The sequence below is a fragment of the Loxodonta africana genome, chromosome 1, assembly GCF_030014295.1.
Source record: "Loxodonta africana isolate mLoxAfr1 chromosome 1, mLoxAfr1.hap2, whole genome shotgun sequence".
NCBI lineage: Eukaryota > Metazoa > Chordata > Mammalia > Proboscidea > Elephantidae > Loxodonta > Loxodonta africana.
The window spans coordinates 141,228,133-141,372,311 of NC_087342.1; the positions used below are offsets into that span (position 1 = coordinate 141,228,133).

Sequence of the window (144,179 nt, forward strand, 5' to 3'; positions counted from 1 at the left end):
CATAACATGTGAGAGTCAAAATGCATGTTTTACAAAGAAAACTTAGAACATGTGTGATTATTATAGTCAATTTGAGTATTCATTTATATTCAAAAGAGAAACTATTCCTTTTGGTGAACCAGGAAACCAAAACAAGTATCTGGTGGAATTGCAGTTGACTTGGTCACCAGGAAGCAAATTTCATCTGGAAATATAACCTTGTTGGAAAACTTTACTTCAGTTATTTCTTCTTGGACATTAGAATGTCAACTTAATTATATTAATCCTCGATGGAAGGAATCCAGAAAATTCTAATTTAAATGACACAATAATATAATGAGATTTTGTAATCATATTCGAGTTCATCTTTAAAGCTGGACCTTGCAAGCTAGGAAACTATAGGGTAGAAAGGGCCTTTCCAGAGGCGGGAGACTGAGGAGAAGAGCGGTTGGCTGAGGAAGTGCTCACAAACCACCTGGCATCCCACTGATCTCAAATGTGCATTACAAAGTCCCCTTCTGCTAAAGGAAAAAGCAAGTATGCCCTGATTAGAGCTCCAGGTGTGCCCAAAGTCTCAGAACAGTTCCTACATGAGATTTTAGGTTTGAGTGGTAGGGTGTGCACTTTGCTTTGCTAACTCTTTTTAGTCATATGCATATCTATAGCTACCTTCTTTTGTATTCTCAGGTCTGTGAAAAAATTATTTTCTTTACATTGAGAATTAGTTAAACTTGATAAAAGGATTCAGATTTTTTGCCCTCGCTGTTTTGCTTACACTGCATTTGTCCTGTTGTGCCGAACACTACCAGGTAGTTATAAGTGGGACTGAATCTGGTACCTCACAGAAAAAAATAATCTGGTCCTGGATGCCTGGTTGACTGGCTGGTGGGCACAGCCCTTAGAAGCCACTTGCTTTTTAGTTAGAATGTCACAGCTTACTGTGTCGAGAAAATTTGATCTCTGGTTTTTTAGGAACCAGAAACCCCTGTGCCCCCTTCTTTTACTCAGTGTCACATGAGGGGGGGCATTCAAGTTCAGGCCAATTTTCTCTATCTGATTAGTTATCTAAATCAACAACTTTTTTCATTTATTTGCACACAAAAACCTGAATAGGTCCCTGGGTGGTGCAAACAGTTAAGCACTCGACAACTAGCCAAAAGGTTGGCAGTTCAAATCCGCCCAGAGACGCCTAGAAATTAGGCCTGGTGATTTGCTTCCAAAAGGCCATAGCCTTGAAAACTCTGTGGAGCAGATCATTGACTCGACAGCAACTAATAACAATAAAATTTGAATGGAGTTCTGCTAATAGTAACAAAGACAGATTAGGAAAAATGGTCTGGCAATCTACTTCCAAAAATTAGCCAATGAAAACCTTATGGGTCACAACAGAACACTGTCCAACTCACCAGGTTTGGGCACACCATCAGGAAGAATCAATCTCTGGAGGACAACATCATGTTTGGTGAAGTAGAGGGTCAATGAGGGAGACCCTCAGTGAGATGGATTGGCACAGTAGCCGCAATCATGGACTCAAACATGCTGGTGACTGTGAGGATGATGCAGGACCAGGCAACGTTTCCTTCTGTCGTATATAAGGTCACCGAGAGTCTGAGCTGACTGCAGCTAACAACAACAACCACTGTGTTCGTTTGTAAAGAAACTATGTGGGTTTTGAACATTCATTATTTTCAGAATTAAACTTTGGGCTCCAGTTTTGAGAGAGACACAACATTTTTTCCTGGTTGTTTGAAAGTAAAATACACTTTATTTCTTCATTAGATTAGAGAGAAACAGTCTTCTACAGTACATTTTTAGAATTCTCCAGACCTTTAAAAGGGACTTTGCTGCTGACATGACCACCAGAACCACATTCATCTTTTTCCCCAGCACTGGTTTTTAAGAATGTAAATAACCTTGTTTCTCAACACATCCTTTTGGACATAGGCCTTGTTTGTGCCCAGGCTCAATGTAATCTCAGTCAAGGCAGTTTGATTCAGCTGGTCTTCAAATTTTCTACAATTTAAAGCTTCCTTGCCCCCAGCTGATTCCCTACGACTTAAAAACCACAGCAGTGAGACTCTAGTCTTGTATTCTTATTGTTAGTTGTTGAGTTGATTGACTCATAGCAACCTTACATGACAGAGTAGAACTGCCCTATAGGGTTTCCTAGGCTGTAATCTTCATGGACGCAGATCGCCAGATCTTTTCTCCCATTGAACGGCTGGTGGGTTAACCGCCAACCTTTTGGTTAGCAGTGAAGCACTTAACCATTGTGTCACCAGGGCTCCTTTAGTTTGCATGAGAGCATGTATGGAAACGCCAGCAGTCTGATGGACAGATCCAGGGATGGAAAGCAGAGCACTGGGATATTAGGCCCAAAATTCATAGCTGCACTCCCAACATACCAGGCAGAAGGCAAATTTTCCAGCTACTCTTATTTCCTTTTATCTTCATTATCACCTTCTTCCTCCTTTTTTAAAACTCATAGTCCTGTTGAGTTCTTACTCCACAGATCTAGGACCTTGTTGGATATTCCAGCCTTTCCTCAGTCCTTCCCTCAGAGTCTGGGAAATGTTTCCATGTTACCCTAATTCTAACTCTATTCCTGAGTGGATATATACATTGGGGCAGCTGCACTCAGTACAAATGCCTTATAGCCAGGGAGTTTCATTAATCCTGAGGAAGAAAAGTAGCAGGAGATCCAAAAATGACCTTCCCTAGCTTCCTTGGAGGAGTCCCTGTGTGGCGAAAATGGTTAAAGTGCTTGTTTGCTAACCAAAAGTTTGAGAGTTCTAGCCCACCCAGAAGCACCTCAGAAGGAAGGCCTGGTGATCTAATTCTGAAAAATCAGCCTTTGAAACCCCTGTGGAGCACAGTTCTACTCTGAAACACACAGGGTCGCCACGAGTCAAGATTGACTGAACAGCAACCGGACTTAGCCTCTTTGGAGGACATTTACCAACAGCACCTGGAACAAGATGTACCAGAATCATTCCTTTAGCACCTCTGGCTGTTTAAGTCTCTAGAGTATTATCTGATTATTGTATGAGAGTCTCATTTTCCACAGTTTATATTCAGAATGTTGACTTCCTTTCCTGTAGTCAGGAAATATGTTTAACCCATTGTCTTGCTCAAAATGCTTGACACATGGTAGCTGTTCAAGAAATTATGACTTCATGGGATCCAGTAACCCAGGGCTTACTTCAAAAAGTAAACTCAAGCCGAGGCAGTAACCTGGGGCATTCTGACAATGATTCTGTAAAGATCCCTGGAGTGCCACAGCAGTTATTATTCAGGGGCAAAAGTCTGCCCCATGACCTACAAAAAAAATTTTTTTTTTTTTGGTCAGAATTCAACCTAGGAAACTCACTTTCCATCCTGGCTGTAGATCAGGACCACCTGGAGCGCTTGTTGAAACTACAGATGCCCCTCTCCCTCTCCTCCTCTCCCCACAAATTTTGATTCATTAGGTATAGGCTACAGTTGGAAAATATGTGTTTATTTTAAGTTGCCCAGGTGATTATCCCAGATTTTACCAGTTACACTGCCCTCACAGAATGTGGAAATTGCAAAGCCCTGTGCAAAGAAAGTGGCAAGACTAATTCTTCCACATGGTGCAAAATTGCTGCAGAGGCCAAATAGCTTCATGATTTTAACAATCTGCTTCCTATTAGGGCTAGAACCAGAAAGGGTAAAGAGTCAAGGTGATCATTTACACCAAACATACATTTACTATTGCCGCTTGAGGGGCCTCCTCATTGGTAAGCAACAGAATTTTCCCTTGTGTGATAAACTCCTTTTCATTTCATGACACTGGATGTTGGGATATGTATTTAAGCCTGGAGTGCTGAAGTCAAAGTAATCAGAGAGCAAAAAACCAAAAAACCAAACCTGTTGCTGTCGAGTCGATTCCAACTCATAGCAACCCTGTAGATAGCAGTGACTGCAAAATTATGTATGCAAAAGGCAGGAAGCCTGTATTATTTCAAAAGTCTCTGTTTGCCTACCAGGGACATTGCTTAGACACATCCAGACAAGTTTGACTAGAAGAGGAGGAGTGGCCACATCTGATCCTGGCTTTGACTCAAGAATGTGCCCTGCCTTTCCAGGCCCAGGGTCCCAAACTGCACCAGCCCCACCCTCTCCCTGTTGACACACAGCTTTCCCATTTAGAGAAGTCTCTTTCCTTCATTCCTCAGCTGTCTCAGGCCTCACCCATCACCATCACCAAAGCATAGCTAAGTGAACAGAACCATCTTAGTGGGCACAATCCTTTTTTTACGGCCACTAGAAAAAAAAAAAAAAAAAAAAAAGTAATGGCTTATTCATACAGGTTGATCCAAAAGCCCTATTGATCCAAGCAGTCACATAACTATTTCCCATTAGCTGTCAGGATTCTAAAGCACTGAATCTCACTTCTCAACCTGGCCTGTTTTACTTTAAAGACATTTTATTTTTCACTAATGTGGCAAACATACTTGTGGACATCGAGTTAGAAGAGACTGGCTAGACACCTATCACCCATTTATCTGACCGTGCCATTCAAGTCTCATTTCTCATGTATCTCAGCAAATAGAATTATTAGTGCATATGAGTTTTTTTTTTTGTTTTTTTTTTTTAATGAGTTTAGTGAGTATCTGCACATGGCAGGCACATTTCCAATGTAAAATTAGAGAATTTTGTTTTAATTTGGAAATATCATTATGCATCATGGTGATAGTTTCAGAGATATGCTGCCTGAGATAATGTCTGCCTTTCTATACTCTGCCTTGACATTTCCTTCTTCAGGAATTACAAGGCATTTTGCTGACATTCTTACTCCAGAATAAAGGCACAATATTACTCCCCTTTTTCATACTGGTGAAATGTTCCGAAGAAGAGAATTGGCAGAGTGAATTGGACTTTGGATGGAGACTGCAAGCCTAAGATTGTGCTCATTAGTGACATAACCCTGCATAGTCACTTAACTCATTTGAGCTCACTTTTCTCAGCCACATATTCATTCATTCAACATACATTTCTTGAATTATGTGCAAGTATTTAGAGCCAAAAAAAGAAATTTTTTTTTTTTTTTAAGAGTGTCACAAATACAGTGGTTAAGAGTCCACACTTTGAGCTCGAAGAGTCAGCGGTCTCCTGCCCTTGTGAAGCTAGTGAGGTAGCTGCACTCTGTGCCTGCCTGATGCAGAGTGAGGCCAGCTCTTATCTTCATAAAGGCTCACAGTAGTTCCCAAGTCATAAACTTGATGAATATAGGTAGCTCTCTGTTATAGAAACAAGTGCTTCTCATTATTCTTATCAGCAGCATTAAAATAAGCCCCAGGGTTCATTTGTATAAGACAAGTAACTCAGTGAGGTATTTTTAACATTCACACTTAAGATCAAGTTACACCTGCTGTTCCAGCTCTGACCCCTTCCCCTCTAGCTTCAGGGCAGGCTGAAGATTTTTCTCACTAATATGGTCAGTTCTGTGACTTAGATCTCATATCCTGACCCCACACTCCCTATCCATTTCCTGCCTTCTGCACAAGGCTTGGCAGAAAAAGGCAGGGCCTGGGGCCTGTGAGACCTAGTCATGCCTGGGACAGAGTAGGTACTCCAATCATAATTGATGAAATGAACTGAGCCTGTATTCTAGTCTTGGGTTTGTAACTAAGTAGATGAAGTATGATTTGGGGGGCAAGGCACTAGACCTAAGTTTCCCCAACATGTAAAATAGGGAGTTCATCTGGGTCATCTTTTAAATGCTGTTATTTTATGATTTTAGATCCTGGCCGTACCCTTGGCTTACATCCACAGTCTAGTCTTCATGTGTGGGGCCTGATATCCTCTGAATTGCCCCAGAAAAGGGTGGTAGGTAACCTCTCTGAGTCTCATTGTCTTTATCTATAAAGGTAGAAAACAATACTTAGGACTATTTTGTGACTTGAACAAAACAAGGGATATGAGGTCCCTAGTGCTGTTCCTGACACGTAAGGTGTCCAACAAATGGTATTTGCCACTGTTTTCATTATTAAATGATGCCTTTTCCCCTATTCTTTTAGCTAATAGAGCTTTGCTACATTGATTAGCCTTGAATTACCACAGTATATAACTCAAGTCTCTAGCTTGAAAATGTTCAGTCATGGAGCTCCAGTACTGGGCAAATTTAGACTCATTTGTTTACTAGTTTGTAACCTTGGGTAGGTCACTTAGCCACCCAGAGCCTCGGCCTCTTCATCTGTAAAATACGGATTATTGGGCCTCTCTTACTGGCTTTCCGTGAAGATTAATGTATGTGAAGAACCTGGCATACAAGTTGTTGTCAAGTCAGCTCTGACTCATGGTGACCCCATGTGTATAGGGTTTACAATGGCTCATTTTTCAGAAGTAGATCTCCAGGCCTTTCTTCCAAGACATCTTTTGGTTAGCAACACTACGCAGGGACTCCATGTAAAGAATCTGACATAGGACCCAGTTGCCATAGAGTCAATTCCAACTCAGTGACCCTATAGGGCAGAGTAGAACTGCCTGATAGAATTTCTGAGGCTGTAACCTTTACGGAAGCAGACTGCCACATCTTTCTCCTGCAGAGCAGCTGATGGGTTTGAACCACAAACCTTTCGGTTAGCAGCCAAACAAACACTGTGTCACCAGGGCTCCTTTCCTGGCATAAGGGCTTAATAAATACCACTACAGTCAGCAAGTCTCTGATATTAAGGAAGTCTGAGAACTGGGTTTTATTACTTCACCATAGGTGGGAGACAGCCAGCATGCATAGTCTATTAAATTCAGTTCTCCCAGTTGCAGCCTGCAATGATTTCTGACAGCATTCTCCAGGATGATTTTATTCCCTCTCCCTCCGTTATCTGGGAACTTCCAGATAATTATTAAAAAAAAAATTATTAGAGGTCTGATAATAAGTGGGTGAGAAAATTTAACTGGTTCCCATGATAAGAATTGTACTGCAACCTACTCCCTGTGATAAAACCAAAAAAAAAAAAAAACCCTATCGCTGTCGCTCATAGTGACCCTATGGTGCTGCTAAATAGAAGAGTGGAACATCTAAACAATCCAAACAAGTGAGTAATACAAAAATCATTTTTGTTTGACTTTGAAAAGAAGCTTGGGATGTTTTGGCAACAAGCTTCCCCTCTAACTGAGGATAAAATCAATTCCTATTTCCTGAGCTCATATCAGTTGAAGGTAGGAAGAGGCAGTTCAAAAGCTCTACTCCATTTCAGAGTAGCCCACCTTGCTGAATTTAAACGTTTGCTATAAAAATACTCCAGCAATCTGCAAAGTGCATAAAACCAACGGTTGTCTAACACTCATTAAGCACACAAGTTGTGTGGAGAGTTGACTCTATAAACTCAGCGGGCAGTTACCAGTTCCACTCACAGGCGTCTGTGCCTGTCTTGTCCACATACAGGCCTGGGAGCAGCCCTTGGGGACATCCAGCTACTGACTCTGAGGTCAGGGGTGCAGCCCAGCAGATCATGAACACAGGCTTTGCCCAGGGGGCTTCAGGTTCCCCTGTGAGGAGATCCAGTTTTGTTGGAATTTTCATTACCTGAGGGGCAGGCATGGGGACATTTTTCCTAGGCTATATTAAACCCAGAGGCAAGCAGTGCTGATAATATACCCAACCTGTCTGTCCTCTTTAGAGTCAGAGATGAAAAGAATTTATGACTCCAAAGCAGGAAAGTTTTGGAGGGCATCTTTCTTCATTCTTATTCCAGCCTCAAAACCCAACTGTTTAAATGCCTGAAACAGGTAAGTAATGACCCCATGAGGGAAAGATTCACATTTACTTAAGTGAATGAAATAGAATCACTTTTTAATACTATATTACAGTACCCTGGTGGTGTAGTGGTTAAGAGCTACAGCTGCTAACGAAAAGGTCTGCAGTTTGAATCCCCCAGGCGTTCCTTAGAAACCTTATAGGGCAGTTCTGCTCTTTCCTATAGGGCTGCTATTAGTCAGAATCGACTTGACAGCACTGTTTTATTTTATTTTATTTTTATATTTATATAGTATATGGAAACCCTGGTGGCGTAGTGGTTAAGTGCTACAGCTGCCAACCAAAGGGTTGACAGCCCGAATCCACCAGGCACTGCTTGGAAACTCTATGGGGCAGTTCTACTCTGTCCTATAGGGTCGCTATGAGTCGGAATCGACTTGACAGCACTGGGTTTTTTTTTTTTAATAGTATATAAGGATGTCGTGTTTGGTAAAGTAGGGGACCAAGGGAAATGAGAGAAACTGTCAGTGAGATGGACTGACACAATAGGTCCAACAATGAACTCAAACATACCAAAGAGCATAAAGATGGTGCAGGACCCGGCGATGTTTCATTCTGCCGTACGTGGAGTTACAGTGAGTTGGAGCTGACTCAACGGCAACTAACAACAAATATAGTATATTACATTATAGCCCATAGTTTCTGTGGGACATTTTGAGGAAACAATGTTGAGAAAGAATTAGGCTCTTTCTCAACACCAGATGGTATTTCTACTCTAGAGATAAGGCATTTGTGTAAGGTTTAGAAACAATGTTTGGATGAACTTTGGAACCCACACCTGCCGTGTAACTCTACTTCAGTTGCTCCTGAAAAGCAGATTTTTATTTTACTTGACACCTTTAGTGAAATTAGTGTACTTTCCCTGCAGGAAGGTGAGTTTGGAGCACTAAATGATGTGAAACAGAGGTAGCTCTAACCCGAGCTTCTGGCCCCAGTCCCAGAGCCCCAGCCAGGGGGACCAGGAGAGCAGTAAAGCCACGACTGCCTTTCTAAGTGTTGAGAAGATACTCTGTGTATGATAATGTGTCTGGATAATAGTCTAAAATACTAAGCTTTTTTTCCCCCCATACATTCTCCATTCCCTACCCCTGCCCACTTCTCCTCATTCTGACTTCATTGCTTCAGGGGACGTAAAGGACAAAGTGGGAAGCAGAAGAGTCTGAAGGCTTGGGTTTTGTTTTCTGTCATAACCCACTGAAGAGGACAAGGTTTGAGAGAGAGAGGCAGAGCCTGGGAGACACAGAAGAGAGATCAGACCTTGGGGGCTTTGCTCTGAGGAAGGCACCAGGCCTCAGGGTGCTCCTAAGGAAGACATCCTCAGGCCTTGGGTGCCCAACCTGGGGTGACAAATATGTAGCAGCTGCAGAATCACTTGACTGTCAGGGCTGTTGCAGCACAGGAGTAGAGAGAACATCAAAGATTCTCCTTTTTTTCTTTCTTATAAGCCTCCCTCTTGGATTTTGATGCAACCTGCAAGGCGGAGAAAGGGCTCCAATACTGACTAAAATGGAAGCCCATATCTTTTCCAAGATAAAGGATTGAAGTAAAGATTAAGTTGATAAATGGATGGTAATTTAGGAAATTTTACCAAAAGCCCAGAAAGTTGTAGTAACTTGTCCAAGATTACATAGCAATTACAGAAAAACCAGTGGCAAAACCAAGACTAGAATTCAGGAATCCAGTTCCAGTTCATTGTTCCTCATGACACCATTAAACTTCTGGATTCACTGACAAATCATTAGATGTTTAATTTGGGAATATATAGTATCTATATAAGCCAAACCGACCACCTACAAGGTTGATGACCACCGTTTTCCTTATTTATTCCAATCATTATCAGTGATGGCTGCTCTTTTTCCAAATGATGGCATCGGAAGGTGAAACCAGCGTAGTCTTGATCATCCACCCTCATTCAGTCATTCACTCAAAAAAATTAATGTATGAGAGGAATGATATTGGAGATACAAAGATGATCGCACCCACCTTTTGCCTCAAGGAGCTTACAGTCTAGTAATGTGAGAAATGCTGCCACAGAGTCAGCATGGGCTGCTAGGGGAACACAGAAGAGACTATTTAAATAAAATTTAAGAATCCAGGAAGACTTCCTGGAGTAAGTGAGATTGAACCAAATATTGAAGAAAGCCTGTCAGATAGCTAGAAAAAGTTTGGGCAATGTCATAAAAGGCCTAGAGAACAGCAAATTCTAAAGCATGGAGGACTGAAACAGGATGTAACAGAAGTGAGTAGAGAGGCAGAATGGAGGGTAGTGGGATCAGTAGGGCCAAAACATGAAGCTCTCTGTGTGCTGATGCACACATGTGCTCCCACAAAAACACTCTGCAAGCTATTGGCACTAGGGAAAACTTTCAAATAGGTGAATAACGAACTGCGTTTATGTTTTCAACTATTTCCTGGCCAGAGCCCAGAGGATGTAATGGAGGTGGAGGGCAGGGGAGAGACACTCTTTGCTTTTCTCAAGTGTCTGCCATGTGTGTAATCACTTCTAGCCCCTGTATACACTCCTGTCTGTTGCAAAGACCTCATCCCTGGGTGCTACACGTCCTGATACAAACTTCGGTGATTCAAAACTCATTCAGATGATTCCTCTAACATTAGGTGTCGTAGGTCTGCAACTCTCTTGCCTTGACTCTGATGTCTTTTATTCTTCCTTCATCACCTGAAACAAGGCCATGCCTTAGACGACAATAACACTCAAAACTGTTCGCAGGTCTTATCATGTGAAATTGCCCTATTCATTTCACTCCGCCTTTCTCCCCTTCCAGCAAGAATTTATTGAGTGCTAGGACAAAAAAATTTTACTTTTTTAGGAGTGGGGGATATAAAGTTGTATTTGACACAATCATTGTTTTCAGGAAGATTCCAGTCAGGAAAACAGATGGACAAGTAAAGAATTACAAACCAAGGTGTTGTATACTGTGCTGCTGGTGGTAGCACAGCAGTAGCAGTATTAACATCTGTTTGGTTCTTACCCTGACCAAGCATAATTCTGAGTACGTTAGTCAGAATTCTAAGTACATTAAACTCAGTTCTCTTAACAAGTAAAGGCTCTAGAACCAACGCTAATAAACCCATACCATCAGTGACAGGGGAGAAACACCCTGCTACAGCAGCTCATTAGAGGGGCATTGCCTTGTAGGACATCCTGTAGGAGATGACTCCTGACACAAATCCTGAAAAGCAATTTAGATTTAGCCAGTTGGAGATTGTGGGTTGAAGACAGGTGATCATGTAGAGAGAGCAAAGAGTGGGAGGTGGAATGGGGTAGAGAATATTATGGGTAAAACAAATGGTGTGCCCTGGCTGGAATGTAGAATGCATATGTGGGAATGGCAGTGATAAGGTGGGTGAGATGTAAATCTTCTTTGTTTCTGTTCCTTGGGACATAACACTTTGGAGTTCAAAAATTTTGTTAACTGAAATTTTACTTAAATGCTACAGGCTCATTGAAGTCCTTCTTTGGCCCTGACAACTGGAAGTTTTCTTCTTGCTTTGTGTCGTTCTTACAGTGTTTGTGTTTGGCCTCACATGGTAACCACCTGTGTGTTACCCTCTGCTGGATTACAGCATTCTCTGCCCTGTTGCTAGAGCACAGCTTCACATGCAGTAGATACGCAATCATTTACTCACCCCACTAGTTTCAGGAAGAATTCAGTGGAGCTTCCTAGGCATTTGGTAAATATGTACTGTTTAGAAAAGTCTGAGTCAAGCTGAGACAAACCCTGAGTCAGATGTGTTGATGGAAGGAACCAGAGTATGGGTTTTGTGGGTCGTAGAGGTCAGTGGCCTCAAGGGAGAAAAAGAGTAGCTCTAGGACTGCAATCCAGACAGACAATAGCCAGACTCATGGTGTTTTAGTCATCTAGTGCTGCCATAAAAGAAATACCACAAGTGGATGGGTTTAACAAAGAGAAATTTATTCTCTCAGTCCAGTAGGTTACAAATCAAAATTTAGGGTGTCGGCTCCAGGGGAAGGCTTTCCCTGTCAGCTCTGGGAGAAGGTCCTTGTCCTCAATCTTCCCCTGGTTGAGGAGCTTCTCAGGCACAGGGACCCCGTGTCCAAAGGACGTGTTCTGCTCCTGGTGCTGCTTTCTTGGTGGTATGAGGTCCCCCACTCTCTGCTTGCTTCCCTTTCCTTTTATCCCTTGAGAGATAAAAGGTGGTGGAGGCCACATCTCAGGGAAGCTTCCTTTACACTGGATCAGGGAGGTGACCTGGGTAACGGTGATGTTACAATCCCACTCTAATCCTCTTAACATAAAATTACAATCACAAAATGGATGACAACCATACAATACTGAGAATCATGGCCTAACCAAGCTGATACATATTTTGGGGGTGGGGGGGGGACACTATTCGATCCATGACACATGCAGAAGAGGAAGGCTGAGAGCCACTTTCTGATTTGGTGGGACACTGGGAGCAGAAACAGAAAGAACCATGAAAGTGACCCGATAGCCTGGGAATTTATTCCCTGGGAGGGGGCTCTTCTCCTGATAAGCTACTCCTGAGTCCACTTTCAGGGCTCAGCCCAAAGTTTGCTTGCACAAGGGGCTGACACAGGCACTAAGCAGAGATGGCCCAAAGGAGCTCACCATCAACATCTCAAGTGGACAGTGCTCTTGGTGCCAGCACTCAGACCCTCTTGGATTGGTTGAGAGCCATCCCATGGTCTGAGACCATCAGCCCCATGGATTGCTTTAAGTTTGGGAGGCCCACAGCAGAGATCACAAGCTCCTGCGTGAGAGAGAGGGGCTTAGATGGGGCTTGGGTTCTGCCAGTCGGGAGGTGGGGCTAGGCTATGTCATCTTATTACAATTCCCAGGCTGATGTCTGAAAAAATATCCATTAGAGTCCAGTTGAATGGACTCCTATCACACAGTGACCTCTGTGATGCCACCACTGTGGACAGTAACTTTACGGCTTGTACATCTGATTGATTATTAGAAGTACAGGTTTTGGAGCAGGATCCAGATGAAATCCTGGCTCTGCAGTTTACTAGACCAATCACTTAATCTCTCTGAGCACTGGCATCCTCGTCTGTAAAATGGGGATAATATCTCCCTCAAAGAATTGGTATAAGGATTAACTGTAATCATACCTGTAAAGTGCCCAGTGTAGTACCTGGTACATATTAAACACTCCACAAAGTGTTATTATGTTTTAAAGAGTCTCTGGCTTCTCCCGTATATGAGCTGTAGCACATAATAAACTGTACCCACCTAATGTCAAATTATTTCTGTAATTGTATGTTCACTTAGTATTTGTATTTCCTTTTAAAAAATTTTTTTTTGTTTTTAAACTACCCCTGATTTCTGCAGGGTTCTTTTTTGTAAAATGTGGGCTGAAGTCACCTTCTTCTGTTGTGTTTGGGAGGCAGCAAGGCCCTGAGCAGCTGTTAATGACGTTTCCTCAGCATAATGGCACAGCACGGCTCACATCAGATGGCAGGGCAAGAACACCCACAAGGAGAAGCAGGAGCCCATTGCATTATAACGTTGCACATGGCATTTCTCATAGACGCCCAAGTGAGAAGAATGCTGAAAGGAACAGCTGTAGGAAAGGCAGTGGGTGCAGGAAAGTAAAGGAAGGGAGGTGGTGGTGGCAAGGACCTGGCTGATATTTACTGAGATTCTTGGATATGTGGCAGCTTCTTTTCCTGGTTCTTTATACACATTTTTCTTACTTTATCTTCATAATAGCTATGTGAGAGATGGATGAATATCCTTATTTACTGACGAGGAAGGGGAAAGTCAGCAAGGCTAAGAGACTCCCAAGACCACACAGGCACACTGCATACATGTCTTTCTGATTTCAGAGCTCATTCTTTTACTGGGGTCTAGTTTTGAATCTGTACCAACACGGTGTTCAGGGGTGAGATCTTGTCTTATCTTTACACACAGAGGTTGGTCTAGATGATCTCCACGGTCCCTTTTCAGCTCTAACATGCTGCCTTTGTCACATGGAGACGCTCTGCTCGGTGATTCAGGGAAGCAAAAAGAACATGGATGGAGTACCTATTTCCTCGGTGCCAGATATTGTCCCTTTCTCTATTTAATTCATATATAGATTCAACTCTTAATTATGAAAAATGTCAAACATCTTGATTCAACAATTATTAGCATTTTTCCATATTTGCTTCATTAATATTTATCTCCACCTCCCATCTGTCAGTTTGTTATATTATGGTAGCCTGCATGTTGCTGTGATGCTGGATGCTATGCCACCAGTATTTCAGATACCAGCATGGTCACCACGGTGGACACGTTCCAGTTGCAGAGGAGCTTCCAGACTAAAGCAGACAAGGAAGAAAGGCCTACTGATCTACTTCCAAAAATTAGCCAATGAAAACCTTATGGATCACAACACAACACTGTCCAACTTGCTTGGACAGGAGGAATTAATTGCTGGAGGGGGACATCATGTTTGGTGAATTAGAGGCCAACAAGTGAGGGAGATCCTTGGTGAGATGGATTGGCGAGGTAGCCACAATGATAGGCCAAAACATGCCGGTGATTGTGAGGATGACACAGAACCAGGCAAAGTTTTATTCTGTTGTATATAGGATCACCAGGAGTCAGGGTCAACCTGATGGCAGCTATCTATCTATCTATCTTTATCTATATCTATTTATCTCTATCCATCTCTATCGCTATTTATCTATCACCTTTACATATAGCTGAATTTTTGAAATTAAGGAGTAAACACTTTGAGACCTCACCCCTAAATATTTCAGCCTGTATCTTCTAAGAATAAGAATTTTATTTCTTACGAAACCACAATACTATTATCATGCTTTAGAAAACCAGCAATAACTTCTTAATTCCTTTTAATATCAAGTCGGTATCCAAATTTTGTTGTCTTCAGAATGCCTTTTATAACTTTTGTGTTTTGAATCAGGATCCAATCAAGTTTCACTCATTGCATTTGGTTAAGCAAGTTAAGCAAGGCAGTCCCACAAACTTTGTTTTTTGTTTTTTATCTCACAACATTGACTTTTAGGAGAGTCCAGGACAGATGCCTGGTAAAAAAAAAACCAAGCCAAACCCAGTGCCGTTGAGTCGATGCCTGGTAGAATAACCCATATTCTATATTTGTGTGATTGTTTCTTGTGGTGTTACTTGTTTCCCCCAATTTTTCCTACAAACTGGAAATTAGGTCTAAAGTCTGGATTTGATTTAGGTTAAATATTTTTGGCAGGAACACTTCATAGGTTATTTGTACTCCATATTGCTTCAGTCAGGAGGTATATAATGTCAGGTTGTCCAACAGTAAACCAGTTTATCATCACAGCTGTTGGAAACCTGGTAGTGCAGTGGCCAAGAGCTTGGCTGCTAACCAAAATGTTGGCAGTTCAAATCCACTAGCCACTCCTTGGAAACCCGATGGGGCAGTTCTACTCTGTCCTATAAGGTCGCTATGAGTTGCAATTGTTTCGATGGCAACAGGGTTTATTGTTGGAACCAACTTGATGGCAAAGGGTTTGGTTTTTTTGGTTTGTTGTTGGACTTAGGGTCTCTATGAGTAGGAACTGACTCAACAGCACCTAACAACAATACCATTAACATATTTACTTATTTGCTATATACTACAATATATATTAAATAGATGCAAAGTTGAAATACCAGAAAATTACTCAGTGACCTTTATGCTTTTTTCTTGTTGTTGTTTTTTTGCATTTCTTTTTTGTCCTTAGAATATATTCCATTAAAGAACAACAGTCAGGGTACTGTGTTTAAAAACCTCTTGGAAGATATTGACACAATGTAAAGAATATAACCAATGTCACTTACCATTATGTCTAGAAACTACGAAATGGGAGCAAATTTTGCAAGCATATTTTCACCAAAAATAAAATTAAATATTAAAAAAAAGAAAATAATCTCTTGAAAGAATTATTTTGTTTGTATACTGTATCACCATGTAATATACAGTTAGGATGTTTTGTTTCAGTTTGATTTAAAATTTAGTTCGCTTTTATTTCTGCGAGAAGGAAGAGGAGGAGGGGAGGAGAAGAGAAAGTAAAAGAATTCTGATCAAAAGGGAGAAAATGCAGACCAGAATTTCAAATTCTCACAGAATTTGGATTTTCCTGGAGCCATGGAAACTGGATGAACTCCTGAAACTATTCCTCTGAGATAATCTTGAAACCTTAAGTGAAAAATATCCCCTGATATCTTAAAACCAAACAATAAAAAAAAAAAACAAAAAACAATAGTTTAGCTCAACTAGTAAGGAATGTCTGCCTTGAGCATTGTGCTCCTTTAAGAACTATCTATATGGGATCAAACTGACAACAGAAACTCAAAAGGTTAAGATAGGAAACTTAGGGGTCACTGAGTTTATGTTAATGGGTCGGAACAACTTGGAAAAGGAGAGTGAGAATTGTTGTACAACTTGAAGAACCTAATCAATGTCACTGAATTGTATACGTAGAAATTGTTGAATTGGTGTATGTTCTGCTGTGTATTTTCTCAACAGAGCAACAAAAAATAAAATAAAATATTAAAAAAAGAAAGAAACAGGGTTTTACTAACATTCAAAAATCATACCACTCAGTTTTAATGGAAAGTAAACAAAGATTTTATTGCACACTGAAACTGGAACTTCCATTTTCAAAAACAAATATTTCAGACTTCTCTAAATAGATTTAAATATACAGTATGCAAGTTCTGTTTATGTTGATTTTTTTCCCCCTGTTCTTCATCTACAAATTTCATGACACATATTCTTTAGTTTCCTTTCTCTGCTGTGTTTCACTCACAGGAGCCTAGTTTTGCCTTTTTTGAAATCATAAACAAATGTCCTTTCTTGCTGAGTAATTCTTTTGAAAATCTACTCTTTCAAAGCTCATTCCTTAGGTTATTTGTCCTGTTGCTGCCCTACTATTTAAAAAAAAAAAAAAAAAAAAGTTGGTAAAAAAATTCATTTGGTCAAATTTAAAGGTTTTTGCCTTTACCTAAAAAGACTTCCTTCTAATTTTTATGAGAGTGATATGGCAAAAAGAAATTAATGCGATAGAGTGTGTTTATCAGCTAATACATGCACATCTAATGACTATTAGCTGGCTTATGAATTACTTATGCTTTAGCACACACAGAATAAATTAACCATGCTCTAAATATGTCACCTATTAGTCCTTAGAGGGAAGCCCTGGTGGCACAGTGATTAAGAGCTATGACTGCTAACCAAAAGGTCAGCAGTTCTAATCCACCAGCCACTCCCTGGAAACCCTATGCCCAGAAAGTTCTATTCTGTCCCATAGGGTCACTCTGAGTTGGAATCAACTCCATGGCAATGGGTTTGGTTTTTTGGTTTTTAGTCCTTGAAGGATAATTGCTTCCTAGGAATCTGAAGGGTCTTACTTGAGGGTCGGCATCCTTTTTAGCCTTAAAGTCAGGAGCAGGGTAAAGTAATGGTAATTTCATGGCGTAAAAAGAAAGGGAGAGATTGTAAGAGAGAAGGAACATGTGTGGGAAAGGAGGACGGAAAAGTAGATATGAGAAAAAGCAAGAAAGGGGGAGAGAAGAGAATGGGAGACTGGGGAGGGATGGGAGATATTTTGGGGATGGAATAGAAAGGGGCTAAAGTACGTCATAGACTGTCAGAGGCCTAGTGGGAAGAACTCTCTTTTGAGGGTTGGAAGCCATGTTTTCCAGATGGGCAGAGGAAGGGATTTCTTATTAATTTTCATATTCCTGTATCTTCTGCACATGGTACTATTCAGGGAATCAGAGGAAAGTGGTTATAAACCCAGTACTTTGGGAAATTACTTATGTCTTTTCTTGAAAGTGGAGCCCTGGTGGCACAGTGGTTACCAGCTTGGCTCCTAACCAAAAGGTCAGCAGTTTGAATCTACTAGCCTCTCCTTGGAAACCCTATGGGACAGTTCTACTCTGTTCTATAGGGTTGCTATGAGTCAGAATCGACTCAACAGTAATGAGTTTGGCTTTTTGGTTTCTTGAAAATAGCTAGTATTTATTGAGTACTTAACCATGTGCTAAAGGAACCCTGGTGGTGCAATGGTTAAGCACTTGGCTGCTAACAGAAAGAACAGAGGTTTGAACCCATCAGCGACTCCATGGGAGAAAAGACCTCGTGACCTGCTCCTGTAAAGATACAGCCTAGGAAATTCCACTGGACAGTTTTACTCTGTCCTATGGAGGTGCTATGAATTGGAATTGATTCAGCAGCACACACAATAACCACCATGTACCAGGCATTATTCAAGCACTTGGCATGGATTATGTCCTTTCATTCTCATCCTGAGCCTAGGGATTAAAAAAAAAAAAAAAAAAAAAAAATTTTTTTTTTTTTTAAACTATTATTATCTCCATTTTCCTGATGCAGAAACTGAAGTACAAATGCTAAGCAATTCACTAAAGGTCATACTGAGTAAATGGCTGTGGTAGTCGCTGTTTGTTGCCACACACTTTCCATCCTCTTCCTTGCCTGTTTTGTCAATATGCCCTTTTACCCCAGCTACAGCCCCAGGGGGTGAATGATAACAGACCTAACCCAACCTTTGCTATCCTACTCTCCTTCCTGATACATACTTTCCCAGCCTCCCTTGCAGGTGGCCATGTGACCCAGTTCTGACCAATAAGGTATAAGGGAAATCAGCTGGGAGGGGAGGGAATTCTGGGAAAGTTTTTTTCTGCCTGGTAAGAGGAAAGCACATTTTCCTCTTGTTCTCTTCTTTATTCCTTTAGTTACTTGGCATGGTGGTATGAAGATATCTTACTGGAGGCTGTAGAAGCACCCTGAAACTATGGGGCAACAAGCTCAAGAAAGGAGGTCATAATGCTGAGGATGGCAGAGTGGAAAGTGAAGAGCGTCTCGGCTTTGAGGGCATTGTTGAGGCATCTCCCTGCAGACTTCTTTTCATGTGACATAATCACAAGTCACTATTGCTTCTAGAAATTTTTCAGGTTTGGCCAAACTTGCAGCTGGATGTGTATCAACTGATACAGGAACAGAAGTGGATTTTAGACACAGGAAGTCTGTTTCTGTTTTACACAGATAGGTTGCTATTCTGAACTACAGAATTCTGCCTCCTCCGGCACCTCCCACCTCAACTTGATTCCACATACACAGTTGTTATTCTAAACCCTGGAACAGAGGGGAAATACAGCAAATTGTAGGCAAATGGACACTGATGAGATTGCAATTAACTAAAATATTACTTATTCTACCTTACTATCTAATACTGGAATGATAATGATAAATACAGCAAGCAAACTTTCGATCATACTGCAAAGATCCCTTTCAAAAGACCCATATTCCATGCCTCTCTGCATTGTTCTCACACAACCACTTACCGATCTTTGTGCTTCAACTCGACTTTACTTTGTGTAAAACTGTTATACTCCATCCCCAACACACACTTTTCGTCTTATTAATCTTCATATTCCCAGCATCCAGTTCAGTGCTAGTGCATAGTAGGAACTTGATAAATACTTGTGGTATGGAATTAAATTAAAATGATACCTCCCTCTATTGAATAGCTATCAAAGTCATAGGCTTCTTAGGAATTACAAGGACGTATTAACATTTTTCTGGTTTTTAGAGATGATTTCTTAATAGTTTTTAAAAATTTAGTGAATGCAAATTGCTGAAGAGAAGGATTTGATAATTTAGTGATGGATAGCAGGTGTTCAAAGCTACCTAATGGTGGAAAAATGTAAACCATGGTTAAAGTAAAATAAGGCATTTCACTGTATTGTTCCTAGGGTATGAAGAGTTTAATGAATGGTTCAAATGTATCTGATTTACAAACAGAGAACCATAACCCGGGGAGGACTTGTTGTCAGTTAGATGCCATTGGGTCGGTTCTGACTGATAGCAACCCTGTGTACAACAGAACAAAACACGGTCCATTACTGTGCCATTGTCAAAATTGTTGCTATGCTTGATCCCATTGTTGTAGCCACTGTGTCGATCCATCTTGCTGAGGTTCTTCCTTTTCTTCACTGACCCTCTGCTTTACTGAGCATGATGTCTTTCTTCAGGAGTTGGTCCCTCCTGAAAACATGTCCAAAATAAAAGAGACTAAGGAGCACTCTAGCTGTACTTCTTCCAAGACAGATTTGTTCATTCTTATGGCAGTCCATGGAGACTCAATATTCTTCGTCAACAGCGTAATTCAAAGACATCAATTCTTCTTCAGTCTTTCTTATTCACTGTCCAGCTTTCACATGCATATGAGGTGATTGAAAACACGATAGCTTGGGTAAGGCACACCTTAGTTCTCAAAGTGACATATTTGCTTTTCAACACTTTAAAGAGGTCTGTTGCAGCAGATTAGCCCAAGACAATTTGTCCTCTGATTTCTTGACTGCTGCTTCCATGGGCACTGATTGTGGATCCAAGTAAAATGAAATTCTTCACAACATGAATATTTTCTGCTTTTATCATGATGTTGCTTATTGGCCCAGTTGTGAGGATTTTTATTTTCCTTGTGTTGAGATGTAATAATCCATACTGAAGGCCGTTGTCTTTGATCTTCACCAGTAAGTGCTTCAAGTTCTCATCACTTTCAGCAAGCAAGATTGTATCTCTGCATGTTGCAGGTTGTTAATGAATCGTCCTCCAATCCTGATGTCTCGTTCTTCTTCATGTAGTCCAGCTTCTCAGATTATTTGCTCAGCATACAGATTGAATAAGTATGGTGAAACGATACAACCCTGATGCACACCCTTCCTCATTTTAAACCACACAATATTCCCTTGTTGTGTTGGAATGACTGCCTCTTGGTCTATGTGCAAGTTCTGTAAGAGCACAATTAAGTGTTCTGAATTCCCATTCTTTACAATGTTATCCATAATTTGTTATGATCCACACAGTTGAATGCCTTTGCATAGTCAGTACAACACAGGTAAACATCTTTCTAGTATTCTCTGCTTTCAGCCAAGATCCACCTGACATCAGCAATGATATTCCTCATTCCACGACCGCTTTCTGAATCTGGCTTGAATTTCTGGCAGTTTCCTGTGTACTGCTGCAGCCGTTTTTGAATTATCTTCAGCAAAACTTTCCTTGAATGTGATATTAATGATATTGTTCGATAATTTCCACATTCCAGTGGATCACCTTTCTTTGTAATGCTTGGTTGGCCAGGTAGGTATCTTCCAAATTTCTTGCCACAGATGACTGAGTACTTCCAGTGTTGCATTCGTTTGTTGAAATATCTGTATGGATTGAGTTATGTCCCCCCCAAATGTGTAGGCATTTCAAAATTCTAGCAGAAACAATAATAATACGATAACACTTTGTATAACTTGACTTTTCATTTTCTGAAAATATATCTATATATAAACATTTTCTTATACTTCTGTTGCAATTATTCTAAATGGCCTCATGCCTAGCATAAGGAGAAATTATAATGAGTTTTGAAAACTCATTAGCAATGTATTTATGAGGAATCAAAATAGTTTCAGAATTAAACAATAACCTAAATGCAAATTTTATGTTTATTGTAACATGAAAATCATGTAGAAAGTAGTAAACTATTAATCAAAAAATATGATGGAGTATTAGAAATTCCTATAATTTGTGTTGCTTAGAACTATATAAGCAATAATCAACTTTATTTTGTTCTAGTGCTATCACCTTCTTGCCTGGAATGTAATCCTGGCAGAGATATATATAAAAACCACTGCCATCATAGGACAGAGTAGAACTGCCCGATAGAGTTTCCAAGGAGCGCCTGGTAGATTCGAATTGCCGACCTCTTGGTTAGCAGCCATAGCACTTAACCACTATGCCACCAGGGTTTCTTGAAGAAATATATATATATATATATGCACATATATATAGGTGGCCCTGGTGGCACAGTGGTTATCTGGCTGCTAACCAAAAGGTTCACAGTTCAAATTCACCAGCCATTCCTTAGAAGCCATATGGGGGCAGTTCTACTCTGTGTATAGGGTCTCTATGAGTCAGAATTGACTGAATGGCAACGGGTTTGGTTTTATATATTTTACCCATTGCCATCGAGTCGATTTTGACTCATAGTGACCCATAGGGTTTCCAAAGCTATAATCTTTACAAGAGCAAACTGCCATATCTTTCTCCCTCGTAGCAACTGGTGGTTTTGAACCACCTAATTTTTGGTTACCATTTGAGTTCTTTAACCACTGCACTACCAAAGAAAAAGTTGGTAGGGGAATCCCATGGGCAAAACAAAAAAAAAGTTGGTCTTTTCCTTCAACCGTTTAACATACTGTTGGCCATAATCTCTATGAGAGACCTGTACAAGGGGTAGGGATTTTGATTTACTGCTGAATTCTCAGCACCTAGCATGCATCTGCCATCTTAACATCTTTCTACTGGATGAATATCGCTGCGAGAAATGAACTGCATGGACAGGCTTTAGTTCTTCCCGTTAGCTACCAGATCTCAAATCCTCCTTGTTATAATTCCAAGATAGTGGGATTTTGGATGGGAATAAGGCATTGGGGAAATGAAAGTGTTTCCTCCTGTCAGAGAGGATAGGGGGCCCTAGTGGTTGGCTTGAATGTGAACTGATTCAACAATATGTCCTGAATGTTAGTTTCAAGACTAATTCCTTATTTTATGATTTGTCTCCATTCTTTAAACATGACTGCTAAGCCAAAAAAAAAAAAAAAAAAACCAAACCCAGTGCCATCAAGTCGATTCTGACTCGTGGCGACCCTATAGGACAGAGTAGAACTGCCCCATAGAGTTTCCAAGGAGCCCCTGGCGGATTTGAACTGCCGACCTCTTGGTTAGCAGCTGTAGCACTTAACCACTATACCACCAGGGTTTATCATCTTATTTAGGGATTTGGTTAGGGTAGATAGATAGACAGACAGGCAGGCAGACAGACAGACAGACAGACAGATAAATGGAAACATACATGCATACATACATACACAGCTGCTGTCGAGTCGACTGTGACACATGGTGACCCTATGTACAGCAGAATGAAACGTTGCCTGCTCCCGCATCATCACAATCACTCCAAATCACTGGCATGTTGGAATCCATTGTTGCAGCTATTGTGCCATTTCTTCTCAACGAGGGTCTCCCTCACCCTCACTGGCCCTGTACTTCACCAAACATGATATCCTCTTCTGGAAATTGATCCCTCTTGATGACGTGTCCAAAGCAAGCGAGTCAGAAAATGATCTGTTTTGATTCATAAGGTTTTCATTGGCTAGTTTTTGGAAGCAGATTGTCAGGCCTTTCTTCTTAGTCTCTTTTAGTATGGAAGCGCCATTAAAACTTTTCCACCATGGGTAGCCCTGCTGGTATTTGAAATACCAGTGCATAATTTCCAGCGCTGTCTTAGTTATCTAACGATCTAGTGCTGCTATAACAGAAATACCACAAGTGGATGGCTTTAACAAACAGAAGTGTATTCTTTCATAGTTCAGGAGCGAGTTCAAATTCAGGGTGCTAGCACTAGGAGGCTTTCTTTCTCTGTCAGTTCTGGGTGAGGTTCCTTGTCATCAATCTTCCTCTGGTCTAGGAGCTTCTCAGGGTGGAAACACCAGGTCCAAAGGACACTCTGCTCCTGGAACTTCTTTGTTGGTGGTAATGAGGTCCATTTGTCTCTCTGCTCCCTTCTCTCTTATATATCTCAAAAAAGATTGACTCAACATACAACGGAACCTGGTAGACTGAGTTCTGCCTCATTAACATAACTGTCTCTAATCTTGTCTCATTAACATCACAGAGGCAGGATTTACAACACAAAGGAAAATCACATCAGATGACAAAATGGTGGACAATCACACAATACTGGGAATCATGGCATAGCCAAGTTGACACACATTTTGGGGGGACACAATTCAATCCATAAGAGGCATCATAACAACATGCAAGCCACCACAATATGACAAATTGACAGTTGGGTGGTAGTTTGTTAGTATGGGTCAAGTTAACTAAGATTTTGTTTTATCAAGAATAGACAGAATCTGCCTGATGAAGGAAAGTAAAGCAGGATAATAAATTCTCTTATCATGAAATTCTACCTACATTATTTGACTTTTTTGTTGCTTCATTTCACTAATATTCCTTTTATCTTATGTATGGCTTCTGAACTTCATTAACATCAAAAAGATTTTGTTGAATACTTTAAATATGGTGCTGTACAAAGAGGCTTATACAAACCAGATCCTTGTGATTCAGGATGTTAAAATCACAGATATGAGGTGGAATAATTATAGGATTTATATGCTTTATGCAAACACAGGCATTTTCTGATTTATTTTGCATGATTAATAATAATAGCCCGCACTTATTAGCACTGTTGTTTTTGTTAGGTGCCATCTAGTTGGTTCCTACTCATAGTGACCCTCTGTACAATAGAACAAAACACTGCCCAGTCCTGCACTATCCTCACAATCACTGCTATGCTTGAACCCATTGTTGCAGCCACTGCGTCAACCCATCTCGTTGAGGGTCTTCTTCTTTTTCACTTACCCTCTACTCTACCAAGCATGATGTCCTTCTCCAGGGACTGGTCCCATCTGATAACATGTCCAAAGTATGTGAGATGAAGTCTCCCAGTCCTTGCTTCTAAGGAACATTGTGGCTTAACTTCTTCCAAGACAGATTTGTTCGTTCTTCTCACGGCCCATGGTATATTCAATGTTCTTTGCCAGCACCATAATTCGAAGGCATTGATTCTTCTTCAGTCTTCTTTATTCATTGTCCAGTTTTCCCATGCGTATGTGGTGATTGAAAACCCCATGGCTTGGGTTATGCACACCTTAGTCCTTAAAATGACATCTTTGCTTTTTTACACTTTAAGTACATCTTTTGCAGCAGATTTGCCCAATGCAATGCACCTTTTAACTTCTTGACTGCTGCTTCCATGGGCGTTGATTGTGGATCTGAGTAAAATGAAGTCCTTAACAACTTCAATATTTTCTCCGTTTATCATGTTGTTGCTTATTGGTCCGGTTATCATGTTGTTGCTTATTGTTTTCCTTATGATGAGGTGTAATCCATACTGAAGGCTGTGGTTTTTGATCTTCATCAGTAAGTGCTTCATGACGTCTTCACTTTCAGCAAGCAAGGTTGTGTCATCTGCATATCACAGGTTGTTAATGAGTCTTCCCCCAATCCTGGTGCCCTGTTCTTTTTCATATAGTCCAGCTTCATGGATTATGTGCTCAGCATACAGATTGAATAAGTATGGTGAAAGGATACAACCCTGATGCAACCTTTCCTTATTTTAAACCATGCAGAATCCCCTTGTTCTGTTTGAATGACTGCCTGTTGGTCATACTGTTATCCATAATTTGTTATGACCCACTCACATTCAGCATTAGTGAGCTGAAATGGACTGGTATTTGCCGTTTTGAATTAGAGAATTACATGGTCTACTATGGTGGGAATGTCAAATTGAAGAGGAATGGCATCACATTCGCTCTCAAAAAGAACATTTCAAAATCTATCCTGAAGTACAATGCTGTCAGTGGTAGCTACAAGGAAGACCAGTTAATATGACTATTATTCAAATTTATGCTCCAACTACTAATGCCAAAGATGAAGAAATTAAAGATTTTTACCAACTGCTGCAGTCTGAAATTGATCATACATGCAATCAAGATGCCTTGATAATTACTGCTGATTGCAATATGAAAGTTGGAAACAAAGAAGAAGGATCAGTAGTTGGAAAATATGGCCCCATGATAGAAATAATGCCTAAGATTGCATGATAGAATTTTACAAGACCAATGACCTATTCACTGGAAATACCTTTTTTCAACAACATAAATGGAATCTATACACATGGACCTTGCCAGATGGAACACACAGGAATCAAATGACTACATCTGTGGCAAGAGATAAGGGAGAAGCTCAGTATCATCAGTCTGAACAAGGCTAGGGGTCGACTGTGGAACAGTCAGTTACTCATATGCAAGTTCAAGTCGAAGGTGAAGAAAATTAAAACAAATCCACGAGACCTGAAAAAAAGCCTTGAGTATATCCCTCCTGAATTTAGAGGCCATCTCAAGAATAGATTTGATGCATTGAACACTAATAACCTAAGACCAGACGAGCTGTGGGATGACATCAAGGATATCATACATGATGAAAGCAAAAAGTCATTAAAAAGACAAGAAAGAAAGAAATGACTAAAATGGATGTCAGAAACTCAAAAAACCAAACCCATTGTGTCCAGCTGATTCTGACAGAGTCGAATTTCTCCATAGGGTTTCCACGGTGTGGCTGGTGGATTTGAACTGCAGACTTTTTGGTTAGCAGCCAAGTTCTTAACCACTGCATCATCAGGGCTCCAAAATGGATATCAGAAGAGACTGAAACTTAATCTTGAATGTTGAGTAGCTAAAGCAAATGGAAGAAATGATGAAGTAAAAGAGCTGAACAGAAAATTTCAAAAGGCAGCTTGAGAAGAAAAAGTATTGTAATGAAATGTGCAAAGACCTGGAGTTAGAAAGTCAAAAGGGCAGAACATACTCAGCACTTCTCAAACGGAAGAACTGATGAAACAATTCAAGCCTCCAGTTGCAATATTAAAATATTCTATGGGGAAAATATTAAAAAGTGCAGAAAATATCAAAAGAAAACAGAAGAAATACAAAGAGTCACTGTGCTGAAAAGAACTGGTCAACATTCAACCATTTCGGGAGATATCGTATGATCAAGCACTGATGGTATTGAAGGAAGAACTCCAAGCTGCACTGAAGGCATTGGCGAAAAACAAGGATCCAGGAATTGATGGAATATCAACTGAGAAGTTTCAACAAAAAATGCAACACTGGAAGCACTCATTAGACTGTGCCAAGAAATTTCAAAGATAGCTACCTGGTCAACTGGCTGGAAGAGATTCATATACTTGCCTATTCCAAAGAAAGGTGACCCAACGGAATGTGGAAGTTATTGAACAATATCATTAATATCACCAGCAAGCAAAATTTTGCTGAAGGTAATTCAAAAGCGGTTGCAGCAGTACATCAACAGGGAACTGCCAGAAATTCAAGCAGGATTCAGAAAAGGTCATGGAACGAGGGATATCATTGCTGATGTCAGATGGATCTTGGCTGAAAGCAGAGAATACCAGAAAAATGTTTACCTGTGTTGTATTGACTATGCAAAAGCATTCGACTGTGTGAATTATAATAAATTATGGATAACATTGTGAAGAATGGGAATTCCAGAACACTTAATTGCGCTTATGAGGAACCTGTACCTAGAGCAAGAGGAGAGTCATTCAAACAGAACAAGGGGATATTATGTGGTTTAAAATCAGGAAAGGTGTGTGTCAGGGTTGTAGTCTTTAACAATATTCATTCTATCTGTATGCTGAGAAAATAATCTGAGAAGATGGACTATACAAAGAAGGACGTGGCATCAGGATTGATGGAAGACTGATTAACAACCTGTGATAATGTAGATGACACAATCTTGCTTGCTGAAGGCTAAAAGGGCTTGAAGTACTTACTGATGAAGAACAAAGACTACAGCCGTCAGTATGGATTCCCCACCCATTGCCGTCAAGTTGATTCCTACTCATAGTAACGACATAGGCTTTCCAAGGCTGTAAAACTTTATGGAAGCACCACATCTTTTTCCCTGGGAGCCACTGTTGATTCTGAACTGCCTACATTTTGGTTATCATTTGATCACTTTAACTAATGTGCTGCCAGGGCTCCTTTCAGTATGGTTTACACCTCAACATAAAGAAAACAAAAAACCCTCACAACTGGACCAATAAGGAACATTATGATAAATGGAGAAAATATTGAAGTTTTCAAGGATTTCATCTTACTTGGATCCACAACCAATGCCCGTGGAAGCAGCAGTCGAAGAAATCAAAATGATGTATTGCATTGGGAAAATCTGCCGCAAAAGACCTCTTTAAAGGGTTAAAAAGCAAAGATGTCACTTTGAGAACTAAGGTGTGCCTGACCCAAGCCATGGTATTTTCAATCTCCTCATGTGAATTTGAAAGCTTGACAATGAATAAGGAAGACTGAAGAAGAGTTGATGCCTTTGAATTATAGTGTTGGTAAAGAATATTGAATATCCAGGGACTGCTAGAAGAACGAACAAATCTGTCTTGGAAGAAGTACAGCCGGAATGCTCCTTGGAAGGGAAGATGGTGAAACTTTGTCTCAAATACTTTGGACATGTTATCAGGAGGGGCCAGTCCCTGGAGAAAGAGATCTTGCTTGGTAAAGTAGAGGGTCAGTGAAAAAAAGGAACGCCCTCAATGAGATGGATTGACACGGTGGCTACAACAAGATGGTGCAAGACTGGGCATTGTTTCCTTCTTTTGTATATAGGGTCTGTATGGATCAGAACCAACTGGATAGCACCTAACAAGAACAAAGTGAGGTATCTGCAAGTTAAGTAAACTGTCTGAAGTCATACAGACGCACCGTTAATCCAAGTCTGGCTCTAAGGCCCATCCTCTTAATGGGTGTGTCCTGTCTGACTCACCACTGCCTCCTGGCTCCTATCCTGCTTTGGCACAAACCTGTCACCCACTAAAAGCCAAATGTGCTGACTCTGATTTGGGGGGAACACCCCTTGGAGCTGAGCTGTTACTATGACAGGCAAATGGAGCGGAGACTGTGGAATTTCCTAATGCCAAAATCCTTGGGGAGGTAGTTAGCACTAGTTTAAGTGCTACTAAGAACAGGGCAGCCCTGACAGAACAGGCAAATCCATCAGGTTCATTTCCACCCTAAAAATAAAATTTGGACAGTTGAGACTGAAGATTATTTAAAAGAGCTCTTCTTTTTTTTTTTGTCCATAGATAAACCTTAATAAAAGATGTTTATGATTTCCCTTCAAGCTTCTGCCCTTGCTCTCTTCCTCTCCTGTCACTTCTGACTTCTACGTACAAAACCGAAAAACCAAACCCGTTGCTCTCAAGTTGATTTCAACTCATAGCGACCCTGTAGAACTGAGTAGAACTGCCCCATAGGTTTTTCAAGGAGTGGCTGGTGGGTTTGAACTGCCAACTGTCTGGTTAGCCACTGAGCTCTTAACCACCGTGCTACCAGGACTCTGACTTTCACAAAGAAGTGTCTATAGTGTTGCCTCTCCTGCATCATCAACCATCACCCCTCAGGTCACTGGGATCTGGCTTCTGATTCCATCTCTCTACTCAAAGTGCTCTCACAAAGGTCAGCAATGATAACAAACCATAGTTATAATAACAGCTAGCACTTCTTGAGTATTTATCGGGTGCCAAACACTGGGCTCAGTGTTTTACATCATTGGAGGGAGAAATCTGGTGAACCATGCAGCAGTTTTTTGTTGTTGTTGCATTCTGTCAAGTCCATTTCCACTCATAGTGACACTGTATGACAGGGTAGAAATGCCCCACACGGTTCCCTAGGCTGAAATCTTTACAGGAGCAGATCACCAGGTTTTTCCTCCCTCAGAGCCACTGGTGGGTTCGAACTACTGTTCTTTCCGTTAGCAGCCAAGAGCTTAACTATTGTGCCACCAGTGCTCCTTTGGAGCAGTATACCTGTTGCCATCAAGCTGACTCGTCTCATAGTAGTGTGGAGCTGTCCCATAGGGTTTCCAAGCCTGTCATCTTTATAGAAGCAGAATGCCACATCTTTCATCCATGGAGTGGCTGGCGGGTTTCAGCCACCGAACTTTCCGTTAGCAGTCAAGCACTTAACTACTGTGCCACCAGGGCTCCTTTGGGAGCAGTATCGGACCTGCAAATAGTTTCAGCTTAATTGAACCAGTTTTTGAAAATCAAGTCAACGTTGAAAAATCAGAATATTTCAGACAAAAATCTAAATGAGATGTGCTGTCCAGTTTGCCGTGGTTCTCATGGTGCCCAGCCCTCACACAATGTGAATTCATATGCACTTGGACTGTACTTACCTCCCCCATTTCTGTCAACTGCCAGACCCCTTTAGGAACATGATTTACTATCCATGCTTTACATCAATATTCTGGTCATGATAGTATGGTTGCCAGGCAAAGAGACTTGCTTAAACTAGCTCAAGAGAAAATAGGCAGGAAGCTATCGAACAGATACATCAGGAGAGCAACTCAAGGGCTGCAACTGTAGCAGAACTGGATTAATGGGAACTGAGTCTGGAAGTAAGACAGCTGGTAGCCACTTTTCAGGTGTCTCTGTTTCTCCTTTTGCCACAGACCAGCTTACTCTTTTTATCATAATTTTAGTTCCTTCATTGTGTTGGCTTGCTCAAGGCTTCCCTCCACCTCTGGCTCCCTCAAGGCATCATTTCTCTTTTGCGCCTACTGCTAACTGCCTCAGTCTATTTTCCAACTGTAAATTCCTGAAAGAGGAATCTGGTAGATTAACACATATTTTCAAGCCAGGTCATATATGTCATGAATTACTTTCAAGATGCAGTAGATCATGCTAGAGGAAGTACTCAGTTGTGGTCTAAACATCTGTGGCCAGGTGGACTGGGAGTTTTAGAAGGGCTCTGGGTTGGCAGGCACTGTAAGATATAATTTAGAAAATATTCTGAGTATAATTAATCCTCATAATCTTGAGTGATAGGCATTCTTTACATTCATTTTATAGACAAGAAAACCGAGACTTAGAGAAGTGACAGAATTTGCCTTAGGTATTAAGGGGTAGGATAGATCTTGAAATGTTCTTTTTGACGATGAATGCGATGCCATTACTCTTCAATTTGTCATTCCTGGTATAGTAGACCATATGACTATCTGATTTAAAATGGCCAGTACCAGTCCACTTCAGCTCACTAATGTCTAAGATATCAATTTTTATGCATTCCATTTTTGATGACTCACAATTTTTCTAGATGTATGTGTACATACTTTGTACATTCCAATTACTATTGGATGTTTGCAGCTGTTTCTTCTCATTTTGAGTCATGCCACATCATCAAATGAAGGTCCCAAAAGCTTTACTCCACCTACATCACTAAGGTTGACTCTACTTTGAAGAAGCAGCTCTTCCCTAGTTGTATTTTGAGTGTCTTCCAATCCGAGGGGCTCATCTTCTGGCACTATATCAGACAATGTTCCAGTGCTATTCATAATGTTTTCGCTGGCCAGTTTTTTCAGAAGTAGACTGCCAAGTCCTTCTTCCTAGTCTCTCTTAGTCTGGAGGCTCTGCCGAAACATGTTCACTGTGAGTGACCCTGCTGGTATTTGAAATACCAGTGGCATACCTTCCAGCACCATAGCAACACGAAAATCACCACAGTATGACAAATTGACAGGTCTACTATGACATATGGTCTACCATGCCAGGAATAACAAATTGAAGAGGAATGGTGTCACATTCACCATCAAAAAGAGTATTTCAAGATTTATCCTGAAGTACAATGCCGTCAGTGATAGGATATATCCATACACCTATAAGGAAGACCAGTAAATAAGACTGGTATTCAAATTTATGCACCAATCACTAATGCCAAAGATGAAGAAATTGAAGATTTTTACCAACTTCTACAGTCTGAAATTGATCAAACATGCAATCAAAATGCATTGATAATTACTGGTGATTGGAACTTAAAAGTTGAAACAAAGAAGAAAGATCAGTAGTTGGAAAATATGGCATTGGTGATAGCCACAATGCTGGAGATCACATGATGGAATTTTGCAAGACCAACGATTTACCCATTGCAAATACCTTTTTCAACAACATAAACGGTTGACTTTTTTTTTTATAAACATGGACTTCACTGGATAAAATACACAGGAATCAAACAGACTACATCTGTGGAAAGAGATGATGGAGAAGCTCACAATATCATCCATCGGAAAAAGGCCAGGGGCCAAGTTCGCAACAGACCATCAATTGCTCATATGCAAGTTCAAGTTGAAGTTGAAGAAAATTAGAGCAAGTCCATCAAAGCCAAACTATGACCTAGAGTATATCCCACCAGAATTTGGAGACTGTCTAAAGAATAGATTTGCTGCACTGAACACTAAAAACTGAAGCTCAGACAAGTTGTGGGACGACATGAAGGACATCACACATGAAGAAATCAAAAGGTCATTAAAAAGACAGGAAAGAAAGAAAAGACCAAAATGGATATCAGAAGAGATTCTGAAACTAGCTCTTGAACATAGAGTAGCCAAAGCCAATGGAAGAAATGATGAAGTAATAGAGCTGAACAGCAGATTTCCAAGGGCAGGTTGAGAAGACAAAATAAAGTATTATAATGAAATGTGCAAAGATTGGAGTTAGAAAACCAAAGGGAAGAACATGCTTGGCATCTCTCAGGCTGAATGAACTGAAGAAAAAATTCAAGGCTTGAGCTGCAACACTGAAGGATTCTACAGGGGAAATAATTTGACCCAGGAAACATCAAAAGAAGAATGAAAGAATACACAGAGCACTGCACCAAAAAAGAACTGTTTGATGTTCAACCATTTTAGAAGGTAGCATATATCAAGAACTGATGGTATTGAAGAAAGAAGTCCTAGCTGCGCTAAAGGCATTGGCGAAAAATAAGGCTTCTGGAACTTATGGAATACCAATTGAGATGTTTCGACAAATGGATGCAGTGCTGGAAGTGCTCACTTGTCTATGCCAAGAAATTCGGAAGACAACTACCTGGCCATCTAACTGGACAAGATCCATATTTGTGCTGATCCCAAAGAAAGGTGATCCAAGAGAATGCAGAAATTATTGAATAATATCTTTAACATCACATGCAAGTAAAATTTTGCTGAAGATAATTCAAAAACGGTTGCAGCAGTACATCAACAGGGAGTTGCCTGGAACTCAAGCAGGATTCAGAAGAGGACCTGGAACGAGGGATGTCATTGCTGATGCCAGATCTATCTTGGTTGAAAGCAGAGAATACCAGAAAGATGTTTACCTATGTTTTATTGATTATACAAAGGCATTCAACTGTGCAGATCATAACAAACTATGGTTAACATTGCGAAGAATGGGAATTCCAGAACACTTAATTGTGCTCATACGGAACCTGTACATAGAGAAAGAGGAGTTGTTCAAATACAACAATGAGATACTTTGTGGTTTAAAATCAGGAAAGGTTCCCATCCTTTCACCACATTTATTCAATCTGTATGCTGAGCAAATAATCTGAGAAGCTGGACTATAGGAAGAAGAACAGGGCATCAAGATTGGGGGACTCATTAACAACCTGTGATATGTGGGACACAACCTTTCTTGCTGAAACTGGAAAGAATTTGAAGCACTTACTGATAATGATTTAAGACTATAGCCTTCAGTATGGATTACACCTCAACATAAAGAAAACAAAAATCCTCACAACTGGACCACTGAGCAATATCATGATAAATGTGGAAAATATTGATGTTGTCAAGGATTTCATTTTATTTGGATTCACAATCAATGTCCATGGATGAAGCAGTCATGAAAGCAAATGGTATGTTGCCTTGGGCTCGTCTGCTGCAAAAGACCTCATTAAAGTGTTGAAAAACAAGATGTCACTTTGAGGACTAAGGTGCGCCTGAACCAAGCCATGGTATTTTCAATTGCCTCATATACGTGCGAAAGCTGGACAATAAATAAAGAAGACTTTAGAATCGATGCTTTTGAATTATGGTGTTACTGAAGAATATTGGAAATCCATGGACCTCCAGAAGAACTAAGAAATCTGCCTTGGAAGAAGTACGGCCAAAATGCTCCTTAGAAGCGAGGATAGTGAGACTTTGTCTCAAGTCCTTTAAACATGTTATCAGGAAGGACCAGTCCCTGAAGAAGGACATCACACTTGGTAAAATAGAGGGTCAGTGATAAAGAGGAAGACTCTCAACGAGATGGATTGACACAGTGGTTGCAACAATGGGCTCAAACATAGCAATGATTGTGAGGATGGAGCAGGATTTGGCAGTGTTTTGTTGTGTTGTACGTAGGGTTGCTGTGAGTCAGAACTGACTCGACAGCACCTAACAACAACAATTAAGTGGCAGAGCTAGAAGGTAAACTCAGGCTGCCCAAGTCCCTAAGTGACAAACTCAAAACCCCCAGTTTCATTATCACCTTTCTTAATTTCTGGCTGAGTAACATCCTTAGCTATTCCCTATTTCTTGAAACTTGAAACTCTTCCCTTGGGTTCTGTAACATTGTGAACTTTTGGATTTGTACTTTTCTCACAGCTCCTCCATCCGTGAGGAATTTTCTAAGCAACTCTTCATGGCTCCTTCTCATCTCTTTCTATACTTTCTCCTTAGGCAAATTCATAGACTTCTATAGATTTGGATATAGTCAGGCCGCATAGTTTCTTAACCTGGGATTCTTTGGCCACCCTCCCCAAGGGATTTATGGACAGAATTTAGGGTGTTTAGGATCTTGAATGGAGCCCTAGTTGCTCAGTGGTTAAGAGCTATCCAAAAGGTCGGCAGTTTGAATCCACCAACCGCTCCTTGGAAACCTTGTGGGGCAATTCTACTCTGTCCTATAGGGATACTATGAGTCAGAATTGACTTGACAGCAATGGGTTTGGTTTTGGTTTTAGGATCTTGAATGAGAAAAAAAACTACACCTTTGTGTTTTCACTAAATTCTAAACAAAACGTAATAATTCCTTCAATTACGAATGTAGGCAACAAACCACTGTAATAGCAGCAGAGACTTTGTCACCAACAGACATCACAGGTATTTTCATATTTTACAATTACTGCAAATATCTCAAAATTTTATTTTTTTCCGTCCATACTACTTCAAAATCATAGTGGTTATTAAACCCATCACTAGATTTTGGTATTTAATGCATTAATAAAGAAGCATTTATATTACCATATCACAAATTTGCAGGTTTTATATTTTGATAACTGTTTTTCGATATAATTAGTTTCCTTTGTAATTGTATGTTTTTAGTTTTTGAGTTTAAAATATACTTTTCTAAGAAAGGGTCCACAGATTTCACCAGACTGTCAAGTGTCTTTGGCATGTACAAAAAAGACTAAGAACCTCTGCTGTGAGACACTCTGGCCGGATAACCTACCACAGCTTCTAATGGGGATCAAGTCTTAGGCAATACAGGAGCAACTTCCCTAAAGCCTAATGACCTCAGTTTCCTGAGTTAGGTCTTCAAGTTTCAGCCACTCTGCCCTATCTATAAACTTTACTTGTCTGATTGGCATCTAATCTTGTCTATGGTGTGATATCCTGGCGTTGATCTTGGACATCTAGCTCACATCCCAGATTGCTTTTCTGCTCTCGGTCACTCTTCCACTTTGTTTGCTGACTCTGGGTCTCAGCTTTGTACCAGCCTTGGTGGGTTCCTGGACTGTTACCTGCATACTTTGTCCTGCACATAAATTCTAGAGGTGAACTGTTTTCTCATCCAGCGTGGAAAAATGGAGCTAAACACTACCAGAGTAATCTTCTTGAAGTACAATTCTGATCATATCCTTCTTTTCCTCAGAATGCTTAAAAATTACGTACAAACTTCTCAGTGCACTTCTGGATGCAGGAAACAGAAACCCATTTTAGCTGGCTTAAGCAAGATGAGGATTTTGTGATATGGATACAGGGATATTACACAGGCCTCAAGAGCAAGCATGTAGGAACAGGTTTGAACCATGAAGAGGAATCGGCAATTTTTTTCTGTAAAGGGCTAGATACATTAGGCTTTGTGGGCCATATGGTCTCTGTCACTCTGCCATAGACAATAAGTAGAGGCTCCATTCCAATACAACTTTATTTACAAAAAGCCAGTCAGCTGGATTCGGCCTGGTAGGTTATAGCTTGAGGTCCCCTGGCTAAAGCATTACCAGGACTCCATCACTCATTTCTGTCACCCTCCATTTGTCTGCTTTGTTGTTCTTTGCCTACTGACTAGCTTCTTCAGCTTCTCTGGCTCTTATGTTGGAACATAGGCTTCTGAAACCTTCCATGTCTCAAGTTCAGGCCACAGAAAACTTTCTTCTTCTCCAGACGCAAATTTAAATTTTAGGTTTGGCATATTGTTTGGCCTTGGTTGGGTTAGGTGCTTACTCGTAAACCCCTAGCTATGGCCAGGGAACTGGGTCTTGCTGTCTGAACATGGCTGTGGAGCACCACTCTACAACTTTTTGGATCAGAGCAGGAGGAGCAGATCCCAGAAAAGAACAAGGAATTGGGTAGACAACCCACTGAGAGTCCTTTGCTGTAGTCATTCAAACCTACTTTCTCAGCATTGTCTCCTACTGGTCCCCTTGTATCCTGAAGCCAAACTGACTCTGTTGTTCTCCTCACATACAGTTTTTTTTTTTTTTTTTTTACACTGCATCTCCCCTGTCTGCCAACTGAAATATTTAAAGTCCCTTTTAAAAGGTCATCTTTTCCCTCTTTTCCTTTACATCCCCACAGCACTTGATTGGTACAACACGTCTTGTTCTGTCCTTACTTCTGTACCTGTCTTTTTTTTTTTGCTGCACAACAGGTGCTCTGCTGGCCAAAACAACAACAACAACAAAAATCTGTTGTCATTAAGTCGATGCCAATTCATAGTGACCCTGTATGAGAGAGTAGAACTACCCAGGTAGTTTCCAATGCTGTAATCTTTATGGAAGCAGACTGCCACATCTTTCTCCCATGGAGTGGCCGGTGGGTTCGAACCTCTGACCTTTCGGTTAACAGCTGAGCACTTAACCACTGCGCCACAAGAGCTCCTTCACTCTGCTGGCTGAAGACATGAACTCTTCAATTTTTTATCCAGTATGATATGTTTCACAGAGTAGGTGCTGAGTACCTATTTGCTGAGTTTACCTGCATTGTCATAGCTGAATAATTCCAAGCTGAAGAAAATGTTGACTTTTATAAAGACTTACATTTATACAAGAAATAAGACATCTATCTTTAAGGAAATTATATTTTATAAACATTCATTTCCACATTTCTGGTAACAAAATTAAAGTTCATTTGCAGAGTGAGATTAACTACAGCAAACTTATATTTAAAAATTTTGAATATTAAGAAGAAATAAAGTCCCATAAGGACTGCATCTTCTGTTACTGTACTACATTTAAACAGAAAACTACAGAAATGACTTTTTAAACACAAGCAATAGGAAGATTATAAACGTGAAATATTCAAAATCGCTCTTTAAAAGTACTACTCCAGAATGATTATTATTTGCGCAAGAAATTAACCAAAGGGCCAGAGACCTCATCAGGTAATTTCTTTCTTTCTAGAATATTAATTAACATTGTTCTCAGAATTCTGCTAAACTCCCTGCTGAAAGGAAAAAAGTAAATACAGTACTGCATGGAAAACTGGTTCATTTCCACGAAACTGTGAAAGGCTTGCGCTTTTGTCAAATATAAAATACCTGCTAAAGAACTATTCCTAAACCATTAGCAACTGCATAAAAGCTTTTAAGAGCAGTCTCTTGGGAGACTGCACTGGAATGTGCGGCAGTTCTGTTTAAAAAGACACAGATTTGGCTCAACTGTAAATATTAGGTGAACAGAGGCGAAGCCATTGTATAGGGTGAGGGTGGGGTACTGATTCCTCATGTCGATAAAAAATAGGGATTCTAATTTCACTTGGTATTTTTCTACTACAATTACAGTTTACTAAGAAAAATAAAAAATATCCGATGTGCTCTCATCTGGTTTTTAATTTTCAAGGTCTACAGAAAATCTCTCATTTACCTAAAAGAATCATTTTTTTGCAATCTCCAGAGCAGCTGGGAAACCAGGAGAGCCCAATCCTCCCACCGCCACCTCCTGAGAACCCGGTCCGCCCTAACCCACCGGCGGCGGATCGCTGGGCTCGCCCTGCGCGCAGGTTGCCCTGAAACGATGGGTCTCTGCGGCACGATACGGTCTGTTGGGGTTCCTGTGTCGGCATGCTCCAATCCAGTAAACCACAGCACAGAACCCAAGCTTGGACTTTGAACCAGGCTCTTTTGTCTAGTTTTTTTTTTCCTTGTCTCCTCGGGATCTTCGCCGCCCCATTTCACAGCTTCTCCCTGGCCCTCCGACTCCCCTCCAGCCACCTTCGCTCTTAGAGGGTTGACAGGGGGTTGACACACAGAGAAGAGGAAACTGCAGAAAGCTCAAGACACCAGCCACTCCGGGGAGAGACCGAAACTACAACTCCCATCAGGCCCCGCAGCCGGTGTCCTCCTCCTCCTCTCCCTCTACTGGAGGCCGGGCGGAGCTGGGCTTTTATCCGAGGACCCGGCGGGAGGGAGCCAGATCCCCGGGATCTTCCCCGACGGGTGTGCTCTGCCGGGCGGTGGCGGCTCTGAGCCGGGTTCTGCTTCTGTGTCCGCACCAGCCCGAAGCCCCCGGGGGCAGAGGGTCGTCCGGGGCGCGGCAAAAGGATGGTCATCCGCGTGTTCATCGCCTCCTCCTCCGGCTTCGTAGCGGTGAGAGCTGCGGGAGCCGGCGGCGGGCTGGGGTCGGGGCTGCTGGGGCTGGGGGCGCTGGGCGCCAAGCGTGCGTCCTGCGGTAGGCGCCCGGCGCTTGCTCCGGCGCGTCCCGGCGCGCAGCTTGTCTGGCCGCAGGAGCTGAGCCGGGCAGGTGATCCACCAGTCTTGGACTACAATGAAAAGGGACAGGAGGCGAGGTGGTGGGGGACCCCTGGCTCACCCACATGCCCATCCTGCGTGGCCTGAGAGGGAGAAAGTGGAGCGGGAAAGATGGATTCCGCGGGAGGACGCCAGCTCCTAGCTGTATGGTTTGGGAATTTGGGTAAGGGGTTGTCCGAGAGCTTCGGGGGTCAAGCTTCTCGAAGTGTTAACTCTTCCTGATTTGGGACGTTCAGCCTGATTATTTTCTGTACTGGAGTTTTTTCAGCTGCATGATTTTGCTAACCTAGCTCCAAACGAAACAAGTTTAAGTGGGAAATTGATCTCCACCCTCCCTTCCCCGCCGCTAAATACATTTGTTTAGTTTTATACTTGCTCCAAGAGAAGGGTATACCAGATTTGGCCTGGCGTGGCAGGAGTTTTTGTCACTTTTTTTTTTTTGCCTACTGTGCTATAAATATTTTTACATCTTTATGTAAATGTGTGTTTTCTTTCCCCCAGTAATACTGTGGTCAGTCTTATCTTGAGGATGTATAAATTGGGGTCAGTTTATTTATTATTATTTTTAGATGTTCTTGAATTTTTTATGAAGAATTTTCTTTTAGAAAGATGAGGAATTAAATAGCCAGAGATTTCAGACTTTAAGGAAAAATTAAGTATATACTTGACAGCCCACTGAGTTAGACATGCAGCACTTCTATATGTTGCATGATTGAGACTTGGTTTCCTTAGCTAAGGAAAATATAGCTTTAAAAGGCCTTTTGGTGACATATGTAATCAAATGCATCAAAAAGTGCAATATTGTTTGCTTAAAACTTGGGCTGGCCAATTCCCTGCCCAGCGATTCAACCTGATTGTCCCACAATTTGTTTCTGAAGCAGGGGGGTGGAATATGGAGTAAAATGTTGTTTGCAAATCCTTAGAACCCATTGAGATTTTCTAATTTAAAAAGAAACCAACATTACAGTACAGAGATCTCCTTCTATATTAGGAACAATAGGCCGGAAATTCCAATTTACCTTTATGTACAGGCTGGGCTGGTCCACAGACTCCTGATAGTTTTTGGTGTTTCTAGTTCTTTGTGGTTGCTTAGTCATACCTGCCTTTTGTAGGTTTCCATTAAAGCTACACTTCATCTGTTTGGAAACCCATAATATTTCATGGATAGAAATATTTTTTCAAATGCACTCCTTAAAAGAAAGCTTTTGGCTTCACCACCAACTTGTGTGCTTCCATAATTGTTCCAATAGCACATTATTGATTGTGGAAGAGATGCTTTCAAGTATTAAAAAGCTAGGCTACGCTGAGCAAGTCAAAGTCAAAGCTTGAGAGAATTACTTGACTTATCCTGTCAGTAGGTAGTATATCAATATAGTTCTGGAACCCTGCATCTCTCTTACCTGAGTTCCATTAACAAGTATTTATTGCCTGCCAGCTATGCGCCTTTTTAATTTTTAAATTTAATGATACGTGCTTTGCACATGAAGCTAGAATTAAGGCACCGAAGTTTTAGTGCTGGCTCACTAGTTGTGTAACCTTAGATGAGGTGTTCCATCTCTGCTTGAATTTCTTTTTTGTAAAATGGATTTTGATTCATAAACTCCGAATTACATTCTAGCTTTAAAATGCTTTAATTCATCAGTTGGGTAAATGTGGATGTAAGTCCTTGTTACGGCTTCTTTTCATTACCAATATAGGTATTAGCCTCAAAGTGAATTTTTTCTTTTCCTTGGCATTTTACTGTGATGCCTCAGGTCCCCTCAGTGCCCTGCCTGGCAGTATATGTTTTTACATGGTTTGATTTGAGCTGGAAGGCAAACTTGGTTACCATATACTTAGAGCCCATAAAAACTAATTATCTGTTTTAATGGTCAGCTGCTTGCAGAGCCAGTCTTTTCAGGGCATTCACTGAGTCTCCCCAATTGTGGTATTATCTCCTATAACAATATGCAATGATGTAATATTGGTACATTTGGTGATATTAAGTTTATGCTTATATGCAAAAATTAAGGAATAATGAAGTTTAGGTCACCTATTGGGCTGGAGAGGTTACTGAGGTTTATAGCATTAAGCGATATTAAGATTCGATGGCAGAGCCATAAAAAATTGGGAAGTCAACTCTTAATATTTTCTCTCCAGCAGTGTTAAGTTGACCATCGGCGCTGCTTTATTTGGTGCCGAACTCTGACCGGCAAGCACATGAGAGAACAAATAATTTGATTCCCAAGTCAGTTTGGTTTGAAGTTTATTAAACCAGCAAGGAAGGAATGTGACTAGAAAGACTTAGCTAAGTTAGTGCCCTCTGTCCTATAGGGTCGCTATGAGTCGGAAATGACTCGACGGCACTGGGTTTGGTTTTTTGGTGGAAGTAAGCGTCAGGAATTTCCAAATAGATTCTCTAGCAATATCTATCCAACCAGTGGATTTAAACAAGCAACTCATTTAGACAAAATCCTCCTATCTTTTTCTGATTTCCCTGAGCTCTCAGCTTCAGCTCCTAACAATAGTAATTGAAATAACTACTACCAAGGTATCATTGTCCTATACTGCCCAGCTCCCTCTGCAGTCTGGTTTTACTAGGAAATGAAAAGGATGCGTCATTATTATGCTGTGGACACCTGAAAATCAGATTTCTTATGCAGCTGATAATATTGCTGTCCTCACCTTGTAGGGAAGGACATTTTGTTTTAGCTCTAGTAGAGTCATATAAATGTCATTTTTAAATTTAATTTATTGTGGGTATTCACCCAAAAGAGGAGATCCTGGTAACTTTGTCTAGGAAAGATATTAATATGACTTTTAACTTAAAAAACTTTGAAAGCAGTCAATTAAAGTCATTCATTCATTCATTCAACAAGTATTTTTTTAAGAGTGCTGTTTGCCCAGCTTTGAATAGAGGGTGTGGTCTCTGTGCTCAAGGAATTCATAGACTGGGTGGAGAGATAAGATAGGAAAGGTAAAACCAGCAGTAATAAAATACAGCCCAAGGACACCTGCCTCTTTCAGGATGGTTCTTACCGGGTTAGAAATAATATAGGCGGCACAGGGGTGCATTGCAGGATGTCAGATAAGGAGGAAATGTGCCAGAAATCATAAAATATGCATGTGGGAGCCTTAGGCAGATGGCAGGGAGAGGGGTTGGGTTAGATTTGAAGTCTGGGAGATGAGGGAAGAGTGATCCCATCTTGCTCAGGTTGGAAAGGGAGAAGCTTTGGATGGGAAAGGGCAGACAGCGAGTCTCCGTGGACCTCTTTTGAGGACAGGGTAGACTCTAGGTCCCTGACTCCATAATGCCTGGCATCTCAGAGCTTTCTTTAGTATCTGCGGTGTGTCCTCTGCCACCTGGAGCTTTTTGTCCCTCAGAGAACAAGGTGCTGTCTGGCAGGGTGTGTGATTTCAGAAAAATCTACCTCCCTGCTTGCCTTGATGAAAATGTCTCAAAAAGCAAATAAAGTCTTTCACTCTTATTTAAAGTTCTTGGGTTGAGTTGTTAGAGCTGGAAGGAAACCTGAAAGAGATTTTCAAGTGAAGAGCAACTATTTTACAGAGAAGGAAATTTGGGCACAGAAATTAAGTGGCTTGCCCCTCGGTCATTTCTGTCAGTCAGTGCCGAGGTGAGATTTGAATTGGAAGACAGATTTCCTGACTCATGAATGCATTAATTCATGCATTCATTCATGTGTTCATCAAGCAGTCATGGAGAACCTGCTATGCACCAGGCTCTGTTAGGTGCTAGGTGTGTATCAGGAGAACAGACATGAACTCTCTTCATAGCACAAATCTGTGCTGACCCTCTCCACATCAAAGACTTAGGATGCAAACCATTTCCTTAAAGAGAATGAAGGACTGATGCTGGCTTTGAGGATGTTTCCATGGGGCAAGGGGAAATGAGCTAAGATAGCAGTATATTCCAAGATACTGGAGAAGGGCAGCCACACTGGGAGCAAAGGATAGAAAGAAATGTGAAGCAAAGTTGGAAAACGTAGAACTTTGCCCAGGGCTGAAACTGTGCTTTCAAGAGGGGGTGAAGTGAAAGAGAACACATAGAAATTATGCTGTTTGCCACAGTAGAATGCAGATTCAACTGCCACGGTTTATAACTATTTTAAACATGCAATTACCAGTTAAGGAGTTGCAGCCCTGCAGAATGTAGTCCGTGAAGTTCACTGTGTAAGGTAGCTTCAGAAAAGAGTTCCAAGGGAGTTAAAGTCAGGCTGTGATCATTTAGAAGACTGGGTAGTAACTCCTGTGGTAGAGCGAGTGAGGGTAAGCCTGGGATCTTTAGGATCTTTAACTCATTGATCCTAAGAGCCACATGGTGAGATAGTTATTTATTCGCATTTTGTAGATGAAGAAGCTGACGTTAACTGACGTATTTGAGTTCATACTCAGTAGATAGTGGGATCCCAAGTAAAAGCTAGGTGGATGAGTATCTCCAGAGTTCAAGAGGAGAGGTTCCCCACTGTGGTCATCGTTGCCCCTTGGGGTAGTAGGGGTAGGGGTACCAGGGATGCTAGACAACCTGTACAGAAAACTGCCCATCCAAAATGCCCGTGGTACTGTACCCTTTTTGAGAAACAGTGCCGAAGGGCGTTGACAGGAGAGGGTTCGTGCGAGGTTAGGAAAGGGGTGGGAGCGTACAAGAAATGATTATGTGAATAGGTTGTGGATGCTGGAACAAGGATGTGATTTAATAGAAAGTAAAGCTGGGAAGGCATGCAAGATGAGGGTTGAAATAAAAAGACAAACTGATGGAAAAGTGTTTTAATTAAAATATTTTTTTCCCTTAATTGGAAAGACTGTGGACAAACTTGAATCTTAAAACTCAGCAACTGGGTATGGAATAATATGGCATTATAGTCTATGTATTGTCTATGCAGGGGCCCTGATGGTGCAGTGGTTAAGTGTTTGGCTCCTAACCAAAAGGTCTGCAGTTCAAATCTCCCTGCTGCTCCTTGGAAGCCCTTTGGGGCAGCTCTACTCTGTCCTATAGGGTCACTATGAGTTGGAATTGACTCGAAGGCAGCAGATTTGGTTTCCTTTTTTTTTTTTTTTAAAATAGTCTATGTAACAAGGAGCCCTGGCGATGCAGTGGTTAAAGCAGCTGGCTGATAACCAAAAGGTCGGTGGTTCAAACCCACCAGCCTCTATGCGGGAGACAGGTGTGGCAGTCTGCTTCCATACAGACTGATAGCCTTGGAGACCTTATGGGGCATACTGCTGTGTCTCACAGGGCTGCTGTGGGTCGGAATCGACTCAACAGCAGTGGGTTTTATAGTCTCTCTTTATAAGGTCTATTGCTGAAAAAGTTGATTTATCAACGTCCCAAGTAAAGTTACGTTTTTCTCATTCCACAGTAACATTTTAAGCTTATAAATATAATCAGGGGCATAGAATCCTTTATGACCTTAGGGACTTTTTATCCATTTGCGTTTTTAGTTGCCACTGAGTCACTTCTGAGTCGTGGTGATCCCATGTGTGTCGGAGTAGAACTGTGGTCCCTAGGGTTTTCAGCAGCTGAATTTTCGGAAGTAGATTGCCAGGACTTTCTTTTGAGGCACCTCTGGGTGGACTTAGACTTCCAACCTGTAGCAGCTGAGTGTGTTAACTGTTTGTACCACCCAGGGTTTCCTCATTTTCATTCAAAACCTAAACCAAACCTGTTGCCATCCAGTAGAACTGCCCCACAGGGTTTCCAAGGCTGTAATTTTTATGCAGCAGAGTGCCACACCTTCCTCCTGTGACCTTTGGACTGGCAGCAGAGTGCTTAACCACTGTACTACCAGGCCCCTGGGGCTGCTGTGATGTGTGTTATCTTGGCTGCGGTGTTACTTAGCTAGAAACTTGAGTTATTGCGATTTAAATCACATTCCTCTATTCATTATTTTTCTGTCCTTAGTTTTATATCATACTATCTAGCCATGATGCAAAAAAGTACCATAGCCTTCCAGATTGGAAAACCAAAAAAAACCAAACCCGGTGCCATCGAGTCGATTCTCCAGATTGGAAATGTAGTGATAAATTTGCTTTTTTTCCTGTGAAATGGTAAATGCTTATTAAGATTTGAGGGAAATTTCCCACTTCTGATTATGTACACTTGTCTTTTTTTTTTTTTGGTTATCTTTCTAGTCGAAGCTTTATATTCAGTGTATTTTAAACTAATTATGATCTTTGTACCTTTACCTAGTTCCTGGGGGTGGTTGGGGTTGGCTATGAGAGGTGAGGGTAGGAGGGAAGAGTTGGAGATTGGAAACCTCTACCAAGTAGCAATGGAGTATTTGAATTGAACTCAGTGCAGAGTTTCCCTGCACGCAGCTTTTCTTAATAGGCTTATCTGAGTTTATCTGCCAGCATTGGCTAGTTACTCTGGAACTGCGCTAAGGTAATTTAAAGGGTTAGTGTTTTCATTGCTTTTATGTTTGCTTTTTTTGCCCCCATACTCAAAAGAAATTAACCTAGGAAAAGCACTTAATTGAATGTTTCCCTTCCGGACTCATGACAGCTTTGCAGGAGGACAGAAAGCTGAACCTTGGAGCCAACGTGCAGGCAAGTGGGTTCCCACCTACCTGCAAACCTGCTTACTTATAGGCTGGTGCAGTCCCTGGGAGACCCTGGAACAACTTGGTTGGGTCCATCAATCTGGTTTCCTTTGTAACCGTGAACGTGGAAGGCAGGGTGAGGTGTACCTCAGGGAGTGCTAACCTTTTGTGGGATCTTTGCAGGCCCTCTGCCAGCACTGCTTTTGAGCTCCTGAACAGGAAATGGAATGCTGGCTGTGACTGAGAACAGGGGGCTCTACTTCTTCAGGATGCGTTTTCCACTTCCTGCTGATGATGGGCCAAATCGGGAAATAGCCTTTTTCATCTTGGACCTACTGACTTTGAAATAGTGGGCTGAGAGTATGAGAGACCCAATTAGGTGACTTGTTTGACTGGTCAGTTCCGTGGTATTTGTTAAATGCAAATATAGTTAAAAAGTCAGCAGCTCTTGCTGCATACAATCCAATATTAAAACACAAAATAAAACAAAAACCCAAAGCAACAACAAGCAGCTTAGCTTTTGAGTTACATAGTTTGTTTCTTTCCTCTTGGTTACATAAGAACTGGGAATGTGGTCCTGTTTATTCATGACATTCTCATATGGGTTGAAGATTGCTGGTCCTCTGCTTTAGTAATTACCTTCATTGGGACAGTTCTTTTGAATGGAAACTGGCCACCTCTATAAGCCTGGATCTACAACTAAAAGAAGTTTTGAGCTACATTGTTTTTTATGATAAACCACTTACTAGCCGAAGTAGGTGTTTGGGTTAAATATGTGCTGATTTATTGAATTTTGGAGTCAGTTTATATTCAACCCAAACACCATCTGCCCCTGTCCGTGGATTATGTCATTGGAGGGCAGTATAGTATAAGGCTAAGGCAGGGTTTGAGAGTCCACATCCTAGCTCTGCCACTTCGGAGAGGCATGACCTTGGGCAAGTAACCTCAGCCTCTTCCTTTGTAAAAGTGGACCAGGAATGGCACCTTATGTGTAGGATTGCTATGAGCATTGAATCAGTAAATTATTCTACGTAAAGTGCTTAGCGGAGTGTCAGGCGTGTAGTACTCAGTGCATATTACTTATTATTACTATTATATCATCATCATCGCAGTCTCTAGGTGGTGCAAATGGTGGGCACGTGACTGCTAACCTGAAGGTTGGCAGTTCACCCAGCAGTACTGCAGAAGATAGGCCTGGCGATCTGCTTCCATTAACATTACAGCCAAGAAAATCCTATGGAGCAGTTGTAGTCTGTAACACATGGAATCACCATGAATCGAATCAATGGACGGCAACTAACAACAACAGTCATCATCATCAGTACTAAAGGTAATAATAAAAAAATCATGACCGTGGATCATGTGAGCTCTTTAATCATTAAAGAAATAATATAAAATATGTATGACTTAGTAAAGTCAGGAACGTGTGCTAGTATAACTTAGGAGAGTTTTTAGTAAATATAAGTATAAAGGGTTTTCTACTTTAACGTGAATTGATAAGAACATTAGAATTTGAGTAGCTTAGTCCTCAAACATATCGCATAATTAGAGTTCTACTGTAATGTTTGAACATTTTATAGGTACAAGCATGTTGTACATGAGTTAATCAAATATGTTTTCACTTCTTGCAGAGCTCTTAGAAAGATAGCTCCTGTTGAGTCAGCTCTGGCTCATGGCAACCTTGTGTACAACAGAGTGAAATATTGCCCAGTCCTGCATCATCTTCCCGATCACTGGCATGTTTGAAATCATTGTCATGGTTATCGTGCCAATTCATCTAAGAGAGTCTCCCCCCTGACCCTCTGCTTCACCAAACATGATGTCCTCCTCCAGCAGTTAATCCTCCTGATGACATGTCTGAAGCAAGTGAGCTGGACAGTGTTCTGTTATGACCTATAGGGTTTTCATTGGCTAATTTTTGGAAGTAGATTGCCAGGCCTTTCTTCCTAGTCTGTCATAGTGTGGAAGCTCCACTGAAACTTGTCCACCATGGGTGACCCTGCTCGAATTTGAAATACTGGCAGCATAGTTTTCCAGCATCTAAGTTAACAGGCAAGCTACAACAGTATGACAGACTGACGGACGGATACAAAGTGCTTACTGCTATGCAAATGATCACCATTCTTTGCTGTATGTAGTACAAGTTTTAGAGTCTTAACGTGATTTAAGGCTTTTGAACCTTGGCAAATATTATTTCACCCCAAAGGATAGCTCTGACTGACTAATGGTGGCTGCCTGGAGAGTTGGGAGAGGGGTTTTGGAGCCTTGTCTGGAATCAGCAGGAAAACACACAGTATAATTGATTGTTGATGTCTGCTCTGGCAGGAGGAGGGAGGATCAGGGCTTCTGGCACGTATTTTCCATCCCTGTCTTATAGACTGTGTATGGTTGGGTTCTGTCTTTCGGATGTGCTTAACTGAGTGTAGAATATTTTGAATCCGTTAGCAGGAAGAGGAATATGAGACACCAGGTTGAATTGATGGATAATATTCTTTGCAAACATCCTACTTTGTCTGTCACACAAATTTGGGGGTAGGGAAGGAGAGAAGGGCTGGAATTTCTATGTTTAATGAAGATGAAAAGACAGTGATTATCCTGACCGTGAAGCTGGGCACTGTGAATCTTGAATGGCTTATGGAATCTAGGCTGGGCACTTTCAGACCTGGCTGATGGGCAGGTGGATGGTGGTAAGAGAAGTAAAGGACACTGTAGAAAAAGGTGATAAAAATAGAAGAGGGAGAGAGACACTGGAATAGGTGGACTCTGGGACATACCTGTTCACTGTGCTGAGACTTTAAAACATTCAAAAATCAAATGAACACTTACAGTTTACTGTGTCCAGCAATGAGGTAGGATTATTTAATCCTCACAGTTGCCCTACAAACTGGTTTATTATATCCATTTTACAGATGAGGTTATTGAGGCACAAGGTCATTAAGCATCATGCCTCAGATTATTCAAGTCAGTGTTGGAACCTAGATTTGAATGCTTGTCTTCTAATTTTGTATCCAGTGGTCTTTTCATTACCCCATATTGCCTACCAGAAGAGCCCCTGACCAGAGACTAGTGAGAGCCTGGATGGTGCTAACCCAGAAAGCAGGCTAGGATAACATTGTGTGAGTCCAAGTTAAAGAAAGGGGTGGGGCAGGGCTCCTACAGAGCAGTTGCAGGGTCCTCACTGAGGTACTGAGCAGGTAAGTGTAGGCATGGTATACTTAGCCCATTGCCATTGAGTCGATTCCGACTCATAGCGACCCCAAAGGACAGAGTGGAGCTGTCTCATAGGGTTTCCAAGTAGCACCTCTTGGATTTGAACTGCCAACCTTTTGGTTAGCAGCCGTGGCTCTAAACCACTATACCACTAGGGTTTCCATGGTGTACTTAGGGTGTGTGAATGTAAGAGCTTTGCTTGTGCAGAGACTGATAAAGCTAGAGAGAGTATGATTTGAAGTAGAAACTGTAATGTTTCGTAGTGATAATAAGTACCATTTATCCCATATTCAGGGAGTATGCCAGGGGCTTTGTGTTTGTTATTTCTGATCCTTAAAGTAACTCAGTATATTAGCAATTCATATTCTTCCACACCCCCAGCCTAATAGATGAAGAAACTAAAGCTCAGAAACCTTAAATGGCTTGCCTTGTCCCAGAGGAAAGAATCAAGGCTAAGGGTGAATTAGAATAGGCAGTGCTTAGCAGGGACTTTTTTATTTTTTGTTGAGTTACCTAAAACTAAATGTATGATTTGCCTCTAATGTGATTTTTATCCTGTGACAAAGGTGAGTAGAACTGACTTGATGTATGAAACTGGAGGGAGCAGGATGGGATGGAAGGGTGATGGGGAAATATGGGAGAAGAAAGGTTGGCTGGGGTGGCTGGAACCCAGGGATGGTGTTAACAGCTGAGAGAGAATTATTTTTGACCTTTTGGGCAACGTGAAATTTACTGGGGAAAAGTGATGATGGTGGAAGTAGTGCTTTCATCCTTCCTGTTTCGGACCCTGGGTTAGTGGGAAATTTTTCTTCATGAACAAATCATTCCTTGTTTTCTACTCTGCCAAAAAAAAAAAAGTGTCCTTTCAGGCAGTGCTATGGATTGAATTGTGTCCCACCCCCCCACCCCCCATATGTGTTGAATTCCTGGCCTTTGTACGTGTGGATGTGATCCTGTGTGGAAATAGGGTTTTCTTTTTTTTATGTTAATGGCGCCATAACAGTGTAGAGTGAATCTTAAACCTAATCACGTCTGAGTGATAAAGAGACACACACATGGGAGCGGGTGAGGTGGGGTGTAGTGAGGTCCTGTGAGGAAGGTCTACAAGCCAAGGAATCAAGGCATGATGCCCAGGGCTACTGACAAAGAAGGAATCAATAGGACTGAAACTCTGATTTAGACTTTTAGCCTCCAGAACTGTGAGAAAATAAATTTCTGTTCTTTAAAGCCACCCATTTGTGGTATTTGTGTTACACTCAGCCCTCAGAAACTCAGACAGGTGGTGGGAGTTCACCGGTATACTTATCAGTGTGTTGTAGCCTTCTGTGGGAGTTAAATGCAAGGGAAGGAGCAGAAAGTGGGAGGTGAGAGTCAGGCTGTGGGTGATTGGAGGTCAGGGAAATGAGGGCCTCTGAAGTGCAGACAGCTGTCAAGTGTAAAGGGAAAGCTGCGCTTAAGGTGTGCTGGAAGGCAGAAGATCCGCAGGAGTGGGGCTGCGAAGCTGCAGTTCATAAACTTCATCACCCAGTTTAATTATTCTAAGATCTTTGTGCCTTGTTCATTGCTGGACTTCTCTCATTCTAAAATCAGATTCTTATAATTTACTGAGAGAGCCCCATAAACTTGGTAACAATTGCTGTTGAGTGGATTCCGACTCACGGTGATCCCATGTGTGTCTGTGTACTCCATAGGGTTTTCAGTGCCTGATTTTTCAGAAGTAGGTTGCCGGGGTCATTCTTCCAGGGCATGTCTGTGTGGACTCGAACCTTCAACCTTTTGTTTAGCAGCCAAGTGCATTAACTGTTTGCAGCACCCAGGGAGGCAGATGAAAACTGACAACGAGTGAGCTGTTGAGTGGAAAGAATGTGAACGTAAGGAGCAGGAAGACCTGGGTTGCATGATGGTGCTGGCACCCTCACTGGCATGGTGGCTTTAGCAAGTCCTTTAACTTCTCTCAGTCTCAGGTCCCCACCTGTAAAGTTGTTGGAACTTAATTAAACAGCAGTCATTATTATTATGAGCATTAATTCCCTGATCTTTTATTTTTTCAGCTTTAAATGAGCCATTAAGATTTAATTGAGAAAAAAAACAAAAAAAAACTTTAATCAAACTATTATTCATACCATGGTCAGGAAGTACATTGGGGACTTCGTTATTTTAGTAACTATGGTAACAATTCCTATTCTCTTTCTCTCTCTCTCTTTTTCTAATAGATGAAGAAACGAAGTTCAGAAAGTATAAATAATTTGTCTTGTCATATAACCCAGATCTCTGCCATCCTTCATCCTAAGGACCATGTTCCAGATGAAGGAATCAGGAGTTTAAGGAAAATTAGAATAGGGAGTTCAGACTACCAATGGTAGGTCCTGAGGTAGGTGGAATATTACCCTAGGAAGACCTAACACTGACATTGTTTATTAGGGTTAGTGTAGGCCAGAGGTCACAGTCTAGTTGCAGAGTATGACACCCCTGTCTTTTTTGGGTTGACACAGTGTTTTAAAATTTTTTGAGCAAATGTTTTAAATACTGGGAGATGTCTGTCTCTCTCTCTTACACACATACACACACAATATCATTTTCCATTCTTCTTGAGACATCTAAGACCTCTATCTCTCACTCCAGCATGACATTCATCCACCAGAGAGCTGCGTGGTGACAGCCCCTTTAGTCAGAGCATGTATCCTCTGGGATTTTGCAGCCCCCCACCATTCCTACCATCTTCCCAACTCTAAGCCATTTGTTATTGAGCTTGTGCTATTTTTTTTTTTACAGTAGAAAGTATTTCTGTGTTCTGTGTTTACCAAAAGAGGTCAGTGGTTCAGTGGTAAAATTTTCACTTTCCATGTTAGAGACCCTGGTTGGATTCCCGGCCAACACACATCATGTGCAGCCACCACTCTCCTGTCAGTGGTGGATTGCATGTTGCTGTGATGCTAAACAGGTTTCGATGGAGCTTCTAGGCTTAAGATATACTAGAGATTTACTTCTGAGAACTAGCCAGTGAAAATCGTATGGATCACGATAGTCTGATTCACAACCGGACAGTGTTTTGTTCTGTTGTGCATGGGGTCGCCATGAGTCGAAGCTGACTCCGTGGCAGCTAACAACAACACATAACTAATGATGTTGCTGATGTTTTTCCAGAACTGGTTTAGATTATTTTTTAAAATATCTGTTCTAGCTCTTAATTTTTTCTTCTATTCTGTACACAAACCAATACAAATACACAGTATTTATTTATTAAAAATTTTTTTTTATTATGCATTAGGTGAAAGTTTACAGAGCAAATTAGTTTTCCATTTGATAGTTTATGCATAAAATGTTCCACTACATTGGTTGCATTCCCCACAGTGTGTCAGCACTCTCCCCATCTCTGTTCTAGGTTCCCTGTTTCCTTTCATCCTGGTTGTCTGTCCCTTCCTGCCTTCTTGTCTTTGCTTTTGGGTATGTGTTGCCCTTTTGATCTCGCATAATTGATTGTTCTAAGGAGCATGGGTGTTATTGTTTATTTTATGGGCCTGGCTATGTTTAGGCTGAAAGGTGGTCTCCGGGAATGGCTTCAGTTCCAGTTCAGAAGAGTGTCCTAGGGTCATAGTCTCAGGGGTTCCAACAGTTGGCGTCAGACCAGTAAGTCTGATCTTTTTTGTGAATTTGATATTTGATATTTTATTCTACAATTTTTCTCCCACTCTGTCCAGGACCCTCTGTTGTGATCCCAGTCGGTAGTGGTAGCCGGGCACCATCTAGTTTTTCTGGTCTCAGGGCCATGTAGGCTGTGGTTCATGTGGTCAGTTAATCCACTGGACTATTCACTCCCTTGAGTCTTTAGTTTTTTTCACTCTTTTTTGCTCTGGACACTAAGAGACCAATAGATGTATCTTAGATGGTCGCCTGCAAGCTTTTAAGACCCCACATGCTGCTCATCAAAGTAGGATGCACAACTTTATATGGTGTTGAAATAGCACCATATTTAATCTTAAGGGGATATATATTTTTACCGTATGTTTATGAGTACCTTTTATTGCCTAGAGCTGTGTCCAGCCATGTTCACGATGCAGAACAAGTATAAGGCATGATCCCTAGCCGTTAATAACTCATGATCTGATTGGGGAAGAAAGATGAACACAGAAAATGGAAAACAACACAGGGTCATACAGACTATAATGCTGAAGCTGCCTAAAACCACTCTACTGCCCACTGCCTATCCTATAGGTAAATCATGAATGAAGGCAAAGACAATCATATTCAGAGATAGAAAAATTACATCTCTTGAGTTGGGGGCAGTGACTCTTTTTAAAGATTCTAGAAAATTTCAGTTAAGTAAAAGGCTCCAGTGGAATATTAAAAGAATGTTTTCCAGAATATTTTGCACAAGGTTGTGAATGGGAACAGATGTCACCCCAGTTCTTTTTTGTCGAAGAAATGAATTTCATTTGTATATCTGGGCTGCCCTTTGTTTTAGACTAGATGATTCCTTTTCCATTTGTATTTCCTGTGGTGTGACAGTAAGACAAATGGATCCTCTCTAGTTAGTTCCACAGCGATGTTTTAATAGCGAACTTAGTTCTAAAAGATAATTAACAGAGATGAGATGATTAATAATTCACTTTTTGAATTCCTTTTCTATTAAAGAACAAAAAAGAATCATCCTTTCACAAGAAGGAGTCTGTGTCTTAGGTTCAGAAAGCCTAGAGATTCTACCTCATTGCCCCTCAGAGCTGACACCCTCAAAGCCTAACTTCTTGGCCCAGTGTTTGGGGTCCTCTGTGAGCTGATTCTGACCTGCCTTTACAGCACTTACTCTCACTACTCTTTTGACTGCTTTATAAATGCACCATGCTTTTCTCCCTTCCTCCTGTGCCTTTTGTCATGCCATTTTCTTTGTCTAGAATATTTGTGCTCCCCCTATACTACAGCTCTTCGGATTCCCTTCTTTTTTTTTTGAAGTCCAGTGCCAATGCCCTTACTCTAAAGCTTTCCCTGATCCCCTCCCTCCTTCCTCTCCCTTCCAATCTGGACAGACTCTGCTTCCACAGCTTTCCGTGGAACTGCCTGTGGCCTCTGTACCGTCCACCCTTAGGTATAATTGTTTCGTATCCAGGTTGTTTCGCAACAAGTTGTAAGTTCTTAGAGGCCAGGGACTGTTTCCTTCACCTTTCTATACCCCCGCATTCCCTATTAGAGAACTTGGCATGTAGTACAATTTATTGAATGAATGAAAAAGAAATGTTGTTGCCTCCACATCAAAAATAATCCAGGGTATAAAGCCAGTCAAGAGTTTTTGACCCTGCTGAAGTGGAACAGGAGCGGAGTATGTTGATGGAAGTCTGTTTTGGAAAAATGCTGTGAGGGACACAATGTATTTTACTGCTTCTTAAATAAGTGGCATGGAGAATCCTGTGTTGTTAGAGATAATTTTATTATAGTATCACTTCTTTTATCCGGATATCAGAATTCTCGAATCTTTCCGTGAAATGAAGCTGTAAGCCTGGAACGACACAGAACCACCCGTACAGTGCAGTACATCTTGTAGGCCACAGGGGCTGCCCTGTAGGGCCTCACCCACACAGCTGTGAAGGAAGTAAGGTCCAAGTGAGGGAGTCACAAGGGGAACTTCTGAGAAATAGCTGCCTCCTGAAGGTAGACCTGAAGAGCTCCAGAAGCACAGTTTTGGGCTCTGTTTGATACAGAGTAAAACAATAGGCTTTTTACCTTTAAATGAACTCTGTTGAGTCCACAGCTGAGAATTGACCGAGGCAGAAATGGGAACAAAATATTCCGCAACACTGAGTTGCCAAGCGGCATCTCCGGACATTGATACAGGCACAGCCTTTGGCTGAAGTCTTGTGAGTTTTGCTGGTGGAAACTACTATCCTCAGCAGGATTTCCTCCTTATCACAGCGGATTTTGACTATTAAGCACATTTTGGGGAGTATCTCCTACACAGTATCCTCTAATTAACAGGAAGCGTGTGTATGAGCAGCTGTATATAATTTTCAGAGAGAATCTCATAAAATCGTGGCACCCTAAATTCATATTTTATATTTGGCTGACTTTTTTTCTTTAAGAAAATAAACATGTCATCTTGACAAGGAATGTAAAAACAATAAAATCAAACCACCCACATCTCTCATTCTACGTTTCTGCTAATGCTTTACAACTCTGAGTAACACAGAGTTTATTTATTTATTGTAATACAGACTAAAAGCAGTTTGTTAATACACGTGTTGACAGAAAAACTAGGTAGAAACATTTGCATTGCGTTAAACAGATGGGAAAGGAAGTAAATCAGCAGACAGGTATATGATGAGCAGCTCCTATAAAGCTTTTGTATACTAAGCCCCAGAGGTGAAAGAGCGGAGGGGAGAAACAGATGTGATGCAGCTATAGTCTTCATCCACCGGAGAAATTTATGGCTAAGTTGGGAAACAAGGCTTTGAACCAAACAACTGTTGTTAAACATTGCCAGGCTGGGTATCATAAGATGCTAGATTGATGGTGACCATGGGTATAACGGGAACCTGGTGAAGGGGATGATCTGGGAGGGCAGTGGTTTGGGTAAGCCAGGGTTTCTCAGCCTTGGCACTGTTGACATATTGCACAAGATGACTCTTTTTTATGACAGGCTGCCCTGTGCATTGTAGGATATTTAATAGCATCACTGGCCTCTACATGTTAGATGCCATTAGCACCCCCCATTCCCAGTTGTGACAACCAAAAATACATCTTAGCCAAATGTCCCCAGAGAGGTGGGGTATAAAATCACTATAGCTTTAGAACCTTTGGGTAGGCTTAGTTGAGGATGTGGATTTGGGGCTGAGCTTCGAAATATAAGTAGAACTTGCATAGGAAGTGTGGACAGTATATAGCCAATTTTAGTTTAGAGGAACCACTTAAGTAAAGACCCAGAGGTGAGCTGGAACAGGAGGTGTCTGGAGCAGGGCTATGCAAAGTGTGGTCCATAAACCAAGCTTTGTTGCTGGTGTAAGTACACCAATGGAGGGTAAACATTTAGAAACTTTTTTTTTTTAAATAATTTTTATTGCGCTCTAAGTGAAAGTTTACAAATCAAGTCAGTCTGTCACATATAAGCTTTTACACCTTACTCCATACTCCCACTTACTCTCCCCCTAATGAGTCAGCCTGCTCCCTCCTTCCAGTCTCTCCTTTCGTGACAATTTTGCCAGTCTCTAACCCTCTCTACCTCCTATCTCCCCTCCAGACTGGCGATGCCAACAGTCTCAAGTGTCCACCTGATACAAGTAGCTCACTCTTCATCAGCATCTCTCTCCAACCATTGTCCAGTCCCTTCCATGTCTGATTAGTTGTCTTCGGGAATGGTTCTTGTCCTGGGCCAATAGAAGGTTTGGGGACCATGACCGCCGGGATTCCTCTAGTCTCAGTCAGACCATTAAGTCTGGTCTTTTTATGAGAATTTGGGGTCTGCATCCCACTGATCTCCTGCTCCCTCAGGGGTTCTCTGTTATGCTCCCTGTCAGGGCAGTCATCGGTTGTGGCCAGGCACCATCTAGTTCTTCTGGTCTCAGGATGATGTAAGTCTCTGGTTCATGTGGCCCTTTCTGTCTCTTGGGCTCATAGTTATCATGTGACCTTGTAGAAACTTTTATAGCAACTTTACAGAGTAATTTTATGTCTATTGAATATAATGATGAAAACTTTGGGCTTCTACTTTATATGTCTTTGTTATTTCATTTTTCTAGATGTCAGTTTTTATTTTATTATATAAAGGTATCAGTCTGTGACAGATTGGAACATCAGTACAACAAGAACAGCCACAGACTGGTCCTTCACTACTGGTACTTCGAGAATGAATGGTAGGGAAATAAGATGGGCTAGATATGGCTAAGGAGCTCTGGTGGTGCAACAACTGTTAAGAACTCAGCTGCTAAAGTAAAGGTTGGTGCTTCAAACCTACCCAGCAACTCCATAGGAGAAAGACCTGGTGATCGTCTTCTGTAAAGATTACAGCCAACAAAACCATATGGGACAGTTCTCCTATGTCATTTGAGGTCAGTATAAGTTGGAATCAACTCGACAGCACCCAACAACAACAACAGATATGACTAAGATGGACCATGATGTCATATTGGCTTCCGAGGTCTGTCAGGGTGCCGAACACCTCATAGGCCTAGTACTCAGGTGTTTTCAGGATAAATGAATGCCTGGAAAGCCTTCAAGCAGAGGAGAATGGACCTAGGAGTATGGAGGAGGGATCCAATGGAAGATGATGTTATGTCATTTTGTCTCTCTCTGTGCTTTTAGTCTTTCAGTCTTCTGATTAACCCCCTTTAGAGACCTTCTCTAATTGGTTGCCCTTTGACCATAATTTTGAAGTGATAGTTGCCCATTGGAAACTGTAATATGTACATGTTAGACCTTATGTGACAAATCATTTGTGTCCCTGCCTCTTGGGATTTGTAAACTTTGATGTCTTTGGCACAAAGTAACTTTTGTGATCATTTGGCAATGCTTATAGCTATCCTGTAAAGAAATAAAAGAGAGTGCGTTTTGGTTCATTTGCGTTTTCTGTGAGTAGAAAAAGGTTTGTGTCCTTGGTACAGTTTTTATAAGTGTGTTGATGGATTTGTTTTGTGCGTCTCTGCTCTTGATTTGGATTCCTGTTTGGACCTGTGGATGCGGTGGTCTGAAGTTGTGAAGGCTGATTGCTTAGAGTTGTGACCATGGGCCTGTGTCTTTGCCTTCTTTGGAAGCTTTGGAGGGTTTAGTTTGCTGAGATTTTACCTGTCACCCACTTCTCTATAGTCCATCTTTTATTTCTTTGAACATATTGAATTTGCTTATTTTATATTTTGTCTAATAATTTTGGTGTCTAAAGTGTTTGTGGTTCCCTCTGTCCCCCCACCTACTGTTTTTGCAACTGCAACTCATGATGCCTGGTGTCCATCCTAATATCTTGAAACCAACTGCTTCAAATAATACATGAAGCTTAAGCCTTTGTATTTTCATTTAGGATAAAATTTACAAGATAAGAGTTCTTGATTTCCCAACCCTTAAATGCCGGTCATTTGGCAGAATGGGGAAGTGGACATTGGACAGACAGCTTGTTAGGTGATCTGCGTCCAGTCCTGACTACTGTTCTCATGTTGAATTCTCATGGGCAAGTTACTTTGCGAACTTCTCTGTATCTCAGTTTTTTTACCTTGTTAAAAGAGTGGGTTGATAGGTCATCAAATAGCTTTAGGACAAATGACCAATTTCAGGATCATGGTCTAGGTATTGGCAATTTCATGTCCACTATTTCTGCAGCTTCATCCTTTTCTGAGGTAGTGTGTAAGATACTTAAAAGGCAGAGAGGTACAGCATATATTTTCTGCCCTCCAGGATTTAAGATTACTTAAATAGACAAAAGCCAGTAGTCCTTAGGCAGTAGCTAAATGAATACAGGTGGCTCTTTGTGGGCAGGTAGCAGTGAAAATGGAGAAACACGGACACGTTCAAGAAAAGCAGAAAGGCCAAGACTTGATGATTAACTGCATTATCAGGGAGAGTCAAAGATGAAATCCTAGTTCTGGGTTGAGCAGGTGAGTAGGTGGTGGTGCCGTCACTAAGATCTTCTCAATGTTCTGGTTTTTTCATATGAGTGGATAAATCTTCATTACCCATTCATCCCTCTGGAACATACTCTTTCAAGCAACTCCCAGAGACAATGTATTGGTTGACATTTGAGTATATACTACGTGGAAAATACTCTTGAGAAGACATGCCACACACAGTTAAAACCATAAGTAACAAAATACTAATGCACGTGTGCACACACTCAACCAGCAGTAACTATACAAAAATAAAGAATGCATAAATATAAATGTTGGAGAAGGTGAAAAATAAAGGTGTAGCCAGTGTTTGGACTCAGGTGTGTACGTAAGAAATCTTGTCAGGACTTCCAGTTTAGAAAGAGGAGATGGAGTGTTTTGATCAGAAGAGAGAAGAGATTTGGGGTTGCAGCTGATTTTAAAAGAGCCTATGGTGTGAGCCGAGGTGCAGTGGCTAGAGATGAAGATCCAGTGCACATCAAGATCCTTCGACTCTGAAGGTGAGAAGAAAACGATGCATGGCTGGTGAGAGGAGACTGTGGGGCTGGTGTGGCAGTGGAGTTTTTTTGTTTTTTAAATCAAGATTCAATGAGGAGTTGTTGTAAAGTCTTGAAAAGGTGGTGATGTGTGCTTCAGAAGCGCAGCCTTGTCTGCTTTTAGATGGAGTAGGTAGGGCAGTAAAGAAACATGGGTAGCAGTGGGATGGGAGCTGTAGAGATGGGGAAATTAGGCAAGATATGAGGAATAATAGAATTCCTAGAACTTGGCAACTGAAGAAAAGAGAGTGAAGAAAAAAGGTAAGAAGGAGATGACTTCATGGTTACTAGGAAACTGGAAGAGGGTATGGCTTTTGTAGCTGGTGGTGTGGTGAAGCTGTGGAGAGAGAAGGGCTGTTGGAGACACTAATTTTAGTTTTTTAACATGAACAAGCAATTAAAAAAAAATTACATGGGATTAAATATTTAAATGTAGTTTTGAAAATAAAGGTTGTTAAAATTTAAGGTTGCAGATTTGATAGACTTGTTTATCTTTTTAATTTTAATTCAGTTTTAGTATTATACTACTTAAGTGTCCTTTTCAATTATACAAAAGAATTAGAAGCAAATATTGTTTCAATAAGTTGTCTATGATTTGGAATGTGACAGGAATTCAGTAAGCTATTCTGAAAATATTGTTTCCCAACAGAAAACACATATAAGTAACATTTTTGTTAAAGATAGTTTAGATTCGAGTTTACGGGAAGAATCCTTTTGCCAGCTGAAAGCCGGTAATAACCTCTCTTCCATCTACTCTGAAATATTCCTTTAAACAGAACAACAGTAGACCGTAAATTCTAACACCTGCCCAAGTAACAGTTGAATTTAATTACACATTAACTTCCTGATCTTAATCTCCACTTCCAAAAGAGACACAGCTGACCGTGACCCAAAAAGAATAGATTGTTTAAATTTGTTAGGATCAGTTTAAAAATATACCAGGACAGACTTTAAGTCCTAAGGGGACAATCTTGGAGACCTTTGTTAATTCCTCTTTACTTTGCTGAAATCTCTTGTTCTCCCTGTTCCTCTTTCTAGTTTTAACTTTAATGTCTCTTTTCTCAGCTCCAGTATGCAGCAGAGATGGAAAACCAAAAAGGTTACTCTTGTGAACACACGAAAATGCATACATAGCTCCTGCTTGTTCCCGGGTTTGGCTGTATAGACGTGGCAGTTGATTTCCATTCTAATAATGACAGACCTCTGTACAAGTCAGTTAGCTCCACACACGGGAGACCCTTTTCTGCCCTCACCTCTTTTCAGTCTGATTTAGCACTGCCTGGGCCAGTGGTTAAGAGCTCAGCTGCTAACCAAAAGGTAGCAGTTTGAATCTACCAGCCATTTCTTGGAAACCATATGGGACAGTTGTACTCTGTCCCATAGGGTTGCTATGACTCAGAACTGAGTTGATGGCAACGGGTTTGGTTTTTTGGTTTGGGCTGGGATGGGAGTGTGGCCAGGTTAGCATAAACCTGGTGGAAAAACCCCCCTAAGAACATGTTCTGCTATTATGCTCATATCTAAGAGGAAACCCATTCTTATAAATTTATATGTCCCAGAGGGTGAATCATCTGTCTATTTAAATCAAGCTTTATACAGTTTTGGCACTGTCGGTACTTGAATATTGACTCGCAGTTTGTAACTCATACTCTCTTGGTGACAAGCTTAAGTAAGACAGTGGCAGGAGTTCTCTGTGCACCCCCCGGTGCCTTGAACAGCATCTGGCACCTGCTAGACCCTCAAAAAATACTTGTGGAATGAATCATTGAGTGAATTCATAATGAATGAAGAGAGGCAAAGTGGCAGTGGATTGATTAATACTGGGCCCAGATATCACCAATTACTACAAGATTATAAACATTGCACAAAGAACTCTGAGTATTACATCATTTAATTTTCATTGCTGCCCTCTGAGCTGAATTACTATATATACTTCGCAGATGAAGAAACCAAGGCTTTGACAGAATAAGTAACTTGCCCAAGGTGACACAGATCCATCCTTTCTGACTATGTAGCTTATGATCTTAATGACAGCTCAGTACTAGGACATAAAGCTAACTAGCTTAAGTCTAACAGATGTTCTAACCAGCAGAGCAAACTGCTCACAAATGAACAAAGGCCCCACACAGATCTCAGAATAATACTTGCAGTGGTCAGGCTTACCTTCTGTCCAGAGTTAGTCAACCTGCAAAGTTTGAGGGCACGGTCTTCATACAAGACCATCCTCACTTTTGACACAAGCAACAAGGAGTTTTGGCCAACTGTAAAGTTAGAGGGAACAATTCCCGAGACTAACTGTACTGCTGACACCAACTGCAAATTTGAGGGGGTGGGGATGGGGTGGTTCCCAAAGCCACCTTCAGGTTCAATAATTCACTAGAAGGACCCAACACACTGAAAACTATTATACTCATGGTTATGGTTTATTACAGAAAAGGGTGCAGATTAAAATCAGCCAGAGGAAGAAATACTTAGGACAAACCCTGGAAGGGTTCCAAATGCAAAGCTTCCATTGTCCTCAGGATGCATATCTTCTTAGTAGCAATGTGTGACAATATGCTCAGAGTATTGTCAACCAGGGAAGCTCCCCTAAACTTTTTTTTTTTTTAAATAATTTTTATTCAGCTTTAAGTGAATGTTTACAAATCAAGTCAGTCTGTCACATATAAGCTTATATACACCTTACTCCATACTCCCACTTACTCTCCGCCTAATGAGTCAGCCCTTCCAGTCTCTCCTTTCATGACAATTTTGCAGTTTCTAACCCTCTCTACCCTCCCATCCCCTAAACTTTTGATGTCCAGAGTTTTTATATGAGCTTCAGTACCTAGGCGTGATTGATTGACTGCCCACATGGTTGCTCCAGGTCAACTGATACCCTGTGACCCAAAGCCCTACCCTAAATCATATGGCTGTTCTTTCTGGCAGTGCCAGCCCTCACCCTAAGAATATTAGGTATGGCCAGTGCCATTCGAAGATCCTGTGTTCAGCCCTTGCCCTAAACAAAGATACTGCTATCTTTGGTATGACATAGATCAGTTCCCAGAAACTGAAGGCAAAGGCCAGACCTCTTTCTGGGCAAGGACAAATTCTTTGTTAGACCCCTTTCTGTGTTCTCTACCTTGTCCCTGTTGTAGTGCTGCCAAACTGAGCACAGGAGAGGCCTTCATCCAGATTAATAACCTTTGTGTGTATATGAAGGTTTTCGTTTAGGTAGATTATTTTTGTGATAGTTTTAAGTTTTGAACTTATAGACAGTTCTGTTGTGATGCTGAGTCATGGTGACAACAAAATGGTGGTATTGTTAATAGAAACGGGAAGGTCAGGAGGAGATGGGTTGATGGATTGAGGGTGTGGCAGCAAGGGTTTTTGCTGTTTTACCAGTGAAGTTTGAAATGTTGGTGGAACAGTTAAGCATAAATTTCTAGAAACCTTTGGAACTATGGTATTGGCCCTTGTAAAAGAGGGCAATTTTGAAAGACATGTTTTGGATACATCTTTGTAGAGGTGGTAGCTGATGTCCTGGAAGTATGTAATATCTTCAAGGGCAAAAATATTAGTATGAAGAAAAAACAGATTATAAAGTATTTTGGAAGCTATTATGTCTCTAATTTGCCTGATTTGGTACATTAATATGTGCTAACTTTTTTTTTTTTTTAAACATTATGGTCTTTTTTGCTTCTGGATTTATTACCATGTCTAATTTGTTTTAATTTGTAGAATATACATTAGCATCACAGTATACTTACATATTCACCGGGAAACTCTGGTTAGTTTTCTAGAGTTTCTTAATCAGTTTAGTAATTTCCTCTCTCACAGGTATGCTAGAATACTTCTAAGTAAAGACTATTAAGATTTATGTCATACTTTTAGAAAATATGGGGGTTATCTTTTTTCCTCCATTTTTGCTGGTTTTGCAAACCAGAAATTATAAAAACTGACTTTTAAAGCCTATTATAAGAAAAAAAGCAATGGAAATTAAGGAAAGTGGCATTTAATATCTCGCAAGTGTTTGGAACAGAGATTTGCCTTCTAGCTTGGAAGTAATTTTGACTTTAATATTACAAAGGAAAGTAACATATAATCTTGTGTGTGTGCTCACTGGTTTCTTCCAGCTGCCACAGTTCTCTGGTGTAGTGGTCTTCAAAGTTTTTTTGTTTTGTTTTGTTTTTAATTTTATTATGGTAAAAATATATATAGCAAAAAGTGTGCTCTTTTAACCATTTTTAAGTGTACAACTCAGTGGCATTAATTATATTCACCGTCTTGTGTACCTACCACCACTATCCATTTCTGAAAATTTTCGGTCATGCTAAACAGAAACTCGGTACACTTTAAGCAGTAACTCTCCATTCACCTCTCCTCCTAGTCCACAGTAACCACTAATAACCATTTGTCTCTATGGATTTGCCTTTTCTAGATATTTCACGTAAGTGGAATCATACAGTATTTGTCCTTTTGTGCCTGACTTATTTCTCTCAGCGTAATGTTTTCAAGATTCATCTGTGTTGTCACATGTATCAAAACTTCATTTCTCTTTATGGTTGAATGATATTCTCTTGTATTTATATAATAGATTTTGTCCATTCATCTGCTGATGGTCAGTTGGGTTGTTTGTAACCTTTGGCTATTGTGAAGAGTGATGTAATGAACATTGGTGAACAAGTATCTGTTTTAGTTCCTCCTTTCAATTGTTTTGGGTATATACCAAGGAGTGAAATTGCTGGGTCATAAGGTAAAAATTTTCTAATTGCATACTTAATCAGTAAGTAAAAAAAAAATCTTTGTGCATATGTCCCAAATATATATGTATATTTTAAATAAATTTTATACATATGTCACTGTTCTAATATGTGCATTATAAAATATATACGAAATAAAAATTAAGATGATAAGTTGAAACAATATTCTTAAGTAATACAAAATTCCTTTTTTTTTCCCTTCACCAAAACCATTAATTTTCTTAGTGAGAACCATGAGATCTAACATTTCACAACACCACCCCTTGCCGTCCAGTGGATTCTGACTCACAGTGACCCTATAGGACAGAGCAGAACTGCCCCATAGGGTTTCCAGGAAGCAGCTGGCGGATTTGAACTGCTGTCCTTTTTTTGGTTTGCAGCCGAGCTCTTAACCACTGTGCCGCCAGGGCTCCATACACAACATAGCTGTGGAAAATAGCAATCAATATTTGTAGGTTTCATTTTAACAGTTGCCATTGCTGCAAAAAGTACTTCACAAAAATGCATACAAATGAAGAAAGAGGATTGTTAACAGTTACAGAATAAGGGTAATCATTTTTCTGATCTCATTCATCAGTTTTGGAAAAGTTTTCATTAAAATTTTGATAGTTAAAATCATGCTGTCTTCCCTGATATTAATTAGTTCTTGAAAATAGAGCAAAGATGTTATATTTTCATATTTTAAAAAATCACTGAAATTCTTCATTTGAAAGATTTAGAAAATTGTTTCTAGGTATTTTGGATTGAATTATGTTCCCCCAAAATATGTGTTATAAATTCTAACCTCTATGCCTGTGTTTATAATCCCATTTGGGAATGGGTCGTCTTTGTTATGTTAATGAGGCAGGATTAGTATAGGGTGTATCTTGAGGCTCTCTCTTGAGATACAAAAGAGATTAAATAAGCAAGCAAGAGAAGCAAAGATATGGGGAAAGAGATGCCAGGCCACATGATGATTGTCCAGGAGCAGAAGCTATAAGAGATAAAGACCTTCCTTCAGAGCTGACAGAAAAGGAAAGCCTTTCCTTAGAGCCGGCACCCTGAATTCAGACTTCTAGCCTCCTAAGCTGTGAGAAAATAAATTTGTTAAAGCCATCCATTTGTGGTATTTCTGTTATAGCAGTACTAGATAACTAAGACAGAATTTGGCACCAAGAAGTGGGGGTGCTGCTCTAACAAATACCTACAGTGTGGAAGTGGTTTTGGAATTAAGTAGTCGGTAGAGGCTGGAAAAATTTTAAGGTGCCTAATAGTAAGAGCCCTGGTGGCGTAGTGGTTAAGTGCTATGGCTGCTAACCAAAAGGTCGGCAGTTCGAATCCGCCAGGTGCTCCTTGGAAACTCTATGGGGCAGTTCTACTCTGTCCTATAGAGTTGCTATGAGTCGGAATCAACTCGACTGCAATGGGTTAGGTTTTTTTTTTTTGGTAATAGTAAAAGCCTATATTGCTTTGAAGAGACTGTCAGTAGAATTATGGACGTCAAAGGCAATTCTGATGAGGGCTCAGAAGAAAGTGAGGAGAGCTTATAGAGAAAGTCTCTTTCGTGTTAGAGAATACATATGGCATCAGCAACAGAATGTTGTTAGAAATGTGGACATTAAATGTGCTTCTGGTGAGGCTTTAAAAGAAGATGAATATGTGATTGGACAATGCAGGAAGGATAGTGCTTTTTATGCAGTGGCAAAGAACTTATCTGAATTATGTTAAAAAATGTTTGATGGAAGGTAGAACTTGTAAGTGATGAGATTTCTAAGCAGGAGCTTAAAAGGGTTGCAAGATTTCTCCTTGCCACTTAAAGTAAAATGCAAAAGGAAAGAGATGGACTTAAAAATGAGCTATACAAAATGAAAACAGAACTTAAAAGATATGGAAAACCTGGTAGTACAAACTAAGGACATGTGTCATAGAGTGTTCACCAAGGACATGGCTACACAATCGTTTGTTAAAGAGATTAAGCCTGTGACTGCTGGATCTAACCAACTACCACAGCAGAAAACCCATCAGCTTAGATTGAAGAGGACAGAGAAAGAATGAAAAGAAAGAACATAGTCTCCCTCTTGGAATTCTACAGGCAGGAAACAAGCCAAAGGAGCTACATCTTTTGGCCTTCAAGAAAAGAAAAGGACCATCCCTGGAGCAGCTCAGAGGTCAGCAAAACTATTGGAAGGAGCAAGGGAATCAGGGCCTTCTTGGTATCAAAGGATGGGGCCATGATCTCCAGAATCTCAAGGGGTAGGTCCATAGCCTTCTATGTTTCAAAGAGCCAGATCTTCACTAACTTGATTCTGGAGTGTGAGGCTGCTGTTAAGCTGTGCAGGGGGAAGGGGCAACTGCCCAAAGCTGAGGGAGCAGGGCTGCCATGCCCAGGGGGGCAGGGGCCTGGCAGGATGTTAAGGGGTGGGGTGGCCTCTCAGATGGACTAGTCTCCCTCCAGTCTCTTCCATTGGTAATGGAAATCCCTTCTTTGCCTCCAGTCTCTACTTTGTGTCTCTTCTACCATTGTACTCAGAAGCAGATAACTTGTATTCTAAATTTCATAGGTTCACAGATGAAGAATTTTGCCCCAGGATGGAATATTCCTAAAGTCTCACCCATATTTGATTTAGATGATTCAGAAGATGAGATTTTGGACTTGGAGTTGATTTAAGACTTTTGAGATGATGTGTTGGGATGAATATGTTTTGCATGTGGCAAGGACATGAGTTTGGGGGGGGCAAAGGGTAGAACGTTATGGATTGAATTATGTCCCCCCAGAACATGTGTTGTAGATCCTAACCTCTGTGCCTATGGTTATAATCTCATTTGGGAATGGGTTGTCTGTGTTGTGTTAATGAGACAGGATTAGTGTAGGGTGTATCCTGAGTCAGTCTCTTTTGAGCTTTAAAAGAGATTAACACAAGCAAGTGAGAGAAGCAGAGATGGGTGAAGAGAGATGCCAAGCCACATGAAGATTGCCCAGGCCGGAAGCTCAGAATCTGACCAAGAGAGAAAGCTTTCGCCTAGAGCCAGCACTCTGAATTCAGACTTCTAGCTTCCTAAACTGTGAGAAAATAAATCTCCGTTTGTTACGAAGCCATCCACTTGTGGTATTTCTGTTATAGCAGCACTAAATAACTAAGGTACTAGGTTTTTGTAATGACAGTTTTTCTAGACAACAAACATTGTTTTTAGTAACAAAATAATAGCAAATGTTTCCTAAATCATATTTCTAGATGCTTACCTTTAAAAATATAGAAAAAATAAAGAAAGGTACCTTTAAAAATATCATCTTTAGCTTAAAGGGGCAGATCAAGAAGCAAGACAGTCTGTGTATGTGTGTGTGTGCAATTGATTGATAGCCTATTACTGATAACCATTTGTCATCATGAAAAAAAGACTGTAAATTTGAAAACGTTTTCTTTTTTTAATAAAATAAAAATCTTCAGAATGCATCTAAATTTCCAATGTTAAGATGTTTTAGTTCACTAGAGTCAGTACTCACACAGTGATAAAATACATAGATGAAAAACACAGCTTTTCCCGTTATTAAAATTTTATTGTTTCAATTTACAACGTATGACAATGATTTTTTCAAAAATTGTCTTTTATAACTCATCTTTCTGGTACACTGATTCCCTAAGTCCCAAGCTTCAATCTGTTGAAAGACAGCCTCTTCTTTTGTTATCTTTGGCTTGGTAACTTGGTATTTGCTTTCTAGTAAGATAAACTGAAATAGAAACCAGAAACACAGCACTTTACGTGTGTAATCTCATGTTTAGTTAAACAGCATTAGAATGTTGACAGTTAGCAGATGGTTTCTTGGGGTTTATTGTACACTTGTGCCCTGCCCCCCAACATAATACATATACAGTAAATGTTTCCGTTAGGAGTGTGTTCATCTGCAGGTAACAGAGAACCTGACTAAAGTGAGCTTAAACAAAGAGAATTGTTTTGTCTCTCTTGGTAAGTCTGGAGGTGTGTGGCTGCTCTTGATTGTAAAGCCAGACTTGTTCCTTTGGCCTTTCCCTCATGCCTGTTGCCTCATGATGGGAAGGCTGCTGCTACCTCTAGAAAGGAGCCCTGCTGGCTCAGTAGTTAAGCACTTGGTTGTTTACTGAAAGGTCAGTAGTTCAAACCCACCAGCTGCTCTGCGGGATAAAGATGTGGCAGTCTTCTCCTGTAAAGATTACGGCCCATAAAGAAACTCTACTGGGCAGTTGTACTGTGTCCTCTAGAGTCTCTATGAGTTAGAGTTGACTCGATGGCAGTGGTTTTATACTTCTAGGCCTCACATCTATATTCCAAGCAAGAAGAATGAGGAAGAGGCCCTTTGTGTTAGTTGCCGTCGAGCCGACTCATGGTGATCCTATGTGTGCAGAGTAGAACTACTCCATAGGGTTTTCAAGGCTGTGACCTTTCAGATGCAGATCACCAGACTTGTCTTCTGAGGTACCCCTGAGTGGGTTCAGACAGCCAACCTTTTGTCTAGTTGGTTGAGTACTTAACCGTTTTCGCCATCCAGGGACTCCATCCACAGACTCTGCTCGCATCTCACTGGCCAAAAGCCAGAAGCTGCCTGCCACATCTTTCTCCTGCTGAGAAGCTGGTGGGTTTCAACTGCCAACGTTTTGGTTGGCAGTCAGTCACTTAACCACTGCACCACCGAGACACCCTGTAAGGATTATAGCCCAGGAAACCCTATGGGGGCAGTTCTAGTCTGTCATATAGTGTCTCTTATGAGTTGGAGTTGATTTGATGGCATACAACATTTTCTTGTTTAATCCTCCCAGCGAACCTGTGAAAAAAGATACTGGATCCATTTCACAGATTTGGAACCTGAGGCTGAGGGGGAAGCTAAGTAGTTTCTCCAAGGCTACCGAACTGACAGTATCAAGATTAAAACGAGGACAGTCAAATATTTTTTCAATCTTTCTTATTGTCTTCCATCTGTGTCTCATTTGTCTTTAAACTTGCTTTCCCACCATTACTTACATTAAGTCTCACTTAAAAAACAAACAAACAAGCAAACAAACCTGTCTTATTCAACTTGGTTATGTCTCTTAATTTACTAGTGAGTCCCAGGGTCCCAACATCAGCTATGTACAGCCCAGAATTCAGACGTGACTATGTTGCTGGGTGAAAACCCCAGGTGTTGTTTGGTGTGACTTGTTACAGCCAATAAACAAGAGGCTGAGGTGGGAGGTCAGAAAGATGCCTTTATTTCCTTGAAAGGAGTAACCAGGGCTGCTGCCTCCAAGAGTGCATACAGGCAGCTTGGGGAGAAGGACTTTTACAGAGAGCAGACAAGGAAATGCAAATTCATCATGAATATTCAGGATTGACCTTCACGCAAGCACTCAGAGCTTGGGGATGACTATACATTTTCTTTAGACAAGGGTTTGACACCCCCCCCCCACCCATGGAGGAAGAGATGAATTTTTCATCATTAGGATGTTAAGTCTCCACCCAGACGCAGGTTGAGGCCATCTATGACCTGTTCTGTGGTTATCTTGTTAAGGACAATTTCAGAAGAAAAGGCAGCTTATTTTGTAGGAGGATAAGTCAGAGCAGGTGTCTCTTAGAAGGGTCGGGCTCTGAAGCTGTCCGTCTCAACTAGACATGACGGGAAGCCTATGGAAAGAATCTGGCAGCAGCTGTTTAGTTACATAACTGGCAGCCTCACCTACTAAAGGACTAATCCTAAAAGGAGAGAGCATGGAGGCATACAAGTTTACTTAGAGGTCACTGCTACAGAGTAGAGCCCTGGTGGTGCAGTGCTTAAAGCGCTTGGCTGCTTGCTAATGAAGTGTCAGCGATTTGAACCCACCAGCTGCTCTGCAAGGGAAAGGTGTAGCATTCTGCTCTGTAAAGATTACAGCCTTGGAAACCCTATGGGGGCAGTTCTGACCTGTCCTATAGGGTTATGAGTTGTAATGGACTCCCTGGCGGTGGGTTTTGTGTTTGCTGCAGAGTAAGGTGTAGGTCTGAGTCAAGTGCTGTCCTCTAATCCAATCCCTAGGGAGACCTGGAGCCAAGAGCTTGCCAGTGAAAGCAGTATGCATTCTTCATTAAGATTTCCATGGGTCACTGAGTGTTCAAGCTGTGTCAGCAGACAGCGCATCAGCCCAGACAGCTGCTGCCTGGGCTCCTGTAGGGGTGGGTCACCAGTGCTTGGGTGCAGGCATTGGGGTCCTCTGCAGATTCAGGTTCTGTATAGTCTGGAGTAAAAGGGTAAAAGGCTTATCCACACGGTGGCCAAGAAAACAGCTTGGAAGCACATCTGAAGAACTTGCTTCAGAGTTCCTGGAGGTGTTTGGGGAAAGTGGTTGAGGGTGATAGAGCCTTACAGTAGCAATTAGAAGCAGAGTCAGAGAAATACCAACATATTTGCTTAATTCTAAATTGCCATCACTTGCAAATATAGCAACAATTTAATAACATTTGGGCAAGATAACACTACATTACGGTTGAGATTTTTAAAATTGACTGACAACAGAATTTATTTAAACATACAATCACAACTTTTTCAGTATCATTACTGCATCATAATATAGTAATTCTGAAGACAGTTTAAGTGGCAGTTAAGAATTTTATCAGATAGCATTACATTTGTAAGAAAACTTGATAATGAGTGGCATAACTAGGGAGTCTGTTTGTCTCACACAGAAAGGTTTTGAGTAACCTCTACAAGACTGGTGTGGCAGCTGCAAAATGTCACTAAGGACTTAGGCTCCTGTCTTTCTGCTAGACCATTTTAAGCATATGGTGCTTGTTTTCAGATTTGGAAAATGGTTGCTGTACCTCCAGGTATCACCTCTGCATCTCTGCAAGGAAGGAAGGAGAAGGGCCAAGGGCCAAAGGGGCTTTGCCTTTTCAGGAAGTAGAGCCTTCCCCAGGAATGTCTGCCTACAGTCTCATTGCCAGAACTCTGTCCTGTGATCATCTCTAACTGCAGTGGAGTTTGGGTAAACATGAAGGGAGTATGGGTAAACAAGTTTTTGCAGCTGAGCACGTTGGTTTCCTAATGTGTCTGCCACAGCTTCTAAGTTTGTTAAAAAAAAAAAAAGAAGATGAGTTGTGGGTACCATCTAAAAACAAAAACCATCTACCTGTGGATAAATTGACGTGGGTGAAAGCAGCAACTGTTGCTCCACAATTCGCTACTTCTATTTGCTTTTTTTTTTTTATTTGCTTAGCAAATTTCTGTTGTTATTGGTTGTATGACACATTTCTTTTCAGAAAAGGTGAAACATGGGAAGAAGGAAGCTTTTATGTCAAAGAACTAATTGCGTTATGTTATTGTATTTGGAACCTGGATTTGTGCCCAACATCTGATGTGCCCTTGAGGGCTTCCTGTTGTCACATGGGAAACTTTTTTTACCTGGGAACCCACCCATCCAAGTCCCTACCTTCTGAGCTGGCCTGTCCCCCTGCCACTCCCACAGTTCCAGTCTCACCTTAGCAGGTCTTATGAAGCACCTGGTGGTGTGACTCATCTTCCTTCCTGATGGTAATGTCATAAACGTCCACTTGAAAACTTCCTTCTTTGGGTTAAATTTCTCTGACCTTGTTTATTTGGGTGATTTGCTATAAAAAAAAAAAAATAGTATTAGCTAATTTTGTGAGCATTATTAGAGTGGCAATGATTCACATGAATTTTAATATTTTAATTTTCAAATACTGGCTTTGTGGAAGGGTTGGACACAGATACTTTGAGACACTGTTAATGGGAGTGTAAATTGATGTGGCCTTGCTGAAAAGCGATTCAGCCTGTGTCCATTAGAAGCCTGAACAATGCCTATGCCCTTTGAAATAGGGTTTCCTTCATACAGGTTTGTCCTAAAGCGGTATTGAGAGATGCAGTCAAAATAGAGATGTTTACTACACAGTGTTATTTCTAGTGGTGAAATTTAGAAGTATCCTAAATATCCAAAAATAGATGGAATTGGCCAGGAAGCTACTAAAATCTACGCTTTTGAAAAATTTTTAACGATGGGGACAAATATGGTACTTTTTTTAGTAAAGGGGGCAAGATACCTGTTATTTTTACCGAGTGTGATCCTCTGAAAGGAAAGACCAGTTAACTCTTCCTAATACACAGTGAAGTTCATGTCTCCAGTTGAGCTGTAAGAGATTGTAGTCCAGTCATAAATGTTATAGGTGGTGTGCATATGTGTGTGTGCACACAGAGCGAGGGAGTGGGGAAGTAAGGAGGCTGTGTATGTATTTTTGATCAAATCCTAACATTGAGAATGTATGAGTTTTTAAGTAGTCGTATTTTGGAATAGGAGTGTATGTTATGTGTAATTAAATTAAGGTTTGCCTATAGACCAGTTTCATTTTTTATCACTGTAATGAGCATTTGAAATGCGTTAAGTACCACAGAGTTCTACATATGGATGGAAAATCTAGATGCTTCTCGCTAATTAAATTTCGACAGTGGTTATCTGGGCAGAGTAATTGTAGGTACTTTTTTTTTTTTAAACAATTTCTGATATTTAAAAAATGCAAATGAACTGCTTTTATAATGAAAGGGGCTGGATCATGAAGAACACTGAGGTGTGCTGAGGAATGTTTGTGCTCTCCCAAGGGCAATGGGGAGCCACAAAAAAAAGATTGTAAACTGAAAAATGACGTGATTGATTTGACAAGAACACACACTAGCTGTAGTGTAGGACCTTGATCAAAATAGGTAACCACTTTCGACCTTCTCAGTTTCATATTCTGTAAAATAGGAACAATAAAATCTACCTTGCTTTAAGGGGAAACTAAGTAGGATGGTACTTTTTAGTATGCTGTAGTTTCAAAATATTACCACATTTCTGAAATTGTATATCAGTGAGGAAAAAACGTTAACTTCTTCAGGCATGAGAAATGACTTAATTCAAGAAATTGAAGTAATGCCAATATCAAATCAATTACTGTAGCATAACCATGTAGTAATAGTCTCATTTGGAAATATTACTCAGTTTACGAATGTCCAATTTTGCTAGCTTTTCATTTCTGGCCATACTAACCACACCATCTCTGAAGGCATTCATAGACATCAACCCATCTATCAGGTCTCTTGTCGAATACCGTGTATCAGATTTCCAGTCCCAGAGACACATCTCATTGAGGCTTTTCCAGGGAAGGGAGAGGGATTGATGGGGAAAGTCAGTTAGGTAAAAGTGTTCTTCCAGCACTGCATTTTTTTCTTTGGGCCACCAGACCTCAAAGTGATTCTTTTCTCTGGACATTGTCAGATTTACTTCACCATTTAAGTTTGTTCTTTAAGCAAATTTCCAAGAATTAAAAAAAGCAAACCTGTTTTCTCACGTTTTACGTACTGTGTTTAAGACATTGGATATTGTCACCCACTTAAGTTATATGTACCATTAAGTGCTCAGCAGCTAACCAAAAGGTCTGCAGTTCGAACCCATCAGTCACTCCACGGGAGAAAGAGCGCAGTCTGGTTCCATAAAGATTTGTAGCCTTGGAAGCCCTATGGGGCAATTCTGCTCTGTCCTGTAGGGTCACTGTGAGTCAGAATTGACTCAATGGCAATGGCTTTGCTTTTGGTGTCAATATGTACCATTAAATTAATAAGATAGGTAAAATTTTGAAAACCTAGTTTTTTTTGCAGCTCTAGAAGAGCATACCTGACCCCTAGTGCCTGAAGAATGGAAGGTGATAGATCAGAGGAATGAAAAGGGCTAAGAAATACAGAGTGCAAAGTAAGATGGTGTGTGTTGCTTACTCTTACCTGAGAAGTGGAGAACATTTTTCTCTTGTGAACTGATGAAAGGATGTTTTCGTGACATTGGCTACAGCTGTGGAAATGTCTCAAAGAGGCTGCTGATGGGAATAAAGATGTTGCTGCTCCTGCGAATCAATGAACTGTTGACATCTCAGATGGGCTATACCTGGTTTTCAAAGGGTTTGGAGCGGAGGAAGCTTTCATAATTGTAAATGTCAGCTTTTTGGGAGTGGGGGGAGGCATGAGTTACGGCCCTCTGAGAACCAAATAAATCTCACCTCGTGGTCTGTTCTTTTTAGGCAATCTGAGTTAATCCCAGAGTTCTGGGGAGTCCAGGTGAAGAAATCACTGTGCAGGACTTCCTTAGTTCTCTTTTGGAGATCTAGTGAGTGGGCAGTGCATGTTGCCTGAGCATACATCACCTCTTTTTGTATCAGTGACCTCTGACAATGAGAAATTAAATGTAATTCAATTTGGAAATATAGACATACTATTTCTGATGAGCATTTCTCCTGATTGGTTGTCTTCTCTCTTCAGATAAAGAAGAAGCAGCAGGATGTGGTTAGGTTTCTGGAAGCCAACAAGATAGAGTTTGAGGAGGTGGACATCACAATGTCAGAAGAACAGAGGCAATGGATGTACAAAAATATCCCCCCAGAAAAGAAACCTGCTCAGGGCAACCCTCTGCCCCCTCAGATATTTAATGGTGACCGATACTGTGGCGTGAGTAGCTCAATTTTTATAACAATGTTTGCATTACTTGAAACACATAGTCACCTGGGGTATATTTGGGTTTTTTCAGTGAGGACTGTGACCTCTTCACCCAGTGTCTGTTCAGTCCTCAAATCCAACAGAGGGTGAAGTTGAGAGGGGATGTGAGTCCAATGTCCAAACAGTGTGCATGAGCATGAGTGGTTGTGTGGTGAGTGCCTGTGCATGTTTGCCTATCAGTCTACCTGTCTCTCTGTTTGCTTTAGAAAAGGGGGTAGGAAGGGAAGCTGTGTATATGTTTTTATTGCATTCTAAAATTTTAAAGCATATATATATTAATATTTTCAAAGTTTATCTCATTTATTAAGCAATAGGAATGTGACCCCAGATACTACTTCTAAATATTTCAGTATATAAACTACAGATCATAATGTTAGCAACAACGTTTATGTAGATTCTACTGTTGACTTTTGCTTGTTCATCCAGCCTCCATCATGTTACCTATAGGTAACTTCCAAACGAGAGATCAGTTTATTTTCAAATATGAAATCAGGTCAATATTTTAATTAATATGTTTTGGAAGACAGAGTAGAAGGGATAATTATTCTTTTTTTTAAATAATTTTTATTGTGCTTTAAGTGAAAGTTTACAAATCAAGTCAGTCTCTCACACAAAAACCCATATACACCTTGCTACACACTCCCTTTTTTTGGTTTTCGGGTCTAACGAGACAGCCCACTTTATCCCTCCACTCTCTCTTTTCGTGTCCATTTCGCCAGCTTCTAACCCCCTCCACCCTCTCATCTCCCCTCCAGGCAGGAGATGCCATCATAGTCTCAAGTGTCCACCTGATCCAAGAAGCTCACTCCTCACCAGCATCCCTCTCCAACCCATTGTCCAGTCCAATCCATGTCTGATGAGTTGGTTTCAGGAATGGTTCCTGTCCTGGGCCATCAGAAGGTCTGGGGGCCATGATCACCGGGGTCCTTCCAGTCTCAGTCAGACCATTAAGTCTGGCCTTATGAGAATTTGGGGTCTGCATCCCACTGCTCTCCTGCTCCCTAAGGGGTTCTCTGTTGTGTTCCCTGTCAGGGCAGTCATCGGTTGTAGCTGGGCACCATCTAGTTCTTCTGGTCTCAGGATGATGTAGTCTCTGGTTCATGTGGCCCTTTCTGTCTCTTGGGCTCGTAATCATCTTGTGTCCTTGGTGTTGTTCATTCTCCTTTGATCCAGGTGTGTTGAGACCAGTTGATGCGTCTTAGATGGCTTCTTGCTAGCATTTAAGACCCCAGACACCACTCTTCAAAGTGGGATGCAGAATGTTTTGTTAATAGATTTTATTATGCCAATTGACTTAGATGTCCCCTGAAACCATGGTTCCCAGACCCCTGCCCCTGATACTCTGGCCTTTAAAGCATTCAGTTTATTCAGGAAACTTCTTTGCTTTTGGTCTAGTCCAATTGTGCTGACCTCCCCTGTATTGTGTGCTGTCTTTCTCTTCACCTAAATTAGTTCTTATCTACTATCTAATTAGTGAATACCCCTCCCCTGTCTTCCCTCCCTCCCTCCCTCCACCCTCTCGTAACTGCAAAAGAATGTTTTCTTCTCAGTTTAAACTATTTCTCAAGTTCTTATAACACTTGCTGGTCTTATACAATATTTGTCCTTTTGCAACTGACTAATTTCACTCAGCCTAATGCCTTCCAGGTTCCTCCATGTTGTGAAATGTTTCACAGGTTCCTCACTGTTCTTTATCGATGCGTAGTATTCCATTGTGTGGATACAGCATAATTTATTTATCCATTTATCCGTTGATGGGCACCTTGGTTGCTTCCATCTTTTTGCTATTGTAAACAGTGCTGCAGTAAACATGGATGTGCATATATCTGTTCGTGTAAAGGCTCTTATTTCTCTAGGATATATTCCAAGGAATGGAATTGCTGGATTGTATGGTAGTTCTATTTCTAGCTTTTTAAGGAAGCGCCAAATCGATTTCCAAAGTGGTTATACCATTTGACATTCCCACCAGCAGTGTAGAAGTGTTCCAGTCTCTCCACAGGCTCTCTAACATTCATTATTTTGTGTTTTTTGGATTAATGCCAGCCTTGTTGGAGAGAGATGAAATCTCATTGTAGTTTTGATCTGCATTTCTCTAATGGCTAATGATTGTGAACATTTCCTCATATATCTGTTAGCTACCTGAATGTCTTCTTTAGTGAAGTGTCTATTCATATCTTTCACCCATATTTGTCTTTTTGCAGGTGAGTTTTTGCAGTATCATGTAGATTTTAGAGATCAGGCGCTGACCAGAAAAGTTATAGCTAAAAAATTTTTCCCAGTCTGTAGGTAGTCTTTTTAATCTTTTGGTGAAGCATAAGTGTTTGATTTTTAGGAGCTCCCAGTTATCTAGTTTTTCTTCTGCATTCTTTATAATGTTTTGTATACTGTTTATGCCATGTATTCGGGCTCCTAACGTTGCCCCTATTTTTTCTTCCATGATCTTTATTGTTTTAGATTTTATGTATAGGTCTTTGATCCATTTTGAGTTAGTTTTGTGCATAGAGTGAGGTATGGGTCTTGTTTCATTTTTTTGCAGATGGATCTCCGGTTATGCCAGCACCATTCGTTAAAAAGACTGTCTTTTCCCCCATTTAGCTGTTTTGGGGCCTCTGTCAAATATCAACTGCTCGTATGTGGATGGATATATGTCTGGATTCTCAGTTCTGTTCTATTGGTCCATGTATCTGCTGTTGTACCAGTACCAGGCTGTTTTGACTACTGTGGCAGTATAATAGGTTCTAAAATCAGGTAAAGTAAGGCCTCCCACTTTGTTCTTCTTTTTCAGTAATGCCTTATTTATCTGGGGCCTCTTTCCCTTTGATATGAAGTTGGTGATTTGTTTCTCCATCTCATTAAAGAATGTCCTTGGAATTTGGATTGGAATTGCTTTAAATGTATAGATGGCTTTTGGTAGAATAGACATTTTCACAATGTTAAGTCTTCCTATCCACAAGCAAGGTGTGTTCTTCCACTTATGTAAGTCTCTTTAGGTTTCTTGCAGAAGTGTACTGTAGTTTTCTTTGGGTATAATTACAATTGAATCTTTATCCATGAATAGTATAAATAACTTCTAAGAGATGATTCTAAACCACACTTTCATTTTTTTAGGAGACTGATAGATCATTATGAACATCTAAACTATATTAGTTGCCTTCCTAGTACGTGTAGCATACAAGAAAATGAAGTTACTTTTCTATCTTCTTTTTCTCTCCTTATGTTAAAAAAAAATCGAGGAGCTTCTTTCTAATGTGTACTTTAAGACTTGCCTTTGACATAGCTCTAGTCTATAAGTTAGTGTTCATTTGGGGGACCTGTACTATAGTTCTTTAAGGATGGCCTGGAAGGGATTGTGGTGCTGAGATTCTCGAGAGGAAATTAATACCTGGGTTGTCGTTGTTGTTGTTAGTTGCTGTCAGGTTGGTCCCGACCCTACATACAACAGAACGAAACACTGCCTGGTCCTGTGCCATCCTCACAATTGTTGTTATGCTTGAGCCCATTGTTGCAGCCACTGTATTATTTCATCTCATTGAGGGTCTTCCTCTCTTTTGCTGACCCTATAGTTTACAAAGCATGATGATCTTCTCCAGGGACTGATCCCTCCTGATAACATGTCCCATATGTGAGACAATGTCTTATCATCCTTTGTCATTAGGGTGGACAAAAGGGAGAACAGAGTGCTTTTGGTGGCATGAAGGGGAACAGTTCCCTTTCCGTGTGTGTTTAAAGGGAAATGAAATGTTGAAACATGAAGCCATGAATAGATTGTGCTGACTTCTTACCTACACGTCATGAAGAGAACCCTGAATGTGGTACTAGGCATCACTTTGAGTTCTAGTACTACCTTGTGTTGGCTGTGACATCTTTGGAGTCATTTATCTCTTTAAGCCTCAGTTTTCTCATCTTTAAGCAAGGGATGAAAATATCTGTCTTCACAGGATGTTTGTGAGTGTTTCTAAAGCACTGCTAAAATACATGGATTATACAAAAATAAAGATTATTTTTGTGGAGTTTTTTACTATCACAATGTCATGTTTCATTAGAGAAAGTATGTAGTAACCAAGGGTGTATCCCATGCGTGATTACAGAGGATAGAAAAAGTACTTTTGTGTCTGCAAACCAAAATGTGGTAGTAGTTGAAAATGTTTGTACACTGCAGTTCAAAATGAAGGGGAGATAGTAGTAAAATAAAGGTCCCTGGGTGGTACAAACAGTGTGTACTTGGCTAGTGACTGTAAGGTTGGCAGTTTGAACCCACCCAGTGGCACCACAGAAGAAAAGGCCTGATGATCTGCTTCCATAAAGATTACAGCCAAGAAAACCCTATGGAGCAGCTCTACTCTGTAACACATATGGTCATCATGAGTTGATACTGACGTCATGGCACAAGACAACAACAATAGTAAAATAGTGCTAGAAGGCTTAAAACAAAAATCTAGCAGTTTTCTGTCCCTTAGACTTTGCAGGTGTGGAAAATGCTTTATTTTGGCTTCATAGTTGAGTGATAGTTTGGCTGGGTATAGAAGTCTAGGTTAGAAAGAATTTTGATGGAATTGCTTCATTATTCAGTTTCTGAAACAGCTGTTCAGAAGTCTAATGTCATTATCCTTGACCTTTTGTATGTGATAAGTTTCTTCTGTGTAAGATTTTAGGATCTCTTTTTCATATGTGTGTCCTAAAATTTCACTGTGCTGAGTGTTCAGTGGGCCTTTTTTGAGCTAAGAATTATATGACTGAGTTATTAAATATGTTCTTATTTCTTTGGAAGTTTTCTTCCCAACTTTTTCCTTGTTCTCTTTCTCTGAAGTGCCTATTAATTCAATATTGGACTTTACATTAATCCTCTAAATTTCTTATCTCCTCCCCACCCCTCCTGGTCTGCCTCTTTGACTTTTTATTCTACTTTCTGGGAGATTTTAGCTTTACCTAATAATTCTTTGAGTTTTTTTATGTAACCTTTTCCTCCCTTTCTTAGTCTCTGATTTTCTTCATTGTAATAATTTGTGTTTTTATGATACAAATGTAAAATCTTTGCTCAGTAGAGATATTAAATGCTATTTCTTTGAATTTTTCCTCTGTTACCAATATTGCTTCTGTATCTACTGATTTTCTTTTTTTCCCCTTTGTTTTGCTCTTTTCTTTCAAGACTGAAGGGCTTTCCTCACATGTCCAGTGATCCTTGTCTTTTATTCATTTAAGACATGAGGCGTAGAAAGCTGACTAGAAACTGTGTGTGTCCCTGGTGAGCTTCACTGTGGGATGACTGGGTCACCTGTTAGCTTCGTTGCAGATGCTGATGGTAGTATTGTAGGTCTTTTCTCTGATAATGGTTTAATTTTTCCAGAGAATGGTCTTTTAATCTCTAACTTTGGAGATATCAGCCTGGTACTGGAGTTCTGGACCTCTAGGGTGAGGGAGCTGGAGGGTCTCACATTCTAATATGCACATTTTCACTTGGCCTTCCTGTTTTCACTCCCAAGCTCTTCAGTACTGGTGTTTATAAGTTTGTTGCTTCCCTGAATACGTCTATTAATAATATATTTTTTAGCTCCTTTTACAGGGGGAGGGAGGTACCCTGGGAGTCTACCTTTTTAAATGGAGTTTCAAGTAATCTATTTCTACCTTTCCTCACTCACTTCACCTTCGCAATGCCCGATGCCTCTAATTCCTGGCCTTTTCTGGGCCCTGCAGCTTGCTTTTTGTTGATGCTCCCTCTGCAGATTTGAGGTTTGACCACTTTGCTGTCTAATGTCCCTCAACATTTCTCCACCCATTTTCTGCAAAAGTGTGGTTTAGAGCATAGATGTCTCTTAGTTTTATGAGGGGTGGAGTTTCTTTTTTTCATTCTCCTTTGTAGTTTTGTTGACTTTTCAAGTGAGAGGGGGTAGAGACATCTTTGCTCTATTGCCATAAAAGCAGAAACCTTTAGAGCCCTTTGAGTAGAAGATTGTGTTCAAGAATGTAATGTAAAATGAAGTTAACACCTTCTTATTTTCCCCTCTTTATGACTTTCTAAATCCCTATGTATCTTTGCCCTGCAGAGTCTATGGAAATTTTTCAGGTAGACTGGGAGCTGGCTAGAGGCTTACCTATTGATTAAACTGTTTCCAGTAAGTAGCATCTTCTCTGCTTGAGCAGTGTTAGTCCCATGGTGGTGATGACAGCAGCTGCTGGTGTATGCACTATGTCATTATATCCTGTTCTGGCAGGGGATTTGAAGGCCATGTCTGTTCTTATTAAAGTCAAGTAAATTTCACTTTGACAAAAGCATTAGAGAGCAACTAACCATAGACCTCATTCATCCCACTTGCCCCATGTACCTTGCTTTACCCAGTGATAGTTTGTGAGTGGTCTCATCGGCTTGGTTAACCTGTGGGAACCTACGACATTTCAAGTGACAAGATTCAGAAAGTCCTGCAGAGTCTCCTATTTCTGGTAACTGGCTGGAAATTTACTACTTTATTTTAAACTGGATGAGTTAGGCTTGTGAGACAAAGAGTAAGCAGCTGCTAAACTACTTTATAACCAATGTGGACAATTGCTTTCTCTCTAACCCCCGATGCTGTCGAGTCGATTCCAACTTATTTAGGATTTAAATATCCTGCCTTTTAGGAGGAATTCCCTGCTGCATGGAAGCTCTGTGGCATGACCAATCTGTTGTTCCCACCCCAGAATTTGAGCATTGAGGGCGGGTGATACAGAAACAGGGTCAGTTGGAGGTTATTAGTGGCAGTGAGTATCCAGAGATGTGCTGGGGCCAGTGGAAGCAGTGGCTGGTGTCCTGATGAGGTTGATCCTGGGGTGGGCTAGAGTTTGTTCTTGGCCACTTAGGCACTGAGGCTCCTGTCTGTTTTCAAAACTGGTTCTCCAGCGTAATCGTGGATTCTGTGAGTATCTCAATATCCCTCCAGCAAATTCCTTTTATCTTAAGTTGTTAGTGTCCCTTGTCACCTGTTTTCAGTCAAGAACCTGGACTGACTCGTCTTGTTCATTCCGTGGAGTGACCCATCATGAGTAAGACTCTCCTCTTAGAATGGGCTGATGAGGTCCTAAAGGTCAACACCCCAACACCTAGGCTTTTCTGATTTGGATTTTAGAAAGCTTAGGACCTCATGTTCAAGGTTTTACAACTTTATTCTCTCTTCGAAGGATCCCTGGTAAGACTTTTGAAAAGATTGTTTGAGATCATAAATTTTAAATGTTTGGGAGTCTTTTTTTTTTTTTTGAGCATGGAAAAACTACCCCCTTAATTATCAGCTTCTACAAATCACCCTGATACATAAGGTTTCATTCAAAAACAAAAGATTATACACCTACTTCTCACTTATTGCTTACTTTGTATCCGACCTTTTGCATTTATGACAGTAGAAAAAAAATCTGACTATTGTGCTTATTAATGAGGAGCCAGAATGAGTGGAGGCAGTGAGGTTTGTGAGAGGGAGCGAGGCTGCATGGGCCATCGTCAGTATCACCCAAGTCAGGTGAAGGAACTGGACCGGGCCCAGAGTGCAGGGTGGGCGGCTGTGAGGAGGCAGCGGGAGCTAGGGTTGCAGGAGGTGGGTGGGGGACTCAGTAGTCTCTTCTTCCAAAGAGGCCTCTCTGCCACTTCCAGGGCTGGGGAGCAGGATGGTAGAAAGGCAAGGGGTAGGGGTCTGCACAGAGGCCTGGAGCACAACCAGGTAATGGTGGGCCCCTGCTATTCTAGAGGAAGCAGGCATCCCACAACTATAACCAGCACCACCCTCAACCTCCCACCCAGGTGGTGGGGAAGGGGGCTTATCGCACCACATGCATCACCAGCCGCACCGGTGGCTCCTGACATGGAGTAAGCAACTGGGGGGACCCCACCATTGAAGACCGGGCATGGTCCCGACTGGCAGGATGCTGATTTTCCCATAATGACCTGGTCTTTGGAACCTAACCATGTTGATAAGTGAGGAGTAGGTGTACATATGTTCTTGTAGTCAAGAACCTGGACTGATTGCTCTTGTTGTGTTTTTTTGTAAGTGCTCACACACAAACATAAGAAACAGTCTTCAGTCAAAGGCCTCACAAGAAGTTGGAAAGAGATGGTTAATGGTTTTCATACTGAATTAATTGATCGTCAGCAGTATTTTATTATTAATGTTTCTTTTTTCCAATATTAAAACAAATACACTAAGTAGAGAAAATTTGAGAATGAGAACAGGAAAGAAGGGGGAACACTCGGTTTTGCTTTTCAAATAAGGTTGCCAACATTTGGTATATACCCTTTCTTTTTCTTATAAGTAGCTTTAAATTTTTTAAATCAGTTTTTGATCTACTATATATAGCACTTCGTGCCCTGCTTTATTTTTTAACAAAATTAGTTTCCATGTCATTGTAAACTTATTTTTTAGAGGTTGCATATTATTCCCTTGAGTGAATTATCATAATTAACTTAATCTTCTCCCTACTGTGGTCTATTTAGTTTGTTTCCAGTCACTGGAAACAAAGCAAGCTGTTCTGTAGAGTGACTAAAATGAATGCTATTTTAGGAAGTGCATTCTCATTACAGGCTATTCCCACTCCTCTTCCTGTCCTTAGGGCCCTCTGTCAACAAAAATGTTTTGGGGTATACTGTTATTGAGATACAAAGGGCTACTACTGGCAGCTATGGAATTTGGGTTCAAGGTCAAGAAAAAGTTAGTGAGATGAAAACTAGTAAAAATTAAAACAAGATGATTATATGTGTCTCTGGTAAAACCAGGTTTTTCAGTGTCTGCGAATGCCCAAAGTCATAGAATAAAGACGCCTGTCTTCCCAGAGTATCCATTTGAAGATTTGTGTGAAATGATCACACCTACGAAATACAATATTTTTAATAGCAAAACACTGTATTGTGGGGTGAGATGCAACTTTTCCATAGATAAAATAGAAGGCTTCAAAGAAACTTGATATTTGCAGGGGCTGCTTCAAAATATATTCTCCAATCCTGTAGATCAGGGGGTCAGGCCACCTAGTAAATATTTTAAGTTTTGTGGGTTATGTACTTCTCTGTCACATATATTCTTTGTTTTTTGTTTCACTCTTTGCTGTTGTCGTTGTTAGGTGCCTTCCAGTCGATTTTTGACTTACAGCAGCCTCATGTGACAGAATAGAACTGCCCCGTAGGGTTTTCTTGGCTGTAATCAACCCTATAAAAATCTTAAAACTATTCTTAGCACTTGGGCCCTATACTTTTTCCCCTGTTCTAGACAGTCCTTTTCTATTTTCTTTTGTCTCTGGGGGCTCTTTGGTAGCAACATTTGAGAAACGCTGGATTAGCTGTTTCCCATATCTCCTTCATGAAAATGAGACATATCTTCTGGGAGAATAGAGTAGAACATAATGATGGACAGAAACTTTGACATAAGTTGTAGCCCGACAGTCTACAGTCATTATGTGTTAATAGAACATTCGTGGTACATTTAGAATCAAGAATAAAAAAAGGGAAACTAAAGTGTCAAATTTTCCTCTTTGTCCACATGATACTTTACATGGGCCTCGAGGCAGAGCCTTGAAAATCACCCCCACACCCATTTTCCTCACCTCATACACCCAGCTGGTTATCAGAATTTTGACCTCTTACATAATTCTGGCCTATTTTTCTCTCAAAACTCAATTCAGACATGCCTTGTTATTAAAAAAAAAAACTGGGCCATCACCCACCTGTCAGTTTATCATACTGTTGTAGCTTGCATTTTGCTATGATGCTGGAAACTATGGTACCAGTATTTCAAATGCTAGCGGGGTCACCCACGGTAGATTGGTTTCAGCATAGCTTCTGGACTAAGACAGACAGGAAGAAGGGCCTGGTAATCTACTTTCGTAAGTTAACCATTGCAACCTTACGAATTACAACAGAATGTTGTCTGACTTGCTTGCTTTGGACCTGTCATCAGTAAGGATCAATCACTAGAGGAGGACATCATGTTTGGTGAAGTAGAAGGCCAGCGAGGGTGAGGGACACCCTTGGTGAGATGGATTGGCACAGTAGCCACAACAATGGGATTGAACATGCTGGCAATTGTGAGGGTGACACAGGACCAGTCAACATTTTGTTCTATTGTACGCAGGTCACCATGAGTTGGAGTCCACTCAATGGCAGCTATCTCTCTCTCTCATATCACCCCTCCCCCAGTTCCAATACACCTGTGCCTTTTTTACTGCTATTATGATTTTTATCTTCATGTACTGGAATTTATTTGTTTTTACATGTCTTTGTCTTCATCTGGTCTCTGAATGCCTCGTGCTCACCTTCAGCAAGTTCTGTGGCCTATTTCATCTTCCTATCTTCAGTACCCAGAAGAATACTGGAACATGGAACTTGCTTCACAAACCTCGGTTATGTGAATGGGTGAATACACACACAAATATTTTCACCTGAGCAGATGGCTAGCCCATTCTATTAGGTCGTGCCTTGTCAAGGTTCTGAGCATTTAAAGTCTGTTAGACCTGACCATGCTGCATTCCTGTTTTATTAATAAAGGTCAAAACTGAATGTGTTAAAAGCAAGGTTATTGAACTGCCTTCTAAACGTAGATACAGTGAAACCTATTTGGGAAACTACCCGTTAGAAGCTCATCTATCTGTCCCACAGGTAGAATTTTCTTTGGAAACTTTTGACCTGAATTTAAAAATCTATATTTCAAGGCCTTCTGTCTAAAAGATCATTTATCTAATCAAGGAGAATCTTCTTCAGGTGTCTTCCGTGAATGGCATATACAGTGAAACCTGTGAGAGCTGGAACTTGATGGGACTCATTGTTTTTCCTGGTCTCACACGTTTTCTGCCCTTGAGATGGTAGTCTTACTACTTTTCTATCACTTGCTTTAGTGGAAAATATTTGCTTTTTCCTTCTCTGACTGGTATGTGGCTTTCGTAGGTTTTATTACATAGCCTTATATGGCATCCTCACAGATACCAGAAAGGGACATATAGGGTGGTAGGAAAGGTGGCTGGGTGGCGTGAACGGTTAAGCGCTCAACTACTAGCTGGAAGGTTTGTTATTCAAACCCATCCAGAGGTGCCTCAGAAGACAGGCCTGGCAATCTGCTTCTGAAAGGTCACAGCCTTGAAGATCCTGTGGAGCAGTTCTGCACACATGGGGTTACCTTGAGTCAGAATTGACTCAATAGCAACTAAGCACAGCCACAGGAAAGGGTTGGTGTAGATTCCGGTTTGTCTCTGATTGCTGATAAGCTATGTGCCTGAAAGCATAACAGTTTAATTAGATATTCTTTGCAGTTGTGTCTCTTCTGTATAACCCTGGGTTTTATTCTTTTGTCTGTAATGTTTAATGTCTCACTTTCACCTTTACAGAGATGTTTGTCTGTATATTCTTTAGTGATGAATCACCAAAGTGTGTGTGACTTTTTCTAAAAATTATGGCTCGTGCTGTGAATATTGAAAACCTTCAGCCAGACAGTTTGCGGCTACCCCAATTCCATGCTTAGCAGTATAACTTAATACCTAAATTTGCCAGTTTTCTTTTTGTTAAAATTTTTCTGTCTCAGCCTTATGCAGTTAAAGTTAATGAGAAAATAGCAAACATCTGTTAAGACAGTAGAACCCTGGTGGTTAAGAGCTGTGCTGCTAACCAAAAAGTCAACAGTTCCAATCTACCAGCTGCTCCTTGGAGACCTGTGAGGCAGTTTTCCTTTGTCCTGTAGGGTCGCTATGAGTCAGGATCGACTTGACAACAGTGGTTTTTTAGATTACGACAGTAAGGCCTGTTTGACACAAAGCTAGTGAGAAACGGTTTTAGATTTCTCAGCGCTATTGTTAGGAAATAACAGACCTTATGCTAATATTTGCTTACATTAAGCTTCATCTTGGTATAAAAGACAGAATAATTACAGAAGTTTTTCCTCAAAGGATTAAATAAAAATAGAGGAAAGACATGTACTTGTCTTGAAATGCATGTGCATTATTACAGTATGATATTTTCTTTCTTCTCGGGATACTTTCTTGATAGAATAATGGAATAGTGTTAGAAATTATTTTTTTTCTATTAAAAAAGCTTCCATTCAAGACTTTAAAAAAAGGAGCACAATAATAAAACTAAGCATTGCAGTGTTTTTGTTTTGTTTTATAACACTTTAAAAATGTAAAAACCATTCTTAGTTTGCAGGCTAAGGTGGCAGGTCATGAACTTTTTTTTTTTTTTTACTCTTACAAGTTAAAAAATGTACTGGTTTTATTTGTTTTAATTACAGTGATACCTTCTCATGGGAAAAAGAAAAACCAATTTAAATCCTGTAAGAGGGTCAGAAACCCTGGTCGCGTAGTGTTTAAGAGCTATGGCTGCTAACCAAAAGGTCAGCAGTTCGAATCTATTAGGCGCTCCTTGGAAACCCTGTTGGGCAGTTCTGCTCTGTACTGTAGGGTTGCTATGAGTCAGCATTGATTTGACGGCACTGGGTGGTTTGGTTTTGTAGGAGGGTCAAAAGCGAAAAGTCAGTTTCCTTCTGCTCTATATATATGGCCTCTCTTTCAAGAGGTTCTGTTTTGTATTTTTCTAGTTATTACCATTCTGTGTTTCATATATTAACATCTGTATTTCTTGATTTTAAAATTTGTATTTATTTACTTTTTTCTTTAAAGGGTGAAGAAAAATTGGCATTTTTAAAGCTTCTCTTATTTCTCCCCTATTTTGATATAAACACACACATGATAGTTTATAACAGCCACATTCTCTTCTGTCACTGTAATAAGTTGTCCATGCTTCACTTACAAAAAGCTTTTCAGATTTTTAAACTCAATAAAATCAGCATTTACACTGTTACATAAATACCATTCCCTAAGAACTAGTTAATAATGTGAGCCCTTGGAGGAGGACATATAATCCTATTATACTAAACCCCTGTGGCTTACAGGAGAATGACACAAGTGTCAACATCCAAGGGATTCTCTTAATTCATATTACCCTTTTTTACTTACTCCACATCATACTCATTTGGCAAAGATATAAGAGACATATCTTCCCTTTCTTATATTTCTTGCTTATTTGCTTGGACTACATCCTGGAGGGAAAAACTAACATAGTGTGCCTATGCGCTAAACGTTCTGAATGCTTCCATTAAAAAAAAAAAAGTCATTATTTTGCCGTCATTCTCAATCGATAATTTTGCTAGATATAAAACTACATTTAAAATTAGTTCCCTTAGGAAACATTACTCTTCTGTATTGGTGGTATTGATCTAACAACTTAAAGTCTACTTGAATCTTATAGGTAGATTATTTTATTTTTTCTTTCTGGAAGGTGTTATAATTTTCTTGGAGTTCTGGAATTTCATCAGGTTTTTTTTTTTAGTTATTCTGCCAAAAAAATCCGTGGGATATTTCAATCTAGAAACTTTTTTTTTTTTTTTTCAGTTTAGAGAAATTTTATTCTGTTATTTCTTAGAATTTTTCCCCTCTTTTCCATTTATCTTCCTGTAGGATTTTTTTTAATGAACTTTTTGCTGTCATGTTCTGACTTCCGTTACTCTTAACTTGTCTTAATTTCCACTTCTTGGTCTTGATGCTCTAGGTTCTGGGAGGCATTCTCAACTTTTATGTTCTAGATCACCAGCTTGGTTTAAAGCCCTATTCCATTCTGTTATTTAATCTACTTACTAAAATTTTCGCAGTCAAATTTAATTTCCAGGGTCTCTTGTTGTTTGGTTTCTTGCCACCCCTTTCAAGATAGGCTTGTTCTTGTTTTGTGGATGCAGTGTCTTTAATCTCTCCAAGGAGAGTAGTAATTAAAAGCAGTTTTTAAAGTTTATTAAGTTCTTTGAATTGTTTCTTTGCTTCCCAGAATCAGTTTTTTTTTTTAATGTATTTATTGCGCTTTAGGTGAAAGTTTACAATCAAGTCAGTCTCTCATACAAAAAGCCATACCTATCCTGCAGTGCACTCCCAGCTGCTCTCTCCGTAATGAGGCATCACACTCCTCTCCACCCTGTATTCCCCATGTCCATTCAACCAGCTTCTGAGCCCTCTTCTCATCTCGCCTCCAGACAGGAGTCGCCCACATAGTCTCATGTGTCTACTTGAGCCACAAAGTTCACTACTTATCAGCGTAGTTGTCTGTCTTATAGTCCAGGCCAATCCCTGTCTGTAGAGTTGGTTTTGGAAATGGTTCCAATCTTGGGCTATCAAAGGGTCCAGGGACCATGACCGTCAGGGTCCCTCTGGTCTCAGTCAGACCATTAAGCCTGGTCTTTTTACAAGAATTTGAGATCTGCATCCCACTATTCTCCTGCTCCATCAGGGATTCCCTGTTGTGTTCCCTGTCAGGGCAGTGATCGGTGGTAGCCAGGCACCATCTAGTTCTTCAAGTCTCAGGCTGATGTAGTCTCTGGTTTATGTGGCCCTTTCTGTCTCTTGGGCTTGTATTTACCTTGTGTCTTTGGTGTTCTTCATTTGCTCCAGGTAGGTTGAGACCAATTTATGCATCTTAGATGGTCGCTTGCTAGTGTTTAAGACCCCAGACACCTCTCACCAAAGTGGAATGCAAACTGTTTCCAGAATCACTTTTGTTGTTGGTTTTTTTCTTCCTCTTTTTGGACTCTGGGTTGGGTTTTCTCCAAAGTTCTGCTGGCGTGTTACCCTTTGAGTATACACATATACCCATTGCTGTCGAGTCGATTCTGACTTATAGGGACCCTATAGACAGAGTAGAACTTCCCCGTAGGGTTTCCAGGGAGCACCTGGTGGATTCGAGCTACTGACCTTTTGGTTACCAGGCTGTCTCTTTACCACTGCACCATCAGGGCTCTACCCTTTGAATAACAAAACAAAACAAGGAACCCTGGCTGCTAGGCTGCTAACAATAAGGTTGGCAGTTCGAATCCACCAGCTGCTCCTTGGAAACCCTGTGGGCTAAATAAGACTGTGTAAGTGGGTGAATGGTAGCAGAGAAGCAGGCTCAAACCCCTCGGTGCTAAAGAAAGGAGAACCTTAGACAGCAAAAGACTTCGATGTGTGTCCCTCTAGGATCAGTTTTCTTTCCATCTTTTCCCCTTCTGTATCTGATGTGAAGGAGCTCTGGTGGCTCAGTGCTTAGGTGCTTGGCTGCTCATGGAAAGGTTGGCAGTTCTAACCGACCAGCTGTTCCATAGGAGAAAGATGTGGCACTCTGCTTCTGTAAAGATTACAACCATGGAAACTGTGGGGCAGTTCTGTTCTGTCCTGTAGGGTTGCTATGAATTGGAATCGACGGCAATGGGTTTGGTTTTTTTTGGGTGTCTTTTGTGGGGCCCAGAGTGATCACAGGCTCTTGTCTTCTCTCAGACCCCTAGAGCTTCTTGGGGAGTTTTCAGCAGGTAGGCAGTCAACATTCTTTTGAGAGCATTTCTTGGAAGCTCTGTCTACACTGGGGAAAGGACTGACTGGTGTAGCCATTACATTATACTTCTTTATCACTTTGATGATTCCCCCATCACAGCTGCTCCAGTTCACTGTACTTATTATCTCAGATTTGCAGTTTCTTTGGGGATTCCTTGAGAAGGTTGCTCTTCTCTTACTTTGGGCTGTGGTTTTCCCCTGCTTTTTTCTCCATTGGTCTAGTCCTGTTTGTTTTATGTATTCCAGGTATTAAAAATTTTTATTGCTTGTTCCATTTCCTGTGTTTAGCACAAAAAATTTCTCCACTCTAGTATCAATTGATGCTTGGGTGGGAGGGGAAGTAGATGATTTGATTACTCTGCCATCTCGAACCAGTATAGTCAGAAATACTAAACATGAGTTCCAAAAAAATAAAAAACCAAACCCGTTGCTGTCAAGTCGATTCCGACTCATAGTGACCCTATAGGACAGAGTAGAACTGTCTCCCACAGGGTTTCCAAGGAGCAGCTGGTGGTTTCGAACTGCGGTTTTGGTTTGCAGCCAAACACTTAAACCACTGCTCCACCAGGGCTCCTAAACATGAGTTAGGAATTTAAAATCCTCAGCTTTCAGCTTGCTCATATTTTTGCCATTTGGCAGAAAAATTGCTGAGCGAAGCTGACAACTACATCTTACCTTTCCTGCCAGGATTGGAACTGTCAACTATTTTTTCCTTCAGTATCAAGATTTCATAAAATAGAATATAGCATTAATGATCCTTAACCACTAAATCAAGAAATTCTGTTCAGAGGCTACCCTCAGGCTTGAAAGAAAACTAAGAAAGAACTTCTGCCCATTTTAAGCAGCAGCAGCAACTCTTACAGGCTTCAAAAAAAATTTTTTTTTAGGTTTTCATCTCTTAGGTAAACCCAGTTTACCTTGGCCCATTTAGAACTGATTGCTGCCACCTTTCCTGGTAAGCCACGTGTTGTTTTTGTTCCCCGCAGCCTTCTGTTTGGTTATGCCTTTGCCTTGTGGGAATAATATGGTCTGTCACTTAATTGTCATCAACTTAGCCGTGGGAAGCAGTGCAGCTTTTCAGAGTGACTGCTGTGGGTTTTCCTCACTGTTCTTAGGGAATAGTAAAAGGGCAAAGAGCTTTTAAGGTCTTTGTCTCAAATGCTCGTCTAGTCCATAATAGTCTAATCGGAGTGCAGGAATAATGTCCTTAAGTGAGTTTTGTGGAAGAATGAGACTATTGTTAACTGTACCTGTTATAGATCTTAGGATAAGCTTATGAATGTCTCTAACATTGGTTTGCATTGGAATACAAACAGGAGTATAGGTGATAGAAGCTTTTTTTCCCCTTGTTTTAATTTATTTTTTAAATAGCTCTTTAGCTTGCTTTGACCTTAATATTACAGTATTCAGATGAGTATTACCTTGGTGAGTAAGTGCTGGGTTATATTAATATCTGTACAGCTCGTAAAATTTTTCTTTTCTAAAGTTGGCACTAGAAACAGTATATTTTTCGCCCTTGGTCTTAAATGTAGTGAAAATATCCCAGCTTCTGAAACTGGGTATTTTTTCTTGAATATGATTTGTATATTTGTACCCTTCTCCAAGAGTCCCTGGGTGGCATATACAGTTAAGTGCTTAACTACTAACAGAAAGGTTGGAGGTTTAAATCCACCCAGAGGCACCTTAGAAGACAGGCTTGTGATTTGCTTCTGAAAAGTTATAGCCTTGAAAACCCTATGGAGCCGTTCTGTTCTGCACACATGAGGTCGCCATGAGTCAGGATCAATTCAGTGGCAACTGGTTCAGGTTTTTCTTTCCCCTTTTCCAAAGGAGATATTAACTATTCACATTATATTCTATAGTTACAGACAGTTGATTGTCCTGAAATGTGTAATTTGCAGACCTGTATTTACAAACACTTCAGAGTGCCTTTGACTAGAAGGAATTCAGCAAACTTATTTAGAAACTTTATAGTGAGTTTTTAATATGCAATGCTTTTATCCTTTTGGTAGGAACCCGATGTATTTAAAAAAATATAAACCTGACAAGTGAAACAAATTTGATAAGAAAGCAGAATATATTTTTTAATTGGAGAATGTCTAAAGCTATAAGAACTTACATTAACAATTTTAAAACTCCTAACACTACATTGCTTTTAAATTGTTTCACATCATACAATTTATTATCTCTGAAAGGAGCTATTAACGATTAAGAAGTCATAGATTTTAAGTTACCAATCACCTACTCATTGCCTAAACATTACAAAGGAAATAACTTCTTCTCTTGCATTCTTTAGGATTCATCAGGCCAATCAAAGCTTTTGATTGGACCAAAGCTTTTGATTGGACCAAAGCTTTTTTTTTTAAACACAATTCTTTAAAACCAGTAGGTAATAAAGTAAAAATAGGATTCACTCAAATTTATGTTACTAGACGGCACTGGGTTTTCTGGGAGCATACTATTACCTAAAACATTGGCATTAAAAAAAACAAAAACAAAAAACTAAACCTGTTGCCATTGAGTCGATTCTGACTCATAGCGACCGTATAGGACAGAATAGAACTGCCTCACAGGGTTTCCAAAGAGCACCTGGTGGATTCGAACTGCCAGCCTTTTGGTTAGCAGTCGTAGCACTTAACCATTATGCCACCAGGGTTTCCAAACACTGGCATGTTAGTCATTAATTAGCAAGCACATCTCATTCATCTACTTCACAAATATTTATATCTTTGTATGTACCAGGTGGAAACCCTGGTGGTGTAGCGGTTAAGTGCTACCGCTGCTAACCAAAAGGTTGGCAGTTCGAACCCGCCAGGTGCTCCTTGGAAACTCTACGGGGCAGTTCTACTCTGTCCTGTAGGGTCACTATGAGTCCGAATCGACTCCACGGCAGTGGGTTATGTGCTAGGTATTGTTCTAACATTGACTTTTAAGAATGATTTTCTTTAAATCGCTCTGCTTTTAGAGTTAATTACTAAATTTTTCTATTTGTAACTTTGGAAGGAGTTGGTTACCTTAATTAAAAATTTCTAAACTGACGAGTGGATCCAATTCAAACATGCAGGTAAGAAGCCCCCATACCAGTGGTGATGTGACACTGAGTTAAAGACTTATAGAGTAAGAGCAGTTTTTATAAGTAAGAAATGTTGCCATTCTGAGATTACTAAGTATCTGAAATTTCAAAATATCTTTGTTGGTGACTTAAACTTATGAGAATAGTTTTGTTCAACGTGGATAAGTGCATTACTGATAGTGTTACATATTTTCTCTATATATTATACATATATATACACACACATATGTGAAACTTGCTCATGAGAGTTCATCTTATTTTCAATTTTGTGATTTGAAGGTGCAGTGCGATGGATCACTTTTATGTGGCCTTTCTTGCCAGGGTTTTGTAACTTCCTCCAAAGTGATAGGGCGGGACAGTGTGATAGGGTAATTGTGGCCCACCAAAGGGATAGGTCAGCTTTGCTACCCTGCCGGGCTTGAAATGAGCCACCCCAAAGGTGGTAAAGAGAGGCTCCCACCACCACCAAGGAAGAATAGCCAGAAGTGGAGAATGTGTCCTTTGGACCTGGATCTCTGTGCTGAGAAGCCCCTGGAACCAGAGATCCAGAGAGAGCAAACTGTAACCCTGAGGACAGTGAGAAGCAGTGGCAGGAGAGTCTGGCAGGAGACCACACAGTGGGCTTCCTGGCCCACAGAGTGAGAAAGCGGAGTGCCTCTGGGGACTTATTGGCAGGGGCTAAAGAAGTTTTTAAGACTTGCCCGAGCAGGGCATAGGCCTAGGGCCAGAGAGAGGTGTACCTGCGAGCACAGCTGAAAAGAGGCTGTCGTGTTGGAAGAACTGTATCCTGAGTGTTGCTGAGCCTGAATTTTAACCTGTAATTTTTCTAATAAGCCGTATAATTGTGAGAATTATCTGTGAGTTCTGTGTGGACATTGCAATGAATTATCCAGCCCAGCAGAGGTAGTAGAGGGTGGGAAGGACGGTTGGTGTCAGATTTGGTAAGGACAGTGGAGAGAGGAGGCATGTCTGACTTCCGCCTTATAGGAATCAGCCTTCGGCTGTTGGTCTTGATTCTCCTTCCCCCTTATGAAGTCAGAGGAGGTCAGACACGTCCCCCACACTGTTTTTACAGAGGAATTGTAATTATTTTAAGATTGAGATTTTTAATATAAACATTGAAACCTGAAATACAAAAGCTAAGCTTCATTGTAACTTGCCTTTTGCGCTTTCATATGTACGTTATTTTCACTTTACCACTTCAGTCTTTTGAAAGTAAAATTCAGACTTATTGAATGAGCCCATGTTTCCCATTTTTTATTTCTTACATTATTAGTTTTTTCATTCCTGCATGTCAGACTGACATCAGAGATTATTAATCAAGTTGAGATACATAAAGGCCTTTCAAAACTCAAGAACAGGACCAGCATTTTAATGACTAAGTCACTAGTCTCAGTTTTTTCCTCTCATGTTATCTCTTCCCTTTCCTGTTCAGTTAAACAGGAGAGGGATAAACTTTTCACACAGGTATCTCTAATAACAAGAATACCTAGGCTGGCCTTCACACCTGAGCATAGCTAACAGTCAGTTTCAGAGCACCTCCACTAGATGTCCATTATTTCATAGTACTCTGGAGCTTCATGGGACTTTGGTGATATCTGATACAGAGGGGAAGAAACTGAGTCTAAGGAGGTTAAATAAGTTGATCCAGGTCATATAATTCATGTAGCAGACTGGTGGACATCACATTCACAGTTGACCGAGCATGTACACCACTCGGTTTCCCGGAAATGAATCTGGATGAGACAATGTGTGGTACAGGTAGAAGTATAAGATCCCACTTCTCCTCGATCCTGATGAATTAGTCAGGGCCACATCATCTAAGGCCTTTGATACTACAATAAGGGTTTTAATCTGTATTATAAGAGTAATGAAAAGTCTTAAAGGGATTTAAGCAGAGGGCGATGTGATCAAATTTGCCTTTTAATAAGATCTCTCTGTCCTTTCTTAGGATAATGATTTGGAAATACATGCGATTTGACCAGGGCTGAGAAGTTGGAGTACTCCTGTGGAGGTGTAGCCTGTATTAGGGTGATGGAGACAGATGTAGAAAAATGGAGAGGTTAAAAGGATATGTAAGATAGTTAGGTCTCTGGTAGCATAAATGCTTAATGTGCTTGGCAGCTCGCCGGAAGGTTGGAGGTTCCAGTCCACCCAGAGGTACCTCAGAAGAAAGGCCTGGTGATCTACTTTGGAGAAATCAGCTATTGGAAACCCTGTGGAGCACAGTTCTACTCTGGCACGTGTGGGGTTGCCATGAGTTGGAAGTTGATAGCAATTGTTTTTTAAGATATTAGCAGTTGAGGAAAGAGAGGAGACCTGTGATGCCTTGGTTTCTGGCCTATATAGTCGGTTAGATGGTGGTGCCATTCTCTGAGAGATCGAGCTGGTGGGGTGGAAGATCATGAATTATGGTTTAAAGTTATATTTAAGAGTCTATCAGCAGATGCTTCTATGGAACCAGAGCTCAGAGGAGAGGTGAGAACTAGAGATACGAATTTATTTTGAACCGTGGCTGTGAATAAGATTTCAAAAAAGTATTTAGTGAATACTAAATTCTGAATGGAGACAGAATATGTTACAGAGAGGAACAAGCACACTAATTTTCATATATAAAAAGATGGAATAAATGTAGCTGGAGTTTAGCTCTCTTCTGTTACCACATTCAATACAAACAGCAAATCACCAGGTAGAGAAAGTATGTATTGAACAGGATTATTCTTGAACCCAGATCACTGAGATGTAACTCAAGTATTTGGAAATAGCTTTGTAACAAAAAAATGCTTGTAACGGTATTTTCAGTTCAAGGGATTTTGCCTATACTGTACATCAAACAAGCTCTGGTGACACAGTGATTAAGTGCTCAGCTGCTAACCGAAAGGTCGGCAGTTTAAACCCACCAGCCACTCCGCAGGAGAAAGATGTGGCAGTCTTCTTCTGTGAAGATTGGAGTCATGGAAACCCTATGGGGCAGTTCTACTCTGTCCTATAGGCTTGCTATGAGACGGAATCAACTTGACAGCAGTGGGTTTGGTTTTGTTTTTTTCCGCTGACCTTTCGGTTAGCAGCCAAGCACTTAACTATTGTGCTACCAGGGCTCCTAACATCAAACTTAGACCTGTATGATTTGTGACATAGTTAGGATCATAGTTTTTCTTTTCTGTCTGTTGCTGTTGAGTCGACTCCAACTCCTAGTGACCCTGTAGGACAGAGCAGAATTGCCTCTTGGGGTTTCCAAGGAATGGCTAGTGGGTTTGAACTAACAACCCTTTGTTTGGCAGCTGTAGCACTTAACCACTGCGTCACCAGGGGTCCCTTTTTCTTGTCATTGTTGTTAGGTGTTGTCAAATCAGTTCTGACTCATAGCAACCCTATGTACAACAGAACGCAACACTGCCTGGTCCTGTGCCATCCTCACAACTGTCATGTTTGAGCCCATTGTTGTAGACACTGTGTCAGTCCATCTTGTTAAGGGTCTTCCTCTTTTTTGCCGACCCTCTACTAAGTATGATGTCCTTCTTTAGGGACTGATCCCTCCTGATAACATGTCCAAAGTATGTGAGACATAGTCTCGCCATCCTTGCTTCTAAGGAGCATTCTGGCTGTACTTCTTCCAAGACAGATTTGTTTGTTCTTCTGGCAGTCCGTAGCATATTCAATATTCTTTGCCAACACCATAATTCAAAGGCATCAATTCTTCTCCTGTCTTTCTTATTCATTGCCCACCTTTTGCAAGCTTATGAGACAACTGAAAATACCATGGCTTGGATCAGGCACACCTAGTTTTCAAGCTGACATCTTTGCTTTTCAACACCTGAGAGAGGTCTTTTGTAATAGATTTGCCCAGTGCAATGTGTCTTTTGATTTCTTGACTGCTGCTTCCGTGAGTATTGATGGTGGATCCAAGTAAGATGAAATTCTTGACAACTTCAGTCTTTTCTCCACTTACCATGATGTTGCTTTTTGGTCCAGTTGTGAGGACTTTTGTTTTCTTTATGTTGAGGTATAATCCATACTCCAGGCTGTAATCTTTGATCTTCAAGTCCTCTTCACTTCCAGCAAGCAAGGTTGTGTCATCTGCATATTGTAGGTTGTTAATGAGTCTTCCTCCTTTTCTTATACTTGATATAAAATGATATGAGACTCTAGTATCCTAGATCACATGCCTAATTAGAAGCCTCCAACTGTCCAGTTGATATCTTCTCCAGTCAGATGTCTCATACAATTTCTCAGACTTGTCCAAACTCAACTCCAATCTTCCCCTCAAACTTGCTTCTTCTCTGGTCTTTTCCATAAAGTCAGTAAGCTCAGGGCTATTTTAATTCTTTCTTCCTAGCTTCCCACACCAAATCCATAACCAAGTATGATTAATTGTACCTTCAGAATATATTTCAATCTGTCCACTTTCTCTCTGCTTCCCTCCTTGCCCTCCACCTCCCCAAACCATTCTCCACACAGTTGACTTAAGTATTTTCTTAAAGGAAACTAGACCATGGTGTTCCCTTGCTCAAAATCCTTACATGATTTTCTTTTGCACTTAAGATAAAATTCAAAATCTTTTTCTTGGCTGACATATGCCAATCCTTGGTAAACCTGCCAGCTTTGGTCTCCACCAGGGCTGAGCCCCGCCCTGAATGACCTTGTCTAAACCCTTGACTTGGGTCACTCTACTCATCCTTCAGATATTAACTTAAATGCCATTTTTCATAGAGATCTTTACTGAGCCTCCCTCTTCAAATGCATTGTTCCTTCTTGGCATGGTCACGGAAGGCCTCTCTGCAGGGGTGACTGGCATTAGGGCTTATCCTGAGTGACAGAAGGAGGGAACCATGTGAAGATCTGTAGAAGGAGCAGCCAGTGCAAAGCCTCAGGCTGAGGTGACTGTGACTTAAAATCACAGTGGCATTCAAAACCACATGAGACTCAATGTTCTAAAACTTTTGGACAAGAGAATCTCTACACCAAATCAAATAATTCAAAGATTTTTAATCAAATGGGGCATGCTTTGCAAGAAGCAAATCTTCACTTGGCAGGTGTTGACTCCTATACAGAATTCAACTTGTGATGCTTTTGGCTTGGTTCAGCAATGGATTCTTAGGGCTCAATGATTCTGGCATACAAATAGATCAATGAATGGTTGGATGGGTGGATGGATAGATGGATCCTAAAAGCAGTAATGGGAATAAAATGTTAATTACACAAGGGAAGGAGATAAAAGAAGTGTTTCTGGTCATTTGAAATATATATAGAGAGGTAGAGTCAAACAGACTGAATGTAGATTGGTTGTTACATGTGCCCTTTGTATCAGTGATTGCCCATGGTACCTCCTTTTACTACGGAACTAGAGAAATACCGGGACAGTGGCAGACCTGAAGAGTGCTGTTTCTATAAAGGAGTGAGTGGCCATGGATAAGGAGGAGTTGATAACACAGGCAAGGTTTATTTTCTGATTTTTCCACAGAAATTTTTTTCTCAGGTCTGCCATCTTCTTGTCATCATGGCCTCTTGACCGAGGCACGTGATAGAACCTCGATCAGAGATGCTGGAGTACCACCCCAAGGGCGCTTTTGCATCTCAGCAACAAGGAAGCAGAAGCTTCTGCCAATGTTTTCATTAAAACACCATCAAAAATGAACAGAGAGGAACACACCATTTTGTACAGATTCTGTTTATACAACCATAAAGTTATAAAATGAATTAATACAAATACCATCTTTGCACTACAGAATAGTCATTCACTCATTCAATTATTTGTGCACTATTTATATTTACGTGCCAACTATGCATCTAACTCTGTGCTACGTGCTGGTATTGACAGCTAGAAATGGACCCTGCTCTTATGGAGCACATGTTGGTAGGTCAGAAACACAAATTGTTGCAGTAGGTGCTACAGTAGTAACAATACTACACACACCTGTGACACAAAGGATGAGGTAATTAGCTGTATCAGAAATTATAAAAATAGGCGTAGCAATGTAGGGAAATGTCACTAATTTGGTACTTTCATTGTGTATAAAATATATGCTATATACTTTTATCATATTCATATGCTTCAGTTATTTTAATGACTCAAATAATGAAGCATTACAATTTATGCAGAGGCTGAGAAGATTTATATTGAAAAAATTATATCCTTAAGTATTGTGAGCTTTTAAAATTTATACATCTATTATAGTTTCTAAGTGCCCTGCATATACGAACAATGTTACAAGCAAATTTCGGGAAATTTAAGTTTAAATGCAATTGTAAAAATTTACAATTTTATTTCAACTTTAAGAAATATTCTTATTCTGTACTGTCCCCAGTTGAGTATAGCTCAGTAATATGGTATTTTAACTTTAGATATAAAGGACTTTCTTCAAATCTGGGTGTCCAATACCTTGTTTCCTCTTGGGCAGTATCGTAGAGTTCAAAAAAGCATGAATTTTGAAGTCAGTGAGACTTGAGCCCAAATCTTGACTTTCCCACTTATTGACTGTGAAACTTGGGCAGCGTATTTCTTTGCTGTGAGCTCACCTGCAAAACCTGGTCAGCTGTGGCGGAAATTAAATGATGTAATGTTTATGAAGCACCTGGCACAGAGCAAGTGCCTAATAAGTGCCTGTGATTGTTGTCTGTTTACGATATTCAGCTTTAGAATGAAGTTGTCCAAAGGACTTCCAAGAAATTTTAAGGCTGCTCTCTGTCAGCTTAGAAACTGTGCAATATTATACATGCAAACTTTAAAAGAAGAAACATTTGATGAACCAGAATTCATTCATTGCTTATTTTATGAAAGTAGGAAGAGGGAGGAAAAAAAAAAAAATTCCCTGTTTGACCCAAAGGTAAATGTTATATAATAAAATCTATTAAAAAAAATTCTGCATCCTACTTTGGAGAGTGGTATCTGGGGTCTTAAACACTGGCAAGTATCTGTCTAAGGTGCATCAATTGGTCTCAACCCACCTGGAGCAAAGGAGAATGAACGCCAATTATGAGCCCAAGAGACAGAAAGGGTTGCATAAATCAGAGACTACATCAGCCTGAGACCAAAAGAACTAGATGGTGCCCTGCTACAACCGATCACTGCCCTGACAGGGTACACAACAGAGAACCCCTGAGGGAGCAGGAGAGCAGTGGGATGCAGACCTCAAATTCTTGTAAAAAGACCAGACTTAATGGTATGACTGAGAGTAGAAGAACCCTGGAAGTCATGTTCCCCAGACCTTCTGTTAGCCCAAGACTGGAACCATTCCCAAAGCTAACACTTCAGACAGGAATTGGACTGGATAAGATAGAAAATGATAACTGGTGAGGAGTGAGCTTCTTGGATCAAGTAGACAAGTGAAACCATGTGGGCAGCTCCTGTCTGGAGGAGAGATGAGAAGGCAGAGGGGGTCAGAAGCTGGCTGAATGGACGTGGAAATACAGGGTGGAGAAAAGGAGTGAGCTGCCTCATTAGGGGGAGAGCAACCGGGAGTATAGCAAGGTGTATATAAATTTTTGTGTGAGAGACTGACTTGTAAACTTTCACTTAAAGTACAATAAAAAAAATTTTTTAAAAAGATAAATATTATAGGGACTATAGTTTCCTCTAGTTTTATTTGCTGTTTTTTATTCTCTCTGAAGACATAGTCTAAAAGAATGTAGAAAACTTCAAAAGCAGAAGAGATACATTGACACGTGGAGACCTTACGGCTTTCTGTTTATCTAGTAATTTTTTTTTTTTTTTTAAAGCCCTAGATAACAACATCAAGAGTGGACTTGGGAGGCAGCCTTCCATATTGAAATCCTAGAGTAAAATAATAGGTGATTCCACATAGATAAATGTTAGTTTGGCACACAAAGGGAAAGGAATGTGTTTCTATTTCATTTCTGTTGTCCAGTGTTTTACATTTTAATCCTGTCACAAGCCTTGCATTAAAAACATGTTACATTCATCATCATACTCAAAATAATTTTTAAGCTCAAGTAGATTAAACCCAAGATGTATGTAGCTCTTCCCTAGTCTGGGCAGAGCAATGGTAAATTTTTTTAATTTCCAACAAGAATTTGTTGAAAACTCTAAAGATAATTGTTTGCTTTTGTTTATTGATTTTATTTTCTCCTCCCCATTTTTTAGGATTATGACACTTTTTTTGAATCAAAGGAAAGCAACACAGTCTTCTCATTCTTAGGCCTGAAACCTCGGTTGGCATCTACGGTAAGTAAATGTTTTCTTATTCTCATTTTAGGATTCATCTTTCTTGAATTGTTCTTAGGGTTGAACATGTCAATGCGATGCATTTATAGTCTCCTAAATTTTTAGCTTAAACTTTCTGAAATGTATAATTAGAGACTGTCTAATGTGAGTCCTGATGGTGCAATAGTTAAGTGCTTGGCTGCTAACTGAAATGTTGACAGGTCAAACCCGCCTGGTGGCTCCATGGGGGAGAGACCTGGCGATCTGCTTTCATGAAGATTACAGCCAAGAAAACCCTATGGGGCAGTTCTTCTCTGTCACAAAAGGTCCCTGTGAGTCGGAATCAACTCAGTGGCAAATGCCAATAGTGTTAAAACACACAAAGAAGCCTGTTTTTTCCTTCACTCTTGCCATTTTTTAATTGTTGCTGCATATTTGAATATTAGTTTATTTATGATTTATACCCCACTCTTTGAAGAAGAATTTAAGGTAGCAAAAAGCAGTAGGTACTTTCTGTTTAAAATCCTAAGTTTACATTACTTTACATTTTTTTTAAGTAGCAGAATCAAAGCCATATTTTTAGAGTCTTTTGCATGTTTAACTTATTTACATTGAAGGGGAGATGGTCTGCAATAACTTTGAAAAAAAAATGCTGCAATTCATAAGCTAATCAACATGTTTTTGAAGCCAAATAATTATGTCACATGTTTTTTTTGTAGAAAACATAGAAGACCCATACCTTTCTAATGTTCAGTTCTAGAAATGATGTCAATTATCAGAACTTTGTGGAGCATATGGGATCACTTTCAAAATAAGAAAACATGTTTCTTTATTAAATAAGCTAATATGATTATTATTCCCTTCTAAAATGCTAATTTTTTTCTGATTATGAAAGTAACTTAGTCTCATTTAGAAAAATTGGGGAAATATAGAAAGTATAAAATAAAAATCACCCTATCCCAGTACTGAGAGATAACCATGTTAACATTTTTGATGTGTTTTCTTGTAGTCTTTAAATACATAGTAATCGAGGTTTTGACTGTATTTCAAATCAAGACTAAATTCTAAAGGATCTGTTTTTAACACTGAATTGAAATGAAAGTACACTGCTAGGAACTTTGATGTCCGTGAGTAATAGGTTCTTCTGAGGCTACTAAGGATTTGTACCACCTCTGGAATACCTGTGGGAGGAAGGCAGGGACCGTTGATAATATAAATTACACAGCAGCACCTGCAGTACATAGGCGATGTGAAATCTTGCTTTGTTTTTACATCAGCAAGTCCACAGATGGTTGTGGGTGGTTTCCATGCATATGGTTTAAGCAGAGGCAAAACCCACACATGTAGTATTTAAAGGTTCTTAAAACTCTTTTCATAAAGATGGAACATTCGAGTACTTGTTATATGTAAATTGTGGTATTTTTATAACACTTTTCATCGAAAGATATTAAACAGTCCACAATTATCTTCAAAAAACTGGGTTAGGGATGGTCTAACGGATGCATTATATCCAGTGGACAACGTTGTGTAAAAACCTTAAAAATTATGTTGTTCTTGCCATCTTTGTTCTTATTTTCCCGAAAGGTGTAGATTCCTTGGCGACTCTGCAGGCTGATATTTTTATTCTTTTAAAGAATTTATTCTCTCAAAATTCCTCAGGAAACCTATAATCTATAAAATATGCATTCTCATGTGGCATGTGGTCGCAAATCTAAAATTAGTTTTGATGCCAGTGAAGTTTACTTGATTTCAGTAGACCATTCCAAAGACAATAAGGGCCCTGGCACGTTCCCCACCCATTCAGCCCTTTCAGGTGCCTGATTCAGCAGGACTTGGGCAGGAGCACATGGAACCAGAGTGACTATAGTGTAGGGTCTGTGTGGCTATCTCTCAGGAACCATTCAGGGCCTGCGGAGTTCATAGCAACTCCTATCTTATCTTCACTTGAGAAAAACAAGAATATCTCTAAGAAGAATTCAGCATTTCCCCCCAAATCTGATCATTTATCTTTCACATTGGTGGATCGATTAACGTTTTAAGTTTTGCATTCTGTTTACAGTTTGAAAACTAAGCCTCAACAATCTTCTTTAAATGTAAAATATAAAGGGGACATTATATATTCTTTTATTTAGCTTACTGTCATGTGATGGATAGAATATTCTTTAGGTACTCATGCTCCTTCAGAATGATGTAATGGTCAACAGAGTTGACTTCTTTGGGAATTATCCTTTTGGGAAATCTTTTTTTTTTTTTTTTAGGGAGATACTTTGGGCAGGCATAGGGCCCCTAGGACAAAGGCCAATGCTTAAAAAATGAAGCTGGGAGCTGGATTTGTGTGTGTACAGGTGCGCCTTGCGTAAGTTTAGTATTACACTGCCTGTTTGAAGGTTGTAAACCTGATTACTTTTAGACAGTCATAAATGAGCTTACTTCAGACATAATAATGTGTCTTCAGGAAGATTATTGGTTTAAAAATAGGAAATTCTAATTATACAATACTAATAATCTACAGTCTAAGGCCTTGACAGAGCATTCACAGGGTGGAATGCATTCAAAGACAGAAAGCCTCCTTGACTCTTCTTTCTTACTCCCTCTGCAGTGCACACACATAAAAGGTAGGACTAGAACCCCTACCAGAGAACACATAAAGACATAATTAGTACCTTTAATTGCTCTTACATGGTGATGAGTGAGGAGAGAGACAGGTAGGAAAAGGAGGTTCACGGACCCAGTAGGCACAGGTTCAGTGTAGACCCTGAATGGGCTGCTTTCAGAAGTGGTCAGGGCACCCAAAGAATTGAAGGCAGGAACAAAAACAGAGATGTGTACACCAGTGGTCATTGTAGCACTATTCACAACAGCCAAAGGGTGGAAACAACCCAAGTGTTCATCAACAGATGAGTAGATAAACAAAATGTGGCATATACCTACAATGGAACATATTACTTAGCCATAAAGAGAAATTAAGACCTGGTACATGTTGCAAGATAGATGAACCTTGAAAATACGGTCAATGAAATACATCAGTCACAAAAGGACAAATATTTTGTGATTCCACTTATATGAAATATCTAGAGTAGAAAAATATATAGAGACCAAAGTCTTATTAGTGATTACCAGGGGTGGGGGGGCAGGGGAGAGGGTCATTGCTTAGGGACCCTGAGCTGCTGATAAGAGCGATGGGAAAATTTAGAAACAGATAAGGGATGATGGTTGTACAGCATGATGAACACAATGTCACTGAATTGTGTGTGTGAAAAATGTGGAAATGGCAATTTTTTTTTGGTATACGTTTTTGTTATATATCTGCTCACCACAATTTAAAAAAAAAAGTGGAACAGGGCAGAGAAAGGTCAGAGGTCACGGCATGGTGGCCTGCAGGCCACGTTAGCTCTAGATGTGTTGTTTGTTCTGCATAGAATTAAGAAAAAAAAATTAAATCAGTTGCTGTTATTTAAAATACGGACTTTGAGCTTCTCTGGAGAAGCAGGAAGGTGTGGGATTCCCAGGTGGGCCCACTCTCCCCTCTGGTGGCTGGAACAGCAGCGGCTGCCCCACGGGATGGGCACTTTTTCCCCAGAGCCTTGCACCTGACCCACCATGGTACCTACCTAACCCTGAGAAAAGAAGGCCTTCTTTCCAGTAGTCTTCAGGTAGAAAACCATCAAGTGTGTTATATTGGCCTGTAGTAGAAATTTCTGCTTTCACATCCCTGCCATTCAGAGTGATAATTCAAAATGTGTAACAATGAGTGAAGCCTAGGATCTGACCAGTCAGAGCTGGAGTGGGTCACGGAGTCCCCCTCTGCCAGGTGTGGTGGGATCCTACTTGGGGGACAGGAGTGGTGCTTGGAGGATCTTGTGGCCTCTGTCCTTTGACTTGGGTTGCTGTTAGCCAGCACAGCCCCCCTGAGCGAAGTAACCCTACCCATACCCTACTTACCCAGGCATGAGTAGCACAGTACCACTGAAGGAGCCTCAGCAGGTTGTTGAAAATATGTGGTGTTCTTTACACTTGTATATTTGGTAGGCCAAATGGGTGTGATTTAAATCTGGACCCTGATTTGAAGCCCAGGGTTTGCTTTTATCAATCACATGGGGGTGATTTACCGTGATTTCCAATGTCTGCTCCTAACATAAAAAAAAAAAAAAAATCACTACCAGGGGTTAATTTGCATGTCAAAGCAATAACTGCCTTTTTTTTTTTTTTTTTTTTTTAATAAAATAGGCAGAACCTTAGGGAGGAAAATAGAAGATGAGGAAGATGCATTGTGAAGCGCCTCCTGGTACACAGCACATACCTGCTTGCGTAATGCATCACTGATAAGAGCCACATGTATCATGCGGAACTTTGCTTGCCACTGAAAAGGTGTTTTTGGAAGACATGGGTGTAACGGGGATTGCACGATTGCTTTAAACCAAATCAGGACTGTGGTGGGTTTTTTTTTCTTATTTTCCGATTTGCCTGCAGTTGCCTCAGTCACCTGGAGGCACTGTCCCCTGTTATGGATGTGCTTCCTTAATGACTGAGAAGAGAAATGGGTGGTACCATCAGAGAGAAAATGCTGGATCTGCCCTGGGTAATAAACAGTAGATGCCAGTGTTGATCAAACCCATTTGTCCAAACTGCCTGGGTTGCATCCTTATCCTTGAAATAGTCTGTCAGGCTATTAGAATCTTCTGGTCAGAACAACAACAGAAAAGCAATATTGGTTGATAAAGGGCATCGAAGATTTTTACTGTAGAATCACAAACGTCACTGTTCGAGTGCTTTGTAATAACATCTATGGGAAAAGTTAGATGCTTTAGCTTTCTTTTTATAACGGAAACTCTTACCCCTATAAATCTTCCAAGCTCCTGTAGATGTTTCCAGAAATCTCTGTTGCAACAACGTGTGAGCAGAACCAAGTTACAGGGATGAAAATAATTGCTATTTTGGAAAATGTATGCTTCCTTATCCCTTTGCAAGGAAAAAGTTTCACCTAAATGCATAAGACTGCTTGGAAGATATATTTTAAGAGGTGCACTAATTACGTAGTAAATTTATACAAAAATTGCCTGACTAGCATCCGTAGGCTTTTTAGCTCTAGCAAAATTATATGTAAGTGCACGTATATTTTTACATGCAGCTCCCCTAACAGCAGCTGCTAATTCTATTTTGTAAAGGGATTATATTTTTTTTGAGAAAGGACGACCTCAGTTATATATATTTTGTGAACACTTGTTGGGGCATATTAAAAGATACCAATATTGCTATACAATTTAAATTTTTTCCTGTGTGACTTTTCCTCATTCTTCTAACTTTGCTTTCATCATATTTCTGGCCCAAGCATAGTCTCAGCTTTGTCCAGAGTATTGTAGGCAAATGCTGTCATTCCAGATATGAACACTTGAGTTTTCAGAGCAGCATATTCAGGAAAGGGCCAGTGGGCTGTCTAGAGAGTAACTGAATTGTATTTGGCATGCAAAATCTCTACTGCCACTGGAGTGGATGCTGATCAAAACAGAATATGTTGACTTCATTAGGGCAGAGGCTATTTTTCTGCATTTTTGTCCCCACACCAGGGAAGCTTGCATATTTTAGACTATTTAATTGCCAAATGTGAGAACAGCCTTGGCTAGGATAAGCTCTCAAAGGGCTGCCTAAAATATTCTGCTATTCCCAGCACCCTGGTGCTGGACCCGATGCTAAGATTTTGAGCAGGAAGTTAATAAGAAATTGAAAGAGCAGAAGAATTAAAGCCCTGTCTCCTCCCCTGTGACTTGCTAAATGTGGACTATTCTAAAGAACTTGTTGAATGATGAAGCTGAAATCCCAACCTGGGATTTGTAGCCCAAGACCACAGCCAGAAGAAAACCACAACACAGATTTCTACTCAGCTGGACCAGGCACGTGCTCCGTGATCCAGGATTTTCTCTCCAAGGAAAGCTCTTGTCAAATATGGGTATTACTGGTGAATTGGCATTAAATAAGACCCAGGTCAAATCCCATCTGATAAATCCCAGGGACTAATCAGGAATGACTGTGTTTTTGAACTAGATGTTGTATTTAGTATGTGGGTTCTCTGATAAGGCTTAGAATTTTTTTTTTTAAGATACAGCCTTTTTTTTTTTTTTAATGTTAAAATTAAACAACATATTTAATCTACTTTTTTTTTTTTTTTTTTGCCAAGAACCATGTTGGTAGGGTTGAGACTTTGTGAGTTAAATTCTGGGGCTGTAGGATCAACCCCAACCCCACACATTTGCTAAAGTATCCAGATAAGTTTGTCTTATAACTTTTGAATTAACCATGCTATACCCAGCATGATTTTGCTAAACAAACTAAATGAATAAACCAAAAAACCAAACCTGCTGTCATTGAGTCAGTTCCAACTCATAGCAACCCTATAGGACAGAATAGAACTGCTCCATAGGGTTTCTAAGACTGTAAGTCTTTAGGGAAGCAGACTGCCACATCTTTCTTCTGTGAAACAACTGGTGGGTTTGAACTACTGACCTTTGGGTTAGCAGCCAACTGCTTTAACCACTGCGCCACCAGGGCTCCAACTAAATTGATAGTAGTGCTAAATTACTACCACAGTTAACACGCTATCCACTCTCTACTCTGCTTTTATTTTTAATCAGCAAAGAAATACTAGAGACCAGGTCCAGCCAGTACTGTACTTATTGTGTGCTAGAAGCAGTACGTGCATTTACCCAGTGCCTAGGCTGTGCAGAGTGCACAAGTATTATCCTTGGGACCCGGCTATGTTCAGAGAATATTGTCTTTATTTGTACTATTTTACAGCCAAATTCCAAACATGTAAAAATGATTGTCTTGTTCTTTAACTAGCTGACTTTAGATTTTGATAATCTCAGTCTTAAAAACCTAAGAAAGAAGTGGATGGAAATTGTAGGCGTAGATGTTAAGATCAAGGACATTTCAAGGCAGAATTTTATTTCCTGTGGTATGTTGTTGGGGCAAAGGAAGTGTGCTGCTAAAAATCAAATTCTGCCGTTTTAAAATTGGATAAAATACAGAGTGCCATCCTGCTAAGTATATGCAGACCAGAAGAACATTTAGTTTAGGAAATACTTGTTTTTCCAAATTCTTGTGTTCTATTAAAATCAAAAAGGAAAAAAAGAAACCCCCCCCCGAGTCTAATATATTTAGATTTGTTTCTGTGTCAAAGATTTAATTCAACACAGCTACATAGATGTTTTTGTACCACATGAATAATGAACTAAACTTATTTTTGTCTTCTGTTATTGAAAGGTACCAAAGCCTCTTGGTTTTGTTGGATTTTGCTATGTAGTTTTGTGTTTTTTTAAGAAATACTTTTCATTTAACAGCTTTTCTCAAGTGTTAGGGAGTCATTATTTTTAGATTTCAATTTATATGCATTTGTCTCTAAAGACACTGGTGAAATCATGGGATTTTATATTCAGCATTAAAGGGGAATAAATTCCAGAAAACAGATATTCTGAAAATGGAGTGTTTGTTTCCTGCCATTTCTCACACCTTTTCTAATTTCAGTTCTGTGTCTGACTGAAATCTTTCTGCTTAGCTGGGATGCTGTGTTTCCATCCTTCACTCCTGCTGCTGGTGCATCAGGGACCCCAGGCATGAAAGCTACAGAGTGAGTTGTAAAAATACAGGCAGATCCTTGGACCATTTGAGGGGCCATGAATGTGGTACTGCATGCGTGTGTATGTATGTGCGTGCGTGTGTGTGTGCATTTTGGGAGGAGACCACAGAATCATCTCAGATGGTAACCAGGACCTAGGAGAGAGTTAAACCACTCAGCAACTTGTTTGGTTCAAATGGATGGCTGTTTCGTTTCCTGACTACGCTGAAGACAGACTGGTGAATGTGTGCCCCTAATTGGGTACAGAAAACAAGGACAATGTAGCAACAACCCTATTAGCAGGGCTACCTTTGAGGCAACCACCTCTGGAAGCAGAAGAAAACATTTCTGAAGGTAGTGTCTGAGGTCGAGCTCATGGCTCAAATATTTCCAACCTTAAACACCAGAACAGGGAGTGCGAGGGAAGGGATAAAAGGGAACAGGTTGTAAGTTTGCAGAAATGCGGTAAATCATGAAACCAAATGAGCAAAGTTTATCTCTGCCCACTTGTGACCCAGATTTTCAAAGTTTTCATCATTCTTCTAGAAATGTGGGTCTGGGTGGGTTGGTTATTCTTTCAGTCAGCCTGTATTGAGCCCCTAGAATGTGATGGGTACTGTCTGAGATACTGCAAGAATAAGACAATAGTCTCCACCCCCAGGGATGAGGAAGACAGAGAAGCAAAAACAGCAGTTACAACCACGTGGTAAATGATATACTTGAGGTAAGTACATAGTGCTGTAGGTGATAGTTCATCATCTGAAACATAATGTATAATCTTTTTGTCTGTTAAAAACATCCCATTTTATTATTTCATACATGTGATGGAATATATATATGCAAATATATGCAATATATATCACACACATATAAATATATATTAAAGTATCAAGAATAATCAGACAAACCCCTGCGTATCTGCCTCCTACCTATCACTTTTCATTTGAGGCACCACGTGCTGTTTCCTGATCTCATCCCCCTCCCTGTTGGATAAAGGGATCCTCTGTCCTGAACCTTGTGTTGATCATCCCCTTACTGTCCATCATTTTACCTCTATGTATGGATCCTAAAAGTATAATAAATGGAATTAAACTATGTATTCTTCTGTCACTTCTTTTTTATGTTCATTACAATAGGAGTTACCCATTTTGAAACAAGTTGCATAGTTTATGGAGTCCCTGAGTGGTGCAAACCGTTAAGCGCTTGAGTACTACCTGAAAGGTTGGCAGTTCAAACACACCCAGAGGTGCCTTGGAAGACAGGCCTGGCAGTCTGCTTCCGAAAGGTCACAGCCTTGAAAACCCTATGGAGCGCAGTTGTACCCTGCACTCGTGGGCTTGCCATGAGTTGAAATTGACCTGAGTAACTGCAACAACCCTCATTCATATGTTATCACCGCTAGGTGTTATTCCATTGTATGAATATATCACGATTTTTTCATTTCCTCCTGATTTTTATTGAGCTGCTTCCTTGTTTAAAATAGAAAAATGAAGTGTTGCTCCGAACATTCTTTTATGTGACACAAAAGTAGGTGTATACCCTGAATGGGATTGCTGGGTTGAACAATAAGCTCATCATCAACTTTAATAGATAAGATAAATTGTTTTCCAGTGTAATTGTACCCATTTACACTTCCACCACTATTCCAGATCCTTGCCAGTGTTTGGGGTCATGAAACTCTTAAATTTTTGCCAGCTTGGGGAATATAAAAATCTGATTGTGGTTTCATTTTGCATTTTCTTGATTACTATTAAGTTGAGCACATTTTATTATGGGGATTCCTGTATCTTCTTCTGGGAAATACCCTCATGCCTTCTACCCTTCTTCTTCTTTTTTTTTTTCCTATTAAGTTGTGTTTTTAAGTACTGTTTTTTGGAAGTTCTTTAGACTTACCTTGTATCAGTTAACACTTAACTATTAAAGCGAAGAGAAACTAGATTTAGAAAATCCTCTGAAGCTATTTCCAGAAGTATGAAAAGCATGTTAAACTTCATCTTACAGGAAGAAAACAAGGTTAAATGCATGCGTTTTTATTATGTGCTAATTTTTAGCTTGTCAGCATATCAGCCAAGAGATGTACTTTGGAAATCTGTTCAAGAAGGGTTCCTTCCCTTGCGGCTATTTTAAGGCTCATCAATTCCAGTTACTTGGTAGAAAATTAATGTCATTAATGTTATGCTTTGGTTTTTTGCTACAGAATTTCACCTAAAGGAAATCTTTATACAGGCTAGTTTATATATGTATATTTCCTTAGTTTATGTAGGTATATTTGTATGTAGTATATGTGCTTGTAATTGTAGGCCAACATGGTGTGATTCCTAAAAGAGAGTTTAAACAAATATTTAAGTCATAGGAGTTTGTATTGAACCTATAACCAAACCAAACCTGTTGCCATTGAGTCAATTCCCACTCGTAGCAACCCTGTACTCATAATTAAATAATCTTTAAGCTGAGGGAGGTACGGCAGTGTTATGCTGAATTTAATTCAGTGTATCGTAGCAGCAGGATGTGTAGTGTGTGTAGACCAATTGGTAAATACAAAAGCTGAACCAGATGGCAGTCATCTTCTGAGGCTCCTGCTAACTCAGGGAACAGCGTTTTCAATAGATTAAAGACCCCGGTATTTGAAAGCATATTAACGGAAAACTTGGCATTGGTATAATGAATGAATCAAAAATTTAGACCTTTTTATAAAAATAATGCAAAATATACATCATTTTGGCCCTATAATGATAAAGTTTACTATAACCAAAGTTTCCACTGAAAAAGCTCCATTGCACAAAAAACAAATATCTATCATCAGTAATGTTATACAAATAAAAGCCCTATACTATAGAACAGCGCTGTCCAGTATGGTACCCACGAGCCCCATGTGGCTACTGAACACTCAAAATGTGCCTAGTTGAATTTGTGATATGGTGTACGTGTAAAATATATGCCGGATTCTGAAGACTTAGTATGAAGAAAAGGATGTGAAATAGCTCATTAATAATTTTTATAATAAATACATGTTAACATGATCATATTTTGGATATAGCCATTAAAATATTAAAATTTCACCTGTTCCTTTTTCCTTTTTATTAATGTGGCCACTAGAAAATTTAAAATGATGTACGTCGCTTGCATGATATTTCTACTAGGCAGTGCTGTTCTGTACCAACTGCTGTACCTGAATTTATAGTAGAAAATAAATACCTTTAAAAGATTTTTTTCGTTTCGACGAAATATCTTTTCTTCATTTGTAATACCGAAGGGGAATGTTAACATCTGGAATATAATTTTCTAATGCTGCTGCCAAGATAAGCCTTTTCTCGTTTTGCTTTCTTTGCCTCTCTAGCTTGAAGCATTTTTTTCAGTCATGGGACAGGTTTTTTTTTTAATTCTTGGAATAAAGGAATAATGCATGAGTATTGTAATATGCAACATCTCTCCATATATCCAGTCTCTTATTCGTACATTGTTTTAAAAACCTGCCCCCTGTTGAATTGATACATATCTGTAAACCAAATCATGGCGGTACTTTTGTACTTTTTTTTTCTCCAAGAGGGAGTTTAATGAACCACACAGATATCTATAATCTGCAGACCAGTGCTGAATATTAATAGGATTTAGTCCTAGATTTTCTAAAATGTCAATTCTCCATACACTCATTTGAGCTTATAAGAATATATAATTTGCCTTGCTTTCTGGTCTCATTGCCAAAGATTAAAACAGTATGAATATTAAAGGAAAATTTCTTCCTTTCCCTGCTCAGCATTTTAAACCATTTCCATTTTGCTGTTGTCTTAGCAAAGTAGTTTTTCAGGAAACATGTATTTTTTTTTTTTTTTTTGTCATTAAAATAATTGATTGTAACAGTGCTCCTTAATTAGAAGAATGATTTTGTTGGATTATTTTGTTTGGGATCCTTCCTTGACCTAAGAGAGTGGTTGTATAGCCTTTGCAAGCCAAGAGTTGCCAAATGATCAGGGCTTCATGTAGCTAAGTTTGAATATTGCTTTGGTTCTCATTTCTAATTCAAATGAACTACGTCACATATGTAGGATCTACCCTTTGGGAGTGAGTGGAACAACTTGTCCAAGATAAATATAGACAAACTTGTTCATGCTAATTTTATTTATTTTATTGGCATTTGTATCCTATTAAATTCTTGTCTTTTTCTCCCTGTCAATCCATTTTATGTCACATATCTCACTGGGTTAAAATAGATTTGCCCTCAGATTGTGGCCCCTGGGACAGCCCATGGCTCGCTAAAAGGCCGACTCTCAGATCAATTAACCAAACAAACTGGCTGCCGTTGAGTCAATTCCGACTCATAGTGACCCTGTAGGACAGATTAGACCTGGCCCATAGGATTTCCCAAGAGCTGCTGGTGGATTTGAACTGCTGACCTTTTGGTTAGCAACCGAGCTCTTAACCGCTGTACCACCAGGACTCCTTCAGATCTGTAGCTGGGCCTAAAAGACCGGCAGTTTGGCGTTGACTCTGTTATCCTAGACCAGGCTTACCCTTTCCTCTCTCTCTTCCTGTATGTATTGGTAAACCCCTCTTAACACAATCTGCTCCTCGCCATGTCCTAACTAACTAGTAGTGATAGCAGAAGTGATGACAACAGCAATATTTTCATTCCCCAGATGGAACCAGAAGGAATGTCTCCCAACTGCAGCTTCCCTGACGGTTTCACATGCCTAATAAATATTTATCATTATTACTGTATCCCAGTCATAAATGAGAAACTGAACACTGTCAGGTTTTCCATCCTAGTCTTAAATCGGCAGAATTTTAGCAGTTACAGATTTAGGAAGTAAAATAACTATAGCATTCAAACCATGGATGGCCTTTGAACAGGAGCAGAAAACCTGTAATTACCTCATTGAGGGCCATGGACTACCTCCAGGTGAAACCATTCCAGCCAGATGGGCCCACAGGGATAGCTTTACCAGAACCCCAGAATACGTAAACCGCTACATCTGCAGGGAGGATGGACAGAGGTATTGCTGGAATCAGATGCAAGTAAGATGAAAAGTGGGTAATAGGGGAAATGGTGTGGTGATGGTGCCTGTTATAATCAAGAAACAGCCGCCTTCCTGGAACAGATTGTTTTAGCAGAGCATGTATTTTAAGTGTTGTTGAAGATCTGTTTTCTCTGATGTTTGCATCATCACTGAAAACTGTTTATTAGTCATCCTCATGCAAAAGGGTAGTGTTTTCAATATGTTGTTATTTACATCCTAATACTCTACTGATTGAAATAGCATCCCCTGCATGATTTGTGGTAGAGAAAGGAGTCAGCAAATATGCTTTCTAGGCAAAGTCTGAGAACTCTGAGCCAATAAGTTGTATTTTTCTTTGTACCATGGTTTGTCTTTTTTACCTGGTGAAAATCTGAGGAAGGAGAGATTAAGCTCTTTACGGTTTCAGTTGGGGCATAGTCACCAATCACCAATTTAAGCCCAAATAATATTGTCACGATAACTAAATCCATTATCTGTTAGCTTGTATTAAGACCATTATATGCAGTTTGTTGTTACCCACGTATTGTTATTTATATGTGTATGATGATAATGAACGTGTAGTGCTCTTTGTAACTTACCTGTGAGCATAAATGTTTGCTGTCTAGTATCAGAAGCTGCTTTCTGGGTGTTTCTTATTTTATACTCTTTGGTCTGGGTCAGCTTTACACTGAGGGAGGAGTTACCTGTATGTCCTCTTTTTACTTGTATACAACAAAGTTATTATGGAAAAGCTGACCATACAGTCAAATGAAATATGTGGTTTATTAGTATGTGTTCCGCAGTCTTTTTGATAATTAAATATATAGTCATGTACTGCAAAGCCTGGTTTTAAAGTGTATTGTATCCATCTGTGACCAATCGGGATAAACACCAGTGATTTAAACGGGAGAAGTTTAATATAAACAATTATTAAACTCTGATAAATGAGGGAGTGTAACATACAAGAAAACTATTGTACCCTAAGACTGAGGTGGGGGAGTGCCAGGGGCAGATAAGGAGGTTTGGGACTATTTATTATTTTACTGAATTATTAGTTAACTAAATATTCTAATTTCTCTCAAAACCAAATGGAAGGGTCACTGCTGGCTTACAGTGAAACCAGACCAAACTCTGGTACCTTTATTTAACTACTGGCTTTTTCAAGTTGATTGCTATTCTTCTATATTCAAATGCTTTTTTGTTTTGTTTTGTTTTGTTTATCCTTAACTAGCACAGTCAGTTCAGTCACTAACATAACCTTTGGGTGGTTTCTCTGTTCCCAGAAAAACCCTGGCCTTAGTGGGTTCAATATGAATTTTAGCTCTAAAATTAGGAATCAATACAAATTGCTTTTAGAAGCCTGACAAAAGTCTGACAGTTCAGCAGTTACTAGATATAGCCCTTAATATGAGCTAACTGCTGTTCAGTATTTTTCTTGGGTACAGCAAGTGGGTGGATGATAAAAACAGCATGTTCTCTTGTCTTGTTCCTAACCTTGATTATAGTCAAAGTGCTTTGCCTAATGACTTTGGTTATATTCAAATCTGTTAAAAAAAAATTCCTTATACGGTACTATAAAGTTGGCATAACTATTAAATGTAAAATTTGGAAAGCTCTCATTTTGGGATGTGTGTGTGTGTGTGTGTGTATCTTAGTGGAGATTTGTGTCAATTTATAGTTCTATCGAAGTTGAAAAAAAGAAAAATAGAGGCAATGAGCTGGGGAGTGAATAAAACAGTATGTTCTTTTCAGTTCTTCAAGTTAAGTCTTGGCTTATGAAGTGTGACCTATAGAAACTAATGCTATCAGAAGTCAAATGCTGTAATCACAAAGTCCTTAAAAAGAAGAATTATAGGAAGAGAGTGGTAAATAGAATTGCAGAAGTGGTAGCAGTACCACAGCATGAATAGGGATACTGCTCAAAGGAGGCAAGTCTAGCACAAAGAGAAAAAGTAGAAAACTGAACTGATGGTTTTTGTACAAGTTCGTGGCACGTTTCAATTCCTCTAAATTTGGCAACGTAGAGTAAAACTGTTCATAAAATCTAAAGGTGCTGGAGGGCAGGTTTTCCCCCTTCTAAGTTCTCCCACCCAGCATTCTTACTTGATATTCAAAATACTATGTATTTACTTTTATAAGTTGAAAATTTTTAGGATGGGAAAGGACCAAATGTTAGCACCAAACTAGTGAGCTTTCACAGTATGTCCAGGACTCTTATCTGCGCTTTGATGTTTGCTGCGTTCCACTTGCTTTGAAAACCAATCAACTCACCTTTCCCCAAAAAACCCCATTGCGGTTGAATCAGTTCCAACATATAGTGACCTTATCCCAGTGCCATTGAGTCATAGGACAGAGTAAAACTTTCCCATAGGGTTTTCAACGAGTGGCTGGTGCATTCAAACTGCTGACTTTTTGGTTAGCACCCAAACACTTAACCGCCGCACCACCAGGGCTCCAAAATCAACTCACAGTAGCCTCCAAAAATGTATGCAAATCTAAAGAAAAGAAAAATACTGAAATGGTTTTGTATAAGAAAAACTATTTTTTATGTGTTTATGGAACTGGGTGCACCCTTAGTGAATGTTCTGATAATCAAACACAATCCAGGATGTTACTAGTACTAATGTGGAAAATAGAACAAAAGAATAAAATTGAAAAGTAACCAGGCACATTTACTCTCTTACTCAGTTTGAACTTTGCGCAAACTAAAGCTAGAACAGAGGAAAATGGCAGTGTTCTGTGATTTAAAAAGAAGCACACACACAAAAACATTTTGCTGGTAACTTGAAAAAATACTAAATGCTTAGCTCGCATGTTCAAGCAAGGCCGGGCACTGTTACAGGACTTGTGTGGTGGCGACACCTAGAGGACTGATGACTAAGTACAGGATACAGAGTGGGCTTTGTGTTTCATTTTAGCCATCACCAAATAAAAAGATCTGTGAATACAGCTGTGAGAAGGAAATTCTGCCTTTTTTAAAAAGTCTTTTACACTTTATGATATTTCTTTACTTTAAATTGAAATGAAGGCCTGGGGGAAGAGAAGTTTTGCAGTATTTCAGAATGTTGCCTAAGTGGGTCAGGAAACCTGGGTTCTCAAAGGAAGTGGGTGTTTCTGTCTTCTTGGTGGTTGGCAGGAAGGGTGGGAGGTCTGGTGAAGGGCAGGAGCATAGTTCCCAAATTTACCTTACTGAGACGCTCATGCTCAAGGAGTTCTAGAGAATTTTAAAGTAAACTATGTGCAAATAGTTAAGGCATTGGGCTGCTAACAATGATTGGAAGTTTGAGTCTACCTAGAGGCACCTCAGAAGAAAGGCCTGGCAGCCTACTTCAGAAAAATCAGCCACTGAAAACTCTTTGGAACACTGCTCCTCTCTGAAACACATGGAGTCACCATGAGCCAGAATCAGTTCAACAGCAAATAGTTTTTTAGACCAACTAAGATTTCCATAGCCCCAACCACAGACTCTTCCACCAGTAGGTGTTACCAACCAACCAACCTGTTGCCGTTGAGTTGATTCTGACTTATAGCGACTGTACAGGACAGAGTAGAACTGCCCCATAGGGTTTCCAAGGAGTGGATGGTGGATTAGAACTGCTGACCTTCTGGTTAGCAGCCAAGCTCTTAACCACTACATCACCAGGCTCCTGGGCATCTTAAAAACAACAACAACAGCAAAACCAAACCAGTTGCCGTCGAGTCAATTCTGACTCCTAGTGACCCTATAGGACATAGTAGAACTACGCCATAGGGTTTCCAAGGAGTAGCTGGTGGATTAGAACTGCTAACTTTTTGGTTAGCAGCCAAACGCTTAACCACTGCTGTACCAGGGACCCACTGTTACTCTGCCTACCACAAGCACTTTCTACTTTAAGGCAACAGAGGCACAGATGATATAAAGCCCCTGCCCCTAATGTAGGGGTAGGGGGCTCAGGCCATGCTAAAGGCTGGTATAGGTGACTCAGTAAGACAAGGTAGCTCAACTGAGGTGATCAGTTCAGCCTTGCCAGTCGAGGTTTGAAAGTTCAGGAAGAGTTAACTAGATAGATGAGAAAGGGAGTTTTAAGCAGAGCAAATAACATATGCAGAGTACAGAGATGTGTAAAATTGCTCAACAGTTCCCGTCACTAATAAGATGTTGGGCTGGGTCGCTAGAAGTGGTGGGAGATGAGGCTGAACCTAATGGCTCAACTATGTTAGGAAAGATTGTTTTTCCGATGATAATATCTGTTCTGGGCTCAAAAGAGAGCAAATTAATAAACGTTGCTTCTCAGTGTTCCTGGTCTAGGAAATCATGTTCAACCCTGATCAAATAGTCAAATGTATTTTAATTTACCTTTTTATTAGCCACTTCTAGGGATAAAAGAAAAAGGATCTATAAAGCTGGAAATAAGATAAGCAATTGATAATCTAATGAAAATATTAAAAGATACAACTTCTAGAGAAAGATATATATTTTTCATAAGGCTCTTAATATATTTCTGTTCTCTTACCACTGGCCTCATGAAAATTTTAAAGAGATTTTTATTAAGAAAAAAGAAAAATCACCATGGTGAAGACTGAGAGATGAGTTGTTAAAAAATGTGAAATAAGTGTGATATTATTGAACCATTTCACACTAAAGAGCTTGTAAAACATGTACTGTATTTCCCTGCTATTATGGAAATTTTATTTGATTTTTATCTTTTGAATGTGGACTAATCCATATCTGGCATTCATTTAGATGGCGGGCAAAAGACATGAGGTATGTGGCTAGAAGACCGTGAAGTCCACTGAACTGAGTCTCCTGGCCTATTCAAATCCCTTCCCTGCAAAGCTTATGGAGAAGAAGACTTCGATAAGGAAAATATGAAGATTAAAAAGTATCTGAAAATTCACTCTATGCGAGGCAATGAATCACTCCTGTAAGAAACAGAATAAGACAGAATTTGCCCTCAGGGAGTCACAGACCAGCTTCAGGGCAGAGGTGTGGAGACAAATATGTAAGCAGTTATGGTGGTTTATATGAGAAATGCTATATTTGAAATATGTTCGAAATGAAAGTGCTACAAAAACACAATGGAAGGACATCTAAACTAATTCTGTCTTGGAGAGTCTACTGGGAATGTCTTGTCATAGGAGGTGATGCTGTAGCTTAATCTTAATAAGTAAGAATAGAAGCTTCCAGAGAAAGGTGACTGGAAGGAAATAACATCTGCTAGAGGGTACGCAAGGTATGGAGGCGGAATATAGTTTAAAACTACTGCGAGATTGCCTGTATATTCCATTCCGGGTAATGTCAGGAATCACCACTAGAAAGTTAAGCAGGGACCAGAGACATTCTGGTATTCTATGCTATGGGATTTGGAAATTAACTTGTTAGCCCCTGCTACTCAAAGTGTGGTCCAAGTACCAGCATCATCATGGGGAGCTTTCTAGACATGCACTAGACCCCAGCCCAAACCACATTTTCACAAGACCCCCAGGTGATTCAGAATCACATTAAAGTTTGGGAAGCTGTGCTTTAGGCATTCAAAGACATTGAAGGATTTAAAGTAAGGATGCCAAATAATCCTATCTGCATTTTTAGAAAATGACAGAGCTGACAATGAGAGGAAAGGATGAGGCATTGGAGGTGATACAGGGAAGAATACAGACTGGGATACCCATTAGAAAAGTTCAGGGAGGACAAGGGCTTGAACTAGCATTGTGGTCATGGAGATGTTGTAATAGCTGTTGGGGAGATGGAGGGGTAAAAGATAAGTCCCAAATTTTCTGACTTAGTTGATGGATGAAATTAACTGAAATAGGGGAGATAAAACCAAAACCCAAACCAAACCGATTGCCATCAAGTTGATTCCAACTAATGGTGACTCTGTAGGACAGAGTAGAACTGTGCCACAGGGTTTCCAAGGCTGTAAATGTTTACGGAAGCTGACTGCTACATCTTTCTCTTGTGGAACAGCTGGTGGGTTGGAATCACTGACCTTTCGGTTAGCAGCCAAGAGCTTAACCACTGTGCTACTAGGACTCCTAGGGGAGATGAGACCACTTTTGGACACCCTGAGTTTGAAGTGCAAGTGGGACACCCAGGTGGAGAAATTCACCTTTGGACAGCACAGTGTCAGGGAGCCCTGGAGAACAGAAGACAACGGAGCGGCTTGAGAAGTAGGAAAACCAGTAAAAAGTATTGTATGGAAAGCCAAGGGAATAAACTGTGTCAAAGAGAGGTCAGGTTAAACAAAGACTAGAACACATCCTTTGGATGTGACATTCTGGATGTTGTGGGTAAGCCTTTAATTATTTATATGCCAAAAAATGAAGGAAAGAAATGCTGAAATTGGGAGAGAGTGAATAGAAATGGAATAGGGCCAGTGATGCATGTAGAAAGTCACTAAAAACAAAACTCAAATTGGGGCAAGTACAATTCTGGTAGCAGTTGGAATTTTAAGGACTGTCACAGAAGGAAGCAAGCAAGCCACTTGAAAGGGAGGATATTTCAGCAAAAGCATGAAAAGCCCAGAATCAAGAAGGTCAAAATTGAGAAAATGGAGGTCAGAGACATTAGAGGCTCTATAAAGGTTTTTACAGAAGGAAGACAGAGAAGAGGGGTGGCTTTCCTTTTTAAACTGTGGTCATTAAGAACATCTTAAATCTCATGCTGTCTTATTAAAAGCAGGTGTATGGAGTTAAACCTGCCCATTGTCTCACATAATTAGTAGTTTCTGTCTCTGCTGTTCATACTATACAATGTGTTCAAAGCTTTCCACTAAAGAGACCTATTACTTCTCTGCATTTTCCTCCTAGATGAAATACTTTAGTGCATTAGAAAACTGGGTGGACTTCATCAAGTTCTTGTATTTTCTTAATTCATCATAGCCTGTGGACTACAGAGATCTGGATCTTATCACAGTAATATATTTTCGAGTATATATATTTTTAAAATGCATGCTTCTAGGGATCTGTTCTAGCCAGGAAGCAAAGCCCAAAGAAAGGCTTCCATATAGGTGAATGGCAAAACCTCACAGACACTTGGGTGACTAGTTATGTCTAATTTTACCTCTTCCCATTTTAGAACAACTCACTGGAACTCGATTTGAAGATATCCTTTGTTTCTATAGATTTTTTGTGTTCCTTGCTTTTTAAGAAATTAAAACTAAAAGAGATTAATTACTATACTTGTAGGGATCTGTATTTTTACTCAGTCACTACATACAATAATTCCATTCTTTAAACTAAATCTGAAGAATTTTTTAATTGCCTGTTAATTGGCTTATTTCAGTTTTTGGCCCTAAAGAGAAGCCTCTAATACATGTTGTCTTAGTTACCTAGTGCTGGCATAACAGAAATATCACAAGAGGGTGGCTTTGAAGAACAGAAATTTATTTTCTCACAGCTCAGGAGGCTAGAAGTCTGAGGGCATGCCTCTAGGGGAAGGTCCTTCCTTGCTTATTTCAGTTTCTAGTAGCTGCCAGCAGTCCTTGGCGGGCTTGGGCTTGTAGATGCATCTGTCTCCGTAATCTGTCTTTCTCTTCCTCCTGTGAGTGTTTCTGTGTCTATTCTGCTCTTTTTATAACTCAGAAACGATTAGGCTTAGGACCCATCCCATACTAGGACGACTCATTAACATAACAAAAGAAAACTGCTGTTTCCAAACAGGGTCATATTTATAGTTACAGGGGTTAGAATTTCAACACATATTTTGCAGGGACACAATTCAATCCATAACATGGTTTTCTTTCATTTGACATTGTTTACTGTCGTTGTTCTCAGTTTTCACACCTCCTTTACCCTGGCACAATGTACATAACTGGCACTGAATTTTCCTGGTACTGAATCCAGCTTCCAGCCTGTTAACCCCACCCCATTTTCCATACCAATACTCACTGGGCAGCCTGGTGTCCATCATCAGCTCATATAACCAGCACTTGTCCCCAGCTGTGACCCAAGGATAACTTTGGATGTGAGGCAAGTGAAACCAATCCCGTTTGTTAAATTCAAACAATGACAACAGAGAATACTGATTTGAAAACTGAAGTCAACACTTCAGGCATGGGTGGATCTAGGAGCTTCAGCCATGTTACCAGGACTCTTTCTCTGTAGCTCTTAGCTTCATTTGAGGGCTTACCATGCTGAAGGAAAAAAATAGCTTCAGGTTTCCATGGCCCTTAAAACTAAGACCACATGTCAAATATCAGAGAAGACTTTGGACAGCCTGGGCCAGATGGCTGCCCTACAGGATAGCATGCCAGAACCACATGGAGTAGGGAAGGGTGGCTCCGCAAAGGCAAAGTGAAGGGCAATTGCCAGATGACGAGAGAAGTGATGCTGAAACCAAACTAGTTGCCACCTAGTCAATTCCAACTCATGGCACTCCGTAGGGTTTTCAACGGCAGTGATCTTTCAGAAGTAGATTCCCAGGCCTTTCTTTAGAGAAGCCTCTGGTGGATTCAAACTGCCAAATTTTCAGTTAGCAGCTGAGTGCTTAACTGTATCACCCAAGGACTCCCTGAAGTGCTGCTAGTCAGAGGAAATAGCAGATGTCTACCACACTCCAGGTAATGAAGAAAATGAGCCGCAGGTGATCAGAAGCCACACAAATCAAAATAAGACCTTGTGAAAGAAGCAGAACCTGAGTTAAAGCAGAGTCAGGGACATGACAATATAAAAGAGAATCATGGCCTAATTGATTACAATATCTTCCCAGACAGAGCAGAAATCCATGAATAAGCCCCAGAAGAGACCTTGGTAGGACAATGCAAGCATCACTTAGCAGACACATTGAGCACCTACTGTATTCTAAGCCACTGGCTTTCAAATCATATTACAAAATACTTTTCATATGAGGTGATCAAAAAACCATACAGTCCAAAACTCAGTATGTGGTATCATAGAGATGCATCGACATTTAATTTTAAGAAATGTGTTTTTGTTTTTCCTGAATATTGTTATTTGTCAACTTTTTGAAGTTTGTAATTTGATGTGATATCTTTTCTCATTCTTAGGAATATTTACTTTCATACCTAATTTTGTATTTTTCCTTAAAGAAGTTTCCCCAAGTTACATAAACTCCAGGCCCCATAAAACTTGAAACCACCCCTGAACACTAGACGAAAATCTTGATCAGTTCAGCTAAATAAGAATAGCTCTTCTTTCAGAATAGCAAGGCTTTATGTTAGGGCATAACTATGACACTAGCACTTGAAAAGGTCGCTTACTGGACCTTTGAATACATTTCTCCCAAAACAGTAGGATGTAAGGTCCCCAAGCTCTGTGGCAAGTGTGTATCTTGGGATAGCTACTGAGGAGCATCATTTTGGTAAAATTTTGGTGAGGACAGCTAATAAGGACTTTTCTTATTGTTAACTGCCTTTAAGCCAGTCCCTGACTCAGGGCAACCCCATGCACAATTGAACGAAACCCTGCCTGGTCTTGCCCCATCTTCATTACCACTTGGGATCAGACCATTGTGATCCATAGACTTTTCATTGACTGATTTCCAGAAGTAGATCACCTGACCTTTCTTCTTTGTCCATCTTAACCTGGAAACTCCACTGAAACTTGTTCAGCGTAACAGCAACATGTAAGCCTCCTCTGATAGAGAGGTAGTGGCTGTGTATGAGATGCACTGGCTGGGAATGAAGCCCAGGTCTTTGGCATGGAAGGTGCCAACTCTACCACTGAACCATTATTGCCCAGGGACTTTTCTCTGTTAAATTCCACATTCTGTCAGAGTGAGCACAGATCTTAAGACAGGTCCACAGTCAGCCACCTCAGTGGCCTATACCTGCTGGCCAGAAGTGTACACAACCCTGTGTTGATGTGGGCTGTGTCTAGCTGTTGTGCCGTCTGCTGTGGTTATCTGTGTTCACAATTTGTGTTCAAAACACTCTTTACTTGAAAAGAAAGCTGCTGCTTTTTTTTTTTTTCCCTAGCCAAAAAGCAACAGTTAAATAAATTATTTTTATTTTTGGTTTAAATTCCATCTGCAAGCATATTTCCACCCTGTAAACTATGAACTTTGCTGTGTCTACCTTCATTTTTCTGATTACCTGCTTTAAGATAAACATTTACCTCAGAGCAATTCAATTTTAAGTGGAGAAGAGAGAGACATTTAATAATCAAGAATAACCATTACCCAAAATAAGTTTTCCGTTTCATTTAAATGTATCTTCCCTGGATGGTATCCCAACTCCAAATATGTTAGGTTGGTTAGCAAGAAAATGTTTTATGCATTGTCATCTAATTAGGGTTCAGGAAGTGGTATTCCCAGCAGATGCATAAATGTATTCCTTTATTTTGATATTCTACCATTGTTGAATTCAAAGGGTTGGAGAAAATTCACCACTTATTAGTATTCACTGCAGGAACTGACCTGAGCTTCATGATTTCAAAAATAATCTTAAGTGGCTGGACATTTAAATGTGTTTCCTTTTTTTCTGAGGATGCACAAATACTTTTTTCCAAACCAACAATTTGTCTTTTCTTTCGAAGTTTTGCTTATTCTTTTGGAAGCGTTTCCTAGAGTTTTTATAATCTAACTCTAATTGCCTAAAGAACACATCAAAATCTAACAGAAAAATTTAATTGAGAAGTTCTTTTTAAAATATAAAATGAAAAAGCTTTTAGATTTACTCTCTAAAATAAACCAGTTACATTTTATTTTTAGGTTTAACTATTTGTCTTCCCTCTCTGGTGGCAGAAATGAATCCTGGGACGTTAGATCATTGTATGCTTTATTTACCGTTTTCTACAGAAATGAGTTTAGAAACATTTCAATTTCAGTGTCTTCAATGCCTGTCCTTTCTAGTTACTCATGTACTATGGATTGATTAGCAAAAGGTTTAGATATCTTGGATGTCTTCTTAAATGTAAAACTGTATGGTCCATGTTGTCTCACTATCTACACTAAGTCTAAAAACGTCTACTTATACGTAAAGACAATATATTCTGTTCACCAAGAAATAGTAGTTTGTTTTTTGCTAACTTTTTTTTTCCCTCATAGTGAGCCTGTTTCTTCGAGCATGCAAGGCTACTCTGATAGTGGGTTATCTTCTATTGCATCTTACAGGAAGCCATTTTAAGCATAAAATAGTTTTAATTTATGGCTCTTGTTCTCCAGTCATACAAACTACAGGTGCATTTCCGGTCAGTGTTGACAGGAACCTCCACCTAAGGTGAACTTGGCCTCAGGGTCATTCATTCCAAGGCCAGTCTGATCAGGGGCCACTGATGTGCAGGAAACATCTTCTTCAATGACTTCTAGAAAAACCATAGGCAATGCTATATCTACTGTTAAACTAACAAAGTTATTCTTTGTTTTATAAAAGATGATTTCGTTTTATTGTATGAGCCAAAGTTTTTACCACTGGTCATCAACCTAAGAGATAAAAATCTTGGTTCTCAAAGATGGTATACAAATATCAGCATCTGCTGTTAGCTATTTTAGTGAAATCTCTGAAATGGCAGTCTTGAGGCTCCTTTTATCACCAAGAATGTGGTCAGGGACCTTCGTATATACACTTAACAACCCTTATGATGGTCTTTTCCATCCCTCGTGGCATTTTTTCTCCCCTTATTTTCCATTGCCACCCTGAGGTGTGGTTGCAGTCCCCGCTTCTCAGCATTATCACTGGGGATGTGGCCCCTGTCAGCCTGAGGTCAGTGGTTTTAGCCACTAAAAAAAAAAAACAAAAACCACTATTTCACTCTAATTGTTGCCACAGTGAGGTGGGCAACACATTTTTAGGTCAAGAAAGACAGTGACTGGATATTCCCTGGATGGTATCCCAACTCCAAATGTGTTAGATTGGTTAGGAAGAAAATGTCTTATGCATTGTCTTCTAATTAGCGTTCAGGAAGTGGTATTCCCAGCAGATGTGTAAGCGTGTTCCTTTATTTTGACATTCTACCATTGTTGAATTTAAGGGATTGTGCTCTGTGTTTTCAGCAGCGTCCCTATTAGGATATTATATTTGGTTCACTCTTGAGCATTATACTTCCTCCACCCCTTCTCTCCAGGAATTTGGAGAGAATCTTTGGATAGGCTGTGCCAGGAAATAGTAAAAATGATATTACCCGGGGTTCCACTCAAAAAAGCCCCCTTCCCCATTCAGGGTTGATGGCCTTAGCAAGTGTTCTTTGAATCTCTCCCTTCTCAGACCACTTTCCCTTTTACTCTAGTCCTGTGTCCAGTAGGGTAAGGAGCATCTGTTTTCTCAAGTTGTTTTGGACACTTTTTCCAAGGAGCCAGTTTTGTGTGCCAGTGCTTTGAAAACTCATCATGTTTTCAAAGAAGTTTATCAGATCCTTTTGTAAACAAAGCCATTGGCAATCAAGTCATGTAGTGATGTGCTTGAATTCACAGCACTGAGCAATTTCCATCTTTATTCCTGACTTCTTGCTATATTTTGTACTCAGAAGCTGTATGTGATGTGTTTATCTGTTAGGACTATTTCTTTTCCCTCTCTTAAGGACTAAATACACCTCTCTCCTACTAGCATATCATCAGACTTTTCTGTTTCTTTTGTACTTACATAACTCTTCCCTGTGCCATTATTATGGGGGGTACCTACCAATTTCTTATCCCTCCTTTTTACATATACATGCTAGCTTTTTCCATTGTCAACCCAACAAATTCTTCTTCCTGGATTTCCAGAATCTTCTAAAACTCCCATCCCTGCCTTATCTCCATCTCCAGTTTTTCTCCATTATGGCAGCCTACTTCAGCCAGGCTGATCTTTCCTCTTCCTAAGGGAAACCTGAACCACATCATTGCTCCTTGAATCCCCATTCTGAATGCCTTTCTCCCCCTCACCCCTTCCTAGTCAGTCTTCAAGCTTTCTTTCTTTCCTCTTTTTGGAGCCCCTTCTTGAATACTTCTGCTGACTTTCATTTCATTGTTTTCTGAATAGTGCTATAAACTATTTCTGGAACTTTTCATTTGCTACTTTATCATCAGCAATTCTGTATTTATCTCCCCTAGGAAATTATACATTTTGGAGAATAGGGACCATAATCTAGGCTTCTATTTTCTCTCCCACAGGCAAGGCCTTTCTGTCTTCTTGTTGTGGTTGTCAGGTGCTGTTGAGCTGCTTCTGATTCATAGCGACCCCGTGTACAACAGAATGAAACACTGCCCAGTCCTGTGCCGGCCTCATGATCATTGTTATGTTTAAGCCCATTGTGGCAGCCACTGTGTCAATCCATCTTGTTGAGGGTCTTCCCCTTTTTCACTTACCCTCTACTTTACCAAGCATGATGTCCTTCTCCAGGGAGTGATCCCTGTTGATAACATGTCCAAAGTATGTGAAACATAGTCTCGCCATCCTTGCTACTAAGGAGCATTCTGGTTGTACTTCTTCCAAGACAGATTTGTTCATTCATTTGGCAGTGCATGGTATATTAAGTATTCTTCACCAGCACCACAGTTCAAGGTCTTCCTTATTCATTGACCAGTTTTCAAATGCATATGAGGCTATTGAAAACACCATGGCTTGAGTCAGGTGCTCTTTAGTCCTCAAGGTGACATCTTTGCTTCTTAACACTTTAAAGAGGTCTTTTGCAGGAGGTTTGCCCAATGCAATGCATCTTTTGATTTCTTGGCTGCTGCTTCCACGGGTGCTGATTGTGGAGCCAAGTAGAACGAAATCCTTGATAACTTCAATCTTTTCTACGTTTATCATGGTGTTGCTTCTTGGTCCAGTTGTGAGGATTTTTGTTTTCTTTATATTGTGGTATAATCCATACTGAAGGTTGTGGTCTTTGATCTTCAAAAGTAAATGCTTCAAGTCCTCTTCACTTTCAGCAAGCAAGGTTGTGTCATCTGCATATTGCAGGTTGTCAATGAGTCTTCCTCTAATCTTGATGCCCCATTCTTCATATAGTCCAGCTTCTCAGATTATTTGCTCAGCATACAGATTGAATAGGTATAGTGAAAGGATACAATTCTGACACACACCTTTCCTGACTTTAAAACACTCAGTATACCCTTGTTCTGTTCAAATGACTGCCTGTTAATCAACGTACAGTTTTCTCATGAGCACAATTAAGTGTTCTAGAATTCTCGTTCTTTGCAATGTTATCCATAATTTGTTATGATCCACACAGTTGAATGCCTTTGCATAGTCAAATAAAACACAGTAAACATCTTTCTGGTATTCACTGTTTTCAGCCAGGATCCCTCTGACATCAGCAATGATATCCCTGGTTCCATGTCCTCTTCTGAATCCAGCTTGAATTTCTGGCAGTTCTCTGTCTATATACTGCTGCACCTGCTTTTCAATGATCTTCAGCAAAATTTTGCTTGTGTATGATATTAATGATATTGTTCAATAATTGGATCACCTTTCTTGGGAATAGGCATAAATATGGATCACTTCATGTCAGTGGGACAGGTAGCTAGCTGTCTTCCAAATTTCTTGGCATAGATGAGTGAGCACCTCCAGCACTACATCTGTTTGTTGAAACATCTCAATTGGTATTCCGTTAATTCCTGGAGCCTTGTTTTTCACCAATGCCTTCAGAGCAGCTTGGACTTCTTCCTTCAGTACTGTTAGTTCCTGATTCATATGCCACCTCCTGAAATGTTTGAATGTCGACCAGCTCTTTTTGGTACAGTGACTCTGTGTATTCCTTCCATCTTTCCAAGGGTCTTTCCATAGAAAGCACTAAATAGGCATGTGTTGCACAAATGACCTGCAGTATCTGGAGCTGAACTACTCAGCATCACAAATGGACATTTTCCTGATGTCCAAAGGGCAACTTTCACTTTTCTCTAGGCTAGAGGGGGTGGGGCAGCTTGTGAGCAACAGTTGCTGATTCAGTTGAATGCTTGGCATACTTGGAATTTGCCTGCTGTGGGGCAGTCTCCCTGTCCTGGCTGCAGCTCAATGAAATTCTCGTTAGGTATTTTGGAACAATTTATATGTCTACCAACTCTCCTGTGAAGTATTGTTCATCATCTTATCTGTCTTCAACACATATTCAAAGTCAGCTTTTTTAACCATACACTATATCAATAAGAACTATACCTTACTCTTGTATGACATATGTTACAGAGCTTTTACATATATTCTTGCATTTGGTCCTCAAAATTTACCCTATGAAGTACAAAGACCAAGTGATATTGAACTGATCCTCGGAAACGTTAACTGAATTAATTGCTGAGGTCATAAAGCTTTATTTGCTTAATTTCCTGCTATCATTATCAGTAAAACTTTAGCAGTTTACATTTGATGTAGAGTTTTGTTGTGTTTGTGTGTTTGCTTTTTTCTGCTACGCAATTCTCTACTCCTTCCATCATCTCCCCAAAACCTTCTGTTTTGCTCTGGCCCCTCATGAGGCAGCCATCCCTAGCCTTAATGTTTTGTGATAATTTTTTTTTTTAATAAGTAGACCGTTTTTCCCATTATTGATAATATAGCACAGGAGTTGGCAAACGTTTTCTCTGAAGGGCTAGATAGTAAACGTTTTTTGCTTCGTGGGCCATGCAGTCTCTGTTGCAAGCACTCAACTCCACCATTGTAGTGTGAAAGCAGCCATAGATAATATGTACATAAATGAGAGTGCTTCCATTCCAACAAAACTTTTATGGATGTTGAAATTTGAATTTCATACAACTTTCATATAATATGTCATGAAATATTGTTTCTATTTTTTTCAATCATTTAAAAATGTAAAATTATTCTTATCTTACAGGCTTTAAAAAAAATAGGTGTTGGGCCAGATTTGGGCCATAGACTATTGTTTGCTGACCCCTGATGCAGCAGATTATCAGTGCCACACAGATATCAACTAGTGTGCTTTAATTGAAGGTAAAATTAGCTTAATCCCAGTTCCATGACTTGTGGAATTTCAGAGCTGCCCCTAAGGTTCCTGGCCTGTTCTTGGTGGGAATGTGCTCTCATGGCCTCCTCAGCCTGACTCCTCCTTCCTGTGTCTAGCCTCTGTTCTATACCATGCTGACCCTCTTATAAAATACAATCCCTTCACTAAGCTTCTTGGAAAGTCTCCATTCAACAAGACTTCCTGAATAAAACAGACTTCACTGAAGATTTTAGAGGAAGTTTTTCATAGAAATATAAGCAATGACCAATGAAACTATGACATTACTGTTCTTTAAAGGTCCTCTATCACCTACCACTGGGCTTTTTTTCCCCCCAAAATAAAAATTAAATCCTCTTTAAAAGGATTGGCACAACTTGTTATCAAAGCAGTATCTTTCCTCCCCTTTCTAATGGTGGGAATTCATTCATTCATCTTTTTCTAACATGTATTTATTGAACATCTAATACAGTGCTGCCCAAAGAAATTTTCTACAATGATGGAAATTTTTTATATTTGTATAACCCAATGTGATAGCCGTCAACCACATATGGCTATTGAGCACTTAAAATGTGGCTAGTAAGACTGAGGAACTGAATTTTAAATTTTATTAACTAATTTAAATTTAAATAGCCACACACGGCTACTGTTACCATAGTGGACAGCACAGGTGAAAATGTGCAGGGTACTGATAAGCCCTAAAAGTCTCTGTTAATACTCCATTCCTAAAACTCAGGACAAGGTTGGGGCTGAGTCTTCACTGTGCAGGATTTAATTAAAACCCCATGGTTTATCATGGCTGAGTTGTAATCAGTAACTCTCAAAACTTTCACTGCTATCAAGTAACTGAAGATAGTCCCTGGCTTTTAAGGTTCTCTCCTATTTTTCCATTCCAGTTGCACACAAATGCAAAGGTTCTTTTTCCCCAAGGGTGCATTCCTCACACAAGGCACATCGTCATCCATGTCTCCAAATGCTATATGGATTCCAGTTGCTTCTTCACTAAGTATATAGATGCAACAGCTGGTCTTTGTTCTTAATGCCTCCCCATTTAAGCTAAATATTTAATCTTAAATACTGTTTTAACGTGTTAACATGGAGATCATCCATATGGAAATATGTATGGTTTATACTCAAGAGGATTGATCTAGCTGGATTAGGAAGACTGTGACATAGTGCTAGGGCATTTCTCAGAAATGTTGATGGATAGTTTCCTTAATCACTATAGACAAATACAGTCCCTTCAGTTGTGAAATCAAACTTTTGGCATTGTTGCAGGGATATAATTAACGTGTATTATAACAAAGCTAGAATCATTGTTGCCAGGCCACTTGGTAATCCTCCCAGAAAATATGATATTCAAATGTGTGTGGATCTTGAGAAAGCCTGGATCTACAACCCCAAAGGCTAAATTAGTTTTGGGATTCACTTCAAATTATGAGTAAAAAACAAAATGGAGTCTAAGAGAGCCAACATATTCAGGAGAACAATTAGCTTTAGGCTTCGCTAGTTGTTTAGGCCTGCTTAGCAAGTGGTAGGGGTGTAGGGTTCTTAGAACCTTCAAATATGAGATAATGATAGCTACTTTCTGGGTTTGTTGGAAAGACTAAAAGATAGATTTAATATAAAATGAGATAGAAAATATTTTAAAGGGTATAGTAAGGAGGTCTAACTATATTCAATTCAGAGTTTCAGAAGAAAATAATTGAGGGAGTGGAGGAAAATCAATATCCAAGAATACACTAAAAATTCTCCAAAATTCATGCAAGTATCAGATTCTCAGATTTAGGAAACCAAAACAAATCTCAAACTAGATAAATAAAAAATAATTTTTATTTAGACACATTGATGTCAAGAGATAAAGAGGATTCAAGAAAAAAACTTTTTTTAAGTGTATGCTACAATTAGACTGACAAGTGATTTCTTAACAGCATCAATAGAAGCTAAAAAACAGTGGAATTATAGCTTCAAAGTCCTGAGAGAAAATAATATCAGCTTAGAATTCTATGCTCACAGAAATTATCTTTTAAGAATGAAGGGAAAAATAATTTTTCAAACAAAAGCCAAGAATGTTTATTATAAATACTTTACATAGTCTAAAAATAACAGGTAATGTCTAATTTTATAGAGTAATTTACAGATCATCCTCAATGAACACATACTACTTATGTAATTAGAAAGCAAAACTGTAAAATTTATTTAATGAAACTACCCACTCATGTATGTAACACTATGAGTAAATTAAGCTTTGGAGTAGTAAGAAGTTACTCTCCCATTTTAAAATCCTATGACCAGTGCCTAGTTTAGGGCCTGGTACAGGTTAAATAGTCAATAAATATTTGTTGAATGGCTGAATATTTGGCACAATTTAGTGTTTTTCCATCCATTTGATTCTTCCTATTTGGCCATACATTAACATGTCATTTTCTAAAGTCACCAAATATATTAGGGTTCTGTTGTATCTGCTAACGGCTAAATTAGCTTAGCTCAAGCTAGAGAACGAATAAGAACTCTCCTAGACAAACTGGTGTCATTCTGTATTGAAAGTTATTTTAGAGTAATAATGCAGTGGTTCTCTACTGTAGAGAAATTTCAAATCCCACCCATATAGGTAGCAGCTAATTTCTAATTTCACGAGGGTCTATAGACATCCTTGGCAATGTAGTATCTGGGGCACTAGTTTGCCTCACAGAACAAAAAGATTACTTTTAGCCAGATTTTGGCATGTAAGATCAAACAAATCTTTGAAGAACAAGGGACAGTGTGGTCGAAAGAACACTGCCTGGTAATTAGGAGAAATGCATTCTAGTTCTACCGGTATGTCTCTGAACTGATCACTTTGACACTGAGTCTTCATTTGTGAACTATGGATCTTGAACTAGTGGTCTCAAGGCATTCTGATACCCTTGTCATTCTGTAATATTTTACTACAAGAATGATTTTGGTAGCAGCTCAGTTATTCCAATTAACAGAAGAGCTACAGCAATATCTTTAGCTGTGGTTTCAGAAATAAAGGGGGATCTTTGAATCTCATGGTTTCAGAGCACAAGCAGGGCAATTTATCCTTTAGACACAGTAGGCACTAGCCCATGAAAAAAATTAATTTTAATTTCTTTCAAAATCAGAAGAAAAATAAACAATAATACTGGATATGTAATAATAAATCCAGCTTGGATTACATTTGTCTTTATACCAACTCAGTCATAAAATTTTTAATATTTTTTTATGGTGGAAGGGACCCACGACTCATGAGCCTTTCCACTGTAGTTCCTGATGTACAGACTATTTATAAAACTTCAGATTAGATGAGACCTAGGAGAGACTATAAAGATCTGTGCATTTGAGGTCCAGTAGTCAATACTTGGTGATGATCTTAGAAATAAAGTTACATTTTGAGAGGAATTAGGAAAATCAACATAACTAACAAGATCAATCATTTACAAAAACTTCCTTAAAATACAGGCAGCCTCCCAGATTAAAGCCAGGAAGAGCAAGGTTGGAATATCTTTGATAGTCATTATATTCGTAATTATGATCATTATTGAGTATTTATGGCATGCCAGGTACTATACTAAATGTGTTATGTGCATTATCTCACTTAATCCTCACAACTTTATGAAGCAAGTATTATTATTAACCCCATTTTATAGAGGTGGAAGCTAAGGCTTACAGAGAGTAGGTTAACTTGCTGAATGTCACATATTTAGTAAGTCATAGAAATAGGACTTGAACATAGAGTTTGATTTGGGAGAGCTCAATAATGCTACCAACAAAAGTCCCTCACCTTGTGAAAGAATGCTAGAGCCTGCACGGTATTAGCAGAGCTGAGCAAAGACAGAGTGTACATGAAGCATAAGAAAGAAGAGCGTAGAGAGAAGGAGAGACAGAAAGCTTATAGTGAGTGACCTTACATACAATAGAATGAAATGTTGCCTGGTCCTGCATCTTCCTCATGATCACAGACATGTTCAAGTCCATTGCCACAGCTGATGTGCCAGTCTGTCTCACTGATGTGCCACTCACTCACTTGCCCTCATTGGCCCTCTGCTTCACCAAACATGATATCCTTCTCTAGCAATTGATCCTTCCTGATGACATATTCAAAGCAAGCAAGTTGGACAATGGTCTTTTGTGAAAGATTTTCATTGGCTAAAGTTTGGAAGTAGATCCCCAGGCCTTTCTTCATACTTTGTCTTAGTCTGGAAGCTCTGCTTAAACCTTTCCACCATGGGTGTCCCTGCTGGTTTTTGAAATGCTAGTGGCATAGCTTCCAGCATCACAAGAACATGAAAACCACCACAGTGCGACAAACTGACAGATGGGCAGTGGGAGAAGAGCATAGACAAGGTGACCTCCAAATGAATTAAACTCTTTTTATGTGAGGTAAAACTCTAAGGCTAATAGAAGAAAATGTAACCTATCTCATGATTAAGTGTTAGATAAAAACATCTTAAACAAGACACAAATGAGTGGAATTCTGTGACTCTGCAAATCAGCATGATTCCCAGGTGAAAAGTAATTGTCAATGGGCCTTTCATGAGGAACTCCTGAAATTTTTTAAAAGTTAATAACAGATTGACAAAGTTGGAGAAATACAATTGTGGACGATTTTACATTCATAAAATGTAAGTTTTTAATGGTTACTTATTAAAAGAACTGAAAAAAATGAAATTAGTTATAAGGAATATAAAGAAATGGCCAGTTCAATAGACTGGTGGCAATAAAAGAATCAGCAGATGATGAGATATCTGGATAGACCAAAAAAACCAAACCCAGTGCCATCGAGTCAATTCCGACTCATAGCGACCCTATAGGACAGAGTAGAACTGACCTACAGAGTTTCCAAGGAGCGCCTGGTGGATTTGAACTGCCGACCCTTTGGTAAGCAGCCATAGCACCACCAGGGTTTCCGAAAGGTTGTCTTGTCAGGAGTGGGATTCGAACCCATGCCTCCAGGGGAGACTGCGGCCTTAATGCAGTGCCTTAGACCGCTCGGCCATCCTGACGATAGGGGTATCTGGATAGAAGGAGAGAAAACAACAAAATTCCTTTAACTATGCCATGCTAAGGGCTTTTAGTAAATCTTAGTGAGATGACCTTGGGAGTTACTATAAATATCACTCTGCATAGAGTTTATAATTTACAGTAAGTAACTATGCTCAAGTTAATTTAGAGTAATTTGTTTATACTTCTTATTCCATATGGTCCCCATTAAGTTATTCTCAATTACTCTTTTTATGATCTTTATTAAGGGTTGAATTTAATGAGATTCCCTAATATGAATAAGTGTGTATATCAGATTGACCTCAAATAGTAATTATCTTTTAGATTCTGGCAACCTGGGTTGGCAAGCAAGATTAGAAACTGTCTTCACCAGCACCACCCTAGCCAGGTTTATTCTTGTCTGGGTGTATGATGCACATTACCGAAGAACTTCACAGTGTTTTTTTCCACACTATGCAAAGAAGGAAGACGTGATCTGGAAAATGTTAATATTTTGGTCACTAGATGAAGTAAAGATGTTTACCTGTGTTTTATTGACTATGCAAAGGCATTTGACTGTGTGGGTCATAACAAATTATGGATAACATAGATCAAGATGCAGTCGTTTGAACAGAACAAGGAGATACTACATGGTTTAAAGTCAGGAAAGTTGTGTGTCAGGGTTGTCTCCTTTCACCATACTTATTCAGTTTGTATGCTGAAAAAATAATCAGAGAAGCTGGATTATATGAAGAAGAATGTGGCATCAGAACTGGAGGAAGACTTATTAACAACCTGCATTATGCAGATGACACAACCTTGCTTGCTGAAAGTGAAGATGACTTGAAGTACCTGATGAAGATAAAAGATCACAGCCTTCAGTATGGATTATACCACAACATAAAGAAAACAAAAATCCTCACAACTGGACCAATAAACATCATGATAAACGTAGAAAAGGTTGAAGTTGTCAAGGATTTCATTTTACTAGGATCCACAATCAACACCCATGGAAGCAGCAGTCAAGAAATCAAAAGACGCATTGCATTGGGCAAATCTGCTGCAAAGGTTCTCTTTAAAGTGTTGAAAAGCAAAGATGTCACCTGAAGACTAAGGTATGTGCCTGACCCAAGCCATGGTGTTTGCAATTGCCTCATATGCATGGGAGTTAGACAATGAATAAAGAAGACCAAAGAATGAATTGACACCTTTGAATTATGGTGTTGGTGAAGAATATTGAATATACCATGGACTGCCAAAAGAACAAACAAATCTGTCTTGGAAGAAGCACAGCCAGAATGCTCCTTAGAAGTAAGGATGGTGAGACTACATCTCACATGCTTTGGACATGTTATCAGGAGGGATCAGTCCCTGGAGAAGGACATCACGCTTGATAAAGTAGAGGGTCAGGGAAAAAGAGGAATACTCTTAATGAGATGGATTGACATAGCGTCTGCACCAATGGGCTCAAGCACAACGATTGTGGGGATGGCGCAGGACTGGGCAGTGTTTCATTCTGTTGTCACTATGAGTCCAGCTAGCAAGGAACCAACTTGACAGTACCTAACAACAACAAGATAAAGTACCTTTTTGGCTGGGTGAAATTGTGACATATAATTGTATCCAGTCCTCTTCTGTAGCCATGGCAATTGTGCTTTGGGCACAACCCCTTTCACTGCTGGCTAATGAGGGAAAGTTTAAGGGTGTGCTACAGGGAAGTAAGGATGGGCATATGCTCAATGAATTCAAGTCAGGATTATTAGTTGACATAAAATAAGAGAAAAATATTTTAAATAAGAGGAATATGAATCACTCTCACGGGCCAGATAAAGATTAAGAGAGTGGGGAAGAAATAGTTACATTTCATGGTGGATGTGTGTTTGATTTTGGATATTTTAGAAGAGAATGAGGCCGAAGTTGGGCTGGATGATACCACCGGTCCTCCTTCCTTCTGCTTCATGGAACCTAAGTTCACTTTTCCCTCCAGTCCCCACTGACCCCCAGATCAGTGGTTTCCCAGAACAGTTTACTCACCTCTCCTCTGTACACCAGGAGTAAACCCAGAGAAGGAGCAAAGCCTGACACAATGAAATGGGAAATTCACAAGACCTCTCAGGGGACATGAACCTTCCTCAATTATGTAGGGAGGCACAATGTCTCAGTTTCCTCATCTGTAAAATGATGATAATAATAGCACTCACCTCTGGATGAATGGGTAAATAAATTATGGTATAGTCACACAGTGGAACTCTACACAATAATAAAGAACAATGATGAATCCATGAAACATTTCATAACTTGGAGGAATCTGGAAGGGCCTTATGCTGAGTGAAATTAGTTGCAAAAGGACAAATATTGTATGAGACCACTGTTATAAGAACTCAAGAAATAGTTTAAACACAGAAGAAAATACTTTGATGGTTACAGGGTGGGGAGGGAGGAAGACAGATATTCACTAATTAGATAGTAGACAAGAACTATTTTAGGTGAAGGGAAGCACAACACACAATACGAGAGAGGTCCGCACAACTGGACTAAGCCAAAAGCAAAGAAGTTTCCTGAATACAACTGGACACTTCAAAGGCCAGAGTAGCAGGGGCAGGGGTCTGGGGACCTGGTTTCAGGGGACATCTAGGTCAATTGGTTTAACAAAATGTGTTAAGAAAACATGCCAAATCCCACTTCGATGAGTGGCATCTGGGGTCTTAAATGCTAGAAAGCAGCCATCTAAGATGCATCAATTTGTCTCAACCCACCTGGACCAAAGGGAAATGAAGAACACCAAAGACACAAGGTAATTATGAGCCCAAGAGACAGGAAGGGCCACATAAACCAGAGACTACATCAGCCTGAGACCAGAAGAACAAGATGGTGCCTGGCTACAACCGATGACTGCCCTAACAGGGAACACAACAGAGAATCTCTGATAGAGCAGAACAGTGGGATGCAGACCTCAAATTCTCGTAAAAAGACCAGACTTAATGGTCTGATTGAAACAAGAAGGACCCCAGAGGTCATGGTCTCCAGAGTTTCTGTTATCCCAAGACTGGAACCATTCCCAAAGCCGACTCTTCAGATAGGGATTGGTCTGGACTATAAGCCAGAAGATAATACCGGTGAGAAATGAGTTTCTTGGCTCAAGTAGACACGTGAGACTATGTGGGCAGCTCCTATTTGGAAGCGAGATGAGAAGGCAGAGGGGGACAGGAGCTGGCTGAACGGACATGGGGAATACAGGGTGGAGAGGAGGAGTGTGCTGTCTCATTAGGGGAAAGCACTAGGAGTGCATAGCAAGGTTTATATAAGTTTTCATATGAGAGACTGACTTGATTTATAAACTTTCACTTAAAACACAATGCAAAAAAGAAAAAAAAATAGCGTTCACCTCTCGGGGCTGTTGTCAGTTGAGTTATGCATATAAAGCTGTGGGCACACAGCCTGGTACATTTTGGCTGCTCATTTAGGGTTGTTGTTGTGTGCCATTGAGTTGATTTCAATTTATAGTGACTCTGTATGACAGAGTAGAACTGCCCCTTAGGGTTTCCTAGGTTGTAATCTTTACAAGATCAGATTGCCAGATCTTTTCTCCCATGCAACTGCTGCTGGTGGGTTCTAACCATTGATGTTTTGGTTAGCAGCCAAGTGCTTAACCATTGTGCAACCAGGGCTCCTTCATTTAGGGTTAGCTTTGCTATTACCGAGGTCTCTGTGTGGCACAAATAGTTTGCAATCTGCTGCCACAGAGTGGTACCAAGGAAAAAAAGGCCTGGTAATCTGCTGGCTGTTAAGATTACAGCCAGTAAAGACTAATTTAATTACAGTTAAGATTCAAGCCAAGAAAACCCTATGGAACAGTTCTACTCTGTAACACATGGGGTTGCCATGAGTCGGAATCACCTCCATGGCAACCAACAATAACATTGCTATTACCTACATAATATTTTATAGAAACTGTGGATTCAAGAGAGATTATGTAACTGTCTGGAGGACATATAGTTGGGCCAGGCTTAAACTAGGACAAAGTTTCTTTGTTCGAACTTCAGGTTGAACTGATCCCAAAATCCACATATTCAATACTATGCTGCTATATTTCTATTTTGTGGGCTCACTGGGACCTTCATGATTTAGCTTTAGAACCCCCACCTTCCTTTGCTCCATTTCCATGCTCACCAAGCAACCTTATGCCTTCCCAGGATCCTGGCATCAGAGCAGGTACTAGCCTTTGGAAGGAATGTACGACTAGCCATTGGAAGGAATATTCTTAACCACGATTAATGAATTGACATTGTGGTTAATACATTAGAGGTTTTGCTTTTACTTTTGGCTTCTTTTTGTTTTGTTTTTTGGATCACTCAAGCCTGATAACTGTGGGAACAGTGCCAACATTGAGTATCAGGTTCTGCAAAGCTGGTGCACAGAGCCTGGCTGTGGTAACTGTAACAAGAAAGCACCATACCTGCACCCCCTCTGGTCTAGTCAGCCTTTCTACTTCATCCTTCTCAAGCGGTCTCAGGCACCATGAAATTCTTCTGGCAAGGTTCCAATTTATTTTGCTTTCTATGTCATCCAGTGTCCTCAGTGTGGGTCAGTGTTAATACCCCGTTGACACTGAAATAATTTTCCATCTAGACAGCTGTTCTCTTCACTCCAATGAAGAGTTTTAAATCTGGTCATTATTCTTGATTTTTCACAATTTAAAACTTTCCTGCATTATTTATAGGAAACTAGGGCATGCCTTTTACTCTCCTGGGCACCTAATGATGCAGGGGTTGCGGTGTCCCACTTGGGCCACTGCCCTGATCTACTTGTGGAATAAAAACCCAAAAAAACAAACCTGTTGTTGTCAAGTTGATTCCAACTCACAGCAGCCCTATGGGACAGAGTAGAACTACCCCACGGGGTTTTCAAGGAGCAGCTGGTGGATTTGAACTGCTGGCTTTTTGGTTAGCAGCTGAGCATTTAACCACTACACCACCAGGGTTCCATGTGGAATATCAGGTACAAAGAGGCCACTTGGAAAACTGGTCTTCAAATACTAAATTCTTTTGATTTTTGCCTGTTGTGTCCATTTTCTTTTCTTTTATCATTAAGCTTTCTCTCAATCAATGTAACTGCCAACCAACTTTCTTGAGCTGTTTTCTCATAGGAGCTAATTCTCCTTTGATTGAAGGAAATGGTGCTTTCCAATTGTTTCTCCAGGTCTTCAGCTGTCTTCCTATAGGAGTCAAGGTGTTGATGCATAAGGTCCACCTCTGTTGATTTTCTGTGAAGCTGCAGTTCGTGTTCTTCATGTAGTTCAGGCAGTACCTGGAGTTTCAGCTGAAACATTTGAATCTCGTGTTCCAACTATGCTTTGTTACACTATAAAGACACTTGCTCTGGTAGAAGACTTTTCACTTGAACTGTAAGATCTTCCATCAGGTTGAAGTTTTCAAGCACTGTTTCCTGTTCCTTCAGCTCTTGCACTCTTTCCTTTCATTCAGCATCTTCTTGAACAAGCAGCTGTAGGCTTTCTTGAAGCTGAACATTTTCATCAAAACCATTAACTGTTTTTCTCTGACATTGTTCTACATGCTTCTGAGATAAATTTAAGATGTTTTTGGCTTAGGCGCTTGGGATAGGAGGGATTTCAATGTCTCTACAAGTAATCATGTGTGTCCTTCAAGACAAGCCATCATTGCTCTATGAAGTGAATTTTTAGGGGAATTGCTTTTCTGTTCTGTTGAGAAAGTCTACTGTATCCCCCAATGAGACGGTGGACCTGTTTGCATCTTTATTAAGTGCTGCCAAACATAGAGTTTGTCAGTTCAGAGGATTGGTCTCCACTGCAGGTGACTTGAGAGCTTTGACGGCTTCTGTTATCAGTCTAATCTTCTCAAAGATTTTACAATACTCTTCAAGTTGGGCAGAAAATAACTTAGCTACCTTTTTTTTTCCCCTTCAGAGTGCATTGGCTTTTTACTGTAGCACATCCAAACAGCACATACCAAGATTTCCAAAGGAAACTCAAGCAGACTTGAGCCTTGTGTCCACATTTCAGACAACACAATCAAAGCACCACACAGATGCCACAGAGCTAGCTGGAAAGACATTTTTGTGGTTGTCCACAGGCCATCAATGGCTCCAAAGGACACCACAGCTCTGTCTCTGGCCAGTAGTTTGTGGGCTACAACAGCCTGCCTAGAACCTTGAGTATTCTTTCTCTAACCCAAACAAGTGCTGGCAACCAGGACAGACCATCAGTGGGGCTGAAGAAGAGGAGCCAGAAAAGCTCTGGTCACTGCACAAGTAGAAAGGGCTATAATTTGTACAGTACACTGAGGAAATAGAAAAGGCTGAGCAGACCAGCCTGTGAGCTGTGACCACTCAAGGCCGTACCTGGCTCCACAGGAACCTAGGGGATCTAACCAGTGCCAGGCCTTAACAAAACTTTCAGAACTAAGAGTGAATACACCTGGCCTTCCAGTCCTGGTTCTGCCTCCTCAATATATGTCCTCATAATGTCATAAACCGGGGCTTAAAAATTATAAGCAATTGTTTTTTGCCTTTTGAAAAATTTTATTGTAGTAAAATATATATAACACAAAAGTTGCCACATTAACCATTTTTAAGTGTATGGTTCAGTGACATTAATTACATTCACAGTGTTGTGCAACCACCACCACCATCCACCTACAAAAGTTTTTCATCACCCCAAACAGAAACTTAGTATCCATTAAGCAATAACTCCCATTCCTCTCTCCCCTCACCCCTGGTAACCACAGATCCACTTTAGTCTTTTGCATTCACTGTGAGATCATACAATATTTGTCCTTTTGTGTCTGACTTATTTCCCTTAGCACAGTGTTTTCTAGGTTCACCCATGTCATAAATGAATCAGAATTTCATTTCTCTTTATGGTGGAATAATATCTCCTTGTATGTTGTCTTAGGCTGGGTTCTCTAGAGAAGCAAATCAGTAAAGCACATAAATATAGAGAGATTTATGTCAAGGAAACAGCTCATGCAATTGTAGAGGCTGGAATGTCCCAAGTCTGTGAATCAGGATAGAAGCTTCTCTCGATTCACATAGCCACAATGGCTGGTGAACCCAAGATTGGCAGGTTGGAGAGCAGGGCTCTTGCTCACATGCTATGAAGACTAACAAATCCCAAGGTTGGCAGGCAAGACCACAAGGCTTCTCTTGATTCACATAGCTGCAGGGGCTGGTGAACCCAAGATCGGCAGGTCAGAGGGCAGGGCTCCTGCTTATAGGCTGTGAAGATCTACGAATCCAAAGATCAGCAATTAAGCCAATAGCTCAAGTCCCAAGAACCAGAGGTCACGTGAACAGGAGGCAGCGGCAGGATCCAGAGTGAGCAAAATGGCAGAACGTGGGCTTATATTTGGATGCAGGCCACACCCTCAAGGAAACTTACCTTTAATTGATCGGCTACTTACAGCAGATTCCATCATGGGAGTTATCACATATAAACACTGAGAATTGTGGCCCAGCCAAGCTGACACACAATCTTAACCATCACACATGTATAGTAGTTGCTAATAAGGAAGAATTCGCTTCTGCCAATTTGATATTTCCTGTATCTCATACTTTTTTTTGTCACTTATTTCTTCCCATACTGCCTTCTTTTGTGTTTAGCCCTTTTTTTTTTTTTAATCAAACCGTTTTGATTATCTTCTTATTCCCTTTTGTGTAAAATTTTAAGATATTTTCATTGTGGTTACTATGAGGATAACACTTAACATCCTAAATTTATAACAAACTTGAATAAATAGATGCCAATTTCACTTCAACAGCATACAAAAATCTTGCTCCTATACAGCTCTGTCCCCCTCGCTTTATGTGGTTTTGTCACAAATTACATCTTTATACCTTGTATGTCCAATGTCACACATTTATAATTATTTTATGCATTCATCTTTTATATCATGTAGGACATAACAGGTAGAATTACAAACCAAAGCCAGATTAAAAAAAAAAAAAAAACCCGAAAAGCCAAACCCATTCCTGTCAAGTTGATTCCGATTCATAGCAACCCTATAGGACAGAGTATAACTGCTCCATAGGGTTTTCCAGGAGCGCCTGGTGGATTCTAGCTGCTGACCTTTTTGTTAGCAGCTGTAGCTCTTAACCACTATGCCACCAGGGTTTCCAGATTAATACAAAGCCTTAGGAAATAAATAAATTGCTGAATTTGAACGTATAAATCAATAAAACACCCCTAACATTTTCACTTCACAAAAATTGATACTAAATGCTAAGGCCCTTGAAGAAATTGTTTCCTAAACAATATTCCTATGGGTCAAAAGTTCTCAACGCCTCCCAAAGTAAATATCTTTATGATAATACGATAATATTTAAATTTAAACCCAGTGTAACATAAATCTCTCTGGATTCTGTGGGGAAATGTGTTCATGCAAGAACCAAACGCTCTTCATTATACCTCCAATTAAATCTGTAGTGGCAAAGTGAGTTTTTAACCAGTAGAGGCTACCTAAGCACGGAAGATGTGACATGTTCCTCTACATTCTTTACATATCCTAAAAAAGTCCTTATTAATATCTGTTGAATGGAGAAAGAATTAGACCCTCAGCACAATCACATGATGGAATTTTCTATTTCCACAGCAGCGAAAATTCCTCTTATAATGTAGCATGGTGTATTCAGGTCCAGTGTGAAAAACAGTGCTTTTATATTTGCCTCTCGTTGAATATTTGCTAATATTTCTCCTTCCTTGCCTGGTTACAAAACCAGCAAAGAGGTATGATTTTCTGTAGCATGGCTTTGGCAATGTAACGGAATGCCTGGCATCCATTGCTCCTTAGAGCTTATTAAGACACAGGTACATCGTTCCTTGAATCAAGACTCTATGAAACAGCCGTTCTGTCGTTTGTGGCTCTGATGTCTTCCTAGTGCTGTCCTTATCCTGAATATTTTCTGTTGCACGTGGCTGATATTTTATATATGTAGTAAAATCACTGAACTAAGGAAGATCTGCCTGCCTGCTGCTCCCGCAAAGCAAACAGCATCCGGAGGAGCAACTCGTCATGGATCTGATATTTCAGTCACACTGTGGCGGTGCATGCAGGGTTTAATCAACTACGCCACAGACGTAATTCACAGTGGAGCCCTTTGTTTTACTTTTCATCAGAATGAATACACACAGGAAGCTCATTTAGCCCCCATCATTAATCTTCGGCTGCCATGTTAAACATTGATTTTATTTTCCCAGGTCAGAAATGATGAAATCAATATCTAACCTGGCAAATTATATTTGCTCATACCTTTCATTCAGATTCCTTGACAAGTTGTAAACATTTTATGTTGCATTTGTTTTAGGAATTAAGTCTGTGAACTTACAGATTTAAATACAGTCAAGGTAAGAGCTAATTGCACATGAAATTGACTGCTTTAAGTTTTAAAGCAAGAGTAGTTATTATTAAACCCTGCACATAGAGGTACTGCATTCATCAGCTAATTTGTTTATTATTCATTTGCCATATATTAATGGAGAATTAGGAGTCCTGGGTGGCACAAATGTTAAGTGCTGGACTGTTAACCTAAAGGTTGGTGATTCGAATCCACTCAGAGATGCCTTGGAAGTTAAGTCCTGGCGATATGCTTCTGAAAGTTCACAGCCTTGAAAACTCCATGGAGTGTAGTTCTACTCTGCACAGTTGGGGCCACCATGAGTCAGAATCAACTCAACAGCAACAACAACCACAAAGGAAAATTTAATATTTTTCCAAGAGTTTCAAAGTAAAAGTTTAGGTACTGACATAGAAAAATGTTTTAAAACTGTAAAACTCTATAAAAACATCACATCTGAAAGTACTTTTTGTTTTCATTTATTCATTCCCCAACTTGCACTCATGTTTCACATTTGACATAGTCTATATTTGAACCTTGGTTGCGCAGCAGTTAAGAGGTCGGCTGTTAACTAAAAGGTGGGGATTCGAAAAACTCTTATAAATTCATAAAATTTCAGAACTGGACAAGAAAGGTGTTAAAGACATTTTGTCCAATGAGCCATTTTAACAAATAAAGAAATTAGTTCAAAAGGCTAAGTAAATTATTGAAGGTCACACAACCAGTAAATGGTAGCATCAGGACTAAAATTCAAACTCACTTGACTTTTGACTGTTGAAAATTTGGCATATAATCCATTGTATATTTTAAAAGTTTGTATGAACATGGATGGTGGATAGTAGGATGTGCAAACATAGTTTGACTATCCTGCCTTCTCTGGGGTGTTCTTTCATATCTTTCAAGTTAAAAGAAAACCAATATACTTGAAAAATCAGGTAAATACTGAATGTTTCATAGTTTTTAGTGATTATATTTCCTGAAGGAATAAAAAAAATCTATACAAGAGAAAGTTCTTACTTCTAATATAATTTCTTAATGTACTTTCTCAATGAAACTCCTCACTATTTTCTACTATTTAAATCAAACCTAAAAAGAAAATAAATGTTTTTCAGGTTATAGGTGCAATCATTAAGTGCCAGGTTGACCGCCCAAGCTGAGTAGAGCAGAGATGCAAACTTAATGCATCAAAAGCAGGAAGCCTAGGGAAAGATTATGTCAAAATACGAGCTTTCAAATTAAGAAGAAAAAAAAAGGATTAGTTACCAATTTCTAATTTAAGAAGTGTGAGGACTAGTCTTAAAAATAAGCAATGTGTGACCCCTGAGATGATGGCCGTAAGTCACCCCTCTGACTTGGAACCACAGTCGTTCCCGGAAACCGCCTTCTAGTCAAGCAATAATAAAAAAGGCAGGCCTATAAAATAAAAAAATAACGCTTGTAAAGAATGTGTCCCATAGAAGGGCCGAAAGGGCAACATTTGCCCAAAAGTAAAGATAAGAAGGCAGGAAGGGGTAGGAAAACCAGACAAAAGGAA

The 144,179-nt window shown here is 40.1% G+C and overlaps 1 protein-coding gene and 1 non-coding gene across 2 annotated transcripts; one reads left to right on the forward strand and one right to left on the reverse strand.

Annotated features, from left to right (window-relative positions):
- The first annotated feature begins 37,916 nt into the window (after positions 1 to 37,916).
- Positions 37,917 to 105,958, forward strand: SH3BGRL2 (SH3 domain binding glutamate rich protein like 2). Its single transcript, XM_010586572.3, has 4 exons — positions 37,917 to 38,066; positions 73,083 to 73,268; positions 99,827 to 99,907; positions 104,114 to 105,958. The coding sequence occupies exons 1-4, from the start codon at positions 38,022 to 38,024 to the stop codon at positions 104,123 to 104,125; spliced, it is 324 nt and encodes a 107-aa protein (XP_010584874.1). The 5' UTR covers positions 37,917 to 38,021; the 3' UTR covers positions 104,126 to 105,958.
- A 27,258-nt stretch (positions 105,959 to 133,216) lies between these two features.
- Positions 133,217 to 133,299, reverse strand: TRNAL-AAG (transfer RNA leucine (anticodon AAG)). The gene has a single exon. It is a non-coding gene; the product is annotated as a tRNA-Leu (tRNA).
- Between the last annotated feature and the right edge of the window lie 10,880 nt (positions 133,300 to 144,179).

Excerpts from the sequence above, each read along its gene's own strand:
- SH3BGRL2 (XM_010586572.3), top strand. The coding sequence starts at position 38,022 with ATGGTCATCCGCGTGTTCATCGCCTCCTCCTCCGGCTTCGTAGCG. Across the intron at positions 38,067-73,082 it reads CCTCCTCCGGCTTCGTAGCG|ATAAAGAAGAAGCAGCAGGA; the intron begins GTGAGAGCTGCG and ends TTCTCTCTTCAG. Across the intron at positions 73,269-99,826 it reads ATGGTGACCGATACTGTGGC|GATTATGACACTTTTTTTGA; the intron begins GTGAGTAGCTCA and ends CCCATTTTTTAG.